We start from the raw sequence: 144179 nt of genomic DNA on the forward strand, positions 1-144179 counted from the left end.
TAAAGGAAAACTGGAGGGAAAATTTTGTCATATTGAGAAACAAACAACTAAAGGAGTTCAATCAAAGCTAAAAGTTGTGTATGCATATGTATACTTATATCTGTATCTTTCTATATACTGAAACTATAAACCTTAAGAAATAAAAAGCAAAATATTATGCAAAATATGCAAAAGTAAACTAATATTTTTCTATGACTTGAATAAATTATGATTTTATGTATTATAATATAAAGTGCCCCAAAGAACAAAAAGTAATATTTCACATAATGAATGGATTAAATGTTTCTTATTTTTTTAATGAAGTAAATATTCATATCTAGATACACTGAGAATACTATTTTTTTCTTTAGATACCCATGGTTCATACACGGTAGGGAAATTAGGATGACAATATATGCATATCATAATGTGCAACATAACAACATTATATACTATAATTTAACTATATATTTGAACTGTTATAGGTAATAGACAAATATATAAAATAATAATATAAAATTCAGAGAGTGAATGTTTCCATTATCAAAGCATTGATATATTTTCTGACATACTTTGCTCATATAAACAGCTTCAAAGTAAGGGGAAACAAGTTATTATTCAGGTTCTTGGCTAGACTTCTATTACTTGCTGCTTTGTTAAAGGTTCCAGCTCTTTATGATTTTATAATGCTTTCAATAGCCTCATAATAACAATTGTATTCACTACCGATGTGTTCACACACCATTGCTGAATGTCAGAAATATGTCTAGATATATCTAGCCACTGAGATAAAACTCTCTTTATGTCATTCATCAGAAGTATAGGAAGTATAAGCAAGAAATAATTTGCAATTCATTTAACAATAGATCTTCAAAATGGAATATCTAGGGCTTAATAGACAATATGTTATTTCTTCACCTAACATGACTCATTTTGATATGGATTTTGTGTCTGTTGAGAGCTAATGAGAAAATCTGCATCTACATTTGGAAATAAATGTAATGGACAATGAATATCAGTACTCCAATATTATGACTTAACAACAGTGAGCTGAATTTGTTTGTAAAGGTGTTTGTTATTCACATGCTTCACAATTTTACACACATATATGAATAAATGTGTGGATGTATGTGTGTATTTGTGTGTGTGTGTTTAATGTGTGTGTATAGATATATAGATATAGATATAGATATAGATATAGATATAGATATAGATATAGATATACACAAACCTGAAAAGAGATGTGGAGGTATGGATAACAGTAACATACAATATATAGTGTATACAATTCCCTTTGTACAGATTCCCTTATTTTATTGGTATTGGACTGTTCATTTATCATTACTGGGAATTTTCAGCAAGAATGCTTTTTTTATAACCTGCTACATTGTCTTTTCAGCTGACAAATTGAAATGTGGGAAGAGAACTAAAGATATACAGCCTTAAAAGTTAAATATTAACTAAAATTATATATATATTCATATATATATATGAATTCATATATATATATATGTGTATATATATATATATATAACTTTTGACCTCAGGTGATCCCCCTGCCTTGGCCTCCCACAGTGCTAGGATTACAGGCATGAGCCACCACAGCTGGCCTCAGGAAAATCAGCAAGAAAAAATCAAACAACCCTATCAGAAAGTGGGCAAAAGACATGAACAGAAACTTTTCAAAAGAAGATAGACTAATAGCCAACAAACATATGAAAAAATGGTCAACATCTCTAATCATCAGGGAAATGCAAATCAAAATGACAATGAGATATCACCTATCTCCAGTGAGAATGGCCTTTATCAAAAAGTTCCAAACCAATAAATGTTGGTGTAGATGTAAGAACACTCCTACACTGCTGGTGGGACTGCAAACTAGTGCAACCTCTGTGGAAAGTAATATAGAGATACCTCAAAGAGCTACAAGTATTTGAAAATTACTTTTAATGAGTTTTCCATATGATTACAGATACAAGATATGAAAATGGAAAGTGAGAAATTACTATGGGAAAGTATACTTCATCACATGTAAAATGACCAAATATAAAAATAGCATTGATATTTATACATAAACTATGAATATTAAAAATAATATAAACTTAAAAGTGTAATAACTTGATCCACTGCCTCCTGGTAGAAGATAGTTTTTGCAAATACTCTTCTAGAATTTTTTAACCTGAGAGGATTAAATTGATTCCAAATACCAAGCAGGGACAGCAGTCATCTCACTCTTTCAGGCTTCCCAGGTGGAGTGAGCCAGGGAAAATGTCAACAGGCACATGTAGTAGTCCTCCAGGGTGTCCTTAAGTCAATACTGACAAATGTTCTCTCCCTCACTCTTACTTCCCAGGAGCCCAGCAGATTCCAACCACATCTGAAGAAAGTTGAAAGTCCTTTCTTACCAGTTTTCAGCATAGGTGGATTTAGCTTGGACTGAAGGAGATTAGACTCTTCATAACCAGAAGGGCATCCAGAGAATATCTCTAATAAAAGAGTTACCCAGATTTATGTTGTAAAATCATGGTTTATCAAATAAGTATCAATCTCTGAAAAACAAGTTTTTGTATTTGTAGTGATCTTCCTTCAAGTTTATAATCACAAGACACACAGAATAATAGATTTTAAATCTTGAAAATTAAAAAAAAGTTAAAGTGGTTTTCATATACTAAAATATATGACAAGAACCAAGCAAACAGATGAAATAAACAGTAGGTAGATAGAAGTTGAAATTTTTTATTTGTTTAGTCCAAGTAATGACATCTGACATTCAGTCATGAAATTATAGTACACTATACTTACTTGATATATCCATGTAAAATGTATCAGTAAAGTAAGGCAATAACATATCGAACCATGATGTTTTCTTCACTATTTTGTCAATTCTATAGCATTTTGGATGACACCTACTTTTTTTTCTTCAGAGATTAAGCCCAGAAATGCAAAATGTCTTACATGGCAACTCACTGTTAGAAATATGCTTAGGAAAATAGGCTCAGGTCTTGCCATAAATCAGCTGTACAGAGAGTAAAAAAATGAAACTCCTGTATCGTTTTACAGTCAATAGTAAACCATATCATCTTATGCAATGATTCCAATCTGATTCTAGTCATTAAAAGAAGCTTAACCATCAATATCACTTTTGCAACTCCAGTTAAATATCAAAGTTGTAAACAAGAATGTGAAAATGTATGTTTTTCAGTATTGTGTTGATTATTTTCCTTAGACTTAGTAGTAGAAATTGAATAGATAGCATATTATATCTTAGGAGTAATTTTAATTATATGGTTTCTGTTGTATGCTGAAATAATACAGTGAATTTCTTTAGGATATAAGAGTTATTTTAAGGATTTTGCTATGCCCAATTCTAGATTATAATAATCCCACACTTCTTAGAAAATATATCTGCTATAATTCACTGGAATCTTTATTTCTAACTTTATAAAATAAGGTCTTTACCTGATATTAAAGGCTGATTGACATTTTGTTTTGATTTTATTTTCCAAACACAATTTTCAATATTCTATTCCATAATCACATCCGTGAAAGAATCAAATAATATTAAAAGATATTTAGCTTGTTATAATTTTCCAATTAATAGAGGATATGGTTATCATAGGAATTACATGTATGATTCATGGTAGCTTCTCTTTAGCTTCATGTATGATTTTACCAATCCATAAAATACTAATTCAGAAGTTACTTCCAAGAAACTTGCAACATTTTTACTTCCTAACTAACTCCCACCCACCAAACCTAGGAATTATCTGCATTAACTCCATGGATTTTGATTTTAATTTTACATGATTATGTTATGGCATTTTAATACCACTAAACTTACTTGCTCACATATCCATGTCTCAATAGGCTCTGAACTCTTTTAGATTTATGCTTCTTTTATATCCAGTATGATACTGCATTTTGCAAATTTCCAATAAAATTAATTTCCCTTGCCTTTTTCCACACTCAGGTAGTATTATATGGAACACTTATATGTACACTGTTATTGGGGATGTAAATTAGTACAAACTCTGTGGAAAACAGTATGGATATTTCCCAAAGAATTAAATGTAGACTTACCATTCAATCCAGCAATCGTACTCCTAGGTATCTACCCAAAAGAAAATAAATCATTATATCAAAAGATACCTGCACCCAAATATTTATCATAGCACAATTCAAAATTTCAAAGATATGGAACCAACCTAAGTGTCCATCAACTAATGAGTAGATAAAGAAAATATGGTGTGCATGGGAGTATACATGTGTGTGTGTATATATATACAATACAACCATATAATACACCATGGAATAGTACTCAGCCATAAAAAATAATGTCTTTCACAGCAAATTGGGTGAATATGGAGACCAATACCGTAAGTGAAATATCTCAGGAACAGAAAAACATATTCTCACTTATAAGTGGGAGCTAAGCAATGGGTATATATGGTCATAAAGTAATATAATGGACACTGGAAACCATGAAAACAGGAGAGTGAGAGGGGAGTGAGGGATCAAAAATTAATTAGCCGGGCCAGGCACGGTGGCGGGAGGCTGAGGAAGAAGGATCGCTTGAGCCCAGAAGTTTGAGGTTGCTGTGAGCTAGGCTGATGCCACGGCACTCTAGCCTGGGTGACAGAGTGAGACTCTGTCTCAAAAAAAAAATTAATTAGCGGGTACAATGTACACTATTTTGGTGACATGTACACGGAAAGCCTTGACTTCACTATTATACAATTCATCCATGTAAGAAAAAACACTTGTACTCTCTAAATCTATTAAAATAAGATTGAAAGAAAAAACCTATTGAAAGAAAGAATATTATTTAAAATGAGAATATTAATAGCCACATATTTTCTACAGGTTTTGGATAACTGTACACCATTAGTAGCCTAACATATAATTTTTAGCTTAAGCTACCATCTATCTACTAATTCTTGATCTGTCAGAAGCATTTTACAGGAATGCATGTTTGAAATGTTTGTATTAAATGTGCAAAAATTAATGTCCTCAGAGGGAAAGAAGAAAAATTAACGAACAACAAAATTCATTAGAGCTCATTCTCTGGCTACATGTAGTTCTCCTGAAAGTGGTTTAGAGAAAGGTTTATTGACCCTTTGTACACGGTAGCCAGTTACATTCTTAAAACAAAAGTTTGACCATGTTTGTCTCCAGATAAAATACCAAAGAAATAATACAAGATAATTACAAAGAACCAAACAACAAAATTCTATAGATTAAAAGGAACCAATGAATTCACAGCACACAAAGACACACACACAACTAAATATATAAAACTCTAAACATGTATATCATGGCATTTCAATATAGAAATATATATCATGGCAATATAGGCATGTATATCATGGCATTTCAAGTATAGAAATGATTATAAAATCTTCTGTGAAGAAAACATAACAAATTATCTACCACAAAACAGATTTTCACAAAGCTAAATAGTAACTAATCTTGAATTATACATCTTGACAACACTGATTGCTACAAAGTGGAAAAAATCATAAAAGCTATATTTAATATGGAATTTAAAATTCAACTAAAATAATTATAAAATTAACCTAAATTATTAAACAATAATGAGGGCAATATAAAGACATTATGTAAGAATATCCTCAAATTCTCAATCACAGTCTGTTTCTTGGCATGATGTGAGATGTATGTTTAAGCAAAATAAGAGTATCTTTATAGAACTGAGAACATATAAAGTTCAAATTAGGAAAGCAGTGAAATGATGTCTCTGCTCCCTCTAATAAAAATTCAGTTAAGATAATATTAGGATTTCTAGGAGAAGTGTTTCCAAAGGAAAAGGGCATTCTAAAGATTCAGAATTAGAGATAAGAAAATTTAAAAAATATGGCAAAATATAATTTGCTTCCAAAGATATTATTACATTCTTTCTTTGCAAGAACTGGAGACCATTATTCTAAGTGAAGCAACCAGGAACAAAAATCAAATACCATTTATTCTCACTTTTGTAAGTGACAGCTAAGCAATGTATATAGATGGTCATACAGAGTGACTTCATGTACATTGGAGACTCAAAAAGGGTAGGGTGGGAATGTGACGTGGGATGAAAAATGACCTACTGGGTATAATGTGCAAAATTCAGGTGACAGGTATATTAAAAGCCTTGACTTCTCCATTATGCAATTCAGCCATTCAACAAAATCCCACTTATACCCGCCAAATCTATTTAATTTTTTTAAATGAAGACAAAATAAGAAAATTTAATCCATATTTTAAATTACTTTGCAATAATCAAATTTACATTGTAATAATACTCATATCAGTTTATTTTCAAATTTAAGATTCATTTTATAGGCTTCATAATATAAATAAGAAGAACAAAGACGATTTCATAGAATCTAAAAGTTTATCAATTGTAAGATACATTATTATTTCACGTACCACAAAGAACACTAGCAGAAAAAGTGTGATTCACAACCAATAGTGAAATAATTCATATTAGAATTGATGAAAGAATATCAATTCTAACAATGACTATTATTTATTAGGAACTTACTATTTCCAATTTCTTCTAAGTTTTTTTTTTTGTAATTCATTAACTCATTTAATTCTTAGAGCTATTCTATAGTAATGTTCTATTCTTATTGCTTTTTCACAAATAAGGAAAGAGAGACAAAAAGAGTTGAGCTAACCTACCAGGTTAGGAGTTCTATAATTTTTTAGAGCTATTATTCGAATCAGGCAAATCTATGGTTACTAAAACAAGACCAAGTAGTATTCCTGATACAAAAACAAAATGCCAATATATTTTTTACGTTTATGAAGAAGATAAGACCTTGAATTAATCATATATCTATTCTGCAATATGTGTTCACTTGGTATAGTGAATTGTGTTCAAATAAGCTAAATTTGTATTTATTATAATAGACAGAATACATATAATGGTTTAAGCATATTAATCAGTAAAATGGAGATGATGAAAAAGAAAAGTGAAGTATAAAATAATTAATTTTTTTCTCCAGAACAGAAAAGAGATAGATGGAGTAGAATACAACTGATTTTCACTGTGAAGCTATTTATTACATTTTTCTAATATTATTTGGTACTAATTCCATAAAAACCAAAATATATGCATTTTTAAATGTAAACATAAATATTATATTTCAAAACAGAGTCTTAAAATCTTTTAGTGGCTTTGTTTATCATCAAAATTTAATAGAAATATCTAGTTTTTTATCACTTGATTCTTATTATATTAACTCTCAACCTTCATCATTTTGTTAATACTAACTCAAAGTTCTAGTGAACAAATTCTTAATGGTGATATAGCTTTGCTAAGAATTGATTATAATAATATCAGCTCCATCTTTCCACTAAAAAAATTTCAACTCTTCTATACCTCTTTTCTCCTAGTATCACCTTCTCATGGAAATTTCTCACCTTAGGCCTTGTTAAAATTATTTTATAATAGATTGTTTCCTTGATTTGGAGGATTTTTATTTAACTCTAATTTTCATTTCATTTTTCTTTGGCTCTTAAACTTTCTCTCATTCTCAGTTTATGTTCTTTCTTTTCTCAAGGTTGCCTTTCATAGGTGGATATAACTTGTGCTTTGCCTTGTAATTGAGCTTGACATACTCTTTATAGCTCAGTTGTAAGCCTGTCATACATAGAACCAAATCAAAAGAAATTATAGGTCAAGTTCTGTCGTTAATATGCTTTTAAGTACTAGTACTTTAGTTAACTTACAGGAAGATTTCAAGAAGTAAGAAAAGTTTCTAAAAGATAAAGATATATACGATAATATATGCCTATCTTATCAGAAATGCAGTTGTTAATTTATTTCTGGTGGAAGGAATGCCATTGCATTGCTCAGATGTTATTTGGGCTTTTCTTTTCCTTTTTAAAAAAACACCAGCTTATTCTGCACAGCAAAGAAAACAGTCAACAGAGTGAAGAAACAACCATTAGAATTGGAGAAAATATTTGCAAACTATCTGACAAGGGATTGACATCAAGAATATACAAGGAACACGAAGAACTCAAAAGCATAAAAACCCAAGTAATTTAATTAAAAAATGGGCAATGAGCTGAATAGACATATCTCAAAGGAAGACATATAAATGGCCAACAGGTATATGAAGAAAAGCTCAACATAATCATCAGGGAAATACAAATTAAAATCACAATGAGATATCATCTCTCCCCAGTAGAATGGCTATCATCAAAAAGACAAAATAAATAAATAAACAAACAAACAAATAAATAAATAAAATGCTTTCAAGAACACCAAAAAAACCCCAGAATTTTTATTTTTTGGTTTTAGAGATGGAGTATCTCTGTTGTCCAGGCTAGTGTGCAGTGCTACAATCATAGCTCATTACAGCCTTGAATTAACTCCTTGACTCAAGCTATCCTCCTGCCTCAGCCTCCTGAGTAGCTAAGTTTACAGGCACATGCCATCATAGCCAGCTAGAAAAAGGAACTCTCATACGCCATTGGGAATATAAATTAGTGTAGCCATTATGGAAAAACAGTATGGAGGTTTCTCAAAACTAAACTTAAAACTACCACATGATCCAGCAATTCCACTACTGGGTATATATACACAAAAAAAGGAAATCATTATGTCAAAGAGAGATCTGTACTCTCATGTTTATTGGAGCTCTGTTCACAATAGTCAAGATATAAAATCAACATAAGTGACCATCAACAGATGAATGGATTTTTTAAAAATGTGGTATGTGTATATAGTGGAATACTCTTCAGCTTACAAAATAAGAAAACCCTGTTGTTCATGGCAACATGAAGAAGTTTGGAAGATACTATGTTAAATGAAATAAACCAGGCACAGAAGACAAATACTATAATACATGTTCTTACCCACACATGAAAGCTAATAAAGTTAATCTCATAGAAGTAGAAAGTATAATAGTGGCTACTATAGTCAGGGAAGGTGGGGAAGGTAGCTACATGTTGGTTAAGAGATACAAAATTACAGATATAAGGGAAGAATAAGTTCTAGTGCTTTATGATACTGTAGGGTGACTAATTCACAACAATTTATTATATGTTTTCAAATAGGTAGAATAGAGGATTTTGAATGTTGCCAATACAAAAAAAAATGAAATGTCTGAGGTGATGGATATGTAATTATCATGACTTGATCATTACACATTATCTACATGTATCAACATATCACATTATAGCCCATAAATATGTACAATTATTTGTCAATTAAAACTAATATAAACAAAAGTTTTTAAGTGACTTGTTTAAAATACTGCTAAATATATGAGCTGAAGACTTTAAAGTATACCAAATGAGCACATTATTTCCAGTTTTATAATTCCATCTCATACTTCTTAACTCAACTTAAGAGAAAATATCACATTTTCTCCAATTAACAAGTACAATTTGACACCTGCCAGCTCTTAAAGAAACTATGAGTGTCTGACATGAAGACAAGTGAGGTACTTTTCTTGAAATTGAATACACTATATGTGGTCATCATTCTTTATTTCTCTCACTAACTGATTTATATATGTTGAAAGTGGATACTTCTGAATCTGCTTTGTTAGAAGTACTTTAAAGAATATATCAAACATGAAAAGCAACTTTAGAGTGTAAATAAGTAGCAAATACTGCTGTCTTTTCTGGCAAAAATAAAAAAAAACCACATCTCTTTACTTCTTGCATTTGGTTTATCTTAAGTACAAGAAAAAAGATAAGCAAGAAAAACATGGAAAATGTCCTTTAGTTTTAAGGAAAATGCAATGTATCATAAGGTACTTAAAAATAAAAGTTTTTATTTGCTTTATTTCATGAAATCTAACTGTCCCACTTTGGCTCAGTGGGCAACAAAAATTAGAAATTGTTTATTATTCTCTCAGTCAGCAAAATAATGACTTGTACATTCTAAATAACAATAGGGCTTTTCTGTTTATTTATATAATATTGAAGCAAAATAAAAGTTTTTTTGATGAAAGAAAAGTTCTACTAATTTAGTAAAAGTTTCCATATCTCACTATAAATCATTAAGTATTCAAAAACATTAAGAGATATAAAATTTGAAACTAAAAATTAAGCTATAGAAATTCATGACTTAATTCTGTAATTCATTGATTGGTGGTACTTAGCTTATATCTTGAACCATGTCCAGTAAACATATAGGACTGTTATACAGTTGTTTTTTTTAATATCAACTTTAACTTCCAACCTGTAATATAGCAGTTACAAGCAAGCCTACTTGCTTTTGATAGGTTATAGGTTTTAGTTTTTATAGTCTATAGGCTATAGTTTAGTATAAAGAATGACATGATGGAACCCATACTTCACGTAACAGAAAAATCTCTGAAATTTCAAATATCCGTGAAGCCATCCATGACATGATGGTAGTCTCTGGATTAGCTGATTGACCTATATCCCACACAATAGGACGGTCTTCCAAAGGTATTTTATATTTTGCTATATCAAGTGATATTTCCCACTAATACTGACAGAGTATTTTTCTCTCACTGCTCACATCTAATTGAACATATTGTCAGTTTATGGTGTGAAGTAATTTGAGAGCCATTTCTTACTTTTTATCATCTTTATTTATATATAAAGTAATGTACACAATATAGGAAGAATTAATGTGACAGAAAAGTTCTGATTTTAGTATAATTCTGTGTGTGACTTTGTCAAACTCATGGCACTTCTCTAGGATTCAATTGTGTAACAACCTTTAAGAGCTCTTTCAGATCTAAAGCTAAAATACTGCTTAGTATTAGAAACAAATATTTCTTCCAAAAGTTTTACTCAACTACTTTTATAAAACTGATTTCAAACCTTTTAAAAAAGGTATGATGTGAAAATCATTTTAATAACAGAAAAAATATGACATAAATTACAGTGTAAAGAAAAAATTCATTTGTAATTGATCAGCACTTAAGAATATATCACTAAAATGCTACACAACCAATAAAGGGCTGATAACTAGAATCTATATAGAGCTAAGGAAAACATGCAAGAAAAAAAATCAAACAACTCCATTAAATAGTGGACAATGGACATGAACAAAATCTTTTCAAATGAAGACAAACTAATGGCCAAGAAACATATGAAAAATTGTTCAATGTCTCTAATCATCAGGGAAATGCAAATGAAAACCACAGTAAGATATAACTTAACTCCAGTGAGTATAGCTTTTATCAAAATGTCCTCAAACAACAAATGTTGGTGTGAATAAGGAGAGATAGGAACACTTATACACTGCTAGTGGGACTGCAAACTAGCACAACCTCTATTGAAAGTAGTATGGAGGTACCTCAAAGAACTGTAAGTAGAACCACCATTTGTTCCAGCAACCTCACTATTGAGTATTTACCCAAAGGAAAAAAAAAAAGACCTTCATCAGAAAGACACCTGCAGTCAAATGTTCATTTCAGCAAAATTCACAATTGCAAAGATGTAGAATCAACCCAAGAGCCCATTAATACATGAGTAGATTAATAAAATGTGGTATATGTATACCATTGAGTACTATTCAGCCCTAAAAACAATGGGGAACTAATACCTATTGTATTATACTGAATGGAGCTGGAGCCCATTCTTCAAAGTGAAGTATCACAAAAATGGAAAAACAAACACCACATGTACTCACCATTAAATTGGTACTAATTGGCCAACACTTATTTGCACAAATGGAAGTAACATTCATAGGGTGTTTGGCAGGTGGGAGAGGAGAGGAAGGATGGGTAAATGCACACCTAATGGGTGCAGTGCACACTGTATGGGGGATGGGCATGCTTGTAGGTCTGACTCCGGCAGTGCAAAGGCAATATATGTAACCAAAATGTTTGTACTCCCATAGTATTCTGAAATTAAAAACAAATAAATAAAAAAAAATAACGTATCACTAAAATTGAAAATAAGAGTTTGTTCAATTCAGACTCAGTAGCTTTTAGGGATTGAATGCCAAAACAATCTGCCATTTTGGATATGCCATTTTAATTAAGAAAGTAAATAAGTTGTGTATTCTATATTTTACAAATTATCACTCTAATGATTATGACATTTTTGAGATTCAATCAATACTTAATTATTATAGTTCCTGTTTGGTGGCTATCTTTTCAGCACTATGTTAACCTTTTAATTAATTATTGATGTTTACCACATAATGATTTTATATGGCTCCTGAAATTTAAAATCAGTTTTTTTCTCCCTCTAAATGAAGACATTCTTTACTCAGTATATTAAAAGCTCCTCCTTCGTATGTTGAAGGCTGTGCTAGTACTTGTAGCCTTGAGTCCTTGAGACTTGCTTTTCAGACACTATGGATACCTCTATCTCATACTAGAGCCAAAGATTACAAGGTTTCTGTGTCAATACCACTGAATTTCCTGGTAAAACATAGTAACTATGGTTGTATGTGCATGCACAATTGCACAATCTTCTATCTAAGGCTCACTCTGAAAGTTTAAGACATTATTTTCTTTGCCTATTCAGAATTTCACTCTTTTCCACCTACTTAGTAGACATCCACGATGCAGTCTAGTTTCTAATGTGTTATATAGGACTAGAATAAAAATTAGAAAAGCAAACACAGCTTAAAGAGAAGTGAAGGGAGAGAGTACTATAAAACAAGAACTTGTGTTTCAGCTAAGCAGAATAGTGACAGAGGAAGATTGAAAATTTTAGAGTTTTATGGCCCTAAGAAGAGTTCCAGATCATCAATAAAAATGAACTAGGAAATATTAAGAAGTGTTTCCCTCATTTACTAATCCCTACTATTGGATGGAAGAAATAATATCTATAAGGTGTCAGTACTCCCAAAATTAGTTTATAAATTAAGTTTATAAGGAAAATGATAATGGTATTATGATGGACAGCCCTTCAAATGGCCCCCAATGATCCCTAACACCTGATATTTATGTATTTATATGATCTTCTCCCCATGAATATTACCCAGACCTATTGACACACTTATTATTAACAAATACAATATGTGACATCATATTCTATGTTGCTTCCAATATTTGTAACATAGGTTACTAATTAAGATACAAGAAGTCTGTGGCTTTCCTCTTGTACACACTCTTTAGCTCTCTCTGGGTTGCTCACTGTGGCAGATGGCAGCTGCCAGGGGGCAACCTTGTGATAATCCATGTGACAAGGTACTGTGACCTACAAAAAAAAAAACAAAAAAAAACAAACACAGAAACAAGCTTGGAAGTGGATTCCTATCCTTAAAGTAGAGTCTTAGCTAACAGAATTATTGAGCCAGGAACACTCAGTTAAGCTGAACAAGATAAGGAATTAACATAAACTGTGGGGAAAAATGTGTTACCTTAATCTGTTAAATTTTGGTATCACTTGTCACACAGAATTTGATTATAAAATATAGATTTTGGACATCAGAAATACCTAAAATAGGAGTATCTTTGATATTAGTGAGTAGTCATAATCTGAAAACACTGAATGAATTTTGAAAGGAATATTAAAGAAAATGTAAAGTACATTGAACACACTGTAGATGTTTGGATTTCAAAAATTCTGTGAGTAAAGACCTAACAGGATAGTGAGAAAAATATTATTTGAAACTTGAGGAGAGGAGATCCCTATTATTTAGTGGCAGAAAGTCACTGTTGTCTAGAGTTAAGTGGAATATGCTTGTAGGAAATTAAGTTCATTAGCCTAAAGCAATGATATGTGCAATGATATAATCATAAATTTACTAAGACTTCACTGATTTTTGATGCACATATACCTATTTATATTCTATTCATACTATTTATACATTATTTGTCAATGAGAGATATGTTGTTCATTGTTTATCAGAGATCCCTGCCAATGGACCATTGCCATCCTGAATATTGCACGTTAATATACCAGAGAGAAAAGAGATCTGCAGGTTCTCACTGCAGCAACTAAATTTCTCAGCCTTTCAGAGAGTCATGGGTTTTTCTATCATAACTTAGGCAGGCAGACCTTTTCAGATGTTCAAACAATCAAATATAGACCATAAAACACAATGCAATCATGTCTATGTGAGATAGGGAATTGGCACTTATTATTTAACTGATTCATGAAGTTTCAAATGACCCTGATCAAAACACATGTAAGACAGGAAGTTTTGAACTACCCTGATCAAAACAAGATGGAAGACAGGACAAATTCCAACCAATTAGAACCAAGATGGCAGAGAAATTGACCACTTCTTGATCTTTTAGCTTCATTATATCCTCATTACCATAAAACTTTCTAAGGAGAGCTCCCACTCTTATCATCCACCTGATACCGTAACAGTTCCAGATTAACCATATTTAGTCAAAAAGAGGGTATCACCCTAATTCGAGGAAAACCCCGCCCTTTCAAAAAACTACATGAATATTCTTCCACTTATTGAGCCTATAATTAAGCCGTTGCTTAAATAGATGGACCAAAGGAACCATGGAGGCTGTTGTTCTCTTCTGCAGGGAGAACTAACCTCTACTCTGTCTGTGGAGTAGATTTTCTATACTTCCTGAATTAAACTTGCTTTCACTTTACATTGCCTGCTCACTTCTTGAATTTTTTCTTGTGTGAAGCCAAGAACCCACTTGGACTTGAAGTGATTCTCAGCATTGGGAATTACTTTCCTGTGGCACATGGAAAGGGACAGAATGAGCAATGTTTGGAAAATAACTTGAATGACAAACAGTTATTATCAATATTTTTCAGTAATTTACCATAATGTTTAGAAAGTCTAAGCAACATGAGTATATGAAAAGTCTATAAAAGGAGGTTGAAAAGATGTCTGAAAATAGTCAACCAAAGAGGAATGATATGGCAAATGTAAAAAAGATAGAAGGAAAAGTTCAACATATCTTTGTAGCATGTACAGAGTCAATTCAGAGATGGCTTCAAGATAGCTGAATAGAAGCACCTGGCGCTCACCTCCTCCACAAAGAAGGACCAAAACACTGTGTCAAATATCAAATAGAGTGTCTAAGAAAGACACTCTGGAATTCAGCAGGAAGTGACAGGAAATCTCCAAGGCATGAAAGGAGAGAGAAGTGGAGCAGCTGGCCCAGCGAAGATCAGCTGGGAACCATGAGTAACTCCCAGTGTGGGGAAGCAAGTGAGAGATTTTCAGCAGTCTCTATTCCTAAAACAGACTCCAGCAATCTTAGCCATGGGAGAGCCATTTGTCCTTGTGGGCCATAAGACTAGTATAGGGAGGTTCCTGGAGTCCACATTATGGCATTGTCTCATGGAGGGAATTCATGCTGAGTCCCACACTAACCCTGAGACCCAAGCAGCTGCAGCACAGTGCCATTATTAGGGCTCAACCCCCAACAGACTACATCCTTCCCTGAGGCCCAATAGCTCCATTCATCTCTACACAGCTGGAGCTTCACTGACATCTCCTCATGCCTACCTGGAAAGCTGTAGCACTGCAAAGCTGGCTGGATCTAGCAGTGCAGCTGAGTCTCTGTCATTCTAACCCATACAATATCCCACCACTGAAGGGGTGAGTGGTACAATACACTAGGGAGCCTGCTTCTGGGACAAAGGGAGCCAAAGCATACTCTCTCCAGAGTTTGAGAGCCACCTGCCTGGGATAGCTGACACTGACAGCAAAACTGTACCCCACCCCTCCACGCCAGCAGTGGGGCTGCTTAGCACCTGCACACAACTTCAGGGAGCCTGCATATAGCTCACTCTGCCTGTTACCACTGGCACATGTGTGCACCATCAGAAGTCCTGACAATGATCCCACTGTACCCACAATTGGCACCCATGCATGACATCCAAGCACAGCCCTGGGGGGTCCTCAGGATCACCTCATTTTCCCACCATATCCTGCACATATGTGCACCACTGAAGAGCCTGAGGGCAGGCCCACCTAGCCTAGTGCCACTTTGCCAGTGCCTGAGCACCATCTAGGGACCTAAAATCAAACCACTCCACCTGTCATGGCTGCTGTGCATGTGCACCATCAGAAGGTCTGACAACAGTCCTAGCCAATCAACCACCAGCACCCAAGTGTGTTGTCCAGGGACCTGGGGATCACCCTACCTGGCCCATCATGGCCCGTGCCATGTGCACAATCTGAGGGCCTAAGGACAGGTCCACTCTACTTGGTGCTTCTCCCACCAGTGCCAGAAAGACACCCAGGGGCCTTGAGACCACCCAGCTGTTACTGGCACTTGCACATGCCTTCTGGGCACCTGAGGAAGTCTAGCTGACCAATGCTCACACATATCAACCAAAGGCCTGGAGATGACCAGCCCCACCCAGTACATTTCTGCCCATATGCACTATCAGGGGCATGAGAACAGGCCTACTCCACCTGGTGCCGCCCCCATCAGTACCCAGATGTGATGTTCAGAGACCTGGGGATTGACCTCCCAGACTGCTACTTCCAGTATCCATGCACTCCTTCCAGGGGCCTGAGTACAGGCCTGCCTAGTTTCCATCACCACTGCCACCAGGATCCCTTTGCCCACACAATCTGGGGGTTAGGGTACTGGACCAACAAGCCTACTATTACCACCACTGGCACCTGCATGTGCCAATTGAGGACCCAAGCACTACTGCCTTAGTTGGTCCCACATATGCTAAACAAGGACCCAAGGATGTGTCTACTCCCTCAGCTCACTGCTGCCACCTCTTGGCTCACCCCTGCCACTTTCTTCACAAAAGCAAGCTGCCTGGAGACCCAAGGATTGGACCAAACTGGACCCACATTTTAGTGGGTCAAATTGGCACAGGATGGGCATGCTTGCCACTGACACCACTGGGGCCTGAGGACTGACCCATCTAGCATCCCCATTCCCAGCAAAGCCCCACCACAGTCTCCACTAACAACTGCAGCCTAAGCCACTGAGGAACTCAAAGCCACCTCTGACACTGACTATAGCTGAAGAAATCATACAGAGACTACATTAATTCATGCACCTAGAATCAAAGTTAAATTAACATTGTAGATAAATCTATAGAAAGAAGTCTTTCCCTATGAAAGCCAACCTAAAAAAATTGAAAGAAAGAACTATTGCACCAGGAGTGCAAACATCAGCATAAGGACACAAGAAACATGAAAAGTCAAGGAGAAATAAAAGCTTCAAGGAAACATGATAATTTTCTAGCAACACATTCCAACAACAAAAATGTTTATGAAATGCCTGCAAAAGAATTCAGTATAAGCATAAGTAAGAATCTTACTGAAACACAAAAAAATACAATTAAACAATACAAAGATTTAAGAAAAATGATTTATGATCTGAATGATAAATTAACAAAGAAATATATATCATAAAAAGAACTAAAAGAATAGTGCAACTGAATAATTTAATGAATGAGTATTTTTAAAAATTGAGAGCTTCAACAATAAACTAGACCAAGTAGAGGAAAGAGATTCCAAAGGTTAAGATATCTCTGTTGACATAACCCAGTCAGATAAAAATAAATGAATAAAAAAGAAAGAATAAAAGAATAAATAATACCTATGTGACATATGAGAAACCATAAAGCAACTAAATATTTTAATTTGCGGTATTGTGGAAGAAGAATTGGGCAAAGACATAGAAAACTAATTTAACAAAATAATAGCTAACACTTCCCAAGTCTTACAAGATGTACCCACATCCAGATACAGGGAGCTCAAAGATTCTCATATGGATGCAACCCCAAAAGGCCTTTTCCAAGGCATATTATAACAAAACTGTAAAGAAAAAATGCACAATTCTAAAAATAAAAGAGAAAGGCAACAAGTCACATGCAAAGGAACAAACAGTAGACTAGCAGCAACTTTCTTAGCAGAAACTATATATATCAGGTGTGAAGAATATTATACTCAGCAAAGGTATTCTTCAAAAATGAAGGTGAAATAAATACTTTAATAAACAAACAAAAACTGAAGGAATTCATCTCCACTAGACCAGTCCAGCAAGAAATGCTTAAAGCAATCCTACATCTGGAGGTGAAATTACTGTATCTAACATCATGAAAACAACCAAAAGCATGCAACTCAGTGGTAGTGCAGAAACACAAATAATAAAAAGAACCAACTCAAATGTTACCACTATAGAAAACCACAAAACCACAATGATAAACATGAGAAAGGAACAAAGGATATACCAAATAACCAGCAAATGATTATCAAAATACCAAGAATAAACCCTCAAATATCAATAATAACCTTAAATGTAAATGGATTAAATTCTGTATTTAAAAAATATGGATTGGCTGAATTGACAAAAAAAAAAAAAGCTATTACTCAAGTATATACTTAGAATAAGAAACTCATTCAACTGTAAATACACATATGGACTGAAAGTAAATGGATAGAAAAAGATGTTCCACATCAACAGAAATCAAGAGTGAGAAGAAATAGATATACATACATAAGAAAAAAATAAGATATAATTTTTAAGTCAAAAAAAGTAAAAAGAGACAAAGAAGGTCATTATATAATGATAAAGGGATGAAGTTAGCAAGAGATATTCAATTGTAAATATAGATGCATACAGCAGTGAAGCACACAAATTGATAAAGCAAATATTTTAGTTCTAAAGAGTGAGTTGGACTCCTATACAATAGTTAGAAACTCAACACCCTACTCTCAGCAATGAACAAATAAATCATATAGACAGAATATCAACAACAAAAATCAATATAAAGTACACTTTATACCAAATGGACCTAATAGTCCTTTATAGACAATTTATCAAAAAGTTGCAGAATATACATTCTTATCAGCAAATAAAGCATTTTTATCATAAAAGGGTGCTAAATTTTGTCGAATATTTTTTCTGCATCTATTGAGAGGATCATATGCTCTTTGTTTGTACTTCTATTTTTTTTTTTTTTTTTGAGACAGTCTCACTTTGTTGCCCAGGCTAGAGTGAGTGCCATGGCGTCAGCCTAACTCACAGCAACCTCAAACTCCTGGGCTCAAGCAATCCTGCTGCCTCAGCCTCCCGAGTAGCTAGGACTACAGGCATGCACCACCATGCCCAGATAATTTTTTCTATATATATTAGTTGGTCAATTAATTTCTTTCTATTTATAGTAGAGACAGGGTCTCGCTCTTGCTCAGGCTGGTTTCGAACTCCTGACCTTGAGCAATCCTCCCACCTCGGCCTCCCAGAGTGCTAGGATTACAGGCATGAGCCACCGTGCCTGCCCATGTACTTCTATTTATGTAGTGAATTACATTTATAGATTTGCATATGTGGAACCATCCCTGTATCTCTGAGAGAAGCACCCTTGGTCATGATGGGTTGTTTTTTTTTTGTTTTTTGTTTTTTTTTTTTAATGAACATGGTAATGGTGCAAGAATAGAGACATAGACCAACTGTACAAAACGGAGAACCCAGATATAAAACTATCAACATATTGCCATCTGATTTCTGACAAAGCAGACAAAACCATATACTAGGGAAAAGAATCCCTATTCAATAAATGCTGCTGGAAAAATAGGAGAGACACATGTAGAAGACTGAAACAGGGTCCGCACCTCTCACCTGTTACAAAAATCAACTCATGATGAATAAGAGATTTGGGATCCAACAGTGAAACTTAAAACATAGTGCAATATATGAACACATAAATGCTACTATAAAAGATGCAGCTCTTACAATCACCTTCTTTTTATGAAACTTTGGATAAAAGACACCAAAGGGTTGGACAATAGCAAACCCATTCCAGATATTTTAAATTCTGTTACTGCTGTCATAATGTTTAGGTCATCTTTCCATAGTCATATGTTTTTTTCATTTCTTTCTAATTATCCATTTCTTTTCCTCTTGTGAACCTTGATCATAAGAAGAATGCATAATCCTTAAAAGAAAGAAAGAGAATATTACAATTTTCTCTTTACAATACTTTTTCTTCTTCTTTGGATTATTGGCAATTTATGAATTGTCATGCTAGTGATTAGCAATATACAGTACTAGATCCATTTGTAATTTTTTGTTCTCGTAATATCTTATATGCCAATTCAAATCCAGACATTTCAATTCTACTGCCAACTTCTCTCAAATTCTGATATGTTTATAAAACACTGACAATAACAACAAACAAAATTAAACTAAATTATGTGCATTGTATAAAATCTAGTGGGCAAAGGAAATTTTCTATAGTAACAATTCATAAGTTTCTTCAACTATAAATTCCTTTCCATTAAATTCTAGCTCGTTTTCATCCCCTGAAGAAACCTTTTGTATCTAACCCAAGAAAATGTATTATATTTTCTTTTTCCTAAAATGGATGATATATACTACTATAATCCCTTAAATAACATCCAAAATGTAGAAAGTGAGCATTCACTTACCAGTGTTTGATATGTAAAATTTGAATCAACTGAAAATTAACATTTTGTGTATTAGCTTGATAGTACTATAAGTCAGTAACATGTGTTTTGACATTTTTGGTAGAGCAATGATCTACTGTGAAATTCTTTTTGAGTTTTATTGTATGTTGCTCTTTAACTGTTACCGAGTAGTAGAAAAAGATTTTTAAAAGGTTAATCAGTGATAACACAAATACTAGACTGAATCCACAAACCAAAATATTCTGCCACAAAATATAAATCATTAGCTTTAATGACTTAGGAAATCTTTTGGCTTTAATTTGGCTTTCTTTTTAGACTAATCCATTGTGTGTCTTAAAGTAAAAGGAAAACGGAAAAAAAAAAAAAACTAAACTAAACTAAAAATGCATATGGTATTCCAAAATAATATTGAAATGACAAGGAAGTATTATATATGTTCTGTCTCTGAGAAAAGAACAATGATCCACCTGCACCCCGCTCTAACCATAAGAAAAGGTATTGTTTGGCTCATTTTTCTATCATTAGTGTTTTAGAAATGCATTTTGCAGAAAAGTAGCAGATTGCTGATAATCTAATCACAAAGAAAGTTATAGCAACCTCCTAGAACTCAAAGGGACTGCCTGCAGGCAGCCATCTCTTTAGATAAGGAAAATGCAGAACTCAAAGAAAGGTATTCTCCATTATAAAGGCTTTTAACAAAGAGTACAAAGGAAAGAGAAATGTCTATTAGGCGTTAGATGTAGAAATGTTGCCTTAGAGAAAGTATTATTCATCTTAGAAGATGCTGGCAAAGGGAAAGAAGGAAAAAGAAACACTTAGAAAGACAGGTTTGAACCCAGAAATCATTACTCTACAAGAAAGTAGTTCAAGTCTCTTCTGACCATTTTAAGCCTCTGCCAACACATATTGAAAAAAATATAAACTTAAACTTGAAGATTGTCAATTTGAGGTATAATAACATAAAACTAACAACATATAAATATTATTTACTGTTAATACAAGTCTTATTTTTCTGGTAATATTGATTGCTCTTAACACCATTTCTAAAAGTATCTTTTCCCCCCACATGGTAAGATTGATATTAAAAGGGTGTAAATAAAAATGGATTGAGACTCAGGTGGTCAGGAGAGTTTACAGCATGCAGCACTGAGGATGCGCCCTGGAGGCCAAGAACAGACTCCGCGTTTCACACTTTCAGTTCTCATAACACGCACACTAGGAGGTGTGTTGACATACCCATTTTACAAAGAAACTGAGGCACAAGGAGGATAAGTAAATGGTGCAAAACTGTAGTAGTAAATACTGTACACTATAAATAGAGCTGGAATTCAAATTCCAACAGATTGCCTCCTTTTATTCAGTGCAGTGAGGAAATGCACTCCTGCTGGCCTTTAGCTAGCTCTGCTGTCTGGCAGTAAGTCTCATCACTTTTTGCTTCTATTTCTTCATGTATAAAATTTTAGGGTTTAAATTAACATGTCCTTTTTGTGTGTTCTTTTCCTCTTTGTGCTCTTTCCTGATCGCCTTTTTCTCTTGTGTGTCTAAAGCATCCCTATGTAATTCTAACTGAATCACTCTCAATATATATATATATATATGCCTATGCATACATGTATGCCAACTATGTTTATATACCTATATCTCATCAATGTTAATAATGTATAATATTTATATCATCTGTATCTATAGCATTCACCATTACATTTTTTTATGCTTTAGTTAAAGAAATCCCTGGCAAATGCACATTATTTCATTAGAGTCTTCTCTAACTTTTCCTGTTCTCCACTGAGAACAGAGTCTGGATGTTTCATCAGTGTAAACTTAATGGCTACAATGTTTTATTTATTCTGTTTAAAGGCAGACTTAACTTGACCTTTGTATTACTAAACCTTTAAAAAAAGAAAGTTGACATTTTATCTTTTTCTAAATGATTCCCTCCAAAATTCTCAGTAGTAGGGCAGAGTGAATTTGGCTTTTCCACAACAAAAGTATGCTATGGAATATCTTGACCTGTAGGTAGCATACCTATGTGTGCCCCTGGGAATCATTACGTCACTCTATGTGCATCACATAAAGACATTTAATGAACTGAATATTTTAGAGAAAGGAGTTTTAATAAATTGTATATTAAGACAACAAATAAAGAGTGTTATCAGCTCTTCTTGAAAAGTGAGTATAATTCCTCAAAAATGACTAAGATTATAAAAAAAATAATTTGGAAGATACTGCTGCTAGTGACAACAAAGCATTTTTTCTTTCTTTTGAATAATAGAAGATAAAAATCCAATCCATTAAGAGGACCGTGGAGAGGAAAGAGGAAAGGAACAGAGAGGTCCAGGTAAAATAAATCATTATATCATTTTAAATTGGAAGGTAGGAAAGAAACTCATGGGGAAGATGAGATAGGCAGAAACAATCACCCAGGAGGGTTGAGCATTCAGGGTGACCAATTCAAATCTGATTTGAAGGGAGAATACAAGTCAGTTTAAAGACATGTGTAACACAGTCAGTGTGATATGCAATAATGATTAATTTAGCCTTTTTGGACGGGGGTGAAAAGCCTGCAGGGTAGAAGGCTAATGAGGCGAGAGCTGCTGGTTCACAGGTTCAGTGCCATGGGATCAATTGGTTAGGAGTGTCACAACCTTCCAAACATCAGGGAACAGTCACCTGGGGAATGTGCAGAAATTCAACTATCTGATCATTATCTGTACTATCTGTAAAGCATTGTTTGGATAAAGAACATTATACAAAAGCAGTCATCAGTAAATTTTTTTTTAAAGTTACATTTGTATGTATGTGTAATATGAAAAAAATGTAAAAGAAAACTTTCTTTTAGGAAATAAAAATAAATGAATTTGAATTCTTTTGTATTTGGAAGTAAAAATAAGATGCTTCATGGGCAACTTTCTTGGTTATAAATATGAACGAAAGTCACTTGTGTGGAAGGTGTTGATAGAATAGCCCTGGAGCAATTAGACACTCTTCTCCAAAGACACTTGTCCTACATCTTTCACATAGCTAATGCTATGAATTTTTTTTATCTCATTTGGAAACTTGCATCTTAGAAAGGCCCAGAAAAAGGAAAGATTGAGTACTTAGTTAATGTAGGACTAAACTACATATTTCTAGTTTATTGTCATTGATAAAGACAGGATGAAAATAAGTTAGTAGCAAATATAAATATTTACCTACATAATAATTAAAAAGTTATAAAGTAAAACACATAGAATATATATATATATATATATACAACCTGAATAATTCACACAAATGCATATTAGAAAGTTTGATAAATGATAATATTCAGGTGAATCCAAATATTCCTCCAACTGGAACTATATTGACTAGGTGTTAATCTTTACATCTTAAAGTGCAATTTATTTGTGGTTTCTTTTCACCTGAGTTGTATTTTATTCAACAAAAACAAAATAACAATAACAATGCCCACAAAACAAAACAAAGTAAAACCTGAATCTATTTTAACATGATTTTTTTTTTTTTTTTTTTTTTTTTTTTTGAGACAGAGTCTCGCTTTGTTGCCCAGGCTAGAGTGAGTGCCGTGGCGTCAGCCTAGCTCACAGCAACCTCAAACTCCTGGGCTCGAGCGATCCTTCTGCCTCAGCCTCCCTGGTAGCTGGGACTACAGGCATGTGCCACCATGCCCGGCTAATTTTTTATATATATATCAGTTGGCCAATTGATTTCTTTCTATTTATAGTAGAGACGGGGTCTCGCTCTTGCTCAGGCTGGTTTTGAACTCCTGACCTTGAGCAATCCGCCCGCCTCGGCCTCCCAAGAGCTAGGATTACAGGCGTGAGCCACAGCGCCCGGCCTATTTTAACATGATTTTTAAGGAAAAACATTATTATATCAACTTTATCCATTCTTATTGTAGGTGAAAAGGCTGGAAGCAATGCACTTTATTTTACTCAGGGAGATAAGGGCAAAGTAATAAATAACACAGAAAATGACAAAATACCCAAATTGTTATCTAAAGCTGCCTATGACTTGTAGGCATACTTAGTTCTCAAAATAAATTTTAATTCCTCACAGATGCCAAGGAAAAATGTGATCCTGAGTGGATACATTTCATAAGTAGAATAAAGTGTACTAGACAAAGAAGGAAGGAAGGAAGAAGGTGTTGGACAGGTGGTACTAACCTAATTAAAGTTTGTCAGCAATTTTTTCAGGTCATCATCAACCTGGAAGAAAATAATGTTTCTTTTCCACAATCAATGACATTTTAGAAAGTTTGTAGAATGATTTTGATGCAGGGCAATTTATATAACTGTGTGTTTTTTTCTTAACTAATAACTTCCTTTCCTTATTTCTTCATCTTAATGCTCTCTTCTAGGTTCTAGGGTATGATGGAGATGGGTAAACCAACATATAAATATATAATATTTCTGAAGAAGAATAAACAAAACAATGGAAGAGTGGGTGAGGTTATATTTATTGAATCATGTATGTGTGATATACAAGTTGGAAGAACAGGATTTGGGGGAGTAGGGAATTAGGATATCAGTCGGAGATATTACAATGGAGATGTCCATTAGGTCAGGAGAAATATCTGGTCTGGAGATATATACGTTGTTGAATCACTAGTGTATTAGGAAGTGTCATAGGTCTGGGTCAATACCATGGAGCAAAGGTACCCTGGGGCACTCTTAAGTTTAGAATTATAGAAGAGATAGAAGAATTAACAAAAAGAGTAGGAAGAGAAAGGAGCAGTAGAAGGGGAATTGAGATTTTATCATAATAATAGTGGATAATACAAGTGGAATTGCCTATTATTACTACTGTGAAAAATAAGTCTAAGTTTTTTATTTTGTTGGAGCTAGTGTGTGGTTGGATACAGCGATTAAAAAAAAAAAAAACAGGAACAATTGGTAATCTCTCTTTCTATATCCAGCCTTCGAAATTCTTGGCTCATTTTTTAGAAAAAGTAATATTGTTGTTTTTATGACCTACAGCATTAAGGTGAAGGAATAATGATATATTTTCTTTCAGATTTGTTTTTGTTTAATAATAGCATTCATGGAATAACAAATGTCAGTGTTAATGTATATTATAAATTCTGAATTATTCTAAAGTATTACTTTAATAATCTGCTATGCAAATTTAAGCTCCATGTCCCTGTATTTTAGCTAAACTTGGTACTTTAGTTTTAATAGCCTAGTACTAATATTTTATACTTAAATATAAAGTTTGCTAATATGTACAATGGTCCATGTAATATTATTATGCCTGAATTTTTCATAAATATAATTTTTACTTTGTGTTTTCAAAACAATTCTACAATATATTTTAATGGAAGTGTTGTTTTGCTAAAACAACAAAATCTGGCAAGCATGAGCCTTATTGTTTATATGTATAAAATTAAAGTATGAAATTATTGGGAGAAAATTGTTACTAATCTATGATGCTGAGATTTTATTTCAGTGCCAAAAGATAATATATAAAATTAAGTTTCTGAACTTGGGGCTTAAATATATATTTATTAGTAAGATAAATGAAAGACTGGCATTACAAACAAACTTACAATTTTAAGAGGGTTAAAGCAGATGGCTTATCTTTTTAAAGAAAATTGAAAAGCGAGAAGGGCAGAATATATACTTAGTTCATGATTTCCCATTGAGGGTCTTAATGATAGCATCTGTTAGTGCTGCTATAAAAGTGGTTGAGCTGAGGAGGACAAGAAGTTACATTTGTCCAGTAATTGAGCAATGCAGCCGGCATGTTGATTGGAACAAGAGAGAGAAAGAAATGAGAGAAAGATAGACAGACAAGCCTTGAAGCCAGCTTTAATAATATCCAGAAGCAAAGAGTAAGAGACATCTGGCATTTTGACAGAATGGATCAACTGCTTTGCAGTAACCTTTTATTTTTTTCAATATTTTTTTCCTTTAATCTTTAAGGTTAACTGCTGGTTTGCCATATAGATTCTACACTTATATGCTTAGCAAACTGACACACACAAGTGGTTAAAAGCAATGTGATATATATATATATATATATATATATATATATATATATAGAGAGAGAGAGAGAGAGAGAGAGAGAGAGAAACATGTATTGGAGCACTTCATTTAGATTTTTTCTGCTAGGGGACTTCTATTTAACATTCAACAAAATGCCACCTATATGCTAGGAACTAGATTTGGAGACAGAAGATAAAAACAAACAAAACAACTCTGCTTCCTTGTTGGGAAAGTAATATTTCTATGCAATCATAATATACTTAGAAATTTACAAAGCAATGTCAGCTACATTGTCAATCTAATTCTCAGAAAATCTTTGTGAATTAGATATTATTTTGTTCTTTTATAGGTCAAGAAAATGAAGCTCAATGAAGTACAAAAAGTCATTAATAAGTAATGAATATGGCCTTTTGAATTCAGATTTCCCACGTTTAATGCTATTTTTACTCATACTTATTTTTGAGAAATATAAAGATTTTTAAATGTAAAATGTACTCATTCAAATATTCCTTACAGATTTTGTCAATAACTTACAATAATCAATGCATTGTTAGGATTATGAAAGGATACTATATTATATGAATTATAATTCTACCATGAGCTTTCTTACAGGGTAGTAGGCTAGATATTGAGTACATATTCAAATATGAAGTCATCCTTTTAATTAAAAAATACATTTGACATTTGTTTAAAATTGTAACCATAATAGTAGATCATCAAAAAGCATTCATTTAGATTTCACCAACTCAGAAGTAAGTGGTAGTTTCCACAATATCTGGCTGAAATTTGTTTAGTTATCTAAACAGTTTTTTTTTTATGTTTATATGTGGTTTAACTAATTAAAGTAAATAAATTTGCCAGACAAGACCTAAATATTTAAAAGAACTACATTTTCAAGCACCTCAAACATTTCGATTGCATCTGTGCTTATAAAATCATTATGTGCTAATTACAAATTTCTTCTTAATAGCTTTTAAAGCTTACACCATCAAAAGGCTCTCTTGGTTCTCACACTTTGAGAAAGTTACAAAAGCACATTTCTATTATCCAGATTTGTATTATTGTGTCAATTTGTGTTCTCCTAGGCCAAATGTTTTCTTTAATAAATGGATAATTTTTTTTGTATTTCTCACATAAATTAAAATATTAATTCCTTCCTTACTTCATTTTATAGTACTGTAAGTTGGGAAAAAACACCTATTTTTTTTCTTTATAGATGGAAAGGAAATCATACTTTTTTCTTTTTATTAGGTCCATAGAAACCCAGCAAAGAAAAAATGAGAACTCACATTTCTTCTTTATCCAGTGTGCTAACATTTAAACTGAGTTTGTTTACACAGTTCAGATCTCTGTCACTACTATGTGAATGTTAGATAGGATTTTTAGTTTTTTACATGTACTATAACCTAAATTCATAGTAATTTTTTTTCGGTTGAGATTTTCAAAAGACATGTTATGATGCTTGAGTTGATATAATAAAATGAGTTAAAATTTAAACACAGTAAAATGAGGCAATTAAATAAACTTTGAAAATGAAAAATTGTGTTTTTTTTATTTTAATAGATTTAAAGGGTTAGGACAACTCTTTTTTTTCAGCATTAACCATTTCAAGGCAATCACTAATCAAAGGGTAAATGTTTATTTGGTAGTTCCTATCTAATATTACCATGTCTTGACTTATTCTAATCCCTGCATATCTAATTGCCTTCCATATTTTTCCCAATGCACTTATTTTCTCTAATACAGTAAAATATTTTTATACTGCATTCATTGTTTGTCTAGGAGATTGTCTACCTCTTCCTTTCTACTAAAATATAAATCCCTTTGTCAGGATCTCTCTTTGGTCCGAAGGGACCAAAGTGCTTGGCACTTAGAAGGAACTCAGTTCGTATTTTGAAATGAAAGAATGAACAAATCTTGTGGTATTTTAAGGAATAATATCTACTCAGCTTCCCTACTGTTGATTTATTAGTAAGGAAAATGGCAATGCTGCTTCTCTATTTAGGAAGCTTGGGGGCAGGTTGGGGATAGGTCAAAGGGAAAGTTTGAAGATTCCCAAGTTGGAAGATAAATCTACATTTATGCAGTCATTGAATAAACACATTTCACATACTGTAAGCCTGATGAAATCATAGGATTGAGCATACAGATTTTAAAAAGCATAGTTTCTGTTTTGAGGAACTAAAAATGTAATGTGCTATTTAGTTAAGAATGTGGCATTTGGAATCAAATTAGACTGTGAATCTTGATTCTTGCTTTCACTGGTTATGAACTTGGGCAAATTAATAAAATTAGAAAAGTTTCAGCCTCCCCATTTGTTATATGGGAGTAATAAAATCTATCTTATTGAGTTTCTGTTTGAAACTGAATGAGATGAAATATATAATATGTTGGGCATGGCACAAGTGCTCAGTAAATATCAGTCAGCAGTAATAATATTTGTCATCGTAGTAGAATTTGATTATTAGAGATTCAGTGGGTGCAACAAATCACTTTTTGTTTGTTCTTAATTTTCTTTTCTCAAACATTCTCAGACCTACATGGTCTATCTCTCATTAGCTTTCATGAGATATGGGTTTGTGATCTCCTATAAAGTTCCAAATATTCTCTCTTCCATTTCCTGGACCACAGAGATTTGTTCAGCTAAAAACATGTAACTGGTGCCAAGAAAATGAAAATCCCCTCCAAGTACTTTGTTTGCTTGTTCTTTTTTTCCACCAGAACCAGTTAAGTAGACATCAATTGCTTTTGAGGACCCATTATTAGAAATTTGAAGTGACTTCACTTGGAAAGGCTTCATGTGACTAACCAGCTAGAATAAGACATATACAACACGAAAGCATGAAACTAACGTTCAGGGAAAAAAGCAGAGCCAAGAGATAACAAGAAAGACATGGCAAGAAATTCCTGATGATATTGTTCGTTTGCTTTGGCTGAGCAATGCCTGAAACAGGGCATCCTAGTTGTGTGAGGCAATCTTGATGTGGATTTCTGCTAGAGATTTCTATGAATTGCCTCAGAACTTCCTAAAGAATCACCTCTCTCCTGGATCTTGCTCTGACAATTCTATCAATGTCCAATTTACTTCTGTTCTGCTTTAATGGCAAAACAGAACACAGGCCTACTGAAAATATCCTCAGCTTGGGATGTTTTTTCCACAGATGGTTACATTATGGAGATGTCTACCCATCAGTCAGTCTCTTCTGATAGTGTTCAAATGTAATCATTTATAATTGCTGAAGTCACTGGGATACTATTAAACACCGAGTTTCTAAAGACTATTTTAACATTTCCTTAGGATAATTACAAAAAAATGTGTACACCATCTATAAAACAGAAACATTCTTTTCCAAATTTACTAATTTTTTGCAAATAAATTATAAAAGCATTTTTGATAAGCGTCTGGATTCGATTAGCTAAGATTTTGTTGAAAATTTTTGCATCTATATTCATTAGGGATATTGGTCTATAGTTTTCTTTTTTTGTTGCATCCTTTCCTGGTTTTGGTATCAGAGTAATATTTGCTTCATAAAAGGTGTTGGGGAGGTTTCTGTTCTTCTCGATGCTGTGGAGTAATTTCTGCAAGATAGGTACTAGTTCTTCTTGGTAAGTGTGGTAAAATTCGGGTGTGAAACCATCTGGACCAGGACTTTTCTTTTAATAGCTGTTTCTATTTCAGCTCTTGAGATTGGTCTATTCAGGAAATCTATTTCTTCCTGGTTGAGCCTAGGGAGGCTGTGTGTTTCTAGAAATTTGTCCATTTCCTCCACATTTTCCAGTTTGTGTGCATAAAGATTTTTGTAGTATTCATAAATTTTTGTACTATTCATATCTTGTATCTCTTTGGGATCACTTGTGATATCTCCTTTTTGCTCATATGTAAATCTATAAATGCAATACACCACATAAACAGAAGCAAAAACAAAGACCACATGATTCTTTCAATAGATGCAGAAAAAGCTTTTGACAAAATTCAACACCCTTTCATGATATGAACACTTAATAAAATAGGCATAGAAGGAACATGCCTAAAAATGATACAAATGAACAAAATGATACAATATGACAGACCTATAGCCAACATCATACTAAATGGAAAAAAATTGAAAGCATTCCCACTTAGAACTGGAACCAGACAAGGCTGCCCACTATCTCCACTTCTATTCAATATAGTGCTGGAAGTTCTGGCTACAGCAATCAGACAGGAAAGTGGAATTAAAGGTATCCAAATAGGGGCAGAAGAGATCAAACTTTCACTGTTTGCTGATGATATGATATTATATTTAGAAAACCCCAAAGATTCAACCAAGAAACTCCTGGAACTGATCAATGAATTTAGTAAAGTCTCAGGATACAAAATCAATACACAGAAATCAGAGGCATTCACATACACCAACACCAATCAAGTTGAGAACCAAATCAAAGACTCAATTTCCTTCACAATAGCAACAAAGAAATTAAAGTACCTAGGAATATACTTAACCAAGGAGGTAAAAGAACTCTACAGGGAGAACTATGAAACACTGAGGAAGGAAATAGCAGATGGAAATCCATACCATGCTCATGGATTGGCAGACTCAACATCATTAAAATGTCTATACTACCCAAACTGATCTACAGATCCAATGCAATACCTATTAAAATCCCATCAGCATTCTTCACAGTTATAGAAAAAATAATGTTATGTTTTGTATGGAACCAAAAGAAGACCCCGAATATCAAAAGCAATTCTAGGCAACAAAAACAAAATTGGAGGCATTAATATGCCAGATATCAAAATATACTACAAAGCTGTAGTAATTAAATCAATCTGGTATTGGCACAAAAATAGGAATATTGACCAGTGGAACAGATGTGAGAACCTTGATATAAAACCATCCTCATATAGCCATCTAATCTTTGACAAAGCAGACAAAAACATACACTGGGGAAAAGAATCCCTTTTCAATAAATGGTTCTGGGAAAACTGGATAGCCACTTGTAGAAGGCTAAAGCAGGACCCATACCTTTCACTTCTCACAAAAATCAACTCACGCTGGATAACAGACTTAAACCTAAGGTATGAAACTATTAAAAATCTAGAGGAAAATGTTGGAAACACTCTCCTAGACATCGGCCTAGTCAAAGAGTTTATGAAGAAGTCCCCAAAGGCAATCACAGCAGCAACAAAAATAAATAAATGGGACATGATCAAACTCAAAAGCTTCTGCACACCCAAAGAAACAGTCATGAAAGTAAAGAGAAAGAGACAACCTTCAAAATGGGAGAAACTTTTGCATCCTATGCATCTGATAAGGGACTGATAACTAGAATATACTTAGAACTCATGAAAATCAGCAAGAAAAAATCAAATAACCCTATTAAAAAGTGGGCAAAGAACTTGAACAGAAACTTTTCTAAAGAAGACAGAAGAATGGTCAACAAACATGAAAAAATGTTCAACATCTCTAATCATCAGGGAAATGCAAATCAAAACCACAATGAGATATCACTTAACTCCAGTGAGAATGGCCTTTATCCAAAAGTCTCCAAACAATACATGCTGGTGTGGATGTGGAGAGATAGGAACATTCCTGCACTGCTGGTGGGACTGCAAACTAGTTCAACCTTTGTGGAAAGCAATATGGAGATACCTTAAAGCGATACAAGTGAATCTACCATTGGATCCAGCAATCCCATTACTGGGCATCTACCCAAAAGATCCAATGACACTCTACAAAAAGGACAACTGCACTCGAATGTTTATAGCAGCACAATTCATAATTGCAAGGCTGTGGATACAGTCCAAGTGCCCATCAATCCAAGAATGGATCTATAAAATGTGGTATATGTATACAATGGAGTACTATTCAGCTCTAAGAAACAATAGTGATATAGCACATCTTATTTCCTCCTGGTTAGAGCTGGAACCCAGACTACTAAGTGAAGTATCCCAAGAATGGAAAACAAGCACCACATATACTCACCAGCAAACTGGTATTAACTGAGCAGCACCTAAGTGGACACATAGGTACTACAGTAATAGGGTATTGGGCAGGTGGGAGGGGGGAGGAGGGCAGTATATACATACATAATGAGTGAGATGTGCACCATCTGGGGGATGGTCATGCTGGAAACTCAGACTTGTGGGGGGAGGGAGAGAAAGGGCATTTATTAAAACCTTAAAATATATACCCCCATACTATGCTGAAATAAAAAAAGCTTATTTTTACATTGAAAAAAGAATTTTAAATTGCCCCCTTCCTATACTCCTTTGAATGATTTTCAATTTAATATTCATTATTCAATATTCATATGGACTTTAATACTTTTGTTCACATTTGGAATATATTAATAAGAAAACCTATTTTCATTATACAAACTGCATATATGTACACACAAACATAGAGCTGTATATTTCTCTCAATTTTTTCAGGAAAAAGTGCTGAATTTTTTTTTCAATATTGTCATATTAAGAACCAATTATGCAATTGTACTGAAATTCCTACAGTTGTACATTTGCAGTCTGACAAGTGTTTCAGGACCATTTATTCTTGTGCAAAATTACCTGATTGTTGCTTTTTTGTATTTAGTGCTTTCCTCTTTTTGTTGGTAATGATCACATTGTAATTATATAGTTTGTTTTCTTTGAGCATTTCTTTCTGTACTTTTTTGTTTGCCTATCATGTTTATGTAATTGGAAACTGAATTACTAAGCTCATTGGAATTAGCTTCAATTAAGGGTAATTAACCTTCGAGTGAAGGGTTGAGGGATAATAGTATGATAAAATTGTTTATATTGTACTAAATGGATATTAAAACAATTATTTTGACTGTCCAAAATAATTTTTTCAACCAGAGTTTGTGTGGGTGATGTGTTGTATTTCATTTCTCATGTAACTATGTACATTTAAATATATCAATAGACATGATTCTCTGCTTACTATCTCAGTAACTATTTCTCTCAATGATAGTGTAAATTATTGGTTAACTTCTAGCTTTAAAAAAAGTAAATAGTTTTGTTAGGGATATTTGCAATTCCTGATAATTTCCATTATTAGTGCTCTCATCATTTTAATTTTATTTTTTTATTCACAGTAAAATCTGCAAGAGTATGACAACTGGTTTCTAGTCAGCAAACACAGTGAGGAAAAGAACAAGTCACAGTTTCAAAGCAACACAGCACCTTTATTCACTGCAAATAATCCTTTTAAAGGTGTTACCTCCTTTACTTTCACCATCCCCACAAAATGAATAAGAACTATTAAGAGATAATTTGTCCATCCTAATTCTTACAGATAAGTTATGTGCTTTCGGAGGGGCAGGGGAAATGAAGCCAGTTGCAGTAGAGTCATGCATTTCATTGCATTTGGGTATTACCATTTCCACGACAGTCTGAATTCTGACACTCATGTGCAATATTAAAAATAGAAAACAAGCACAAGCAAGAATCAAAACTTAATACTGCCACAGGCATACTGCCAGTTTGTGCCAGATACTGCTGAGCCATTGGTCTCTGAGGTTTTGAATGACTGTGGTGTATGGCATCGCTTGAAGGAAAGTACATCTAGGATAGATCTTTACTCTCTACTGAATTACTTGGAACTAGAGATATTGAAATTCAACACAGGATTATTGTCATTCACTGATACATAGGGAATTACCTAGCTATGATGGCTCTGAGAAATGTACCTTGAACACTAGAATGCTATCAGTCTTAAGAAAGATTTTCATTAGAAATACAGGAAATGAGGTTCTACAGACAAATAGGAATTATATTTGATATATATATATATACACATATAAATAAATAATTATATTTATTAAACTTATTTTAGAGATTTACTTATATCTATAATGTCTGTATTATTTAGGAATAAATTAACTATTTCAAATCAAACTGAAGTTTAGAATACAAAATGGCAAATGAGAGAACATAAATTTAATATAGGAAATAAGATTTAACAGTTGTTTGTAAAAGATTTATTTATATTGTTCATTTGCCAAAAATGATATTTGAATAGTCCAATTTTTATAGTTTCTATATTTCTAGTATTTTCTTCAAAATGTGAAAATATGTATTTTTAAATGTTCAAAAAGGTAAGCAATAAACATTTTAAAACAAAACAATGATTTGGCTTAATGATTATGTTAATTCATATAAATGTGTCTTTAAAGAATACATTACATATTCTATCTTATTTTTATCAAAAATTGTCACATATAAAAATATATTTTTAAATAATTATTCAAGAAAGGGTACATTTTCAAAATAATTAAATTCTTAAAATTCTTGCTCAGGGACAGCTTGCAAGCTCATGCTTTTGCACTTGATGAATGTGTCATATAGGAGCAAGTTCTTCTCTTCTGTCATTATTTCTCTTAACCTCTAGGGATGACAAGCAAATACCACCTCCCACACTAAGAATATTCTCCTTTTAGTTCACTGAATTTCTCACATTAAAAAGCATAAAAATAACTAACAAGTCAATATCACTGCTTCATCTTTCCTTAGATGTCATTTCAAAAAGTTGTACTTCCTTTCTTCCTGATAGTATCCTGATTATTATGTCTTGAAATAGTATTGGTATTTCCTATAATTGATAGTAACAAATACTAAAAATATTCCATTCATATCCAACATCATTGAAGATGAGATATGAGAACAGTGTAGTCACCACTGCATTTAGTCTAGTGCTTTCTCATTGTCCAAATATTAGAATAAATGTTTTACATCCTCAAGATATAAAAATATGACACCTTTTAAATAGCCACAATTGAATATTGTATTGACATACAATATTCTCTTTATAAATCATTTTCTTGTTCTTTCCTGAAGCACATAATCATAACATGCCATTCCTCTCCATATTAGACATTATATTCCTTAATTTTTCTATCACATCACCTTCATGTTCATGACCAAAATTATTAATGAACTTTCTTTAAGAGAATGTGTCATAACTGAAAAAATTCAGTTGTGTTGACTTTCAAAAGATCAATGTGAATGCAAAAATGAATAAAGTCCAACAATGCTGCATTGCATTACATGTGCTGCATAATTAGCTACTCATACTTAGCTAGTAAGTTTGCACAAGAGTCACATTTGTCTCTCATTAATATTACAAATGACAATAAGCCATGAACATTTTGGGGCATGCAAACAGAGTGTTCAATTCCAAACGCCAAGATGTAACTGTATCTTTTAAAAAATCATACTACCGTAATTGTGGAAGGAAAATTATATCAGTGTTAGCTTTCAAGGATCTGAATTAGGTCTTTTTATTCCCCTTTGACTTTTTGCAAATTATATTTTCTGCCAGAAGTATAATGGCCCTTGGACAGAGCTAAAGGTAAAAGAAGCCCAAGAAAGATTTCAGCCTACTGTGAACCATGGGCCAGTGAGTTTTGGGACTTGTGTTTTATCCTAACTCTACTCTGCTTTGAGGATTATATTCTTGCCATCTTCTCAGTGGTTGCAGAAGATTAAAAGAGCTCCTATGAGATTTGGCTACGTTACAATGGCTGAGCTACATGAGCTGGAAAATTTGTAAAACAGCATCAATTGTAAATTTGGAACAGTATTCATTGGTATTAAGGTCTTATATTTTATGACACAGAATAAGAAAAAAGAACAGTTTCTCTATTTTCTTTTTTCTTAGTTTATACTATATTTAGTTTTACACATTTATGACATATATTTTATAGCATATTTAATATATAATATTTTGCAATATAATATTTAAAACATTTATTAATTGGTTTAAATCATAATACATCTATTAAATACTTAAATTAAAATATAGTAGACCAATCTTTATTTTCTGAATTGAAACAACTCAAAACCATTGTTTTTTTTCATTTTGCCATTTTTCATCAAATTGCAAAAATTAAGTTTTATCACTGTTAAAAAAATTCTACTGTCTAAATGTACAAAAAATATTCTCTAGGATTTGGATGTCAGAAATTTTCTCAAATGTGATAAATCCAGAGAATATATTAATACAATTGATGAAATAAAATCTAGTCCTAATAGAGTAGACACTTCCCTTTCAGAATAATTCCATTTGGAAGTAAACCTGTTTTAGGCAATAGAAGACTTTCCTAATAGGATTAAGCAACAAACTCAATTAGTTTTAATCAGTAATGTAACAGAAACAGATTTCAACTTAATTAAAAGTAGCAGAAGTAAAATGCCTTGTAAGATAATGGATGATAATGAAATTTGAATTCCCCTTATTGGCAATAATATCACTAGGACTATCTATTTGGAAGAAAACCAATACAAAGGCTTTAATAGTTACTTGGATAGTTATAATAATTAAAAGTAAATAGATGCATTGAACATGTTAAAGAAAAAAAAATAGCTCCCTCCTAGTTAGTACTTAAAAATCACCAAGTTAATACTATTGCTCTTGTCATATTTTTACCAATGAAATAAATAGTTTTGTAATAAACATACTATAATACTAAACATAATGTGGTATTAAACATATGTTTATGTGTAGAAGTGGTTAGGTGAAACTATTACCAGTTTTGAATATGTTGTCATTTTCTTTTAAAAATGTTATAAATACTTTTCTCCAATACCTATTTATGAAAGTAAAATATTACAGAAATAACTTATAGTCAGAAGTAATGTTTGATTATTAACAATATGAATAATATAGATTCCACTTTACATTTATTTGACATATCGTGGCTTTCAAACTTAAAGCAGGTAGAATTAATATGTTTATTTTTATTTTACATAGAAAAAGATGAAAGCCTTTGAGAGTTTTACTCAGATTTTCTACCAAAATAGACAAATAATTATGGAAAATGTCATTCAAAACTTATTTTTGACTTGCATTTTGTTAATTGATTTATCTTCTCTAGTCCTACTGTAAACAACAACAAAAATGTATAACTGGTAAGCTGAAGCAAAGAAAAAGATTTCAGCTATTGATTTCATTGGTTTAGTGTGTGAGTGGCATGTTATACATAAAAATTACTTTGCTTAATCTGGAGGTAAATCAGAAGAGATATTCAAAGATTCTTTTGAGAGGCTAATAGTGAATATTTTAAAATTAAACTTCAAAATATGGAAAGCTATCTTTTGACAGTATGTAAGACCCAATGTTACTAGCATATGTAATGAGCTATTTTCTGCAGATGGAGAAATTTATAGTACTTAGAGAATGGTATATGCTATATCTACTGATCACATCTGGCAGACTTCCAGATTAACCTGTCTGTGGGAGCTCTTATGACTATGGTTTACATTCTGTCCCCAAGTAAAGAATCTTATTGTGGGTTCTTCAAATTACTGATTAATGTGTAATTTACCAACACTGAGATGGACACTGATTTATTTCCCACTTATGAAGGTTTTTTGATTTGTTTCTGGATCATGAAGTTTTACTGATTGTCTTGCACATAGAATATTTTAGCCTGTATATTGTGCCCTGTGGCCAATGATTGTAACCTCAGAATTGTATCCTCCATGAAAAGGAACAACTCCAATATGAGGTGTCCCTCCCTCTTCTCCTAAACTTTCTTAACAAAAGCATTCCAACTTACAACAGACTCTGGAACACACCCAACTATGTTTGTGTTCTTTCTGGTTCTATACTCAATTTTGGCTTCTAATAAACCTTTATCAAATTATTTCTGCCTCAATAGCCTAATCTCAGTTTACATTATTATCTGCACTTCTTGTTCCTCTTCAGCATACTCAGAAAGTATTTAGAATATAAGGGAAAAATTGCTAGCTACCATTCATTTAGCCTTGCTAATGATATAATGATATAACTTAGTTTATGATACCAAGGAAAAATAATATTACATCTAGTAAAATGTAGTGAATTAAACCAATTAAACTCAATGCATGTAATTCACTTCTTCATAGATCTTGGATTTTTTTGCTCCTTTAGCCATCTTTCCTTCCAACATGTTGGAATTAATAGATGATGGCAAAATCCATCTTACCTTTGCTACTGTAATGAAACATATGTCACTGACTATTTTGACATGAAATGACACAATCATCATAACAAAATTCAAAGCCAGATTGGTATGACTTTTCATAAATAAGCATGTATTTTATTTGTATATTTTATTTGTATATTTGCATAAAAACACAAAAATGGAATGTCTGTTTTAAGAACATTTTGTAGTGCTAGAATCTTTGGAATATGTTCATAATTTGTTTATAACTTGACTTTGAATATTACTAAAGCCATTAGATTCGTATTACAGAGAAAGAAACTTTAAGGTAAATGACTAATAAGGTGGTAGCAGAACATCTTAAAACTCAGTCAAGTTCTTATAACACTCTTACTTTGTGTTTATGTGTGTCTTTCTCTGTTCATTGTTTGATACTTCTTGAAAAGGAATATTTAGTGACTTTTGGTTTGTGCATAGGAGATGAATAAATAACATATTCATAAATCTTCCTTTATGTTTATTGCTTAGTCCTATTATTCAAAGAACTTTGTCTTCAGTTTTATCATAAAGGATTTTAATTACTACATAATATAGAGCATCTGAGTAAATGAAATTCTCTTAGTAAAGGAATATTTCCTGGGATGACTGTTAATTAGAGCTGCACAGGCTTTGACTCCAGTTCATGTTTATTAGTAAACCCTGAAACAAAAATTTATTTGTATGGCTAATAAAAGTAAAGTGTTGATAGATAAAGGAATTCAGAATTACTATTTTTATATAAAGAAAATATGGCTAATTTTTTTTTTGCTTTCACATTTGGAATTACAAGAGAAAAATTATGAGGATAACATTTTTCCCCAAATGATTTTGGTTTAGTGTCTTTTCTTCTGTTATTTACATTTATATTATGACATATAGTAGAAACAAAAAAAAATACAAAGAAAAACAGCTAATATAGAAAGGAAAAATGAGAAAAGATCAACACATTTGGATGCATATTAGAAAGTTTCTTTCTTATTTCTATTTATAGAATAAAATGGAATATATTCTATGATATTACATATATGTGTAATTACAAAATTATATGCTAATTTATTTATATTTATTTATCCCCAAATATAATATGAACAAATTCCCATTTGTAGAACTTTAGAAATAGTATTTCATGTTTCTATATGGTATAGAATTTCTGAACAAAACATTGCTGAGACAAGGAGCAACTTGAGAAAGAATAACACAGAATTGTGGATTTGGATTTCTGAAGGCAAGAAAGGCATTATTATTTATGGTCAGCATATGTGTGTGTATGTGGGGGAAGTACTGGAGTTAATCTCTTGCATACAGTAGCATTCCAATCACTAACGTTTTAATCAATGGTAAATTGGTTTGTGGTACAAGATGGAAGAAGGAGTAGTATATACAATGGGTATGATTCTTATTTGGTAAAGGTACAATTATAATGATGAGTATTATTATATGGTCCAGTTGCACTTAAAAATTGCTCTAATAAGAAAATTAGAGGTTATTCTGGGCATTTAACTGACAACTTGAGGCATATAATAGGCAGATGCCTGTCATGGCATCTTTGATAGAGACTCTCATTTCTTGCAGCCACATTGTTAAACTATGTTCAAAATCAAGACTATACCATAAGTTTGAAGGTGGGAGAATGACCAAGAAGAGGATGTTTAAGTGTAACAGGTCTTGTTTGCTAATGTCAGGTCTTGAGAGACAAAGTGGAACATTGAAATATGAAATGAGTGATTGTCAATTGATGAACTTAACAAACACCAGCCCCTAAATTTTCTTGATCCTTCCATATATCTCCTTCTCACATCTCCTTGTTACTTAAATTTCACCTTTCTAGCCAAATTCATTTGTCATCATTAATGAATCAATATAGATTCATACCAACAGCCATTCATACAAAATGTAAACCAAGAGTATTTTCTGAAGTTATGCCCAGTGTGCTAGTTTTCCTTTATAACCATTCCTAAGGGAAGCTGCAATTCTTTTAGAAGTTTACTTTTAGTAAGGCTAAAAATGTTCACAAGGCAATTAGAAAATGCTTGCCAGTGTTACTATTTTATCATTGAGTAGTCATAAGAAATTATAGGATTTATATTTCTTACCACTCAAAAAGATTAATCCAACATGGATAACAGCCTTAAATAGAAGGCATGAAGATTCTAGGTATTTGCCTTTTCTCTGCTCATATTCATACTTAAAATTGCCATAGAACCCTTTGGAAAATACTTCGAGAAATATTTACTGTATTATCTCATGGCACCGGATGTTTTCTCAAGGAGGACAGAGGACACCTCAATCATCAGATCTTGGTGTATGACATTAGCCATACAATCTGTTTAAGAACAGATTGTGAAGCTCAAATCTCTGTTATGTTGTCTAATGTCAGGATTCTGTTTGCCAGAAATAGAGTTTTTACTGTTATATAGATTAAGAAATAATAGACAATGAAAATATTTCAATTAGCCACTATCACAGATCTTGGTTCAAAATGGTAATAGCTCATTCTTGCTATCATAGTTATTGCAACCATTTTGCCTGCCATGATGAAGTGTTGCTAACTGAGCTCTATCAAGGTTGGATCCCATGGTTTTCATAGAAAATATGCTGTCCATTTCAATGGCAGCATTTCCACCACTGTTCACAGTCTCCATAGGACATATATTCCTGAGATTTTCAATAAAGTTCGTGTTCCCCTTATCAATATGTTTCTCAATGCCTCAGTGAATAAGTCTTCTGTTCTGTAGGAGATCTAGTTAGCAGAAAAAGGGATGAAGTTTGTAATTAATATAACCATTTCATTGATCTCATTGTCATAAATCTTTGAATTTCATTTTCTACATTTTGCCAGAAAAGTTATAGCATGTATACTTCATTAATAAGCCATTATTATTCCCAGGCTTCATTCAGCAGATCAAGGAAACTATCAGAACCATTTAAAGATATCCAAGGTAGCTTACATTCATTCCTGAATCAATTATTGTGGCTTTCATCAAGCAAATATGGATCCAATCAGTGGAAAGGTGAAGACCATATCTAGGAGTAGACAGGTTAAGAGCCAAATTTTAAATTTTTAGGTATTTTTAGTATTTTGCCCCATTAATGGGATTCAATAGATTAAATAGTAAGGGCCACTTCTCCCAAGATCTTCCAGCTTTAATCTAGCCATATTTCTATATAAGTCCAAGCTTTCATTTCTAAACTTTCACTTCTTTACCTACTCAAAGATATTATGCAAGCAATTTTCTCTTTTTCCTTCATATTTTTCTGCAGTAACTTTCCCATTTTTCTCCCTTTTAAAATAAAAACTTTCTTGTGACCTCACAAATTTCCTCAAATTCTCTCTGCCCTTTGTGTAAAAACTCCTCAAAAAGATCATACTTTCCTCTATCACCATTTCTCTTATTTTTTCCTTAAGCTCACTCCAGTCAGGATCTCACTCTTCATTCAATACATGTAATAGCAGCAATCTCCTTGTTGTTTTGAAAATGGTTTCCTCCTACTATATAACTAATTTCCTTTGGAAATACTTATGACTTATACCTTTTCTCTTTTATGTCTTTATATGTCTTTTGTTAATGTTATCTTCTCATTGAAGGCTTCCCTGACCACCCTTTTTAAATATTAATACATTGTTCTTTCTCCAAAAATGACACATAATTTCCTAATTTGTATATCCTATGAGTCTGCTTGTTCGTAGAAATCTATTAAAACAAAGACTTTTATATAATAGATTTTGTTTATTGATATATTCATAAAACTTAGAATAGTATCTGAAACATGAGAAATTCTCAGCAAATATTTGTTGCATCAACTTCAAAGTGGAATATTTCTAATAACAAAATCTATTACCCAGCAGATTGGTTACACCGATCAACACCTAAGTGCACGTATAGGAATAACATTTATCAGGTGTCAGGCAGATGGAGGGGGGAGGAGGGAGCAGGAATATACATACATAATGAGTGAAATGTGCACCATCTGGGGGATAGACACGCTTGAATCTCTGCCTCTGGGGAGGAAGGGGGAGCAAGGCAGCATACACAGCCTAAACATTTATACCCCCATAATATGCTGAAATAAAAAAATATATATATATATATTAAAAAAGAAGAAAAAGAAACAGAAACCAGTCTTAGGTAATTCAAACAGAATTTAGTGCAGATTATTCCTTACACTGGTGATGGGAGAGCTAAGAAACCAAACACAGAATGGTCAGGCAACCTGGAGATTCACAAGGGTAGGGAACTGCTACTAGACCTAGGCTGGAGGTGCAAAGGAAAGAGGAAATGTTATAAAAAAATATTGTATTATAAGAAAGTTCTAATATTATAAAAATTATTTGCAAATCTATTTTAATGACTTTACAATATGTTATTGTATCTATTATATATTTGACTATGTAACAATTGTTTAATATTAATTTTACAATTTTATGCTATTATAAAATGATATACATAATATTTTTAGCATATGTCAAAAATCTACAGGCTAGTTTCTTAGAAGTGGAATTGCTCTATCCAAATGTCAGGACATCTTCAAGGACTCAATATTAATACATTGCTTTCCAGAAGAACTGGACGGATTTACATTCACAGAAACAATATTTTGAGAGTATCTATACAGTCAACCTCCTTAAGTTTCCAAGCATAGGTCTGTGCTTTAACATCTGTGATTTTTAGAAATCTACATAATCATATGAAATTATTTTAAAACAATATTAAAAACATAGGATCAGTCGAAAGATAATAAAATATAATGCTGTTACAGTTTTTTTTGTTTTTGTTTTTGTTTTTGAAGACAGAGTCTTGCTCTGGTGCCTGGGCTAGAGTGCAGTGGTGCTGTCATCATAGCACACTCTAACCTCAAACTCCTGAGCTGAAGTGATCCTCCTGTCTCAGCTTCCCAGGTAGCTGGGACTACAGGCATGTGCCACCACACTCAACTAATTTTTTTCTATTTTTAGTAGAGATGGGGGTGTATCGCTTGTGCTCAGGCTACTCTCAAACTCCTGGCCTCAAGCAATCCTCCTACCTCAGATTCTCAGAGTTCTAGAATTACAGAAATGAGCCACTATTCCAGGCCTGATATAGAGTTTATATATTAAGATTGCTCCTCATTAATATGATCTAAAGGGAATTGTAAAATGTTAAAAATAAATATGTCATGCTTTTATACAATATTTACTCCAATAATTGATAGAAGCTCTCAGTTTATTATTTTTTTCTTGTATAAAGTTTTCATCTCATAACCACATCACAGTCTTGGAGTCTAATAAAAATTGAAGTTCCTGAAAAGGCAATTTTTTGTACATATTTTATCATTTATAATGGTATTTCAAAATCAATTTATGTAATTGGTATAACACTTAAAACTAGGATTATATATTTTTTCTTATAGTTAATAAAATAAAATTCTAAGATGATAAGTAAAACGTACAAATACATACTTCTGCTTTATTGTGGATTAAAAATATTCTGGCTGTAATTAATGTATTCTTTGAATACACTTATGAGAGCTCTATTAGCATTTCAATGCTAATGACCAATACTCCGTATATATGATATAATATTCTATCTTGGAAAGGAAAACTACAATTCATTTCTATTTACAAAAATAGACTAGAATGACATAGTCAATTTTCTACTTTCAGTCATTTAAATTTATGAATATTGCCTATTTTATGATAATCTGCTCCCCATCAAAGTACTTTGTGCTGTGTGAGGTAATTCATTTATTGATTAGTTAGATTTAACCATTCCATAATATATATGTACTTCAAAGCATCCTGTTTTACATAATAAAAACATACAATTTTATCTGTCAATTCAAAATAAATAAATAACATTTTGATTATTTTTTTTATTTGGAATCCATAGTATGACTAGTCTTTACAACACTTAGGTATTTACTCTTGCAGTTCATAATGTAGTCTGTTATGATTTTAATATTATATTTTATTTTTACTGTTGTATCTAAGAAACAATTTAGCATTATATCTATGAATTATTATAGAATAGGGATCATATACTCAAAGAGCTACAGGGGTCATTCCTTGACACAAAGTATTAAAGAAATAAGGTATAAAAATAAAAACATTAAGTTGTGGTGGTTTGTTTATTTTTTATTATTTATTTATTTATTTATTTGCGAAAGAGTCTCACTCTGTTGCCCTGAGTAGAGTGCCATGGTGTTAGCCTTGCTCACAGCAACCTCCAACTCCTGGGATCAAGTGATCATCCTTCCTCAGCCTCCCAAGTAGCTGGGACTACAGGCACACACCACAACGCCTGGCTTATTTTTCTATTTTTAGTAGAGATGGGGTCTTGCTCTTGCTCAGGCTGGCCTCCAACACCTGAGCTCAAGCAATATTCCTGCCTCGGCCTCCTAGAGTGCTAGGATTACAGGCATCAGCCACCACGTCCTGCCATAGGTGCTTTATCTAAATGGACAACTGCTGCTCTGCTGAAGTGGATTGTTACTCTCTGGGGATGTGAGCCCCTTTTTGCCAAATATTCTGAATTTTGGAGAGAAACAAATGCATTTTTATGTGAAATGACATGATTTTTTATGTTTTGTTAATTAATTTTCTTTTTAAAAAGAGTGCTAATTAGGTTACTAGTGAAGTTCCAGTAAAGTTCTGTTCACTGACAACCACCTTGCGAACTATTATAGATAAACAAGGATGCTTGTTGCATCCCATCATTAAAACAAGTATGGTAATGACATTTACAACCATCTGCCAAATGATAAGAGGAGAGCATATCTAATAATTTTAATGGAATGATATAGTAATTGCAATGTTATCTCCATAAGATAGGACCCTTCTGTTAAGGATCTCACTGTACATGGTAGAGATTTAATTACGGAAACGTGCTACAAATATACAGTCACAAGGCTTGACTCTGGATTTGTTCAGAAATTCAAGTAATAATTTAGTCTACTTGAATGCTAACCTTACTTCGAAGAAGTTGAAACAAGGTAATGTTCAATCTTTCTAAAGGAGAAATTAAAACTTAGTACTGTTTTTGTAACTCATAATTTAAATAAATTATTTTCCTTTTTTCATTTATAAGCATGATGGTGTAAAATATTTTTCTAAAAAGATTCAAGAAAAGCTCACAAAACTATGGTTTACTTAATGCTCAATTCTTGATATTTCCTAGGGGTGTGTATGTGTGTGTGTGTGTGTGTGTGTGTGTGTGTGTGTTTGTGTGTGCTTAAATTCATTCTATGAGGGTAGGAGAAATTACACCAAAAGAATACTATTGCTATTAATAGTCTTAGAAACAAAATTTTTGATATTTAAATAATAATTTTGAAACTAGTCTTTAAAATGGAAAATATTTTTTTCTTTTATTCTTTTATTCTTTTTTTCTTTTCTTTTATTCTTAATCATTGATTTGATGTATCCAGAGCTTAAACTTCACTAATATATATACATATATATATTTAGACTGCCATCATGATGAAGTGGTCATATTCTGTATGTACTTTACAATTCTACTTTATATAAAGTAGTTATAATTCACACATATAGATCACACAAATAAAATATTTTGATTTTTTTCTAGCAACTAAATAGCTTGATTCTAAACTTATTGTTCACTTTAAGTCTTGTCTTTATTTCTAGGATTACAATGGCAAGTGAATGTAATGATTGATATTTTGTTCTGTAGTGGATATGAATCCTAAACTTTTTAATAATTTTCTCCAAAGTTCCCAAGACATAGCTACATAAATACCAGGCATGACAAGTGGCACTTAAAGTTCTAAACACAAGAATTTCTAGGCATATAAAGCAGTACAATATGGAGTAATGATAAGAAGCTTAAAGAATTTTTAAATACCTGATGTATTAGCATATATTGACTGGACAGATGTTTATTTAGTTAAGACATAATATATGTCTTCAATTTTATAAAAACTAATTTTGTAAGCAGAATATATGCATTTTCATTATGCTTAAGCAGACTAGATAGTAGTAAAATATACTAGTTGACCATTATAATAAATAATCCAAAATTATGGTTGCAATTTGATTAACCAGGCAATTCACAGGTTATCTAGCATATAATGAAATATGTTCTTCATGTAAATGACCTTCCCTCTATAAATTATAAATCATTTGTTCAAAATGGAATCATTTACATGACTGTTAATTTCAAGCTCAAAACTTGAGTGAAAATCATTTGTGCAAAAAAACAAACAAACAAACAAAAAAACTGGAATTCCCTTACCCATAGTCATGGATTACCATGGGTTACCACAAATTTATGGATTTAAGCCAATTTGCCCCCAGGAAGGACATGATGAATCTGTCTCTCCTTTCTCTTTTACTGCTTCTTGTTTAAATGTCAATTTGAATCTCAGCCAGATTTTGCCTTTTGACTGATGACAATACTAGAGGTATAAACCTAAGAATATGGCAAAATAGATTTTATTTTTCCTTCCAGATGTAATTTAATGAAACAAATTCCTAAGAAAAGACTCTGACTGGTAACTGATGTGAGTCAGCTTTTGGTAGATGAAATGTATGAGTTAACAGGCCATTTTTATACTCATTTTATACTTAGAGATGCTTAGGCCATGAGATTAAATATTTCCAGAAAGTCCTAATAGTTACCCAGCATAAACTTCGCCATTTTGATGAGAGAGACAACAGTATTTTTAGTCTCAGGAATAAGTGAAATAATATGCTAACCACACTGTCCACTTCCACACATAAACCTGTGGTTTTCTAAATCACTATAAAAAGCTTATCTGAAAGAGAAAGAAAAATATGTCTCCAGGTTTCAACTGAATAACTAGAGATGCTTTGTTAAAATGAATATAAAAGATTGATTTGTAATTTCTGATATTTCAATCATAGTCAGTTGGATCAAAAAATTTATTATATTTTAAATATATTAGAAGAATGTAGAAATAATAATTAAATATTCAACAATTTATACTTAAGTGTGAACCATGGTCAAATCTTAATGTAGTTTCTCTTCCTGACTACTAACATCCAATCCATCAACAAGTTCCATGAATTTTCCTTCCTAAATCTCTTATGCAGCTAATGTATTATTCAGTTTTCATTGAAACAAAAATTCTTATTTCTAGATGAATATATTAAACAACTAACTAGTCTTTCTATAGCCCCTCCAACTCAGTCATCATGTTGGTACAAAGATAATCTTTGCAAAAGTGAAAGTTGATTAGGATAGTTCTTTAATATCCCTTCTTTAAGTAACACCATATTCTAATCATAACTAAATTAATAATCCCAGCATAATTATTTTTTGAACCTCAGACCAACATAATCCTTATATTTCTCTACCTTTTAAATATAATTTTGGTATTTTCAAGTTAAGAAGAACTTTTAAAATAATTTTGTAGTAGAAGATTTTCCTTTACAATAATTTGGGACACGTATAATTTTCATAATCCTTCAAATCATATAATGGCCATTGTTTGTTACAATTACATAGGACTCTGCCAATTATAACTGTTCAATAATAAACTGGCAAATATATATCAGTTGTATATGTATATATACAATGTTAGTATAGACATCAGTATTAATATAGTAGAAGAAAAGATTGTCAGTTACAATAAAAATGATTATAGAAGGTTCTACTTTATAAACATGAATACCTTATTTTGTGCCATTGGAAAAATAAATACGTTTTTGCTCACTTTCATATACAAAAATCTGAGAATGGGGAAAGAAAAGATTTATATTGCCAAACATCGCCAGTTATTTACATATTAAATAATGAGACTCTGATTAAATGATTCTGCAGAGAAATCGCCAATGAAGTGCTTTTGTATATGCAAATGTAAACCCAGAGCTGAGAAGCATGAGAAGACTTTAATTCATCTATATAATGAAATAGAGAGAAGTCAGAGCCACCAAGGGTTGGAGAATCTGAAAACAAAATCTCTTGTTCAATGACAGAATCATGGCAGGAGTTGGAACTCTGGGGAAATGGATATTAAGAACTCCCTAATGGTTACTGCATGGCTGAAAGACTAGATAATAGTTTCAGTTTTAAGAATTTTGTTATTAGAAACCATGATGATCCAGTATATTGGCCCCAAACCTTTAGTAACATCTGATACATACATATAAATACTTTGTGTGAGTGTTGTGTGAGAAAACTTAATTTAAAATGGCTATGTTTTTTATCTGGCTTTGAGTAGTTATCTAAATTATTTCACTTAATTGTTGACACAAAATTTCTGATTAAAAACCACAGAATCTAAGTGGCATACAGAAATTATTTGCCCCTTGTGCATAAGCAATGATAAGTTGATCAAGACCTACTTGTTTGGTTTTGAGGTGTGCTTCACACTAATTCTGGATCAGTGAGCTAACTTGGACTCGTCCTTTTGATGGTGCTGGCAAAAATTCAAAACAGCAAGAAAAAACCATGAAATAATTCTTGAAGTGTAGAGCTAAAACTGGCATATAATTACTTCTATCTCTTGGCTATTATTTTGGTCAAAGCAAGTTGAAAGCACAATTCCAGATTCAATAGGAAGAAAAAATATTTCCTTCATTGTAGGAAAAACTACAAAATTATAAGGAAAAAAGCATGGAGAAAGGCACATTAGAAAATAGATTATATAAACTGTTTCATATTTATTGCTCTTATCCCCAAATTATAATAAAAGACAATATAGTTTGTTCCAATCGTTTCCTCCTTTCCTTCTACAATGTGTAGTGATCCTAGAAGAAGTACCAGGCTTCATAGTGAAGTATAATAATAAGTCTAAACGCTTTAAGAAAATAAACCTCAAGAATGAGAGTGACCAGAAATTTCATGTTGAATTACATTTGGAGGATAGATTTGAAGTGCTTATGAGTTCACATGCAGCACAGTCTGTATCTTCAACCAGTAATTATCTAAATAATTGAGGCAGCCATGGGTGCATCTTTACCATATCTATTTTAAAAGAATAGTACAGTGTATTAAAAGATGATTCTTACTTTAACATTACTTTATATTCAGAGGTAACTATCAAAACTCATTTTGAGACTGAGATTACATTTTCAACCCTTATATTATAGACGGGGAGTGAATATAAAAATAAACTTTTAAGAATAAATAAATTCAAGGATTCTTTTTTTTATGTCACAGGCAAATAAATGGTCTACACATTCTTATGTAAAGCAACATCAGTTAATTCAGGGGTCTGAGACTGGAAGATCACTCGAGTCCAGGAGTTTGAGACCAACCTGGGAAACATAGCAAGACCCTGTCTCTAAAAAATATATACAGCCACTGGGAGACTGAGCTGGGAGTATGAGGCTACAGTAAGTTAATATTGTGCTACTGCACTCCAGCCTGGGCAACAGAGCAAGACCCCATCAAATACTGATTCTAAAAGAGAGAGGTCTGATATGTTGGAACATTTCAATAAAGTAAAGATTGTATTAAAAAGAATTTCTGCATAGCTTCAAGAAGTGTCAGAGGAATTTTAATTGAAGGTTTACAATAGTAGTCAGCTTACCACAAAGAGATTTTGGGGAAAAAAGATGAAAGGTATCAGATACATAGAAGAAAAATATATTATTTGAAGTTTCTGAGGCTCTACTGCAAAATTCATCAATAGTTTACATTTTTTAATGTGTCAGAATATGTTACCATCTATATAAAAGCACTTAAATATATAAGAAATAGTAGATTGAGTAAAAGAGAATCATAGCTCAGATTCTAAATATGTAAGCACCAAAAAGGAGAGATACTGCTTCGTGGACATGGATAATGTGTTCTACAGAAAAAGAATAGAGATAGGTACCATTAAATAAAGATGAGAACAGCAGGATAAATCTAACTAAGGCATCACAGAAACTCTTGTAGAGTATCCTCTTGGGAAAAACAACACAATGGAGCATTTTGTTTCTGTGGGCCCAGTTAATGGAGGAAGAAGAAAGATAGTATGCAATGTTTTCCCTCTTTAAGAAACAGCACAGGAATGTAGTATCCTGGGAATGACAGGCAGAATAGGAGAGCTCATGAAGGGTGATCTCATTAGGTAGTGTCTGGTGCCCACAATCTCAAGGGGAAGGCAGTTTACTGACCTCCAAATTGAAGAATCTCAAAATCAGGCAACTAGTTGATGAATATGTCCACTCATTTATTTTGTATCTTCCAAATTTATTCATTTCATCTAATTTTCAGTTTTTCTGGTATAAAATTAACTATGATAATTATCTATTGTCCTATTACTATCTATAGAATTTTATGTTCACGTAGTTTTTGTTTGACAAAACATTAGATATTTTTCATAACAGACAAATATTTTGTGACATTCAACATCTTTGTTTTATTCTTTTCTACAAAAAATATAAATTTTTAATCGAAATATTCCAAAAGTATAAAAATTTTGGAACTTTGGAAGCGAGCAATTATTTTATTAATAGTTCATACATGAAATCATCTATCTTATGGTTAAAAACTGGAATAAAATTAAATTTATTAATCAGTGTATCAGTTTGCCAATAATTTTAAAAAATATTCATCTGCTATATACAGTATACTTTGGTTTTTGATATAAAGGACTCAAGTGTTTTAATATGTAATCCTTGTCCTTTCCTTGGGGGATTATGATTAAGTAATATAATAAAATGTACAGGTAACTACTATCCCCCCAAACACAAAACAACAGCTGTTTGTAAATCATACTCACATAAAAACTAGGTAAAATATATTGAATAATAATTTATTTCATATTTTCTTCTTCACTATATATTAATATTACATTTTGGAGATAAAAATTATTATTTAAGTTTATTTGCATTTCTATAGGCATATTTTTTTGTTTAGCAAATATGTACAGAATACTGTATTTGTGTGAATTTCTAATTTAAGATTGTGATAATAAGGGAAAAAACAAAATGACTATAATATTTTTTCATTTCTTAAATTGATAAATTAGGGTAGGTTTTACCAAAACTATGGAGATAAAAGTGATTTTATCATATGCAATTACATTATAAAAATTTATTATGAAGTTAATCAATTTTAATTTTAATCTTAGCATAAAGTTTTGCTAGACTTTAAATTAAATACAATCTAAATCTTCATCCTGATAGAAGACCTTTACAAAAATACAAAAAAAAAAAATTCCTATACAGAACTTTAGGCTAGTCAGGAAAAGATTTTTAACATTGTAACAAATCAGATAAGGGGTAGAGATTTATCTGTCTCAAGGGACCAACAGCCTTTTTTTTAGGTGACTTTTAAAGGTCTTTTTTGAGTGGAAGATGTAGAAGACTGAAAAATAAAGTAACGAACTGACTGCTCATGATTCATACTAATAAAATATAGAGTTAGAATGCATACACATATTACAAATGCACAAAGAGAAGCTTGGCTAATTCCTCCAAGGTGAAATTTTTACATTTCTTCTCTGGGGAAGTACAGCTAGGGAAGTGATAAATTGCTATACTCTTGGGAATGAGAATAAAGTTTTCTTTCCATATTCTACTGCCAGATCTTTTTAAGATGCATCAGGATTTGTGAAGGCCCCTGAGCATTTTTCTTTGAGTAGATTTCCCCTTTATGATGCTTTACTATAAATCTCAGAAATAGTATTATAGTTGTATGTCCTGTATAGGTCTCTATAACAGGCAACTTAAAACTAAGAAGAATCTTGAGTTTTTCAGGGTAGGTTTGAATGGATTTTCAACCCTCTCTTCACATCCTCACATCTCACGCACACATTCTATTTGACAATAAGAAATGTGAGAAGCTCAAAGTAGAAATTACATACATGTTTCCACCTAATATAATTTTCAGACTTTTGGTTAAGTCATGACTTATAAAAATAACTAATATTTTCAAATGTGGGGCTAAAATAATTTTCATATAATAATGTTTAGTTTGACCTAATGTTTAATAAATTTACACTAGGAACAACAAAAATCATATTCTGAAAATTATGCCATTATTTTACTTCAAATGATAATTAAGTGGAGGAAAATGAACTAGACCAACAATTTTCAAAATTTCCAATGTAATAACATTTAACTTCTTTAAATAATTTAAAATACTAATTAGATGTTTTCTAGGTTACATCTACTGACACCCTAATGGAAATTAAAATATTATATTTAGAAGTGTTTATTTAGGAACTCATTAAAAATAATAATCTTATTATGTTGATAAAACTGACAGGTTAAAAAATATGTTACCCCCAAATGGTAAGTAGTAATAGCAGAATTCTTTTACATATTCTGATTTTTTTAAGTGTTTGTTTTCGTAGAAGGTATGTTTGCATTTGGAATTAATCTTTTGGGACATGTTATTCTGAGTAAATATGAGGGGAAATATGGCCTTTTCAAAATATATAAGGGCTATCTGGAAAGTATCCAGCCATGTAATTATTCTTATTATATTAACAATGGCTGGCAGCTCTCATATAGCTCTCATATAGCTGAGCGGAACTACTGTATTTCAATAGTCTTCTCAGAAAATTGTGAGTGTTCTTTGTTAATACATCCAAACTCAACAAGTTGGGTGGTATTCTTCCTTCTTAACACACACACAAAGAATGTACAGGCAAGTTTTTGTTTTGTTTTTGAGAATTAGTTAAGTGCAATGCCAAATCACTTCAATTAACTTTTTTTACTTTGTTTCATTAAAATCAAGCATTCAATGTGAAACAAGTTTTCAAACATTTGAAAGCAGGCAGCACAAAAGAGTGATCTCTGCATGAATGGAAACAAATCAGGCAATCCTCTGATTGCACAGGCTTAGTATCTGTGAAGACTTTCCAGGTATGAGAAGAGAGAGAAACCAAAACAGAACTTAACAAACAACCTAAATAAAATAGACGAATTTATGAAACAGTAGAGGCCAAGGTGGCTAGAATTTATAAGCCAGGTTAACAAAAAAGAGATCTCTACAAGAAAAGGGTCCCAGAAATCTGCACAGGGCTCTCTTGAGTTTTTTGCTGAATACTGATCATATAATTCATATGAGGATGATATCTGAATCTGGAAAAAGACACACCAGAAATTTCCTAGGAGTTTATGCAAGGTGCAGAATAGTTTATGTTCCCACAGCCAGAGGAGAAAAACCTCGTAATATATTGGGCATTGATTAAAGTACTCAGTATACTGTTGCCTCAATAATGAGGGAAAATTAGTCCTAGATGAAATGCTGTTCTTGTTCAACCTAACAAAAAGTAACAGCAAATCTTGGAAACGTTAATATCTAAGTAGCTTAATTGACTCCCAGAGCAAAGTTCAAAAATATTTAAAGGTATATAACAATAACCAGAAGCCAACAATTATACCTTTTAATGCCTAACATCCAGTCAAACCTTAAAAATCATGCAGAGTCAGAATAATATAATCTTTAATGAGAAAAAAAAATCAATAAATGGAAACAGACCCAAAATTAACACAAAGGAAAGAGCACTTTTAAATAACCCATGAGTCAAAGAAGAAATCAAAAAATAAAATTAGAAGATATTCTGAAATGAAAATTAAAACACAATTTGTATTAAAATCTTTCAGTTATAGCTAGTACAGTACATGCAGGAAAATTCATAGCACTAATAACCAATTTTAGAATAAAAGAAGAGTCAAAATCAATGACCTAAACTTCTACCTTAAAAAAACTAGAAGAGTGAATGAAAACCAAAGTAAAAAGAAGAAATAAAATAATAGATATTAGAGGGGAAATAACTGAAATAGAAAACTGGAAAAACAAGCACCATATGTCCTCGCCATCAAATTGGTACTCACTGATCAACACTTAAGTGCTCACATGGAAGTAATATTCATCAGGTGCTGGGCAGGTGGGAGAGAAATGAAGGGGATGGGTAAATTCATAACTAATGGGTGTGAGTGCACTGTCTGGGACATGGGCACACTTGTAGCTCTGGCCTGGGAAATGCTAGGGCAATGTATATAAACAAAATGTTTGTACCTCCATAACATTCTGAAATTTAAAATAACTAATAAATAAATAACAAAAAACCTGAAAAAATAGAAAAAAAATCAATAAAATCAAATCTGTTTTTTTTCTATGAAGATCAATAAAATTAATACAAGATCAATAATATTAATAAAATTAATACAAATAATCTATTCAGTTTGATTTCAGGAAAAAAAGACACAAATTACCAATATCAGTAATGAGAGAGGGGAAAATCACTCCAGATTTCACAGATATTAAGTAAATAATAAGAAAATATTATTAAGTTTATGTTAGTAATTTTAACAACATAGATTAAATGAATAAATTTCCTTAAGGACATAAACTATCAATGCTAGTTTAAAAAATATCAGAGTAATCTGAATTTCTTGTTATAAGCATCCCACAAAAGCAAACTCCAGACTCAGTTGATTTTCCTGATAAATTATTTGAGACATTTAAGGGGGAAAAAATTACTAATTCTACGTAAGGTCTTCAAGAAATTTGAGGAAGAGGATATGCTTCCCAATTAATTCTATGAGGCCAGCTATACTTTGACATGAAAACCAGCCAAGAATATAACAAGAAAAAGCAACGAAAGGTCAGTACCCCTCATGAAGTTAGATGCAAAATTTCTGAACATCAACTGGATCATATTATACTTGAATGGATCTTTGACGGTTATGTCACAAAGTGCATTGTTCAATTGGAAAATATTGGTTCAGTGAGTTATACAAATATTGCATTATATAAATTTTGATACATTTTATTTTACAGTATCAAAAATCATAATTATTATCATCAATTGCAGCAGAAAATTCTTAATAGGAAGCCAGAGAGCTCATATTTTCAGACACTGATTTTCAAAACCAATTTTTGTGATTGTTCAAATTTTCATATAAAAATCATGTTCTTAGAAAAAAATTGCTTACTTCAATTTCTAATTAAGTTTACAAATGCTTTTTCTTAATGAAACAATCCCAATTTAATATACAATTCTTACGATATATATGACTCTCATTTTATCACCATAATGTTAGATGAATAAGAATGGATAAATATTTAATAAAATTAATAATGTTTACTGCTACATCAAGGAAATCTTAACTGATGCCCTGAATAGAATACTATAATTGTGACTGAGTAGCGTTTGTTTTTATTGCTTTTATTTACACTAAGGTACCTGCAATTTTACCCATAGCTTTTAACATACTAAAAAAGCAAGATATCTTAGTGTTGAAATTAAAAAAAAAAATTGACAGTATATTGCTTCCCGAAAAGGTCTTAAAATCACAAGTTTTCCACAAACAACCTTTTGAGAACCACTGAAACTGACTTTTATGTGGGAAAAGTACACATATAATCTGTAAACTTTATTTATTTACTTGGAATTTTTATTTTAAATTATTAATATGTAATAGTTGTGCATATTTATGGAGTATATGAGATTTTTAATGTTTTGATTTTAATTTTTATGGGTACATAATTGTATATGTTTACAGAGAGAAGAATGTGCATGGAACCATCAGCATAAGGACAGGATGTGGGATATTTGTTTTTCATGTAAATTCTTATCTGACACTGAGAAGATTTTCAATAATCAAGTAGACAAAATGACCATTGGCCCATGTACAAAAATTACTGAGTGACAGAGTATGCAAGTTGAGGTCCCTGGGGTCTTTAAAAATACAATTACTATTACTTAGCAACTTTTCTAGATGTTCTTAGAATCATTCTATTACACCATTCTACTCAGTAGCCAGTTGTACCCTCTTCTACTGTTTAATATATAAATACTGGAGGAATATTTCCTTATCTGATGGGAAATCTGCTTATCATCTGGGGATCCTGAACTCTGAAGTGGTTAATTACTGAAGGGAAAATGTATCTCCTCTTTGGAGGAGATGTGAATGTCTTTATATGTTGAATAGTTGCCTCATGGTAGAAAGGCTGAAAAATAATTTGATTTGGATAGAAATATGGGGAAAATGATACTGATACTGAATAGCAATGTAGGTGGACTGAGCTAGTAGTTTCCTGATATCTGTCCCTGCCTCCCTAAGGCACTGTACCAGAATATGCTAGCCAAACAAATTACATTTCCCAGGATTTCTTGTCAATTTTCCTCCAGCTAAGTTCAGCCACTGGAAAATGCTACCAGAGGATCAAAGCATATTAAAAGAAAAAAAAAAACTGGCATATTTCTTCCTTCACTCTTCCATGGATCGTGTCTCTGGCCATAGCTGTATCTCCTCCACAGGGCACTGTGCACTTTTGCTTTTGTATACTTCTTCCTTCATAAGAAAAATAAATAAATAAAAATTATATTTTATGAATATGCTGGTATAGAAGTGAATATAATACAAATTGCAATCATTATTATATATGTATTAATATTATATTCCTTCTTTACTTTTAATTTTAAAGAAATTAAAATTAAAAATATATTTTTATGGGCCCTAAATGATCATGAGTCTCAAACACTGTGCCTACTGAGCATAATAGATAAGTTGGCCCTATTTTTCATGATTCCAATTTCTATGTGATCATCTCTTCTGAAGGACAGCCCTGCCTTAATTCCAGCATCTATAGGATGGTACTAACTTCTTAAATCTAGTAATACAATTTTCTCTACAGCCTTAGGGAAATTAGTGATATTTTTAAAATCAGAGTCACAGGAAATGAACAAACATAACACAAATTTTAAAATAATATCAAAATTAAATATACAAGGAATTTTTTTTGAAACTTTGCCAAATGCTTTCACATATACTAAGTGAAGAAGAACCATATGAAACCTTACATACTGCATAGTCCCTGTTGTAGTCTATCTACTGATGGCATCTCAGTGTGGGATTGTGGTTAAGTATTTTACATATTATAGCATACAGTTAAATGTATTAAATGAACCATGATTTGTGGAATTGTGGATCACTGAGTTAAAGGTCTGACACCTGTGAGTTTATTTAAATTCTTTACTTACTCTTTGAATGATTTTAAGGATGCTGATATTCTCTACAAAACTGTTTTCATCAGTGAAACCTAGGCAAATAATGTCTTCCCTGTTGATCTTTTGTTAGTGTTTCTCAAAGCACTTTATAAATATTAAATTTTATTTATTACTACAAGGAGAACACAGACATACGTTTATTTTAAAAATTAACTACTCATCCTATTATTAGATTCATAAGAATCAGAGATTAAATTATCTTCTATCACACAACTAATTAAAATTGTTGACAATGTATGTTTGTTGTTCTTGCCATTGTTAATTTCTTATAAAAGGAAACACCAATATATAATAGATACCTTCATGGATTTTTAAAGGATTCACTAAAATAGGCATCCTCAAACTATGGCCTGCAGGTCACATGCGGCCCCCCAGGACATTTATCTGGCCCACCCGGATTTTTGCCGCGCTGCCTGTCCTGCTTAATAGCCAACTCATCCTGGGCCCACAGTGTGCATGTGTGGAATGTGCGCTGCATCTCCAATGGCCCTCCAAGGTCTCAGGGACAGTGAACTAGCCCCCTGTTTAAAAAGTTTGAGGACCCTTGCACTAAAACATGGGTTCTATTTGGGAAATATATCACCACCCTCTTCCACACAAAGTCTCTTCCTTTCTGTCTTTATCTTACTCTTTCTCCCTCTTTATTTCTCTTCCTCTCTCTTTCTTTACATATGTCAGTATTGGAGCTTCTGCTAAAAAATTGCCTGTCAGTTAAGGAATTTGCTTCTTTGTTACCAAAATTATTATTATATATACTATATCCTTATACATTTATCTTATAAAATATTCAAATCATTTCATGTATATGTATATGAAACATGACACATCTATTATGTTTTTCATTTTGGTGAACCAAATAAGAAAAAGAAAATGATAAAAAGATTGAAGATTATCAAACTAGTTTCTTGTTAGAAGTGAACAACCAAAATATTCATTGCAGAAAAAAGAACATTAACTTGTTCATGAAAATTTATTCATGAAAATGTTATAAAAATTTTACTTTAGAATGAAAAACTAAGAAACACTAAAAAAGCATATTTAAAACCAGTTAATTATGATTGGGCGGCAAACCCATCGTAAAATTAATAGCATCATATCTTTGGGCTTTTCTGTTTTAGGTCATTCATGAAAGAAATTGCCATTTTTAGAATAATTTTCTAACTTCTAACAGCTTTTGCTACTTATAATATTTCCCTCCTTGTCCTCAGGGTATCTGTTCCAACCCCCAGTGAATGTCTGAAATTCTGGATGGCACTGAACCCTATTGCTGTCAATCAGAACACATTTCTGTTCCTGTCTTTCATTCACAAATTTAGTGCCTTTCCCATCTTAACTAAGCAATCACAAGACACTGTGGCCATAATTTTGAGTTTGAGGTGTGAGAGTAAAACTAGCACAAATTTATTTTTCCTTCTTCACAATTCCACAAATAGAAGATCTGTTTTTACCATAGATCTTAGCAACCTTGGCCTATGATATTTTTTCTTTACTTATTAACTTGAGAAATTTTAACTTTTCATTTAAAGGATGCACTTTAAATTAACAGCTTCTCTTTCTATTGTAATTGTTAGCATTACTATTCTTGCACTTTGGGTCCATTCTTAAGTAAAATAAGGGTTATTTGAACACAAGCTCTGCAATACCATGGCAGTAGATCTGATCACCTCACTGACAATTAAGTGACTCATGGAGACAGGGAGCATAAACAGTGTGGATCAGCTGGACAAACCATTGATTTTCATAGTAGGTGGGACAGGACAGGACAGCAGGAAAATTCATCACATTACTCAGAATGGCAGGCAATTTACAACTGATGAATCATTTATTTATGGAATTTTCCATTTAATATTTTTGGGCACAATTGACCATGAGTAACTGAAACTGCAGAAACCGAAACTGTGACTAAGAAGAGACTACTGTATTTACATTTCATAACATTTTACTGGTTAGCTGGATGAGAATGTTTGTGAAATAATGGGTTTTCTAGCCATTAGTCTACTTTCTTTTGAAAAGTTTCTGTTCATGTCCTTTGCCCATTTTTAATGGGGTTGTTTGATTTTTTTTCTTGCTGATTTTCCTGAGTTCTGTATAGATTCTAGTCATTAGCTATTAATCAGATGGATAGCATGCAAATATTTTCTCCCATTCTATAGGTTGTCTATTCACTCTAGTGAAAAGAAGACAGCCTAATGGCCAACAAACATATGAAAAATTGCTCAACATCTCTAAACATCAGGGACATGCAAATCAAAACTACAATGAGATATCATTTAACTCCAGGAATGGCCTTTATCAAAAAGTCCCAAAACAACAAATGTTGGCACAGATGTGGAGAGATAGGAACAATCATACACTGCTGGTAGGACTGCAAACTAGTATGGCCTCTATAGAAAGCAATATGGAGATAATTCAAAGAACTAAAAGTAGAACTACCATTTGATCCAGCAATCCCACTACTAGGTATCTACCCAAAGGAAAAAAAGACATTTTATAAAAAAGATAACTGTACTTGAATGTTTATAGCAGCACAATTCACAATTGCAAAGGTGTGGGAAACAACCCAGTGTCCAACAATCCATGAGTGGATTAATAAAATGTGGCATATGTATAACATGGATTGCTACTTAGCCATAGGAAAAAAATGGTGAACTAATACCTCTTGTACTATCCTAAATGGAGCTTGCAGCCCATTCTTCTAAGTGAAGGATCACAAGAATGGAAAAACAAACACCACAGGTACTCACAATTAAATTGGCACTAATTGATCAAAACATATGCACACATATGGAAATAACATTCACTGAGTGTTGGACAGGTGGGATGGGGGAGGAGGGTATGAGTAAATTCATACCTAGTGGATGTCATGCACACTGTCTAGGGTATGAGCATGTTTGGTGCTCTGACTTGGGTGGTGTAAAGACAATATGTGTAACCAAAGCATTTTTACCCCATAATACTCTGAAATTAAAAAAGCAAGAATTTATTGTATACTTCAAAATAACTGAAAAAGAAGATTTGAAATGTTCCCAGCATGAAGAAATGATAAATGTTTGAGGTAATAGATATCCTAATTATTCTGAGTTGATCACAATCCACTGAATGCAAGTATCAAAATATCACACATACCCCATAAATATGTACTATTATTAGTATCACTAAAAGAGGGAGAGAAATAAATAAAAAAAGAAGCAATGAATGTTTTTCTGTTTAAGGTTAGATAGTTTGGGATAGGAAAATTCCATCATTTTAAAATGTAATTATATCCTTAATGATAGAGTTTGGGGGAGGTTTGTATTTCGTAGAGCATTTCTACCTCAGTAAAGGTAGAATACTATACATTTAAATAGGAGCAGTGATTATTGTAGTGCTTGTTAAGCACGTACAGTTTAGGGTGATAACATTAATAGTGGCCTTTGCTTGCATTTATTCGTTGCTTCATAAAATCAAAAATAGTGTATGCACTTATTATTTTATCCTTTGACCACAGAATGGATTGTCTTAGATGGCTTAGAGTGCTCCAGAAATATGTTTATTATAGAATTATAGAAATCACTGGACATTGTGTTTTCAAATTCATTTGTTCCTTATTACTTGAAAATTAATTTACTTTCTACTTATAGTGAGTGTACCTTGGCTTGCTTGTGTATGTGTGTTTGTGTGTGTGTGTGTGTTTTAATCATTATGACATAACAGGATTCGATATAATTATATTTTCTTTCAATGGTTAATCAAGTTCTAAAAATTTTTAAGATTTGAATGTTTTAGTCTTTTCTCTAGGCATTACACATTTGATTATGCATATCATCCTTGCCTTTCCATTCATTCTAGAAGCCACAAGAAAAACATTTTAAATACTTTATTTTGCTTTTCAATAATAGGGCACTGTTTGAAGATAAAAACATAGTCCGATTCCCACTCAATTCACTGCAATGAATAATTAGAGTAAGCAATTAAAATATTTACTTTGGCAGCATTCATTCTGTGCTCATTTATAATTTATATTTCAGAACATTCTTACATGGAAAAGTAAGCAAATATCATTTTATTATCATGCCATTCAGGGACTCAAAGTTTATAGGCTATTGTGAAAGACTACAGGCCCAATAGTTTTCTTCTTCATTCATGAAATGCCAGCGATTTGAGTGATTTTTCACATGGCTCAGTGACTATAAATGTATTTAATACGTGCAAGAATGAAGGGCATATGGTAATAGTATTAGCTACACTTGGTATCCAAAGTGGTTTTTTATATGCTAAATAGTATGGGTGAGCTATTACTTTTGGAGAATCTTTCATGCTCATAAACTAGTGAAAGAAGACAATTTAATAATGTAAATTTTAGATCTGTACCAAATTATGTCTCTTTGCAAAAAAGTATCACAGAAGAGTTTTTTTTCTTTTGAACAGAAAAAAAGGGGTAGAAAAAGGTAATTTGTCAATTTACACATTACCATCTAGGTTTAGTAGGCCTTGGGGGGGGCACTTATATCAGATATATATTCTATTGTCCATTCAAAATATCAAAATATCTTTACATTGTTAAAAATTTTATAGTATTTTTTAATAAAAATTATATATTTAGAGAAGAATTGGTGAAGTAGTAAGAGTGTTCCCATATATTCACATCCAGTTACCTATTTTATTCATATTACCTAATTATATTTGTCACAATTCATGAGCTAATATTGATATATTATTAACTGAAGTCCATGTGTTATAGTATCCACCTAATGTCTTATTTTTGTTCTAGGATCACATTCAGTATGCAACATTTATTCATCATCTTCTTATTCTCTGTTGCTATGATGGCCCTCGTTTTGATATCACTTACAATTTTGAGGAATACTAGTTAAATATTTAGTAGAATGTCCTTCAACTAGGATTTTCCGGTATTTTCCTTATGGTTAAATTTGCCTGATATTACAGGATCAAAAAAATTATTTTGAAAAATAAAAAATACATAAAAGTTAAAGAGAAAGAACTATCTTTTGCTGCAAATGCCAGTTGATATACAGTTAGCTCTTTGGACTACTATCCATGAAATATTGTATAGGCACAACCAGATTCATTGAGAAAACACACTTAGTTTAACTATACTTTCCTTTCTCTGGTCCTAGATGTTTTCATAATGGAGATAAAATATTAAATAAATGGAAAACTAAAAGAATAGTGAGAGGATGCTTCAATATAGGTTGCTTTCAAACTAGGAAGTTATAAAGTTTATTATCCAAGTTGTAAAACACAGCACAAATACAGTTGTATTGAAAGACTAAAGAAAACATTTTGCTTAAAAAAACTTGTAACACAACATAGTTATGAAAATATAGTAGATGTTGTTACACCCATACTTGTCTCCTACAATTGTAATTAAATTGAGCTGTGGTGACATCTGTGATCCCAAATGAATACATAAACGTTTTATACAATTTCCTACTGTGTCTGCTGTGTATTTCCTAATGTAAATTTTAGAAATGTCAACAAAACCTTTTAAGTTTGGAAACTAAGAAGTACACATTGACCAACTCCATCTGAAAGAAAGCAGACATATTGTTCTCAAATTGGAATACTATTTTGCATGTAACATTTCCACAGAGTAAGTCTTCAATGAAGGGCTTGAATTGTTTCCTTCATCCCCAGTACAGAATAATACATTAGAGTCACATAGGGATGCATACCACCAAGGTTCCTTTGCCTCTCTCACAGAATACAGATGGCCCTCTGTTAGAGATTTAGGTTATGATGAGAGAATGAAGAACTCTACAAAATATATCTCAAATTAAGTTATTTGGTTTTTATACAAATGAATCTGGAAAACTTCCCAGATTATTACTGCTTTTATAAGACAACATCTGTTTGAATGCTGCGGCTGAAACTGGAGTGAGAATAAAATAGCTTAGTCTCATCACCAATGCAAAGGCTATAGACATCGATTTCTTTCTAGTATTATTCAAGTATTTTTGATATTTTTTGCATTTTTGTTAATACATCTGTAAAACTCTTTGCATGATATTCTGACTTCAAATGAACACCTAGAGGACTCAGGGTTTCAAAATAGTCTATTAAAAAGAATTATCTTTATATTTTTTCAAATCTAAAAATACATTTTATAACATAAATAGAGTTAAATAATTCTTTAAAACTTTACAATTACATAAAGAGAAGATTAAAACTGGTCTTTGGCTCTAAATTTGACATTTTTTTGCCTTGTTTTTTGAGCACTAGCAAAAAAATGATAAAATTATCTTATAATGTTTATAGACTTCTTATTTTCCACATAAAATTTAATTTATAGATAGTACATAAGCATAGAAATTTAGAAACAAATAAATTTGTTTGGCATGTTTATATTTTGCATACCTGTAATAAAACAAAACCTTAAGATCAGCACGATCCTTTCTGCTTCATTTTCTTCATTTTTGGCAAGGTTACATTATAAATATCAGATGATCTTCATTGTAAATATTGGTCAGCAGGTTTTATTTAAAGAATTCCTATGAAATTCATCCCATATAATTCCTGGATAAAATAATATTTACTATATCAAAAATATTGGGCTACTTTTTAATATATATACTTAAAAATATCAGTCATGTCTATATGAACTTTCTTCAGTTATAAGCATTAAAGGAAGTTTTCTCCTTGTTGAAGTGGGTCAGAGACAGAAAATGAAAGGTAAGTTATTTTGCACCACTAAGTGAGACACTAGAATTATGCTGGCTCCAGGCAAGTTAGAGAAGAGGTTTGCCTTGAGGATACGTAGTAATTTAGCCTTACCTCCTGTGGCCAGTGGTTCACTCCCTTTTGACAGGAAATCTATGGAAAGCTCCCAGGAAGAGTAACTCTTTGGATTAAGATCAGAATCCAGACTCTTCATTGAAGACCAGATATATGATTAAATAAAAACTGAAAGATAAATTATATTTATATGTATAAAAGATACACAGAAAGAGAAAGCTTTAGAATCATGTCATATAGTGATTAGTTATTTAAATAAATTGCTCAGCATACATCGCTAATAAAGTGATTTTATATAATATTACCTTAATTCCTAGTGTTCAAATTTATTTATTATTTTTTAAGTTTAAAATATCCTTTCCTAGGATGTTCAGAAATAGATGATACTGAAACTAACTGCTTTTTCAAACTTTGGAAGAAATTCATTTTCCACAGTGAAACTTATAGAAAAATGTATTAAATGAGAAGTATTTTATGTTACATTTATTCCATGAAGTGTTGCCAAAGATATATAACTTTGGATTAACCACCATGAACAAATGTAATGCAGTTCTTTAAAACAAATGAATTGTATTATGTATATTTAAGTTATATAACATGATGTTGTAAGATATATCTGTATCTAAATCTATATCTATATCTATCTATATATAAATGGTTACTGTAGTGGAACAAATCAACATATCCATCATCTCACAATTGCCCATTTTCCCCACCTGTGGCAAGACAAGCTATAATCTACCAATTTAGTAAAAATCTTGAATACAACACACTATTATTAATTATAGTCCTCATGTTGTACATTAGATCTTTCAACTTGGTCAGCCTAGATATTTGCTAGGATATAGATACAGCAAATAGAATATATAGCATATAGGATATATCTAGGATAAAATATTGTATCCTTTGATCATTGAGTTCTTGACACCTCAGCTTATATGGGCATCCTTCCCTGAACACTCTTAAACATTCAAACACACATGACAAATCTTGATTAGTCATTCCCCCCATATGTACTCTCATGATATTCTCTCCAGTCCCACCGCATTGCTTGTGTTATTTTTTATTTATTTATTTTTTTTTTGAGACAGAGTCTCACTTTGTTGCCCAGGCTAGAGTGAGTGCCGTGGCGTCAGCCTAGCTCACAGCAACCTCAATCTCCAGGACTCAGTGATCCTACTGCCTCAGCCTCCCGAGTAGCTGAGACTACAGGCATGCGCCACCATGCCCGGCTAATTTTTTGTATATATATTTTTAGTTGGTCAATTAATTTATTTCTATTTTTGGTAGAGATGGGGTCTCGCGCAGGCTGGTTTCAAACTCCTGACCTTGAGCAATCCGCCCGCCTCGGCCTCCCAAAGTGCTAGGATTACAGGCGTGAGCCACCACGCCCGGCTGCTTGTGTTATTATTTATTGCTTACCCATCTGGATCCCTCTCCAGTCTCTCGGTGTAATGGAAACAAGGCAAGTTTTGACTCTGTTCATCATTACACATAATTTATGCAACATGGTGCTTAGCACATAGTAAAATAATTTGAATAAAAAACAAAAGTGTTTCAAATTTGGAAATAAATGCCAAATATCTATTTCTAGTTAGTATTTTTCAAAGAAACCAGTGTTTAATCCTACTCATTTTTAATCACATTATGGTAGATGTAATAAATGTATGAATGTTGAACCTTACTAGTTTATGGTCATTCAAAATTGTCTTATTTGGAAGAGTGATATAAGTAATGATATCATCGTATCAGCTAATAGTAATTAATCAACATTTTGACATTATTCCCAGAAATTTTATTTTTAGTGTTAATTGTTCCAGGAACTATGAAGGCAATGTTCACATATTTATAGGAAGAAAATATTTTGTAAATAATTCAAGATCACAGCCAGTCAAACCAGAGAATTTAAAAAAGATATCTTGCTACAAAATCCAAATAATTATATCTAATTACATTTCAGCAAATAAAACAGAACTATAAGGAGGAAAATCATCTAATTGATAAAGACAAATACTTGTATTTCATAATAATTTAAGTATCCTGTTTTTGGTATAACAGATAATTTTTATAAACAGGGATAAAACTGCATTATGGAATTTCACTTTCTAATGCATACAAAATCATATTTATGTTACATTTGTCAAAAGAATACAGATAGTTTGAATAAACAGAGGAAGAAGTAAATTACGGTAAAGAAATATATTAAAAATGATAATAGCATGTTTGAGAAATCACAAAAGAGGCTCAAATGCCACCAGTTGGGACACTACATATAACTTATTTGTATGTGAATAAGAATATTTTAGCTTTACATCTATGCAAGTTGTAGAAAGCAAGCTGGGCCAGAAAATTCATTACTTTGCTATCCAATTATTATTTTTATCTTTAATAGGACTCCATAACTTATCATCAATGGCCTGAGAATTGGGCTTGGTTTATATGCTTTCAGTGTTAACTTGAATTATCTTTGTTCTCCTATAATCTAAAAATTACCATTTTGTTATTTGGATTCTAATTTTCTCATAAACAATTTTGTTTTAAATTTTCTGGAATTAAACATAAATCTCCTTTCTTCAATTTGTTACCTACTAATATATACTAACTTTAGAGCCTCTAAAATCTCTTCATTATGGAAAATACATTTCTTAGCAATGACATTGTATTGTACATCAGGTGTGTATTAAACATTTTATGTATTAACCCTTAAAATCCATAAGATTATTTTTAACATATTAATAAAGCCAATAAGTATATCCTCTTAACTCCAACAGTGATTATTTCCATCTCATAACATAGTAACTTGTCATCTTATTAATAACAAAAAAGTACTAATATTGGGTAAATAAAAATGTGAGGGAAGGAGTAACATGGGAAATTTTGAAACATGAGATACAAACTTGAATCTATTTTTATTTAAATTTTATAATCTCTCCTTAACTTACCAAAATCATTTTAAAAGTTATCTGTTTTAATTTGCTTATATACAATTCTTCTGCACATGTTTAAAATCCATCATCTATTTGTCATGATATATCCATCTATTTAATTAGAATTTTCAAAGGTGATTATGTATACTACCAAGTAAAAGTTGTACATATTTGGGTTTGCATTGACTCAATGTGAATTGATTCAGTCACTATTAAATAAATGGCAATTTAGGTTCTAGAAATAGGGCAAGTTTAAAAAATGTAAAGAAAATTCTCATGATAACCATTTAAAACTGTTAGAGAAATTATATCAGTCTTCCATGTGTAATTTATCTTGAAGCAATAGACTAAAAATGATAATGAAATGCTACTTAGAAAAAATGAAGATTTTTTCAAAATTATGAGTTTATTTCTCTATTTATTTAGATGTTTCATTTTTTTTTTTTTTTTTTGAGACAGAGTCTCGCTTTGTTGCCCAGGCTAGAGTGAGTGCCATGGCGTCAGCCTCACTCACAGCAACCTCAAACTCCTGGGCTCCAGTGATCCTTCTGCCTCAGCCTCCCGAGTAGCTGGGACTACAGGCATGCGCCACCATGCCCGGCTAATTTTATATATCTATATATCAGTTGGCCAATTAATTTCTTTCTATTTATAGTAGAGACGGGGTCTCGCTCTTGCTCAGGCTGGTTTTGAACTCCTGACCTTGAGCAATCCGCCCGCCTGGGCCTCCCAGAGAGCTAGGATTACAGGCGTGAGCCACCGCGCCCGGCCTAGATGTTTCATTTTTAACCACAGATCTAGATGCATGGTGAAAGACTAAACCACTGTGTAAAAGCAGTTCATGCATACTGTGTGGACATAGTAATATAGAATAGATGAGTATGATACTAAAAGTAAAATAAGTAAATTGTAAAAAAAAAAAAATGACTTGAGTACAGTACACAGAATTCCATATAGAAAAAAATGGCAATGTGAAAGAGAAGATAGATTAGCCATATAAACAAAGGATCCTGAGCAAAAAGTTGAGATAATGAAGAAAATGCTATGGGACAGGAGGCATGGGCAATATATGTTACCTTAACTTTAGTACCCCCATAATGTGCTGAAATAAAAAATAAAATAAAATAAAGATAATTTGGCCAGAAACTCTCTAGATATAAAAGAAGATATAGCTTTTCAAATGATTAAAATTCAACAAGTTCAGGGTGGGATAAATAAAGAAAAAATATTTGACCAGACACTTTGCAAATAACCTGGACTACAGATTTAAAGAGGATTTAAAAAAAAATAATTACAGAGGAAAGTATAACTATAACAACTATAAAGTATTAACAATAAGATTGATAGAAGATTTCATAATAGAAAAATAGATGTTAGAAGACCATGGAATAAAGGACTATAACCATTAAAAAAGAAAATCACAAACCTAATTTTTAGCAATCAATGGTGTGTATTCTTGATGGAAGCCCTACTATAGGGCATCTTCCAGGAATAAGAGAAAAAAAAAAAAAAACCTGGAAGAAAGCAGTGTGGTGTAAGAAAAAATTCTGAGCAATTAAATTGATATGTATACATATAAACCTGAATAAAAGTCCATTTTTAAAAACAATCAAATCTGTGGGTGGATGCCTAGTAGTAAGACTGCTAGATCAAATGGTATTTCTATTTTTAGCTCTTTGAAGTATCTCCAAATTACTTTCCACAGGCATTGTAATAATTTGCAGTCCCACCAGCAGTGTAAGAGTGTCTATATCTCTCCACATCCATGCCAGCATTTGTTGTTTTAGGACATTTTGATAAAGGCCATTCTCACTGGAGTTAGGTGATATCTCATTGTGGTTTTGATTTGCATTTCCCTGATGATTAGAGATGTTGAGTACTTTTTTATATGTTTCTTGGCCATTATTGTGTCTTCTTTTGAAAAATTTCTGTTCATCTTCTTTGCAAAAGCATTACATGTAGCCAAAATATTTGTACCCTCATAATATACTGAAATTAAAGAAAAATCTTCTTTTCTGGTTATAGATTTATAAAAAGCTACATGCATCAATATAACAGTATAAGTACTGAATAATTTTCTATTAGTTAAATCAAGTATATATCTTAAATATTGTACAATATAGCTATCTACAAGATGGCAGACTAAAAGCAGCTGGCACATGCCAGTCCCATAGAGAGGATCACAAGTGACAAGTTCACCTTCAGATGGATCGTATAAGATAGAGCACTGGGATTCGACAGAGAAGCGACAGGAGGCACTGAAAGAAAAGTAAGGGGAAGTAGGGTAACCCACTGGGTCAGATCAGCAGTAGCCTGGGGTGGTGCTTGCATGTAGGGAAGAGGAAGGTAGGAGACCCCTGTGGCTCCCATGGGCTTTGCAATCTGAGCTACTCCAGGGCCCCTCCCCCTCTGAGGGCCTCCAGACTAACACAAACAAGGAGCTGCCTAGACACTGTACTGCAGCATTTCTCTGAAGAGAAGTCAGCGCAGAGTGCCATTGGATTCTGATCCCTGGAGCTGCATCTGGTGCCATTCTGAAAGCCCAGTCCCAGGGCACTGCATCTTCCCAGGGTCTAGCTCCATTGCTGCCACCTTTTCAATCACTGCTCTTGGGCCAGGGAGGGAACAGAGAGGCCAGGCACCATTATGCATTGCAGGAACAAGCAGTACTGTTCCCCTACTGCTACTGCTGCTTCTGCTGCTGCCAGGGACCTAAGTGGGAGTAACCTCAGTGGCTTCCCACCCCTGCTCCTGTCACCTAAGGAGCCTCGCCCTGCTACCACTGCTGCTACTGCTGCTGAAGGACCCAAGTGGAAGCAAAACCCCATGCCAGGCCTGACTGCTGCCACTTATGGAGCCGTGCCCTGGTGTTGCTGCTGCTGCCAGCAGAAGGCCCAGGCACGAGCAAACCTGCATGGCTGTTCGCCCTTGCTGCCACTGCTGAGGGAGCTCTGCCTCACCACCTTAGCTGCTGCTGCCCTTAGAGCACCCAGGTGAGAGCAAACTCCCAAGGCCTCCCACCCCTGCTGCTGCGGCAGAGGGGGCTCTACACCACTGCTACTGCTGCTGCCACTGCTGGGGGGCCCAGGTGCCAGCAAACCCTACAGCTGCCCACTTCTGCTATCATTGCAGAGACGATTTGTCCTGCCCTTGCCCATGCTTTCAGCAGCGAACTGAGGACCAAACAGCCCCTCCACCCCCAGCAGCAGCTTAGACTACAACAACCAAAGTGAATGAGTAGATGCAAGAGAGCAGCAATGTTACAGGCTCACAGTGCATCTGCCTGTGTACTTTTTACTAAGTGTAATCACCATGCAGTACATTCGATTCCCAGAATTTATTCACCTTATAACTGAAAATTTGTGCCTTTTGACCAACTTTTTTTCATTTCCCCCAACCCTCAGCCTTTGGTAATCACCATTCTACTCTCTGTTTCTATGAATTCAACTTGTTTTGATGGCACATATAAATGCAATCATACAATGTGTATCTTTCTGTATCTGGTTTGTTTATCCTCCAGGATCGTTGATATTTCCATAAATAACAGCATTTTTAAGGCTGAATCATATTCCATTGTGTGTATACATACACATACACACACACACATGCACAAAACCCCTATTTTCTTTATCCATTCATTTATGTATAGACACTTAGCTTGTTTCCTATGTTGGATATTATGAATAGTGCAGCAGTGAAGATGGGAATGAAGTTATCTCTTCGATATAGTGATTTTGTTCCTTTGGAATGTACTCAGAAGTGGGATTGCTGTATCACAAAATAGCTCTACTTTTAATTTTTGAGAAATCTCCGTATAGTTTTCTGTAGTGCTATACCAATTTACATTACTACCAACAGTGGATAAGGCTTCTCTTTATCCACATCCTCACCAAATCTGTACATCTTTTGACATTTTGATAATGGCCATTCAAACAGGTGTGAAGTGCTAGAGATATCTCATTGTCCGTTTGGTTTGCATTTCCCTGATGATTAGTGATGATGAACAACTTTGCATATATCTGGTGGCTGTTTGTACGCTTTTTTTGAGTAATGTCTATTCAGGTCCTTTGTCCATCTTTAGATTAGTTTTTTTTTTACCTACTAAGTTGTTTGTTTCTCCTTCTATATTGTGGATATTTATATCTTAAAGCATTTGACAAAATTGAATATGCATTTGTGACAAAAGCTCTCAACAATCAGGTATAGAGAGAATGTACCTCAACACAATAAAGACCATATATGACAAACCTACAGATAATATCACATTCAATGGTGAAAAATGAAAGTATTTCCTCTAAGATCAGGAATAAGATAAGAATGCCCATTCCCACCACTTCTATTCAAGTTAGTACTGAAACTGTTCACCACAGCAATTAGATAAGAGAAAAAATAAAGGGCATCAAATCAGAATGAAACAATTAATATTGTATTTGTCTGTAAATGACATAATCTTATGTATAGAAAATCCTTCACTGAAAAACTATTATAAATAATAAACAGATTCAGTAAAGTTGCTGGATACAAAATCAACATACAAAAATCAGTTGCATTTCTATACACTAATGACAAACTCTCTGAAAAAGAAATTTTAAAAAATTCCCATTTGCATCAAAAACTACTGAGGAATTATTTAATCAAGGCAGTGAAAAACTTGCACAGTGAAAACTATGAAATATTGATAAAAGAAATTGAAGAAGAGATGAATCAATGAAAATATATCCCATATTCATGGACTGGAAGAATTAATATATCAAAATCTCAATACTACATAAAGCAATCTACAGATTCAATGCATTCCTAATCAAAATTGCAATGTGTTTTTTAATGAAACCACAAAAGATCCCAATAACTCAAGTAGTCTTTAACAAGAAGAATAAAGATGATGACATTACACTTTCTGATTTCAAATTATAATACAAAGCTATAATAATCAAAATACTGTTTGGCTGTTTAGAACAGAGAAGAAAGCCTAGAAATAAAGTGGATACATGTAGAGTCAACTAATATTTGAGAAAGTTGGCAAGAATACATCATTGGAGAAATGATAGTCTCTCTAATATATGGTTGTGGAAAAATTGAATATGCACATGGAAAATAATACCCATTGTTTCATTCTTTTCAGATACATATTTAGTGTCTATAGAGAGTGGTCATTTTTCATGCCAAAAATATAAATCACATGATATCAGAGGTATCAATTTTGACTAAAACATAATAACAAAATTTTAAAAACTGAAAAGTTTTAAATTCAAAAAAGACAAAATTGTTTAAAGTTTAAAACTATACAATAAAAATTAGAGAATTTTTAGATACAAATGACAAGAGTCACTACATATCAAAACAACTGTGATATCACCAAAAAAATAATTACTTAGGATTTCCCAGGGATTAATTCATAGAAGAAGAAATAAAAATATGAAATTTAATACTCCACACATAAAACTCAAGAAATGATTAAAATATTAATATGTATATTAACCCTAAATAAGGACATAAAAAGTATTAGTAAAAAATTGAAGAAAACAAAACAAAAATAAAACCAAAAACATATTCTTTAAATAGACTAATACAATAGGAAACTCATCCTTTAAAGGAAAAAACAGTGCCCAAATAAACATTATGAAAAAATGGAATAAAGTTGTAGTGGAGAAAGATTTAAAAAAAGACATCATAAAAATATGAATATCTTCCTGTATATTCATGCAAAAGTATTATATGTAATATAAAAATAGAACATACTTTAAAAATGTGAAAATATGAAGGTTTTAAAGAAATGAAACATTCTCTAAAAAAATATTACTATAGTAGTCATGTTTATTGAAATCTAAACACAAAAGCTTTCACTGTCAGCAGTTACAGTCTACTTGCCCTCCAAAACATAAAATTAAACTATTAATCACTTTTGGATGTTTTTTAAGTGAAATTATATTTGAAGAAATGATGAGAATATATTTTACAACATTCTAAGATATTCTAAGAAATTTTTAAAAAAACATTCAGAACCACATTGATGAGACAACATCCATAGAACAAATAAAAATCTAAGTATTCATAGAGTAATGTGAAAACAATGCAAACAGTTTAAGTTTATTTCAGAAATACAAACATTATTAAACTTTAGAACAATTTTTATTATAGTTATCAATGCAGTAGATTAAGAAAATGAAGATCATAAAAAATCTCAATGTACAAAAGTCATTTTATATAACTCCACTCCTATTTGTTATTATATGTCTGGTAAAACTGAGAATATTAGAGTTAATCCAGCATAACTTATTTAATGTGGTATCATTAATGGCAACTGCTTAAAATGTTCCCTTTAATTACAATAAAAGCCCAAATTATCTCCATGGCTATTTCAATTGAACTATAGTTTCTTACTAGCGGGATATAAGAGAGAAAATAAGAGTAACCAATTTTAAACTGAGTTAAGTAGAAAAACAGTTAAGTAGAAAAACAAAACTTGATATTATTTGTAAATTTTTTAGATGGTATATTGACTATCAAATGCCTCTAGAGTTCAGGATTAGAATGTATAAGAGAATATAACAGGGCTTCTAGATATACTATAAATGAATAAAATTTAATATGAGTTCTATACATCAATAAATAATCAAATGCTAACATTTTATGTGATCCAATTCACAAAGCATATAACAATGCACACTGAATTGTATAAGTAAGTACAGAATATTCTATATTTGTGAGAAGAAATTCAATCTTTTAAAGATGGCAATTTTATTTATATGTATTTAGAATAACAGTGTAATCCTTCATAAGGACTCAACAGGGTACTTGGCAAACTTCTTGAAATCCACATGAGTAAATTTACCAAGAGGGCCAAGACAATTTTTAAAAATAGAAGTAATAAACGTGTCATGTATACACAGTAACATATTATAGTTATGTAGTAATTTTAAGTGCTTTCTTTGTTGAATGATAGAACATAGACCAAAGAAAGCAGACAGAGAGAAGGGACAAACACTTATGAGTCTGATATATAATAAAAGTGTCATTAGATGTCAGTGGAGAAATGTTAACTCAAATAAATGGTCTCAGGGCAAGTAGCAATCATAATGAGAATGTATATGTGTGTGTGTGTTTATACATACACATGTGGATCCATACATATATGGATAATATGGCATAAGCAAAAATTCCTTAATATGTTAAAATATAAATATGAAAAGAAAATTATTTTAATAGAAATAGAGAATATGTATTCCTTTCATTGAAAATTAATATGTGCTGTCCCATACACAACTATCACATAGTTAAATGCAAATACATATCCTAATACAGCAAAATTATAAACAAAATTCAAGAAAAATCTTAGACTGAGTATATGTGTTTGCCCAAAATCCAATCACAAAAAATATCAACTATAGTATAGATGTTAGAATTTCAAATAATCAAAGAATACTACACATATTGCAGTTGAAATATGGACACTAAATTGGAGAAGGTGATTTACACATGTGGAATTCCAAATTGCTAATATGCATATTAAATCATGCACAAAATCTCAAATAATTAGGGAAATGCAAATTTTAAAAGAATGAAATTACATCCAAGAGACTGGAAAAAATTAATGAATCATAGCATTACTTGTTGGTGATTACTGTAGAGAATGTCAACTGTTATATCTACTTAGAGAGCAATTTGGCAATTCCTAAAAAATTTGAGGATAGTCATTTTATAAGATCTATTAATTTTACATCTGAAAACTCACAATGGAGAAACTCTCTCACATATATATAAGGATATTCATCAGTGTTTTCTGTATTGGTAAAAGAAAAAGTGTGGAAAATATTGTCCTTAAAATATGAGGGTATACACAAGTTGTTTATTTATTCATTGTGATGCTATATAATTCTTAAGTCAGTGAAATATATCTATCTGTATCAATATGAGTTGTTATATCTTAATAATATTGAGCAATGAGTGACATTTATAAAAGTGTTTAAAGGGCTATAGATATGACAGAGTAGAATATAAATTTTATTAATTTAACAACAGTATATGGAGTAGACAGGTTTTTCATATTAAAAAAGTATAAAATTTTAATAAGAAGAAAATAAGTATTTTCCAGAATAATAGTAACTCATATTGCAAAAGGAAAGTGGGGTGGTAGTTCTCTTCATAATTGCATATATTATAACTTACTTAAAATGGAATAGTAATACAGCAAATATATATCAACTGTATATATAATACATATATACGTGTGTGTGTATATATATAGAGAGAGAGTACATTTGTCTGTTACATTTATTTTGAGCTTTCTATTTAGTCGATATATTTCACAATTTGAAAATATATACTGAAACATGATGGCACACATTCTTCAAATTGCTGTGTTCCTTGAATATGATCTTGTATACTGTTTAATTTAAATAAATGAAAGTAAAACACTATAAAATCAAAGCCATCAATAAACTTATTCCACAGCACTCAATTTGATATTGAGAGCATAAATTCCTAGACACCAGAGATCTTGTCAAAAGTCCAAAAGTATCAAAAGTGTCAAAATTCCCAAAAATATTAATTTCAGAAATTGATTTGAATCTACCTCTCCACAGTTACAAGATATTCTCTGAATCATTGAAAGCACCCTAATGCCAATTTTTAGGGACTAGTTAAATTATAGTATATCTAAATGACATAATAGGATGCAGCTTCCTAACTCAGAATGGGGGAAAATACCTTCTTACTGCTTTGTAATGATCTTCATAATATACTAAAAAGCCTAAAAAAACTAAAAACACATGTTATATAATGATGTTTTGGATAAGTTACAATTTATATGTAATTTCATATTAATTGAGAAACAAACTATCGAAAAATAGGGATGAAACTTGACTTATTTTATTTGCATTTTGTTGATGCCTGACTACTTCTGTATTAAAAAATATGGGATATGTTGAAGTATGCAACCATCTGCTATTGAAAATCTAACTTTGCTTGGTAATTTTCTGGTGTCAGTGTCTCTGGTGATATACTAAATTATAGGATATCTGAAGTATGGAGATTTAACAACTCTCTAATTAAAACTGCAGCATTTGTGCAACAGATGAAGACTATTTCAGAATAAATTAATATCAATAAAAACCAAGAAACTAGCCTGGGTGTTTTGTGGGAAGCTGCCAGAGCAGTCATGAGGGGTAGAATAATTTGCTTAGTGGCAATAGCACTACAAAAACTATACATTGAGTACCAGTATCAATTAGGAGAAGTTAATGAGATGTAAAAAAGCAACATTAAAAAAAAGGTATCCTAGGACCCTCCAACTTTTGATTAAACAGAGAAACTAAGTTCTTTGTCATGAATACTGTAGCCAATGTGTTAAAGCTTAATGAACAAATTCATTATGAAAGGGAAATAAATGTAAATAAAATTTTCATATGATTAGAATGCAAGAAGTAGTAAAAACATTTAATAAGGAAAATAATTTTACTGCTTAAATGCTAAATATCAAGAAATATTTTGGAATTTTTTGGCATATAGTAAGTCTATGCATGCTGAAAATTATTCACAAAGAAAGTGCATGTATGAATGCACATTGATTAAAAGGTAATTTGTTTCTTCTCAGACTTTGTGAACTGTAATAAAATATTGAATTACATACTTTGTTTCAGAAACATATTACCATGAATTAAATTTTTAGATTTAAAAAATGTGCTTATAGTAGAGGTATCTTATAAAACTGAATATGGATCTTGCATTACATTTAAAAATACTTTAAAATTTATGATGAATTGATTAATTTTATTTTCTTGATGCTGTGTTATGTTTCCTTGTTGCACTTCATGAATAAATATATTTAAATGAATAAATGCAATTAAAATAAATATTAGAATGGGTTCCAGTTGTATCCAAGAAAATACAAGAGGTGTTATATTGCCATTCTTTCTGAAAGCTGAGTAGTACCTCATGGTATACATATACCACATTTTATTAATTCAATCGTGAATGAAATATCTCAAGAATGGAAAAACAAGCACTACATGTACTCACCAGCAAATTGGTATTAACGGATCAACACCTCAGTGGACATATAAGAATAATATTTATCAGGTGTCGGGCAGGTGGGAACGGGGAGGAGGGGATGAATATATACAAACACAATGAGTGAGATGTGCAACATTTGGGGGATGGTCACGCTTGAGGCTCTGACTCGAGGGGGGGGTGCATGGGCAATATACATAACCTTAACACTTGTACCCCCATAATAGGTTAAAATAAAAAAAATAAAAAATAAATAAATAAAAAAATAAAAAGTTAAAAATAAATAAATAATTAATTAATATATTAGTCATTAGTGTAGCTTTAAACATTACCCATGAAAACTGTCATAGAAAAGCAGTACAAGTTTACCATAACTTCTTTTTGTGATATAAATGAAAAACAGTATTTATAATAAAATTTAGATATAATATGGAAAATCTGGTGGTCTCTCACATTCTTTAAAAGGTAAATTCCTTTAAAATAACATGCAAAAAACTTTCTCTTTTGGTAACAACAGTTTAAGGCACATCAAGTTATGACAGTAAAGAATTACGAGGCATTCGAGTGGATAAAAATGGACAATTAGTTGATTAGGATATTCTAGCATGTCAAAGAATATCATTTATATCTAAGCCTTGCTCTAAAGTTTTCACATTTTGCAAAAATATGTATCTTTCACATCAGCTGAAATGAATTAGTTGAAAAAACTAAATGCAACATATATAAAATAGCACAATCCATAACCAGGGAATTAAGTACAGCTTAAAGATCAGCAAAGTTTTATTAAGGAATTAGAATGAGTGAAAATAAGAAGACGTTAGAAACTTTACACAGCAAAAAAGTTTGTTTCTGCTTTTCTATTTTGTATTTGTATTTGCATTGGGATTGAGTGGCGTATCTTATGCATTCAGTACCTGATTTTGACTCAATAAATTAATGCAAAGCAATTTGGTGTAGAGTCCAAGAAAGCACACATCAAAGACACTACACAAAGTGATTGTATGATCTTGGAAAGATTACATAATTTCTTTGTGACTCCATGAGTTGTGCTCTTTTGTCTATTAATTTAGCATTCGCAGGCAAAAGATAAAGGCAAACATAGACAAATGGTTTTAGTTCCCTCTGTAAATTAAAAAAATAACTCATTTTAGAAAGTAGAGTTTTTGGCTAAATTAAGTCCTTTAACTTATTTATTTATTTATTTATTTTTTGACTCATGTTATCCAGTACATAACATGAGTCAAACATAAATTATTTGGAATTCTTCTGCAAGAGTGATTTGTCTCTTCTCCTCAAATTATGTCTGCTCAAGAGGACTTGGCCAGACAATTTCCCCTAAGAGAATGAGCTAAATATTTGTTTTATTTTATTCAAAGTATTTCCTTAACAATATATATTACAATCCAAAATTACCAGGTATATTTAGTATCTTTATTCTCCTACTAGAATATAAATTCATTAAAGAAAGAGAACAGTCTTTATTAATCATATTCACTATCGTATTCCCAGTACATAAACTTATTCCTGGTATACATATTTTAGAAGTTAATAAAAAAAACTAGTACATTAAAGATGAGACTTTAAGTATTAAACAGCATTCAGAAAATGATTATAGTCATTATTTATGTATTACTAGCAGAGACAAGTTATAAGGCACTAACTGTGATCAGCTTAATTTGTACAAACTTACCCCTAGTAGGACCTCCTTGACTATAAATTTAAATCACTTTCTACATTTCAAGCAATGTCTACACTTTGTTTAAAGATCCCAGAAGATGCTTTATTGAAAAAGGTAGATTTTATACTTTAAATTAGTTTGAATTTTTATTTAGTGTTATTCCCATATAGAAATTCACAATTGATAGTATCGAAAGTAAAGTCTGAGACTTCATTTACTAAGGAAATTTTTAAAATTTTGTGTATCCTAGATTTCCTCAAATATATTCAATCATAGTTTTCCTCTTTTAACTATTAGCTATCATTCTCGTTAAAATAGAGTATCCCAGAATCTAACGTAATGAGTTTCTGTAAGATGAGGACCTGTGCTTGCCAAGATAAGTTTTGCATTTATTTCTTTTAAAATTTACTATATGGTTTTCAAGCAATCTGTTTAATAATGTTTTTTACTTCTTAATCCATTGAACATGGCTATCCTTCTCAAATCTATATATCCATCAAAATTCACAAGTATACTTCACTTAACATATTGATAAACTTATTGAACAGGAAGCTAGAAACAAAGAACAGGTCAGATGGCATATCAATACAGAGTTTCCTCCAGGCTTATAATAATTTATTAATTATGAGAAAATTGTTTCCTCAAACAAGAAATAGATTTGTCTCCAATAATTTCCTGGTCTTCAATCTATTGACTGTCACAAAATGGAAATAGCTTTCTTTTCCCTTGTTATATTTTCTATGAACCATAGTAATATTGAACTCTAGTAATATTTCTTTACCTAAATACTCATTCATCATCTTTTCAAAATTAATACACACATAATTTTTCCATTCTTTAATATCAAATTAAAGGCCACACTCTCACCAGATTTCTACCTGAATGCAGCATTTAATAGAGGATTCCATCTCTGTAAATAGCACCATCTTTCACTTAGAAATTGTGCTTCAACACACCTTATTAATTTTAAATTCTGTGCTATATGATTTCTCTTATTGGTTTGGTTAAATTGTAATTTTTCTTTTAGTTTCTGCATAAGTATTACCTCCTTACTGAATTCTAAACATTATCTAGCTGAGTAAGTAAACACTACTCTGTACAATATTGCATCTGTGCCTATCTGTATCTAAACTGGTAATATATACTTGAACCATTGGAAAGATAGTGGGGGAGAACAGTGAATCGAGAACTGGTCATTACCATGAACATTCCATTAGCCAAAGTAAGTTTAATGGCAGCACATCCTGTAAAATAGACTAAAAAGAAAATTTTAAGGTGTGGACAGGAGATAATTGAAAACCTTTCTTGAAAAGCATTAATGCCTGCCACAAAGATTTTTAATCTTGGCATGTGTAAATGACAGGATATATGAAGGTACAGATATATACTAAAAGAAAACAAGCTTTGGGGCTAACATCAATATTCTGCTCCTTTTCCTGGTGAAAGTTTGAAAATTTCTAATTTCTAAGAATCCCTTAAAGGAATTAGTTGCAAAAATGAAATAATAAAATGAAGGAAAGAACTTAAGTTCTGTTTGAAATATATATTTTCTTTCTTTTTCTCTTTTTAGGCCAGAAGCCCCAGATATCAGTCATGATTCTGAACACTAGGTATGTTCTGAGTCATCAAATGACCTCCGGCAAAATGTGAAAAACATTATAGGAACTTAATTGTAGAAGATAAATTTACATAAGGTAAAAAGAAGTTAGCCCAAGAAATCATCTGTCAGAAACTAATGCATTCTACTATTTCATTATTCAAACATTTCTGACTTTGATTTATCATCTATTCTCTTGTGATTATATTTTTGAGAAGTAAAAATTATATTTCTAGGATACAAATAAAGCTCTATTTTTGATACTTCTACCTTTGCATTGTATCTTCTTAAAATTACTTAGATGTGGATTGTTTCCATCCTTTCACTGGAATTCTGATACTGTGCATAATGGATCTCTTGGATTGAGATTTTATTGCTGCTATTTTAATCATATATTTAATGTTTTGTGTCATTTTCTACATTGTTTAGTTTCCCCAATTTATCTCATGCATAACTTTTATCTTTATGTCTATATTTTATATCAATCAAAATAATAATTTTTATTTTTATTAAAATTATGCTTAATTTTTTTTAAACTGCTTCTTATTCTGATTTTTCATTTTAACAGAAAATTGTTATTGTTTTATCAATATAATATTTTTTCAAACCTCTAAATAAATATAAAATTGTTATTTTTCCTATTCACTTAAATGTTTCTGTTCTGGAACTTAGGACTGAAACTTAGGCCATCGGCTCTCCTGGTTCTTGGACATGCAGACACAGGCTGGATCTACACCATTGGCTTTCCTGGTTCTGCCACTTTCCAATTTCAGATCTTGGGACTGTTCAGTCTATGCAATCACATGAGCCAATTCCCTATTATATATATATAATATTTTCTATTATATATAATATATATTATGATATATGTAGACTTACATGGAGAATATATTTTAGAATACATATAGGATATGTATACATAGAATTATATAATGATTTAGTTAATTAAAATTATCATAAATGTTAATTTTAGTAATATGTTTAGATAGGAATAATTGTGCTTGTAAGGCTGGTGGCGGCCCCCTCCCTTCCCTAGATCAAAAAGAAAAGGCTCATGAGACCAGACCCGCCAAGGACAAAACTTCCAGGCCCTGCTGAGAGGATCCACACCCAGATGTCCAACTGGATAAGAACATTTCCACTCTTGGATTCCACAAATACCTCCAGCCCCTTCTGAAATCCCCAGCTCTTCCCACCAAAAGTCCCTGGCCAGGCCCAAAGGGTATAAAAGACCTCAACCCCTTCAAACAGTGGTGACTTCTGGGGCCCCCCTCTCTTGGGCCCCCAGAACCTCCTCCATGAGTGTATAATAAAACCATGTGGTTTGGCCCCCACTCTTTCTCTCTGTCTTTTCTTTTCACCGCTGCAGAAAAATCTTATAGTACTTACTTGATGCATCTTAACATGCATCAGTTATTTGAAAAAAAACTTTCTGAAAATCTGACATTGATAAGTTTATGATCTGCTGTATGAACAAATTTCAATGGTCCCTATATATATATTTTTTTTTTATAATCCCTTTCCTTCACTAACTACTTGAACTTTTCAGTTGTTTCCCAGAAATGGTGCATTTTCTTCAAGACAGAGGAGTTGAGATTCCAGAGGACCCTGGGCAGGGTCCTCCTGAGGCCAAGACTGACCATTGTAACCTCAGTAATCTGCCCATGCCCAAAGCCCTTGTTAATTTCCCCACAACTTACCTCATGCAACTAGTTCTTTATTGATATCAATACAACTTACCAAAAAGCATGTAGCCCCTTTTCAAATTCCTCTTTAAAAAGTCCATGCTCTCCATTCGTTGGAGAGATGAATTTGAGGCAATTTTTCCAATTCTCCCCAGAAGACACCTGTCCTATTAAAAAAAAAAAATCCTTTATCTTTTGGCAATCTTCATTGTCTCAATAGTTGGCTCTCTGTACTGCAAGCAACTGGACTTAGCCTGAAACCCCCTTACAGTTTTGATAACAAGTTGACTTAATTTTCTACAAATATGAACTTTTTTTCTCCATTTATTATTTAAAAATAAGGTCAGAGCTTTGCAAATTATTCTGATGAGAGTTATTCCCTTTTTTTGTGCTAAATATTGCAGTTACCCAAACATTTTTTCTCTGTTTTAGTATTTTTAAAGTGTTTGTTAAACAAATATAATACCAATGTGTCCACTCCCTTCCCTCAACAGATGGTCATCAGCAGATGGTACAGATGATTGTTCATATTTCAAAGAAAAAAATTCAGGTGTGTGTATTTGTTGGCATTAAACCCAAATTTAACCAATTAAATGCATTCAAAAGAGTCTCTTTGAATTTAACATCTCTTATATTACCCTAAGAAAAATATTTATTTACAATCTTCTTTGGATCAATTAAAGTAACAAGCCACTTCCCTTGTTATTTTAATTATTCACAGCCCATGGCTTCACCTTGATAATTTTAAATATCTCAACACTTAAAAAGAACTAATTATGTGTTAACAAAAAATTCACACACAAACAACATAAAAGCAGTGCATCAGAATATACAATGAAACTTTCATCTTTCTCCCAGTCTTTCTTGTATATATTGAGAAAAATTATTATGTGTGGATATATATAAACACAAACACACACTAATACATGTGTGTGTATGTTAATTAATATACCTTACATATCATGTCATATTCATGCCAAAACATTTACATCATTCCTTAATTTCATGGTATGGATAATTTTAATATTCACTTTTATTTTTATTAACATTTATATATAATATTTTTGTAGTATTTTTGTATGCTTTGTATTCTGTGCTATTTGTCAGTTTTCATTTCAAAGGCAGACAGTTGTTCTATTCAATTTACTCATTCTCCTTTCTCTGAGTTCATGGTTTGGTATTTTATTAAGATGCATGCATTCTAATTAATCAACATATTCATATATCACTATTCAAATGAAATTGGTGTCAAATTATGCCTGTTTAAGCTTTAGAAAAAAATACTATAAATGCACCACATACCTTGCCTCTTTTCCAGAAGCAAAACAATATCCTGAATTCTGTGTATTTTAGAAATTGTTTTGATAACTCTGTATAAATTACATGTAATAAGAATCATACGTGTTGCTATTAGTAGATCTAATTCCTTTATTTTAACTATTAAATTAATCTGTTTACACTATTTATTTCCTGTGTAATATCACAAAAACCCATAATCTTATACTTTATTTTACACATTATTAATTTCTAATTTCACCTTTATTACTTTTTTATTTTAGTTTTCATGGTGTTAACTTTTACTAAGTTGATACTTAAAATGCTTTATATACTTATTTTCTATAACCTTACCTACAAAAGTAACTTATCAAAACATGGCTTTATTCCATTTTCTGACACATGAGTTGTTTCATCATATTTATATTATAGACTTTTTGCAATGTTACAATTTTGATTTTGATTTTTTCTGATGTATTATTTGTATTTCACATTTAATTTTATAATGTTTATTATGATTTTCAAGAATTAGGGTTCTTTTTATATTTTATAATTAGCATTCCTACTACACTGAGATTATAAAGTGATTCTTACTCTCTATGGATATTAATTGAGCTTTACTTCATGGTCTAGTTTATTACCGTTGTTAGTCAATGTTTCTTTCAATGAAGATAATCCATAAAAAATCACTGCACATTTTTTCTAGACACAAAATTATATATAATTTATAAAATTTATCATATTTAGATTTGTATTTATTTGATAAATATATAATCATATAATTTATAATGTATTTCACTATACAGTCCCTAAATTATGATAGTACAGTTTTTGACTTTATAATGGTGTCAAAGCAATAGCACTCAGCATAAACTATATTTTGAAATTTGATTTTTTCCAACACTTTATTATAAAATAGGCTTTGTGTTGGATGATTTTGCCCAACTGTAGGCTAAAGTGTCCTCAGCACGTTTAAGGTAGGCTAGGCTAAGCTATGATATTTGGTAGGTTAGGTGTATTAAATGCATTTATGGTTCATGGTATTTTCAATTTACAGTGGGTTTATCAGCATGTAACCCCATCAGAGTTGAAGAGTATCTGTAAAATATGAAAAGAGTGTATCAATATACAGTGAAAATTTAAAAAAATATTCTCTATAGGGTCGATATAGAAAATATTTCTATTTTTACTTCCATATCCATTCAAATTAAATTCATGCAGCTAGTTTTTTTACAGTTTGTTGGTTGGAAATTCAAGCAGGTCCCATAATTTTTCAGTCACTCTTAAATAACATAATTGTCCATATACCATTATTAAAATTTCCACTTTATGCTAATAATAAAGATTTTAAATTTTATATATAATACAATTTATTCTTTCCCAACTTGGCAATGCTTCAAGCTACATAGTTTTCAGTGAAGGAAATGGGTATGCTTGATTTCTTTTTTTTATTTCCCTCTTCATGTTTTCACCTCTACTTACCGCCTCCCTCTCATCTGGACTACTTCTAATTTCTGTAAGGATCCAGGAATGAAAGGGAAGATCAGAAAACATACACTTGACTAATATTGTTTTGTTTATTGTCAATAGTTTAAGGATTTGAGGAGTGTTCTGATTGATTTTCTCAAGGTATTTCCTTATAATTTCCTTACATATTTCTTCCTGTGGACATATACATGCAGTAGTTTTGAAAAAGACAGAGCTATTCTTCTAATTGTATGTGCTGCCACCTCAGCATCAGTATGTAGCAGCGTTTCTCTAGTCTTTCAAGGCAGGCATCACTCCTGGAGGAAATACTTTGGTTCAGGTGCTTTAAAATAATTCTCAAACCAAGGGGATCCTGAGTAGTCTAAATCTAGTCCAAAGGAAGTATTTAATTGTTGTATTGAAAGTACAGAACTAAGTAGGGTTCTATAAAACAAATATTTTCTCCCTTTTTCTGTATGTATAAATCTTCAAACTCATTCTTTCTGTGTTCCTGAATAAAAACTGAGCTGTTTTCACAGCACTTAAAATTATTAAATTATCTGGCCACATTGGATTACAAAAACTGTTTTACTTTGGTAATTAATAAGCCTTCAGTCCTAGAGGAGGGGAGTATCACAGAGTGATTTTAGATCATGGATTCTCTAGACAATTTGCCTGTACTCAAATCTCAGTGTCAATGTTTAATAACTCTGTGACTTTGAGAAAGTCCTTAACCTATCTATGTTTCCGTTTTCTCATTTGTAAAATGAGAAGAATAACAGCAGCCATATCATATGGTCTTGTTTAAGTATTTGTAATTTTCATAGTACAAGGCTTGCATAGACCAAGTGTCATATAAATTACTGTTAATGAAACTTGAAAAGTCTAAAACATTTCTTTTTCAGCTTAGGCTGATTCAGGCCTGAATCTTTTTTATTTTTTTTTATATTTTTATTTTGGCATATTATGGGGGTACAGATTTTAAGGTTTCAATAAATGCCCATTTCCCCTCCTCCCCCCAAAAGTCTGAGTCTCCATCATGACCATCCCCCAGATGGTGCACATCTCACTCATTATGTATGTATATACCCGCCCCCTCCCCCCTCCCACCTGCCCAATACCCTATTACTGTAGTACCTATGTGTCCACTTAGGTGCTACTCAGTTAATACCAGTTTGCTGGAGAATATATCTGGTGCTTGTTTTTCCATTCTTGGGATACTTCACTTAGTAGTATGGGTTCCAGCTCTAACCAGGAAAATATAAGATGTGCTATATCACCATTGTTTCTTAGAGCTGAATAGTACTCCATGGTATACATATACCACATTTTATTAATCCATTCTTGGATTGATGGGCACTTGGGCTGTTTCCACAGCCTTGCAATTATGAATTGTGCTGCTATAAACATTCGAGTGCAGGTGTCTTTTTTGTAGAGTGTCACTGGATCATTTGGGTAGATGCCCAGCAATGGGATTCTTTAAATAGGAAGGTGTAAGGTTGCCTTAAGAGCTTCTTTTTCATTTCCATGCATTTTCTTTCTCCTTCTTATTCTAGTAGATGACTAGTGTTTGTGTGTGTGTGTGTGTGTGTGTGTGTGTGTGTGTGTATGTGATATTCTTCGATCATGGTGAAAAAGAAGAGACTAGAAATATCTTGCCTGCTTTGATCTTATCTTCCTGTTTCTTTTGCTATTTTGCTCGCCCCATAACTATACAACTATCATTCTGTTGATGTTTCTTCACTGATTAAGAAAATTAGGTTTCATTGATGATTCAAGTGTTTATTGGTTAAATAATTTTGAAAATAATTTAATTATACAGAGAGTTAAAATCCATATACTCTGTGACTTTTAAATTTTATGTTTAAGTGTCTACCCTAGAGAATTTGTCACACATGTTTTCAAGGAGCCTAATATGTGTTTGCTTATTGCATAACTCTCTGTAATGATTAAAAAAGTAGAAAATATTTACTGGTCCTTATTTGATATTTAAGCTAATTTAGTCACACATGTTATCTGAACTCTCAATATATCTGGTTAAACTTTGTCCACTGATTTTTATGCCCTTTCTTTCAATATTGCTATAGCATTTTCTTGCAAAATATTAAACTCTTTCAATTTGTAATGTCTTTTCCACATCCACCTTACTTACATCACATGCCTGTAATTCTTAAGGGTGCATAGAATTATCACTACCCACTTTTGAAAGCCACAACACTTAATAATGCTTATCTCATATGACTATTAAAACTGAAATTTCTGGAACAGAATGGCAAATAAATATTAAATAATATCATCCCTTCCCATACATTAATTACATTGAAAGTATTCAATATCTTTTTAATGCTTTTAAAATGGTTAATGAGATCAAGTCCCACATATTTTGACTCCAGGCTATATTATTCATTTATATAGTGCAGACTATATTATTCTCCTATGGTATCCTATTAGACCAGTAGCTTTTCATGTCATAACCTAAAAATATTGTTACATGCCAATGTCAGCATCTTCATATTCTTTCCACCAAATCACTCACACATACACACTCACACATACACACACACACACAAACACGCACCATATACATATAAGTAATATTAGCTTAGTCTGTACCTATACAAATTTTATGTCAGTGTTTAAATATTAATATTATTTCCTTTGGGAAGTATCCCTTGATAACATGCGTCAGCCACAAGCTCTTATTGCAAACTATAAACTGTTTTCATAGTTATATTATAACTACAAGTGGATAATTATGTTTCAATTACTTTTGTTTTATATCTATCTCTCCCACTAGACCATGCACATATTGTTAAATAAAGGGATGAATGATTCCATGTATGAATCACTGAATGGATGGAAATCAGGCCAACCTGAATTAAAATTTATAATTATTGTCAATAAACCACAGATTTCTCATCTGAAAATGAGACTAGTACAATGTATCTTACAGAATAGTAAGGATTAAAATATACAGACTGGCGTAAAGTATATAAAGAATACATAATAAATGTGATAACTTCCTGCCGGCTATTTAGTGTTCTTTTATTTTACTATGTAGAGGACTCTAAATATGAAAAAAGGATTTGTAGATCTATAAAAAGGACAATATAAAAGATGAGATAATCTGAAAAATCTCATTAACCATTTAAAAATGCTTCAAAAATCTCAGTAAATGACTAGATAATTTTCAAATAAACTAATGAAATTTTTCAGATTTCAAAACCAACAAAAAATAACACTAAATATCTTGAATATTTCATGGTGCAGGTTGTTAATTTTAGAATCTAAAAGCTTAAATTTTGTGTTCTATTAGGGATAGGAGTTGAGACTTTGAACATGAGAAGTAGATGGTTAGAACTGAGACAAATATCTATATTTAGCAGCTTTGAAAAGTTTCACACTCAGAAAGGAGCTTGCTATAAAAATGGAAGAATTAGCACATTGAGAAAATAAGGAATATGAAAGAATTGGCTAGCAAAGGAAGAAAAAAATAACTATCCCTCAGAAGGATGACAAGAAACATGCTTTTTGTCTTCCTAGTGTGGTCCAAAATAATGAACTCACAATACAAAATTATAAAACACAAAATTAAAAAAAAAACAACACAAAAACTCTGGGTCAAAATCAGCACGTTTATCAAACAAATAAATGGATAATTGTCAACGACAATTTCTTTAACAATGCTAACAAAATAGGCAAAATTTAGCAAGATTTATAAATGGAATAGAGGCAATACAAATATAAGTTATAGTATGAAGTAAAATGCACTTGATCATCCTTGGAATGCAGGATAGTTAAATACTAGAAAATGCATGCCCTAATCCCCAGAACCTATCAATATGTTATATTACATTGATACATTATATTAAATTGAGGCTGTGGATGGAATTAAGGAATTGATTTGTTACAATAGCAACAGGTGACTAACATAAACCTAAATGCTGAAAATGGGGTGCTTCTGTAACAAATAACTAAAAATGTATAAATGCCTTTGGCGCTGGGCAATGTGCAGAGGCCAGACTTTTGAGAACCATGATTTTAAAAGCCCAGATTTTCTAGAAATTAATGTTAATAAAAGTATGGATATTGAGACTCTCCTAATAAGGACTCAGAAAAAAGAAGAATCGTATATAATACATATAACTTCTTAGAAAATACCTAAATTGTTATAGAGACTTTTGTTGCTGCTCATAAGTGTTTAGAAAGACATGAGGAACATGATACTGGAAAATTAAGGAAAGCAGCTCATGTTAAACAGAGGCAGAACATTAAACTGAATTGTATCCTAATGTAACACACACAATGGGGAAAGCAGAACTTGTAAAAATAAACTTATTTAGGCTATCTTCCAAGTTAACTGCTGACGATTCAGTATGCTTTTTTCTTGCTATTTATAGAAAAATGTAAGAGGAAAGAGATTGGTTAAGGGAAGATTTGTTAGACAAAAAGGAGCAAGAAGTTGATGATTTGGAAAATTCTTAGTATATCCAGATTACAAAAGACCCCAAAATTAGGACATTCACTGTTATAAAACTGCTCTGGACATAAAGCCCAAGGTGTGGCTACAAAAGTCTTTAGCTCATGCCGTGAAAGCATTAGGGGTAAGAGTATTTATTAATTTACACTGAAGATACTTTGAAGAAATGAGGTTTGTGATTCATGATTCTCCTTTGCCATCACAGCAGAAACAAGGAATAGTGATCGAAAAGATCTGGAGAGGAGCATTCCATTTGGAGGAGACTAATGAAGTCAGTTTGTAACATACTGAGATCTATTAGAGTAGGTGGTCAGTTAAACAAACATGAGCAAGGGAGGAGGGAATGGAGATGTCAGTAATTTGATAGGAACAAATAGCAGAAATCTGTGGACATCTCAAGACAAAAGTAGGAACTGCTGTAAACATAGAGATTTCTCCACATTAGGGCATGCACAGGTAGAACCCAAGTCACCCCTAGTAACCTTTCCTTCATTATACCGTAATTATAATAAATTAGCTTTGCGGTTTTGAACCCCTCCCCACTCATAGGGATAACAGAGAAACTATGGGTAAGAACTAAGATGGTGGACAGGAAAGCGGTCAAATTTGAAAAAGACCCAACCAGAGGAACAATACTTGGTCAATGCTAATACGGACCACCCCGCCTTCCCTAACCCCAGACAATATTATAAAAGATACCTGACACCTAGACTTTAGGGCAGCTGCTCTTTTAGAGCCTGCCAGTTCATATTTTCACTTTAACTCATCCTCTCCTTTTAGCTTGCCAGCCTTCCTGCTTGAGAGTGAACTTTCGCTTTAATAAACATGCCAGTATCACTGGTTTGACTTCGTGTGCATGTCCTTAAATTCTTTTCTGCTATGTTAACAAGAACCTTCCACACCAGTGACAGATACGTTATGTACATGATAATTTTATGGGCAGCAGAAAAACTACCAGTTTGAATGGAAGGGGACACAGAGTACAAATAAAAGGCTAATTAGCCCTCAAGGCAAGGAAAAGGCTGCTGAGACTACTCAACTGCAAGCTCATACTACCTTTAATGGAAAAAGATGTTTGACTTCTAGGATGGAGTTAAGGGCCCAGAAAGTAGCTTCTCTGTATACATGGGATTGTTCCTTAGTCTTGAAAGCAAATGAAACTTGCCTGGCTGGATTTTGCAATTGTTGGAATATAGGCCTCTTTTCACCGTCATGTTTTCTTTGGAATGTCTATAACTGAAATCTCATGTGTATCCCCCCATTTTATTTTGGGAGCAAATAACTTGTGTTCCAGTCTTTCAGGTGCACAGATGGAGAATAATTTTGGCCAGATTATTCCAAGAGCTTTATCCATATCTGGTTTAAATGATGATGTTTGAAATTTTTGAGCTGATGAGTTATTAGACTTAAAGTTTATGATATACTAGGATAAGATCTTTGGAGCCCTTGGCAGAGAGTGAATGTATTTGCATGTGAAATAGACAAATATATTTTGAGATCAAAGGTTAAACTATGATAGAAAAAAAATAGACCCCAAAAGATGTTCATGTGCTGATCCCTGAAACCAGTCAATATGTTATGTTATATGGAAATGGAGGATTAAGTTTAGAGATAGAATTAAGTTTGATAATCATTTTACATTAAAATATGTAGATTACCATGAATTATTCAGGTAAGGCCATTTTCTCTCTGCAGAAAGTCCATTATATGAGTGATAAACATGTTTGTACCCACTTAACATGCATTTTAAGCAAATGATGAGAGAGAACCACAAAATTGGCCTCTGTGAGGTTATCACAAAAGAGTTGGCATTATCAGCAGGATGACTATGCTATTTATACTATAACCAGCAATCTTTTTGTGCTTTGACTTACTGATTTTGCTGCCTGCTTGCAAGCATGCACTTCGAACTGCTGCCTGCAGGCTAGCTTTCCCTTTGACATGTGCTGATCTGTGTTGCATTTGTGAAATCTTATGGAGGTTCTGTTATGGATTTAACTAACTTAAGTTAGAAGTTTTTATGATAATTGGCTTTTTTTTTTTTTTTTTTGAGACAGAGTCTCACTTTTGTTGCCCAGGCTAGAGTGAGTGCCGTGGCGTCAGCGTAGCTCACAGCAACCTCAAACTCCTGGGCTCAAGTGATCCTCCTGCCTCAGCCTCCCGAGTAGCTGGGACTACAGGCATGTGCCACCATGCCCGGCTATTTTTTTGTATATATACTTTTAGTTGGTCAATTAATTTCTTTCTCTTTTTAGTAGAGACGAGGTCTCGCTCAGGCTGGTTTCGAACTCCCGACCTTGAACAATCCACCCGCCTCGGCCTCCCAGAGTGCTAGGATTACAGGTGTGAGCCACCGCGCCCGGCCATGATAATTGGCTTTTAGCCAAAGGAGTACTGTATTATGACATCCCGTCATATGGCCCTAGAAATTGTGATGCTTAGCCCCAATTTATCTGGATACATCAAAATGAATTATGTGTCTTGACTCCAGCATAAGCCATGACTAAGGGTAGGTTCAGGTGAACAACATTTACCCTGTAACCATTGATTTTGTGTCTTAAGCACGTTTTTGTCCCTATCCTCTAGAGCACTCAAGGGAAACACTGTTACCCTGGGCAAAATTTGGCCATTTATTATCTAGCCTGCTGAGGTCACACTCTGAGAAACAAATCTCTCACTCTCTGACCCTACAAAATTTCTTTGCTGCTGCTACTCCTACAAAATGATTCTGATCCTCAAGATTATTAGGGAAAAGCACACATGGTCCCTGTGTGGCACAACCAAATGGTTAATTCAAACATTGCCATGTTGGAGGGCCCTAACACTAGTGATACTGATTCCAGATGTACCAGAAGAAGAAATTCATAAATATAAGTAAAGTAGAAAAGATCCCCACCACCTTGAAATATATCCAACCACAACTTTAAAACAAACAAACAAACAAACAAACAAACAAACAAACAAAAAACAGGAAAGAAAGATAGAGGGAAAGAAGGAGCCAGCCTGATAGGATTAGTGACTTTATAAAAGGGCAGATAAGAACTTATTTTCTGTCTCTTTGCTCTCTACCATGAGAGACACATCAGTAAAAGCCACCTACAAACCAGGAAGCAGGCCCTCACCAGACACTAATCTGCTGGCACTTTGATCTTGGACTTCCAAGCCTCTAGAACTCTGAGAAGAAAAAAAAAAATTAAATCTAAATCTAAACAAGGTACCTGTATTAGTTTTCTGAGGTTGCTGTAACAAATTACCACAAATAGAATGGCTTGAAACAATAGAAATGTATTATATTGAAGTTCTGGAAGATAGAAGTCAGAAATGAAGGTATCAGCAGGGCCAGTCTATCTTTCAAGTCTACAAGGAAGATCTTTCCTTGTCTCTTTTAACTTGTGATTGTCCACAATTGTTGGTGTTTCTTATCTTGTAGAAACATCACTCCAATCTCTCTCTTTTTTTTTTTTTAACAAATATATTTTTTTTTAATTTCGGCATATTATGGGGGTACAGATTTTAAGGTTTCAATAAATGCCCATTTCCCCCCCTCCCCCCAAAAGTCTGAGTCTCCATCATGACCATCCCCCAGATGATGCACATCTCACTCATTATGTATGTACTATTCAGCTGTAAGAAACAACGGTGATATAGCACATCTTATATTTTCCTGGTTAGAACTGGAACCCATACTACTAAGTGAAGTATCCCAAGAATGGAAAAGCAAGCACCAGATATATTCTCCAGCAAACTGGTATTAACTGAGTAGCACCTAACTGGACACATAGGTACTACAGTAATAGGGTATTGGGCAGGTGGGAGGGGGGAGGGGGGCGGGTATATACATACATGATCAGAACATGCAAAAACTCAAAAGAACTTACTAGAAGGGGATGGACTTTATTGTCCTATGCATAATTCAAGGCCACACCTCCTCAGTTAAATTCCTAAAATTGTTTTTGGTAAAACCTGACAGTGTCAAGAAACAGACCACTGACCTTCTCAGTAGACAAAGTTAATATAAGGGCTTGGTATTAATATCTTTGAATTATTTTTGAGTTCTAGGGGCAACACATTCCTCACCAACAAGTTTTACTTATGGCTATTTTTCAATATTTGCAAATCAGTACATCTTTATCTGAGCCCCTTCCAGCAAAAGGCTCTAAAATTTGTTGAAACTGCAATACAATAGGCACTACTATCAATGCCACTTTAGAGGCTTTAGAGACCTCCTTTCGTGCCTGCTGGAGTCTCAGAACCACCTATGATGTCCATCAAGTGGCCATGTGCTTCTGATTGAAGAAAATTCTCTCTTCAGTTCTGTTTTTTATATTACTTGAAGTGTCAATTGCTGGTCATGTAGTGAGCTCTCCTGGAATCAGTCTGTTACAAGCCCCAAGCCTCTGACTTTCTATACCTAGATGCCCTTTATGATGTGGATCATGGAAGCCACCCCCCACATGCTACGCCTGACTACAGAAGTCTGCCTACTACAAGCTAGAGCCAAATCTGAGTCATCTGACATATCCTGCATCCCTGTCTTCAATCTCTTGCCAGTCACAGTACTGGAGAAAGTCACTCCTCTCTCAGTCCCCTGTTACCTTTGGAGCCATTAGAGACCAACTGAATGAAGATCAAATGAAATTCATATACTTTATAGGTGGCATAGCCACCATTTAACATGATGAATCTCAGGGGAAACTTGCTGTTTTTTCATCTCTTAGGCAGGACAATTCTAATAAAGGATAGGACTCAAAGGTGAACACGATTAGCTAAATATCAAGCAGATATCTTTGCAATAGATGCCCTGGCCAATAGTAAGCAACATCTGCACATTAATATAGGCTTCTTGGTCATTGCCAATGGCTTGATCATCTGTTCTCCAACGACAGCAACAACAATTCCTCATTTAAGAGAGAACCGTTTGAAGTCAACAATTTCTTGCTTCTTTGATACCTAAAATATAAATCAAGTTTATGTATGACTCTACACTTACTAAAGCAATAACATAAAGCCTCACCAAGACACTTTATTTTCTTTATAGTAGTCCAGACATCACTGATAATGATCAAGGTGCTAATTTTACTTCTTTAATTACACAATGCTAGGTTCTTGAACAAAACAATCAATGCAATATTTTCCTCTCTTTCCCACCATTGTCAGTAGACCTTATAGAGGGCAATAATGGCTTACTTAAACAAGTTCATACTCAATGAAATGAAGCATAACACTTTCATTTGCCAGTAGCCATCATGATAAATTACAGGCAGGCCCCTGGGTTATGGATGACCTGACTTACGGTGCTCTACACTTACAAATGGCTCCCAAGGCTCCCTATAAGCATAATTTACAATTAAATTAATAATTTGAGATCTAGTTTCTTCCACACAAGTAAATAAACCTGCATGGTGTAAGCAGTTTGATGGTCTAGCATCTTTATGCTAGCAATGTTTATATGGTCACTTACACCCAGAATCACTTTCTCTTAAATTTTATTCAATTTTGTGAGTCTGTATTTACCCTTATGATCATGCCTCCAAAGCAAAAGTCCACTGCAGGTCCGGGTGAGCCTGCAGTGGAGAGAAAAGTGATTACAACAGAAATGAAAGTAGAGATAAGCATTCAGAGAAAGGCCAGACACCATCATTCACTGAGAAAGCATTAGGCCTCAGTTGCTCCACTATTGGAATAATTATAAAGGATAAAGTGAAAATAATGGAGCATGTGAAAAGCAGTGCTCCAATGAAAGCAGCAGTTATTACTAAGCAGTATGGTGTATTAATTATTAAAATAGAGAGGTTATTATTGATTTGGTTAGAAGATCAAAATAAGTATAGCATTCCTATTAGCCTAGCATTGATGCAACATTAGGTGCATGTTAACCTTTAATATTTTTTGGGATTTCTCCTATCTAAACTTTTTGTATGAGTTTGTTTTTATGTTCTGTTTATTTGAATTAAAACAAAGAGCATGGCAATCATTTTTGTAACTTATTACAGTAGAAGGGTATAATTATTATTACAATATCAAACTGTATTATTATTATTACCACATATGAGATGTTATGGTATTGGTATTATTAGCATTGTTATCATATATGTGCTGTTCATCAGGTATCTGAGTTACATACAAATCTGGCTTAAAGGCGTTCTCAGGAACACACCTCATCCATAACTGAGGGACCACCTATATAATAAAGAGACCCAATTTTTTGATGTTTGGCAGCTGGCAGCATTTAAGCCCCACTCCTCTTTCATACTTTTCTGCTCCACATCTGGGAAAACTGATAAAAAAAAGTCTGAGTTCTCTCTCTTTCGGTGCTAATGGAAAGTTTAAACCATGATTAAACACTCAGCCAGGGACCACCCCTAACCACTGTAAAAACCTAATCTTTGTCTACACATTCAAACCAATTTTTGGACTAGTTTGGTTTATTATGTAATGTACCTATTTATATCCTTTTGTGTGTGTCTGCATAATGACACTCTGCATTGGAACTTAATTATAGTTGGGGGTCCGTAATACCTATGTGGGGTAATCATAAAACACCTGGCATGGAAAGATGTGCTACAAATAGTGCAAATACAAACAATCTAAAATATAATGGACAATATATCTGTTCAGAAATTTTGGGAGAAAAAGCTTGTATAGACAGTAAACATGAACCTCCCAGGTAACCATGAATATGCTAATTAAAACTGCAAAGGTATATTTTTCATATGTCATACTGGCAAAAACTGATTATTGAGTGTAACACTAAGATTTGGTTAGAATGGAAATATAAAATACTTTCAAATCCTGTTGGTTTTATGATAGATTGTTATTAATGGCCATGTAGCAATGTCTAGTTAACGTAAAGAGGGATATACTATATGACAAGAATGACACTAAAACTCAGTTTTGCATGGAATAGTCCCAGTATTGTCTTATTGTACCATAATATTAATTAGTACCTCCCCTTTTCAGTCTAAAATAATTCAAGTTTGGTTATTAAATTATTTATTAGTCCTATCTATTGTCCTGTCTTTACATTACTAAATATACATGTGTACAAACATAAATGTACATGAATGTATTGAAGGATAGGTTTCTTATAAAAAATTATAAGCATCATTTATTATTTTTTCTTACAAAAGTAAACTTGATTTTATCTGGATATTGTGCTCAGCCAAAAATTGAAATATAATAAATTACAAATGCTCAATTACTTTTAGGAGTATCCATATGACAGGGTACAGGAGAAGCGTACACATATGAAACACTTTGGATGGAACTCTTAGCAAAGCTCTTTGAAAGGGAGATCCACTGGCAAATACCTTTATGCACTGCCCCTTCTTCATCCTCCTCCTGTCACAATGATCGTGCCTGAAATTCAATTAAAAGGTGAAGACCAAGAAAATCACATAACCCTCAGTAATATCTTTGAACTGTGAATTCGGTACCAGCAACCAACTTTATGTAGAAACACTGCTTTGAAAAAGTAAACCTCATTTCGGTCAATGTTACTTTTTTTCAATTCAAATCTAAATATTGAAACACTGAATGTAACAAAATGTCATAGAATGGATCGTTACACAATGGTTAAAATAAATGAATCACCATTGCATTAACACTATAGATATATTTTTTAAAAGCTGTAGATGGTAAATCCAATATTTATATAAAACTTAAAATATGCAAAAATGCTCTACTATATCATTTTACATATTTATACATGAAAAACTTATAGAGGTGTACTTGAGAAAATTTATCACCAGTAATATGGTTCTCTTTTGAGAATGGAAGAGAAGATTGAGATTTGGTAGGGATAAAAATGGTCTAATTTTATATGGCCAATTCTTTATTTCTTCAAAAGTAATAATGAAGGTAAAATCAATACAGCAAGATATAGGTTACTGATCATTACACAGTTATTTTCTATATTACTCACTGTGTTTTGTTTTTTGCTTAAAATATCTGATGGTAACTGATAATTGAAAATATATATACGCACACTGTCTCTCTTTCTCTCTCTCACACACACACTCACACACACACACACACACATGAAGAGAAACAAAAGGGAAAAAGTCCTTGTTCATTACTATGAGATTTCTTTTGGATCTAATATCTCAATTGATATAGTTGGTAAAGAAATGTTAATGTTTTGGGGGGTAAGGCTCTGGTCAAACTATTTCACTTGAATGTATTGATAGTTCAGTTAAGAACCATACATTCTATGTAAGTGTATATGCAAAGAAAACTACAGGCCATTCAATCATTGTTAGTTTAGGAATTATAGTCATTAAATCTCATGTTCTCCTATTTATTTTGCTATTCCTTATACTTGACCTATATAATTTCCCAGGGCCATGTAATAAATTCTATACTCAGTGATCTGTTTACACATCTATAATTATTCTGTTTGCTTTTTCTAAAGATATTTTACTCATTGATTATCATGGCCTTTTTCCTATATTTCAGTGATACTCTGAAGTTTCTTAGTGGGTAATGAGAAATATAAATATAAACCAAGACAAAATGATTTTATCTATTTTCATTATTTCTTGTTCTAGAAACAATTACACATTTTACTTTGAATTCATGTTATTAAGTGGAAATTGCACAAAGGTTTATTATTTTACTTCCTTATTAGGTAAATTTCCATATAAATATCATGCTGGCAAATATAATCAACCATTTCATCAGTTTTATCTAAATTAATGAAAACAATAATGCTCTATTATCATATAAAATAGGATATGAATTAAATAAACACTTGATTCAAATGACTCCAAATTTATCCTTTTTATCCATGACATTTATTTGCAGAAATAGAAGCATAAGTTTTCTCTATGAGTTTTTTAGGTTCTGCTTTTTACTATATTTAATATTAGTGATTCAATATCCCCAGTATTGTAAATACATACCCACCCACTTATTGAAAAATATCATTGAGATCTAACATTTTGCCCATTTTCTCAATATTTACTGGGTAAAAATTAGTATGTTCTTTTCATCAGGGTTTTTAGTTCTTTGTGTTTATATAAAAAGAAAAGGCAGTACATTTATATAATTTGTATATATCATAATACAAATGCATTCTATTTAATTTAATTCTTCTAACTCTATAAGTTGTATATATAAATTTAGTATATATAATTATATATATTTTATTTGTGCATAGATATATAAAAAACATTTTCTGAATACTAATATTTCTTCTGAATACCTAATTTCTTTATCCCTAATTTATAAATAATAAGATAGGGCATTTGGAATATTTACATTTAGCAAAATCAAAACACTTTCCATTTTATATAAATGTAATATATAATATATTTAACTTGAGTGGAATTAGATTTTCATATATATATATATATATGAATCTTCATGGACAGATAGAAAAATGATAGATAGATCATAGACAGAGCTGTACATTCTAGCTTAAGTTCTACCATAGTTCTAAGATCAAAGTGCTGTTAATATGTTTTATCTATCTCAGGTTTCTGGGAGTGTTTGTATTGACTGGTATTTGCTAGTTAATTATCCATATTTTAATTATCTACATGTTTGTAAAAAATTAATTATTAATATTTTCTTGAAAAACAGAATGTATTAAGTTTAGTTAATAGGAAATTTTTCTAATACACAAATTATTTTCTTAAATGAAAGAAAAGATAAAGGCTGAAGAAACTTATATTTTTGCAACCATACATGAAGTGACAATTTTGAGTCAACATAGTAGGAAAGGATGTGAAGGTACCATTTTTAAACATTTTAAGAACACATTCCTTATGCTAATAACATAATAAATAAGACTTTAACAGTTCATTGAAATAAACTACAATTAGAAGAAGAGGAACATGAGTAATTAGAAGCTCCATGTAGGAAGAAAGTTTAGGATAGCATTTGGTAGGGATTGATGAAATGGTTAAAAGATGAACTAATAAGCATGCCAGTTGTAATCAAAAGGATTTTATGGAAAGTGTAAATGCTAAAATATCTTTGATATTGTGCATATGATGCAATTCCTGTTACTTTGGTAATAAACATGAATGTTGGAGAATCCATATTGACCAACTTGCTCGCTTTGATGTCATTCTATCATAGAAGGTAATTTCAGTATAAGGACTTGGTAAATCCTCTTCTTTTTGGTTTTGCAGCAATGTTAGATAACGCATTCATTATTATTTTCTGTCAGTTTTGCTGTTAATGAAGAAAATTGGGAATAGCAAATATCAACCAATATCATTTATTTACTTCCACATTTGATGGTCTGATAGGTGGATGATAATTTGTATTGCTTTAATTTGCTTTTGTGTAGGCATAATTTAAATAGCACCATATAGATAGATAAATGATAGATTTGATATACATACAAAGATTGACTGATTGGTTTACTGTCATTGGTAAGCTCCATATTCATTTCCTTTGTCTGTTTTGATTAGATTGTCATATTTTACTGTATTGAAGGGGTGGTTTTTATAAGTTAATTCAATTTTGACAGTTATGTTTCAAATATGGTCTGAAATGTGATTTTTATACTTTGTCATTCCACTACAGATATAAATTAAGTTCTACATGATCAAAGCTACTACTCTTCTATTAGATTTTATATTTTATGTGGATTTTATTTTTTATAACTTTCTTAGGATTTCCTTCTGCAAAATATGATTCTTTAAAAATTTTCTCATGTTTTCTGATATACATTGTATCTATGTAGAGAGAGTCTTAGAAGCAATATAGTTTTCTAGTCTGTTTGCAATATTTATTTTATGATACTACATGAGAGATAAATTTAAATTCTTTAGTGCAATTGACTAATCCTTCCTCCCCAAATAATTATTTACTTGATAAGCTACTTGCTAAATGCTGTCTTATTTATTTGGTTGGTTTTTTGTTTCAGAATATTGCAGGGGTACCAATGTTTTGGCTATATGATTTGCTTTTATACAGTTTGAGTCAAAGTTGTAAGTATGCATGCCATGGAGTACTACTCAGCCATAAAAAAAGTGGTGAACTAATACCTTTTGTAACAACTTGAATAAAACTGGAGACCATTCTCCTAAGTTAAGTTTCACATGAATGGAAAAACAAACACCACATGTACTCACCATTAAATTGGAACTGATTGATCAACACTCATGTATACATATGGAAGTAAAACTCAACAGAAATCAAATAGGCGGGAGGAGGAGAAGAGGATGGGTAAATTCACACCTAACTCGTATAATGCACACTGCACATTTAAATACTAATTTAATATGAACAATTAGCCATTTGAATGAGTATTTGATTCACTGTTACTGTTATTGCAAGAAAATTTATTTATTTATTATACTTAGTTTCAATAAAATATAGAAAACTTACTCTTATACTGCTTTATTTCGCTGGCCTTATTATCCATATTGCATTTCTATATTTTATAATCCTAAAATATAATGTCTAGATGATACTTTATGACTTTTTTTTATTTCCTTTAAAGAATATGAGAGAAAAAATGAGATTAAGTTTATAACTATTTCTGCCTTCATATCATCTATATCTATCTACATCTAGCAATTTATGATGAATTTCTTATTTTAATTTTTCTATTTACCCTTTATGATTATGTTAGGTAGATAGGATCTCCAGCCCTTCTCCAGACAAGAGTTGCCTGCTTTGGTGCTGTTTGTAGCAATTGCTCCACCTGGGAAGATGGATAAGGGCAGGCACTTCATTTTGGTGGTGTCCCACCATTAATCCTATCCTGAGCAACCCCTGTACCCAGGGAAGGAAGGAATATTTATCCATCTGGGTAATTCCCAGCCCAGGCATAATAGGATTTAAAAATGATCTAGGGTAACTTAAGGGTAATTATTATGCCATTAGCTTGAATCTGTGTTGTGGTTTACATCCTTCCCCCGGTGGCTTTCTTAGATGGAACTCGCAGATGGAATTTTGAGGACACCTGTTGATCATTTGATAACATTCCATACCTCCTGAGAGCTAGCCCCCAGACTGGGCTAATAAAAGGAAACAGTCCAGCAATCTGAAAAGTTAGAAGTGAGTGGGTTGGCCAGTCAGTCAGTCAGTGAGTTGGTCTGTCAGTCTGCCTCTCTCCACTCTCAGTGACAGACTCGTTTTGTTCTACACTGTTCAAGTGAAACTGCTTCCTGCCTGGGGTTACTGCATCATATTGGCCCTGCTGGTGATTTTTTCCAAGAAAGGACTTAGAGGATTAAGATAATAGTCTGGACTTGACACTTTGGTGTGTCTGATCATTCTCCAGGCAAGAGCACACCAAGGACAGAGAGCCAGACTGTCACCCTAACAATTGTATTAATTTCTTTTTTTTTTCTATTGTAAAATTTTTTTTTCTTTTATTTCATCATATTATGGACCTACAAATATTGTTAGGGTTAATTAATTTCTTCCATAGATTTGAGTTACCATCAAATGTCATTTCCTTACTCCAATACAGCTTTGTTTCTACCTTCCTCCATTGGCTCTTATTGTCAAGTATATTATTGTTTTTATGTTATTGGCCAAAAAATACCATTGTATTTAATTTTATGCAATTTCTCTTTAAATAAATTAAGAGAAAGGAAAAACAACATGCAATGTACTGGCTTTTGTAAAAAGCATACATTATCTTAACTAAAGTCTTTGTTTTCTTCATATGCATTCAAATCACTGTCTACTGTCCATATCTTTCAGTCTGAAGAACTTTATTATTTCTTATAAGTAGGTCTTTTAGAGACAAATTCTCTCACTTTTTGTTTATCTAGACATGCCTGTATTTTACCTTCATTTTTGAAAATTTAACTAAATATAAGAACTGGATGTAATATTCTTTCTCGACAGTTTTTTTTCTTTTCTTTCTATACATTGAATATGTCATCCCATTGCCTTTTGGCCTCTAATTTACTGATAAGAAGTCAGTTAATAGGTTTCTCTAGTAATTGATGTATTATTTTTTTTTTCTCTCATTGCTTTCAACAATTTCTCAAGAAGTTTGGCTTTCAACATTTTAACTATTATGTATGTAGGTTGGATCTCTTCTCAGTTACCCTTCTTGAAATTTATAGCAATTTTATAGTTAAGTGTATTTCTGTATTTTTATTAAATTATGGGAATTTTTCAGCTATTGCCATTATTTCTTTGCATATTATTTTTCCTCTCATCTCTCCTTATAGTGCCTTTATAACTCATTTAGTGAATTTAATAGTTTACTGCATTTTTCTAAGTCTCTGTTTCTTTTGCTGTTTTTCTGATTGCATCATCTCCCTTGATCAAGTACACTAACTCTTCTGCCAGCCAAAATAACTCTGTTGAGACACTTTAGCAAAATATTTATTTCACTTATGTACTTTTTAATGACAGATATTTTCTATTTTATTTAACATTGTTTTATACCTTCCTTTAAATTTTAAAATATCGTTTTCTTCAGTTCTTTCAAACATATTTAAAATGGCTAGTTTGAAATCTTTTTACACAAACTCCATCCTCCGGGCTTCCTCAAGGCCAGTTCCTATTGCTTGTTCTTTTGTTCTTGTGTGTGGGTTGTATTTTTCTGTTTTGTTTTTATTTACTGCAATGTTTCAAGTTTTAGTTTTAAAAAACTGGCCTTTTTAAATAATATAATGTAGCGATTCTGGATAATGATCCCTTTCACTCCCCAGGGCAGTTGTTGTCACGATTTGCTTAGTCATTTTAGTTGTTTGTTTTTGTAGTGAATTGGCTCAATTTATTCTACAAAGTGTATTTCTCATGCATTGTGCATACTCTGGTGTACCTACTCGGATGTTTCTTTCTTTGTTTTAATTTTTCAGCCTATCTACCATGGTGTCACTCCTGGATTATCATAAGCCATACATTGATTAAAGGTTGTGCTAAGGTCTCTTCGGCAGGTAAATTTTTAAGCTATGCATTTGGGTATATGTGTGGTTTGGAAGCTGCTATCAAAGTTCAGTGAGTTTATTGTTTGCCCTACATTCAGCCAGAGTCTAGTAACTGAAGTTTCTTTCACTTGTTGTTCATGAGAAGATTCAGTCACAAGCATATCAATCTTCTATCCTACTAGTGATGAATGAATATAATTTTATTTTTAAGCCTGGCTTCTTAGGACTTTCTCCTGGGTTAGAGTACTTCATTTTAGTCAGTGTGGTCAGAGGTTTTGCTTAAGCTTCTATGTCAGTAAGTTTTTGCCTTGTTTTGATTAGTTTGTGTGCAGCTTGGGAAATGCTTTTTGGTCTTCCTCCTTGTCCTGTTTCAATTGCTTCCAAGTACAGCTTTAATGTGTATGTATATCCTTTCTAACCCCTCAAAGTTGACTATGATCACAGGAGGTCTATTCTTGAGGATCACTTTCCCCAGTTTTCTCTGTTAAACTTTCAGCTGCTTGACCAGGGAATTACCAGCTGCCTCTTAATTGTTCTACCCAAAAGATCGCCATTGATTTAAACAACACCCTGAGGCATGGAGATCTCTAAGCTTTGTTCCAAATAAATGAAGTCCCCTCAGGCAGAGCTGTAATGCTCTTTGTCTTTCCCCTGGGCAGAATCCCTCCTCTGCTGCCTGGAGATAAAGACAGTTACCTAAGATTACCAGAGTGACACCTTTACTCTATGAATATGAACTGGGGGGTCTGGTCATCCTTGGTTTTCTCACCTTTTCTGTCCTTTTGTGAAAACTCTGCCCTGTAAGCAATCTGGGAGCCAGATGATTGGAACCCCTGAATCTCAGTCTGTTATGGGTAATGTAGAGCTTCTGCCCTACAAGTGACTACAGAATGGAGCAGGAAAATCCATCCTCTACGTTGCACCCGCCACATTCCTGAGGGGATGAGAATGTCAGAAACCTGTCTTTCTCAGGTTGAAATCATACTAGCAGACTGGAAGCTAGCAGGAAGGGAAGAGACCCCAGCTTCTCAGTCATGCCTACCCACAGTGCAGTGTCTTGTGTAAAGCTTACCTAACAAGGATTTGGGTGAGAATACGTTAGTGGGTCATGCCTCACATATCACAGACTCTCTTGCTGTTCTCACTAAAATTTTGTAGATTGAATGAATGATTCTCCATTTGCTACATTCCCTTAGGACAATATACACAGACTTTCAATGATTTCTTTTTTGTAATTTTCGCTAGTGAAATTGTTTTCACTAGCAAAAATTGAGGAGAGTGAAATTGAGGAGAGTGTCTGCTGAACTATTGAAAGTATATGATTTTGTTCATCACGATGTAGATAAATATCTATATTTAGATTAGTCTCCTTTTATCCACACAAAGGATATATTACATTATATTACATTTATCTACTTTTATGCACAAGGGATATATTCCAAGTGGATGTCTGAAAATGCTAGCAGATATCACCAAACTCTATCTCTACTGATTTTTCAGATATACACATAGTTATGATAAAGTTTAATTTATAAATAAGGCACAGTAAGAGATTAACAACAATAACCAATAATAAATTAGAAAAATTATAGCAATATGCTGTAATTAAAGTTATGTGAATGTGTTGTTATAGGAAAAAACTTAGGCAAATTAGATTTAACAGAGTGTAATGGAACAAAGAATAATTTGTGAATCATGTAGCCTCAGAGCCAGGATAGATTCAGAGACACTGGTGGTACCACACAGTTGAAGATTTATGGACAGAAAACAGAAAGTGACATACAGAAAAACAGAAGTGAGGTACAGAAAAGTTGAATTGGTTACAGTTTGGTATTTGCCTTACTCGATTTGAATAGTTTTGAATACCTTTGATTCAGTCTACATGGGGCTTAGGATTTTATTTTAGTTCACCTTGAAAATTTTCATCTGACATAATAAAGACATTTAAAGTTTTTCCTCATTTGACAGATCTCAAAGTATATATATTATTACCAATCAAGAGTTCAATGCTGAAATTTCTCAGAACAGTGAGTACTAATAAACAATCTTAATCACCATGCTAAAGAAAAGGTTGAATTTTCTTTCTGTTCTCTCTGTAGAATATTATTTTACAAATTCATTGTCATCTAAAGTGAAAATTAAAAAATAAAAAATAAGAAACCAAATGCAGGCAAAATATAGTTATTTAAGAAAGTAAATTAATCTTTTGTTTTCTTCTAGATTTTATGGTACAGATATACTTTGGAGATATAGCAAACTTCATTCTAGGATAAAGTCAATTTAGTCATGATGAACTTTCTTTTAGAACATTATTGGGTTTGATGGGAAAAATAAAATATTTTATTTATGTTCATGATGAATATTAGTATGTACTTTTTCTGTTCTAACGTGGTCTTTTTTTTAATTTAGATGAGAGGGTTATGCTGGCCTAATGAAATGAGTTGGGAAGAATTTTCTCCTCTTCAAATTTTCTTGAAGGAATTTCAGGATAATTGGTATGAGTTCTTCTATAAATATTTGATAGAATTGACCAATTAAGCCATCTGAGCCTAGAATTTAATTTGTGAGAAAGTTTATGACAAATTCAATTTCTTTATTAAAAGATAGAGGTATTTAGGTTATCTGTTTATGTTTTACAGTGATCTAGGAGCCTTTCTTTTTTAACACCTCATCAACTTCACCTAAATTTCCAAATATCTTAGCATAAAATTATCCATATTATTTTCTTTGAATATCGGAAGAATCATTAAGAATGCTATTTTTCTGAGGTTTGAAAGTGGTAATTTGTATCTTGGCTTTTTTTAATCCTGATCACTGTGGAGCTAGATTTTCTCTAAGAACAAGTTTTTGGTTTCATATATTTTCTCTTTTATTTTTTCAGATTTCCATTTCAACCATTGCTACTGTCTTTTCTTTTTCTTTCTTCTTGTTACATTGGTTAATTTTCTATTTTCTTTGTAGATTTAAGATTAGGCTGAGGTCATTTGTTTGAGACCTTTCTTCATTTCTAATATAAATATTGCTATAATTACCCTCTGACTTTATTGGTAGTCCATATATTTCGATATGCTGTATTTTATTTTCATTTAATTTCATATACTTAATTTGCCTCATATGCTTTGTCAATGAGTGAGTCATACATCAATGTGTTATTGTAAGTTTTTCTATTTTTGCTCCCAATTCCATTTGTTTTTGCTTTATATTATAAAATCTCTGTTATTTTATGTATATCTATTTAAGAATGTTATATCATTTTGATGAAGTTACCTCTTTTTCATTATGGATTGACCCTCTTTTCTCTTTTTACTAATAATTTTTGGTATGAAAACTACCTTGTCTTATATTAATATAGCCAATTGAGCTTTCTTTTGACCAGTGCTGGTATAATACATCTTTTTCCATTCTTTTCTCTTATTTGTATCTAAATATATGTCAGAAGCATAGACTTCAGTCTGTTCTTTTATGTAATTTGACAATATCTACTTCTAAATTAGAGGCTTTAGACCATTAGTATCTAAAATAATTATATCAGTGAAGTTATATTTACTATCTTTATATCTTATTTCCATTTGTTCCTTGTGTTCTTCATTCTTTTTCCTTATTTTCTTCTTTTTTTGAATAATTTTATATTATGTCATTCTGTCTTGTTTTTTTTTTACCTATTATAAATAACTCTTTTGTGTGTCTTTAGTGATTTTTTTAACATTTAGAAAATGTGTCATCAATTAATCATAATCTATCTTTGTTATTGAATTTCAGTCATTGCATATGTTTTGTCTTAGCTATCATTTTGGTAATTTTATTTTTCATTTATCCCTGCTCCCAGTATGAAACTATCCAGCTGTTTCATAACAAAAATAACGTATTTATTATGGCCCTACTTTAGAAGTTCATAAACTCCATTTCTGTTCTTATTAACAACATAAGACTGAGAAACACATCCATACTGATCTTTACCATCTTTTCACCTTCTTATTTTATCTGCTTTGTGCAGGTGAATAATTCACATTTTCAGGAAGAACACCAGAGGCTTGTCATATTTATGTCTTTGTTCCTCTTTTCTTTTGACTTACACATACCCTGGCTTTCTTGAGATCTTGTCCTGAATTTCTGTTTTTAACACTCTAACACCATTCATAACCAAATCTGGTGGCTTCCCTGACTTTTAGTACCATCCCTTTTCCTGGATTCCCAGCCTTTCACCATGAGCCAAGTTTTGGAAAACATTGGGATAAAAAAGGTGTCTGTAAAATATTGGTTTACCTCTCTGCTCTACCCTTCCCTCTGAGGTCTTTGCCTCTGAATTTCTACTTGCCCTAGCATTCTTCCAAAACCTATGATCAGAATTGTTTTCTTGTTTTTATGTTATTTTGTTTGGTTTTGATTTGTATAGTAAATGACTTTCCTAGTGTTTCTCAGAAGAAGCATTATTCTCCTTCAAGTTACTCCGTCATAACTTGAAGTGGAAAATTGTGTGAATATATCTTAATACTTCCAGTAAAATATTTTTCTTTGTATAGACTATTTGTTTCAACTTATAGTATTCATATTTCAATTTGAATTCTATGTCTGTAAAACCTTCTGACACAAATTAATATCATAGTATGTTTTCCCATACTAAAAAAATGAACTGCTGAGAATAATTGGACTAAATCATATTCACGTGAATTTGCATCTCTCCATATACACAGTGTTCAATCACTTAAGAATGTTTCTAGCTGTGTTTCATCATTTTCTCCTTCTAAGAAGCTACTTGAAATGTTTAACTCTTGAAATCTGTTTTCAACATCCAGCCTTGGTATGAGTAACCCTCTTGCATCCAATTTGATTCAAAGAAACAAAGGCACAAATTCCTTCAATTCTTGCCTTCATAAAAACTTAATTTATTGTGTTCTCACTGTCCTCAGGATTAGTTAAGAACTAGTCGTTCAGTTTAAGATTTCCAGTTTTCTCTAAGTGCTTCATATTCTCTCTTCCCAGACTTTGTCACCCCTCTTTTATCTTCAACCTTTCTCTACTGGCACTATTTGCACTTACCATTTCTATGTCCAATTTTGCCTTCACATTCTCTTTACTCTTTTACACTGCTGTACTTTTATATCCATCATTCAAGTTGAAGGACAGTATCTACCTCAACAGGTATGTTCCAGTAAGCCATTAGACATATTCTGGTATATAAAATACTGAATTCTTAAATGTTGACCCTTTTAATGATCTACTTATATACAGAAGTCCTTTTTTCTCTTCATTCCTTTATTCTTCTCCCTGGGGATTCTGCACAGCCTTCACCTATTATCTGCATTGCAAAGCCTGCTTCTCCCTGGTGGTCTCTGAGCATCTTATATCTGGATGTTTAAATCTCTAGCAAGAGTAGAGGTTTTTTTTTTTTTTTTTTTTTTTTTTCCTCAATTATTTCCTCAAGTAGGTTTTTAAACTTTTTACTTTTCCTTCTTTAAGGCTTTGTTCACTTTTTAAATTCTTTTTTTCTGTCTTTTGTTTTTTAGCTGGCTAATTTAATTCCAAAACTTGTCTTTGAGCTTTGAAATTTTTACATCTGCTTGGTCTATTCTATTGCTCTTGACTATATTTTTAATTCCTTTGATGAATCTTTCATTTCCAGAATTTCTGTTTTTCTTAAATATCCATCTCTTTAGTAAATTTTTCATTCATATCCTGAATTGTTTTTCTAACTTTTTATTAGTTTTCAACTTTCTCTTAGATCCCATGTTTCTTTGAAATCAATATTTTTATTCTTTATGTGTTTTTATTTTTATTTTTATTTTTTTTATTTTTTTTTAGAAACGGGGTCTCGCTCTTGCTCAGGCTGGTTTCGAACTCCTGACCTCGAGCAATCCGCCCGCCTCAGCCTCCCAGAGTGCTAGGATTACAGGCGTGAGCCACCACGCCCGGCTTTATGTGTTATTTTAAACACTTCCTTTTAATAAAATCCATTGCCAAAGAGTTAATGTGGGCTATTGACGGGGATATAACACTTTATTTTCTCATACTTCCAGAAAATTTTCATCCTTCTCATATGGACTATCTCTTCTTATTATTTTTGAATTTACTTTCATTTGGACAAGAATGGAATTTTTCCCCTTGATGATGTGACTATAATACATATTTTATGGGGTCATTTAGCTTTAGTTCTGAGTACTTTCAGTGGCAAATACTCTGCATGCATTCCTTGGTTATAGACAGTCTTTGTGTAGTGACTTTCTTAAATCAGTATTTTATTAGTGATGAGCGTGCTGGGTGTCTGAGCAGGCTCATTGCCTCCTATGGGGCTGGGATGACTGAAGTCCCATTAAGCTTATCTCATTCCCTAGCACTATGTACTGCGTCATCACATTTTGTACTGAGTGCCTTTCAATATCCAGTCCAGCAAGAGGTGCTCATGGATAAGAGGAATCTGAAGAAGCAAATGGGTATATGCTTCATCCTTGTTTATTGAGAGAAGATCTCTGTTGCTTCAAGCAATGGGCTGGTCTGTGGAATGTGCAATTACCTGTACTCCCTGCTCAACACCTGAGGGAGGAACAAAGCTGAGTGAAGCCAGCCAAAGCAGTAAGCCCACCTGTGGACTCTTTAATGGCTAATACAAGCACCAGCTTTGGTGGCAGTGCTGCAGAATGCTCCAGGTGCAATGCACTGAGGGCTCCATGGTGGAAGGATCAGCTTCCCCAGCTCCACAGCCTAGGTAGGCAGGAATGCATTTCTCTTCCTTGTCACACTCCTGTCCCAGCATTAAGAATACTCAGATTGGGCAAACACTGCTGTCTATCTGCTGGCTATAACTTAGTTAAGTGCTGTGCAAGACACCTGACCCATGGCTTACTACCAAACTCTCTTCCTTGTGGAAGGTCCTCCCCAGCCCCAAACACACAGTTTCATGGCTCTTCCACTCTCTGCTGCAGGAATGGTGACTGCCACTCTGTGTAGAGTGAGATGCCCCACCCTTTATTTAAGCCCAGGCCTAGTTAGCCTACTGCCAGTGGGAACACAGCTGCCCCCAATAACTGTAAAATTTCCATTCTCTAATAGCCCTAGAATGTTCATCCTCTGACACGCACATACTGACCTCCCACAGGAGCAGCAACAATTATGTCTGCAGCAGTAGATCAGGCAGGCAAGGAAAAATCCCCCTTTCCATGTTCATGTCCAAGCACTGAGGCTGTCTGGTCTTTGAGATGAAATTACACTCTTCCTTTGGAGAGGCTAGCAGAGTGCCCACATGTTCACTGGAAGTGATGTGATCACTCTCTACCCATAAGCAGGGAACTCTCAGGCACAGGGAAGAGTATTCTCTGGTTTCCTTTTTTCCCAAAGGGTAGCCGCTTTGTGTGCTCCCTTAAGAGCAGCACTCCTTAATAGCTGGACCACTGGGAACCCTGCAACCCGCACTGTACAGATGCTTTAATCCAAGCACCTCTTTTGGCTTCAGCTGGTGAATGTGTGCAGGGGACCCAGTTATGTGGAGACACAGGGCTGAGGTTCCCTGAGCAGGATATAGTCCCCCAGTGGGTGCCATATGCTCCAAATATGGCACCCACATGACAGCTTGAGTCTGATAGAAGGGTAAGTGACCCTGCATGACCTGATAGTCTGGTATAATGCCCTTAAGAAGTCCCCCAAATTGCCATGCCTACCAGTGGTTGGGTTCACAACAGCATAGGAACTCTCTAACAGTTTGAATACCAGAGATCTGCCAGAGGGAAAAAGGGAGCTAAAATTGTTCCCACCTACCCTTCTGATGAAATACCAAGTCACTCAGGTTCCTTCTCAATATATGTCACCTTCTTGCTTCTTTTTCTGTGCCTTAGCTTCTTCCTGTGAGTTCTCTGCTAGACGCCAGCACTCTACCCTTGACATTCTACTCACCTGAATTATGGTTTTCACCTATAACTTTTGTGCTGCTTTCTGAGAACTGGCTCCCAACATCTCTAGTCAGCCATCTTAGGAACAGCACTACATCTTTAACTGACTCCATGAATCATGGCTCATCACTTTGCTTCTAGCATCATAGTTATGATCTTGGCCGGTTAGATGATCCTGAATGCTTATGATACTTTTGACATTAGTCCCTTTGTAGAGCATTCACTACTGTTATTCTTAACAATTTAAATTATTCTTCCAACATTTGTGCTTCAGGACATAATAGCTAATCAATCATAAAACTCAATTCAGCACAATCAATCTCAGCCTCATATAATTCTTTACTTGGTGCCATAAAAGGAATGGGAAGAATGGGTAGGGAGAGAGTTTAATTTTATCCAATATCAACTCAAACTTTAATTAATGTCCCAATTCGACAGCTGTGACTTGGACTGTTAGGACAGAGAAGAAAGTGTGAATATATTTTACAGTCAGTTGCATATCATTTAAAGTTACTCTGAAGTTTCAGAGATAATAGTATATGCAACTCAAACAAAGTACTAATTATAAATTTAAAAGGTATTGGAATTTGAATAGTACTACAACCTATGTTTTTTTTATTTGAAAATATTTCCATAAGAATATTTAACAACTGTAAAATAAGATAATAAAAATAATGTTTTTTAAATGATGAGGAATAAATCCAGAATATGAGAAAATAGAAAATAAATGATACTTGTTTCCCAGCACCGATATTGATGTGCACATTAATGTGTTACTGGAATAGGACCAGAAGCACCAGAAGGATCAATGTGAATCGGGTCCCATATTTTAAATATCTTTTTCCTTTTCCAAGAGTGTAATATATAATCATACATCAAAAACCTCCCTTGAACTCTCACTGGTTTCAGGTCCATTTTTTCAGATCTTTATCTACAATACACTGGCTTCAACTAGTTTTATCTCAGAGTACTTGTTTGTCATGGTATTAATTATTCTCAATAATAGAAAATCATACATTTTATAAAATAAAGATTTTGGATTTTGGCCAAAGTGTTAGTTTTGAGAGACAGATGAAATTGATGATTCCCATTAAATAAGTTACTTTATATCAAAGCAAAAACTGATAAGAAATAACTGCATTATGACTAATTTGAAAATTCATCTACCATTGAAAAATATTGTTACCTTATATTTAATAGCATCATCATTATCAGGGTTTTATTATTTATGTCTTTCCTCATCTTTCACATATTTTTTGACCTATTATATGCCACAAAAATGGCTAATGCTAAGTAGACAAAAATAATTCTTTTTTATGGCCAAGCAAACATTGTATTACGTAGATGTGCCCTAATTACATAATTTACCCAATTCCTAATTTATAGATTTTAAAATAGTATTATAAGTTTTTGCTTTAAAAAAAAAACTGTGTTGATTTTTTTTGTATATATATTTTAAATATGCACATATGAAAATATTGTAAAGATTATGTCTAGTTCAAAATATATGTTAACATTTTAAAAGCTTTGGTTTGCAATGACTAGCCTTATGAAATATTTGGCTAATTCATTATTTCCCTTTTAATATAAAATGATATTCCTTATCTATTATATTTATGTTGAGTATTGCTTTCCTTAAAATCCTAAAAAATAAAATCTTTTAATTTTTCATGTTACTGCTTTCATATATCTATATTTTATTTAACATAAATTCCTTAAGAAATTTTTCTTAAAAGTTTAAGAAATTCTAATTAGCTTTGTGTTTTTAATATTTATTTATATATTTATTTGTATATAATGAATAGATTTATTTATTGTTGTCAATACTCATTTATATATACTATACTTACATATTAATATTTACTCATATCATACTCCACATTTCCTCTTGCATGGACACTTTACTTCCAACTGGAATAAATTTCCTTCCATTAAAAGTTAATATTCAGTCAGGTCTACTGGAGGCTATGTCTCTTAACTTTTGTTTGTCAAAAAATGCCTCTATTTCACTTACATTTCTTTAAGTCAGATTTACTAAGGTATAATGTACTTACTGTAATCTTCACCCTCTTTAGATGGAAAGATCCGTGAGTTTTGATAAATATTTACAGGCACAAAACTATTATCATAATTGGGATATATCATATTTTTCTCAATCCAGAAAGTTCTCTCATGCACCCTTGTAGCAAATATCTTCTTCCCACTCTCAATTCATGGCAACCCTCAATATGGCTTTGTACTTAAAATTTTTCATTTCCCAGAATGTAAAATAAATAGAATCAGATGGCATAAATCCCTTCATACTTAGTTTCTTTTATTTACAATATTTTCAAGATCTGTCCAAGTTGTTTGATGTAATGGTTTCTTCCTCTATATTACTGTGCTATATTGATATGCATGTTCCAGAAGATTTTCATAAATTCCCAGTTAATGAACATTTGTGTTATTTCCATGTTTTACTATTATGAATAAAGATGACATATACATTCATATGTGGGTCATTTTGTTGTAAACATATGCTCAGTTTTCTCAGAAAAAATACCTTGGAGCAAACTTTCTGGTTCTTATATGTATAATAACCTTATTTAAAAACTGCCAATTTTTTTCCTAAGTGGCTGTATTTTTACCAGCAATATAGAAAATTTATCTACTTTTGCCTTCTAATCAGTCAGACTTTGCTGCTATTCTGTTTGTTGTTCTTATTCTTGTTAATTTTAGCTACTCTAGTGATGTATAACAGTGTCTCACTATTGTTTGAAGTTTTATTTACCTGATAACCAAGTATTTTGAAAACATTTTTATGTGCTTATTTGAAATCTGTTTTTCTTTGGTGAATTGTCTGTTTAAACCTTTGCCCAATTTTTATAACATTTTGGCTTTCTTATTATATCATTGTAGAAGCTTTTAAAATTCTGCATATAAATTCTTTATTAGATATGTAATTTGGAAATATGTTCATCCTGTTATCACTTTATCTTTTCATTTCTTAACAATGGCTTTAAAGAGCAGATATTTAAAATTTTGATGATCTTCAATATATCACAATTTTTTCTTTTTTTAACCCATTGTACTCTCTGTATCCTAAGAAATTATTGTATGACCAAATGGCATAAATATTTTTATTCTCTTTATTTCTTTCATTTTTTTAAATTTTAGATTTTACCTATTTGTCTATAATTTGTTTTATGTTTTTTAATGATGTGTGGTAAAAGATGAGATATATTTATTATTTTTGCTTCTGACATGTGCAATTGTTCTTGTGTTGTCTTGAAACGATTATAATTTTCCCAATTGCTTTACCTTAGTACTTTTACCACCCCCACCAAAAAATGACTGTATAGTATTTTCTGAATGATTTGTTCTTTTCTATTTTCTATATGTCTATCCTGATGCCAATACTAAATAGCCTTGATTACTGTCTTACTTTATATACAAGTAAATCATAATGTGCAGTATGTGAGTTCTCTAACTTTGTTCTTTTATGAAAATTGGCTACTCTAGCCCCTTAATTTTTACATATAACTTTTAGAATCTGCTTGATAATTTCTACTTTTAAAAAACCATTAGGATCTTGAAACTACAAATCAATTTGGAGAAAATTAACATCTTGAAGATACTGAGTTTTAAAAATTTTGAGTCTTCTGTTCCATGAAGATAGTTTATCTGTTCAGTTATTTGATCCTTTTTAAATTTACTTTATCAAAATCTGTACTTTTCAGCATTTATATATTGCCCATGCTTTGTTAAAATTTTTATAAGAACTGATTCAGGACTGTGTTGCTAAATTAATCTATTGGTTTTCTCTACATATGGTCAGTGATACAAATATGTCAGCTAATAATTATAAATGCTTGTGCTGACAAATTTCAATGTATTCATCTCAAGAATTTTTGGCTAATTTAGTAATAATAATAATTAATATATATTTGGTGCTTATGTATCAGATTGATTTCAAAACACTTTATATGAAATTTCTCAATAATGCCAAAAATCCTATAAAATTATTATCATAATCCTCATTTTATAGAACAATTAGTTGAGATGGGTTCTCATGTATTATATTGAAATACAGAGGCCAATTTAAGATGTGATAATAAAAAACTTCCAAATTAAGCAAGCCCTAAGTGAATGGTAATTAAACCAGTGAAAGTTAACATATATACACATGTATATTTATGTGTGTGTGCATATATACATATATATATGCATACAGGTATATATTAATACATATATGTGTATATATCCACATATATACCTATACACATGCACATGTATGCATAAACACCATAAAATCACTAAAGTGCAACAAAATTGATAACATGGATTTTATTAAAGTAAAAACTATTGTACCTCAAAAACCTCCATTAAAGGAAAATGAAAAGGCAAACAACACTAGAATAATTTAATAAAGTATTCATATATATTTAATAAATATATATGATCAAGAACTTGTATCTAAACAACACACACACACACATGCACACACACATACAGACATGCATATACCTAATATGCCCAAGAAAAAGATGACCAATATTTTAGTCATAAAAAACACAAATGCATATTAAAATCATAATAAGAAACAACACCTACTTGCCATAACTGGTAATATTAAAAAAGATGGATAATACTAAGTGTTGGTAAGAATATGAAGCAACTTGGATATTCCTAATTTGCTGTTGTAAACATAAAATTGTATGATAATTTATTAATAGGAAACGATTTGACAGTTTCTTATAAATGTAAATATATACTTACAATACTTGATAGCACTTACACTCATAGATATTTAACCATGATAAATAAAAACATATGTTAGCAAAAATCATGTAAAAAGTTATTCATAATAGCTTTACTCTTAACAGCCCTAAGTTGGAAATAATCTAAATGTTCATAATATGAGACTAAATGAACACATCTAGGTATACACATAAAATGAAATACTAAACAGCATTAAATTTTGAGAAACAATTATTGATATCACATCATCATGAATTAATCTCTAAAATATAATAACATTACATAACTGTGCAATGTCATTTATATGATTTTTTTAAATAGGCAACACTATTCTAAAATGATAGAAATCAAATTAGTGATTTTTCTGGCATAGAAATGGGGAATTGGCTCCAGGAGCTTTCAGGGTGATATAAATGTTCTATATATCAACTGTCATAGAAATTACACGTTTGTCAAAACCCAGCAATCTTCACAATTATAATAAATTGAATTTTATTATAATTTATATTTCAATCAGTTGCTTTTTAAAAATGATAGCAGTAAAGCAAGAAAAAGATAGAACAAAATCTGAATATGATAGTTGTTTTGGAAGTTTAGAAATCAATTGGTTCAATGTAGAAATAAATCAGAGATTTCTAAAAAAAAGTCCCTACAAAATAAAAGAAAAAAATGGCATTAAATATGTGGTTATGAACGTGAAAGTGTGCCTATAGCTTCCTATATATGAGAATAAGCTACAGGTCACTTTAATTAAGAATACATAAAATAAATTGCAAAGTGTGTAGCAAAAATATGCCCAAATCTGAACAAACTTTAAAAATGATAGATATTGAAAAATATGTGGCATTTTTGAATTTGCAAAGAAAGTTATTGTCAAATTGCTGATAATACAATAATGTATATCTATAATAAGCTAATAATGCAAATCTATAAACTAATACCCTAGGGTTATAATATATAGTATTTATAAAAATTATTTCTATTTATTAGGTTTTACATATTTCTATAGCTAATTTTTCTTTCTTTTATTCTTAAAAAGTAATTCTTAAAGAACATGCAGCATTAAGTATTTTTTCTTTGTAGATTGAAGAGTATTTGATGGTGTTTACTTTTTTAACAATTGAGGTAGTTTTCTGATTTTTAGAAGTGGGTTGAGTAAGTCTTATTAAATGCAAAGTCAGAGTCAGTCACAATATTCAATTTAAAAACCCACATAAATATTCTTGTTTCTTTTTTAAACTTTAGAAGAATCTTTTTCAAGACATACTATATTCTTTTGAAAGAAGTTATCTGAATTTTAGATAATACTTTTCTTTACTTCCAGTATGTGTTTCTATTTATATAAGCAGTTTGCTTTCAAATTAGAAAAAAATGATTCCACTTTTAAGTGCCAAGGATAATGTCTACACACGTATGAAACATTTTATGTAGGAAATAACAGAATGATAGTAAAATTTTAGGAATATCTGCAGATATACAGAAAATTTTAAGGAATCACTTATGCAAAAGCCCTCAGCATTCAATATGTCACATTCTATACTATGAACAGTGTTGAGGTGAGTGTTAATAATACTGATAATAACAATAATGACAGTAATAATTAGGCCAGGCACAGTGGCTTATGCCTGTAATCCTAGCACTCTGGGAGACTGAGGGGGGAGGAATGCTTGAGCTCAAGAGTTCAAGACCTGTCTCTACTAAAAATAGAAAACATTGGCTGGAGTGTGGTGATGCCTGTAGTTCCAGCTACTCAGGAGGCTGAAGCAAGAGGATAGCTTGAGCCCAGGAGTTTGAGGTTGCAGTGAGGCCACTGCACTCTAGTTGGGACAACAGAGTGAGAGTGTCTCAAAATAATAATAATAATTATCAAAAATAAAATAATAATATTACATAAAAGTGGTATGACTATTTGGAGTGGACAAATGTATGCTGAGGCAATGTGTGGGGGATGGTCTTGCTTGAGACTCTGACTTGAGGGGGGAGGGGGGCATGGGCAATATATGCAACCTTAACACTTGTACCCCCATAATATGCTAAAATAAAATTTAAAAAAAGAGTTGCAATGACAGAATTTCTTTTTTCGTAATTTATGTTCAGAATTAAAATGGTGACACCTTTTTCCTAAAATAAAGATGCATGACAAAACCACTAGTACTAATAAAATGTTAAAAAAAAAATTCATTTACAGACAAAAGGGAAAGTTTAAAGTTATAGGTATGTGATATGACCGCTAAGTGGATGTGTTCTGTCAAGAAAGAGGAGAAAGAGTGTCATGAGATACAAATAAAAGATTCTTCTGGGAAAAAAAACAACTTATGAAGGATTCATGAATTTTATAAATTTACAATTTGTTCTTAAAATTTTTATTTTTATTTTATATTATCTTTTAGATTATTTTTACTAAAATCAATGTGTATGTATTTATAAATATATATGCATATGGTTGTGTGTATACACATGTATGTATTTATTTTCTATCTTTATTATTTTGCATCAATCTTTTATAATCCAACTCTCTAAAGAGTCTGCCAAATCAATTTTTTTAAAATAAGTAGGTTGGTACTTCTACACTGTTACAAATTTTTTAATAGATTTCACTAAGTGCCTCGTAACAACTGAAGAATAGAGTTAAATGCGCTAAATGATATAAAATATCTTATATAAATTGTTGAGGCTGAAAATATTTTGGGAGGTTCTACAGACATTTGTGTTAGGTTCATGTTGGGCAATGGCATGTAGGAGTAGAAATTCTTCATTAATATTATCTATAGTTTGTCCCAAAATAATAGATATTATGAGATAAAAAATTGAGTATACCAAATAGTAAATGAAAGGTAGTAAAACTATGTAAGTAAATATATGTTCTTCCCCTTCTTCGATAGGCTTGCTTAGTCTCAGTGTTTCTTAGCACACTGGGAAGGCAGAGCTCATTGTAAACTCCACTGAGTGTGTGTAGACTACAGGGCAAAAAACAAATCAGAAAGAATGCAGAAAGTCTAAGTATAATAGTTTCTATCACATCAGTGCTGAAAGCATGAAATTAATAAGAAATAGATAAAAAAATACACAATGAAAACATTTCCAAAAAGTCATTAAAGTGTGATATAAAAATTATAAATAGCTTATAATTAGACAACTTGTTAGGTATTTTTGGTAGAGCTTTATAGCCAAATCCTTAATTCACTTACATTCTCTAAGAAGAAAGATACATATTTATAGTGCCAAATGCCTATTACTAAGAATATTGTAAGTAGTCAGTGTCTAATGATACTCTGATAAATGAATGAATAAATAAAAATCACATTTACACGTTTAGTCAATCATTAATGAAGAATTTCTACTCCTACATACCTTTGCCCTACATGAACCTAACACTAATATCTGTAGAACCTCCCAAAACCAATAGTCCTGCCAGCCCCAGTAATTTAGATAAGCTTTTTTTAGATCTCTCAGAAGAATTTAACTCTATTCTTCTAATACATTCAATTGTTATGAACCACTTTGAGAAATTTATTAAAAAACTAATGACAGTATAGATGCACTAACCTATTTATTTAAACAAATAAAATCTGAGTTGACAAACTTTTTATAGAGTTGACTTCTAGAGATGATTGATGCAAGATAATAAATATATAAAGGATACACATGCATATGTATATACATAAACATATGCATATACATGCATATTTATAAACATATATGCATATAAATTTCAGTAAAAATAACTCAAAAGATAACATTAAAATAAGAATTTCAGCAACAAAAATGTAAATTTACATTGTTTGGTTTGATTTATTCTATACTGGTTCGTTTGCAAATATTGATTTGGTATATAGATGCACCAATATTTTTCTGCGTATTTCCTCAGAATTATAGTATATCCAGGAGGCTCAACTAGACTATGTAAATGGATAAAGGTGAATGAATAAAATAGTCAAATATTTTGAAGTTTCACATGGAAAAAAAACAGAGAAAAAGGGAGAAATAGATGTATAAATATTTAAAAAGATAACACTGAAAGTTTTAGAAAAGAAAGTATAAAGGAACAAAAATTTGAGTAACTGAAGTTTAGCCATGGGTTCACTAATGTTCATACAGATTATGAAGTATCTTTGAATCTGTAAATAGACACAGATGGTCAACATCTTTATTCCTCAAATTTTAATACATTGCACCTTTACAAAGATAACCAGGGCATTTAATTAAAGAAAAAGCTCTCTTAGAGCATTAATAACCTGCATAATATAATTTCAAGGAAGACAATGACAGAATTAAACACTAAATCACATTTTTCTCTCTTAATAGTTCAAAATTTTCACTTAATTTTATTCTTTTGTGTTCATTGAAAGAATGTTAAGGAAATTGTTAAATGTATTTATTTTTTAATATTTTTGTGTATGGTGTGTGTTAGTATATACACTAGACAAAGATGAGATGTATTGTATACCTTCTGCCACATAAGGTAAAGATAGAAAGGTAGAATATTTTAAAAGAAGAAATTAGCTTAATGCATGTCCACTGCTTTCAGACAATTGTATTTAGTAACCAATCCTAATCAATACATGAATTTTCTTCTAAATTTATAGAAACATGATGCTTTAAAGAAATACTGGCTTTGATCAAAAAGGACTAAATTTGAATCTTAGTTTCTCTTTCCCCTTGTGTTTCCTTGAAAATGTTACTAATATAGTTTTCTGAACTTTACTTTCTTTACTTGTAATATGTAATTTCTTTACTTGTAATAAACTTGACAATATTTTTGTATGCTTAAATGGAGCAGTATGTGTTGTGTATTATAGAAAGCCAAAAAAAAGAAGCCAGTATTTTATTGTTATTATGGCTATTATCATTGTTATTATACATTTAATCCAATAATATAACAAATCTTATTTATGACTTATTTTATAAATTATGAATTATTTTATATTTTAGAAGAATTATTTAATATTTTTAAATAAACAATCAAGATAGTTTATAGCTAAAATCAAATGCAAAAATAAATAACTAATTAATTGCACTATAGATATTTTATATTTTTCTTGGAAAGATTTGATATTCTTCTTATTTTTGTAATTGGTAGCTTGCTATGGTTTTCCTGATCTGATTAATTGCATTTCTAAGTATAAAGTGCCACATCCTCATTCATAGTAAATGTAGAAGTCCACTGCACACAAAACTTTAAAAATTATTTTGATATTTCATTCCTTAAAGATTTTGCCTGGTCATTTTTCATCTAATAGCACTTGTTTCATACTGACACACATCTTGTCATATACAAATGAGGGGTAACCATAGGTATAGAGAATCACAAAATCAAAGTTATTTCATTACAGCAGACACAAAATCATACAAAGGAAAGGCCACAAGCTCTTTTTCTTCTTGCTTGCCCAGGTGGTAATGCCCCATATAGTTTTATAAGAAGAGCAGCATATATATTCCCTACATGAAAGATAAGTTTTCTTTTTTTATTCTTATAGCAAATATAAAACAAAATATCTATTGTATGAGGAAAAACTAACCAAAGAACTCAAAGGGTTTCTCAAATCTAGGATATCTCAAGTGAAATTAGAAATTAACTACATCACTTTTTAAAAATACAGTGCTTGGGAATGCTGTTATTTTGTTCCTAGTGTTGACACAGTTTTAGAAACAGTTACTTCCAGTTTATATTGACATATTATCATCAATTATGTTTCACCATCTGTGGACCTAATTAAGTTTACCCTTAAATTTGATTTTACCAGACATCATTCACAAGTCAGACATGTTTACTAAACATCCTTTGTGAAAAGACAAGAAATAAAAATCAGTTAAAATGGCCCCCAAATACTTTTGCTGTTAGCAAATTGGGTTTCACATAATATTGCTTAAGTTATACTGCTTTAAGGATTCACTGGTAGCTGATTATCTTGGCAAATGGGTTGGTCTAATAGATATCAAGAATTTCTTGTATTTTATTACATAAAAAAGGTCAAAACATTTTCTTTCCCCTTCTTACTTTAATTTTCACCATAAACAACTGTAATAAATGTAACAGTTTTAGGTTTTCCGAACTTTGAATTTTCTTAGAAATAATATTTGATTTTGCATCTTCTTGTAACTCAACCCAGTGCCCTAGATTAAGTAGGCTCTTAACAACCAATAGGGCTCTTAACAACAAAATGAGTAGTGCAATTAATGATGAAAGGACAAAATTGCCTGCTTTTTTCTTCATAGTTTATTTAAATGAATATATTTTAACAATATATATTTTTGTCTTCACTGTCACTTGTTAACTCTTAATACTTCAATAACTCTTGTTATTGAAGAAATGGGAAAGCACACAAGGAAACAAAATAGGACATCAAATAAATAGGAAAGCAGATATGTGATTAAGTATCATCTTTCAATTACTTTTGGATTGTGAAAGCTGTATTTCTAGCAATGTTTATCTATAGTAAAATGCATTCTTTTTATAAAGTATATAATAAAATAATTTTATGATAGATATAAGACCCTAAATAATCCAGAAAGAGAAAATGTGACAATTGATGATAAATAAAATATTTCTGCTTATTTACTTATAAAACCATTTCTCAAAAGCTGTGTATAAGGCAAAAATGGAAAAAAAAGCACTATTATATATTAGTAATGTTGCATTTAACTATCTTGCAGGTCATCCCTGCACAGATTAATGTAAATTAAATTCTTAGGATTCTTTAGCAAATAAGAGATTTGTTGGTGAACATTCTGCAGAAGTAAATATTATGAAGTCACTAGGATGGATGATAGTCAAAAGCCATATTCAATCTCCTAACCAAGAGTGGCATTACCTAGTTCACTCCTCTAGGATTTCTGTGAAAATTGATAGAAGAATTGCATCTCTAAACCCATGTCAAGAAAATCATTCACGTGTATTTTGTTTTCAGCAGATATACTCTCAGCAACCAGAATAAAATATATGATAATGTTTAAGGAGTTGGCTGTGACTAAATTCATGAAAATAATTTTAAGATTAAAACAAACCAATATATGAATAACTGGATGTTTAAAAAACACGACACTACCAAAATAACATTTGAAAATAATCAAGACTTAGGCACCTATTCATTAGTTTATAAAATTAAGCTGGACCTAATTATATTGTTGGAAAATATATATCTCTGTTCCTCTTCCCTATATCATCATTAGTACAAATAAGAAGAACAAATTAAAAAGTTGGACATAGTATCATGAATTTTTAAAGACATTAATTTGTATTACCAGTAAATGAGGCTTGCTATCCATTGACAGAAAAAAAATAATCTTCTACAATCATACAAAGCATACATTTTCTTGGAACTAAAATTAAACAAATAGTAAGTATATAAAGTGTTGAGTATTTGAGCTACATAATAAAAGATTCCTATAAGTCCATATTTCCTTTGAGCAAAGGGGGTAGCTTCACTAACTGTAGAGTAAGTCAATTTTTATACAATTACCAAACAGAAAATCCATATGAGAACAGCAATGGAGTGCCAAAGATGTGACTATTTAAAATGTCCCTGTCTAGAATCCCAAGCAAATTCATATTTCAAAACATGAACAAATAAAATAGTGCAATCAATAATGTATTGAAGCTTCTAAGTACAATTCCTAAAACCCATAATCAAGTGTTAATAGCTACACTGTAGTCAATGTACCCTGGAGTAATATTTTTCAAAATGAAGGCCTGGTGGTTTACTGAGGTCAATAAGAAGAGTTACATATGCAGATGCCAGAGAGTTTTGTCCTGTCATTCAAAGATGAGAGATCACAGAATCAAACACTTGGAATTACAATGACTGGTGTGTGTGTATGTCTGTGTGTGATTTTCTTTTTATATTTGGTTAAGAAACATTGGTCTCCTCTATCTTCCAGAATTTCCTATTTTATTTTTAGTCTCATTATGGCACATTTCATTTTGTTTAGATAGTATAGTGCTATTATTTTTAAAATCTTTATTGCAGTTGGTGTTGGGGAGCTGGTGGTGCCCAAAGCATACTAAACTGTGAAAATGCAGTAGCAGTAGGAAAGAAATATTAAATCTAAGGGGCTCCTGACTTACAGAAAGGACCCGAGGATTTACTTTTTAAGAAAAAATAAATAAAATAGCATATATATTGCTTAATTTCAGATTCACCTCTTGGTATCAGTGTACTCAGGTACTAAGGTTCTGTGCTTTTCACCTTGTTGCTCAGTTTCCAGATATCAGATACTTATATTGAATATTGTATCAAAATTCTGTCAACTTTGTCATTTATACTTCAGACTTCTGTTCAGGATTGAAAACAAAATATTCTTTTGTGATAGTCATTCACAACATGAACAATGTATCCTTTGGAAAAGCTATTCATTTGTTAAAGCCATGTCCATCTGGCATTTAGCAACCCTGAAATGCTTACTATATGCCAAGTGGTGTTTTAATTTCTTATAACATATTGTATCATTGAATTTCCCAAAACCAAATGAAACAGAAATAAGTGTGTCCTAGGAAATGTGCTAAAATTTTCTTAAATATCTCTGTGTTATTCTCATATCTATCCATATTACAGATGAGAGAAACGAAACAGCTAATTTATTAAACATGTGCTAGCAAGTGGCAGCGTCATAATTAAAACCTATGCTCCTTGACTCCAAATTCCCTATGTTAGCCAATATACAGCTTCATCTTGGTGTTTTTAGAGGACAATTAACAAATTTGGGGCAGAGAAGACTGGGTAGTAAACAGAGTTAACGCTTTGCGTTTTGTCCCAAATGAATAGATATTGGCGAGATGACTTCTTCATCCTTAACTGCTTGATAGGTAAAACTAGCATAGTGCTGTTGATGACAAAGAAGAAAATGTTAGAGAAAGGGAGTGATCAATGCTAGCAAATGCAACAACTACACCTAGATAATGGCAAATTGATATAGCAAAATGTATAGTTTTGATGATCTTAGCAGAAGGGACAGATTTCATATGTCTGTCAATGATATTAATATGTAAATGATATGTTGAGGAAGAGAAAATATGGAATTCAGACTATTTAGAGAGATTTGGATGAAAACAAGAACAGCCTGAAAAGCAGCCGGAAAAGAACGTGACTCATAGCAATGAGATCTTAGGCTTTCTAAGCTGTGAAAGGCACAGGAAGAAGGTTTCATAATGAAGCATTGAACCATAATTTGATGATCTCAGATTGAAGTAAGGATACTGAATGGTGTTTATAGATCTTAAATGTGGATTGGAGAATTATAACTCTAGTATAAATAGATATTTTCCTGTTGTAGTGAGATAACTGATCAAACCACTGATCTCAATAAGTTTAGACACTGGTAGAAACATCTTTTATAGTGTGTTGCCATTCCCAAATGAATTAATTTTTACAAAGATTGAAAAACATTATTATTTTTGTTACTAAAATAACACAAAATATGTTATATTTCAAACTTCACTGCACCATGTAATTTAAGTGTATGCAAACACTTTGATTGTTTTAAAGGGAGTTCTACTTTAGGGATGATTGAAAAAGAAACTTGATGCTTGCACTGCCCTAATTGTTTAGTTGCACAAATGTGGTGAATACAAAATGACTTTTTTTTTAATTTCTTGTCTTTTGATTTTTATAGATTTAGGGAGTGTAGTGCAATTTTGAAACATGGATATAGTGTGTAGTGGTACAGTCTGGGTTTTAGTTTAACCATCACCCAAACTATGCACCTTATCATTATGTAATTTTCCTTTCATACCCTCCTCTTACCCATGCATCCTTTTGAGTCTCTATTGTCTATTATTCCACTCTCTATGACCATGTGTACATATTATTTTTCTTCCATATATGGGTCAGACAAGATGGCAATGGCTTTCCATTTCTGAGATATTTCACATAAGATAATGCCCTCCAGTTCCATCAGTGTTGCTGCAAAATACATTATTTCATTCTTTTTTATGGCTGAGTTGTATTCCATTGTGTATATGTGTGTGTGTTGGAGTGTATATAAATATATAAAATACATTTTCTTATCAATGCATTTGTTAATAAGCACTTACATTGATTCCATGTCTTTGTTATTATAAATACTGCTACAATAAATATACAAATGCAATTATCTTGTTGATATAGTGATTTATTTTTCTTTGGGTAGACCAAGTAGTGAGACTACTATATCAAATGGTAGTTCTAATTTTAGGTCTTTGATAAGTCTCCATACTGTTTTCCATAGAAGGTGTACTGATTAACATTCCCACCAACAGTGTATAAGCATTCCCTCACCAACATCTGTTATTATGTGACTTTTTAAAATTAGCCATTCTGATTGATATAAGATGGTATCATATTGTAGTTTTCATCTTCATTTCTCTGATTATAATTAATGTTGAACATTTTTTCATATGATTGTTGGCCATTTTTTTGTCTTCTTTTGAAAAGTGTCTGTTCATGTCCTTTGCCTACTTTTTAAGGGGGTATTTGTTTCTTGTTGTTATTGAATTGCTTAAGTTCATTATAGATTCTGGATATTTATTATTTGTCAGATGCGTAGTACACAAATATTTTCCCTCATTCTTTAGGTGGTCTGTTCACTCTGTTGATTATTTCTCTTATTGTGCAAAAGCTTTTGAGTTTCGTTAAGTCCCATATGTCTACTTTGGTTTTGTTGCATTTGCTTTTTTATTTTTTTAACAATAGTGAACATTTATTGAGTGCTTTCTCAATATACTTTACACACTTAACCAATTGAATCCTTGTGACAACCTTATTAGAAAGCTGCTATTATTATTCTTATATTTAGAGAGCTGAGACATATGTGTCAACTATGAGTAGATAACTATAGCAGCACATATGAATTTGTCACTAATAGAAATTACTGATATTTTCTTTTTTTTCCTTTTTTTTAATTTTTCATATTATGGGGGTACAAATATTGTTAGGGTTACATATATTGCCCCTGCCATTCCTCCCCACACCCTCCCTTCCCTCCCTCCCCCCGCCTTACCAAAACATCAAGCATGTCCTACTCTCAGGTGGTGCGCATCGCACCTATTTTGTAAGTGTAAATTCTTCCCATCCTCCCCCCTCCCATTTGCCCACCACCCGATAAAAGTTTGTTTGTTTGCCTGTTTGTTTGTTTTTTCCCTTTTTTTGACCTTTGGGTTACATTGTATATCTTAGCCTTTCCCTTGGAAGGTTTAGATATATTCTCTCTCCCCCGCCCCACTACGCTCACCACAACCCTAAGATGTGTATCTCCCCCTCCCCTAAACCCTAGTGGGCACTATCCCACTAGTTCATTATCCCCATTTGAGCGTCATAGTTTAAATCAGTCATTACCAATTTGATGGCGAGTAGATGTGGAGCCCGTTTTCTTGATCTTATGTCACCTCACTTTGGATAACGGGTTTAAGCTTAATGCAGGATAGCATAAATGGTGCTAATTCATTGTCATTTCTTAGAATTGAATAGTATTCCATTGTGAGCATATACCAAATTTTAGTTATCCACTCGTGAATTGACAGACACTTGGGTTGTTACCATGATCTTGCAATAGTGAATTGTGCTGCCATAAACATTTGGTTGCAGATGTCTTTATAGTAGAATGTCTTATGCTCTTTCAGTTAGATGCCCAACAATGCTATTGCTGGGTCGAATAGTATTTCTATATCTAGCTGTTTGAGGTATCTCTATATTCTTTTCCACAGAGGTTGCACTAATTTGCAGTCCCACCAGCAGTGTAGGAGTGTTCCTGTCTCTCCACATCCTCACCAGCATTTGTTGTTTTGAGATTTCTTGATACAAGCCATTCTCACTGGTGTTAGATGGTATCTCATTGTGGTTTTGATTTGCATTTCTCTGATGATAGTAACTCTTATTTATGAATTCTTTGGCTAGGTCAGCATCCAGAAGAATTTTCCCTAGGTTTTAATCTAGAATTTTTATAGTTTTGGGTCTTACATTTAAATCTTTAAGCCATCTTGAGTTAATTTTGGTGTGTGGTGAAAGATAAAGATCCAGTTTTATTGTTCGGCATGTGGCTCTATAATTTTTCCAGCACCATTTATTGAATAGGGTGTCTTTTCTCCAGTGTATGTTTTCACTGGTATTGTTGGAGATTCCTTGGCTGTAGGTATGTGGGTTTATGTCAGGGTTCTCCATTCTGTTTAATTAATCTATGGTCTACTTTTATGCCAGTATCATGCTGTTTTATTACAATAGTTTTGTCAAGTCAGGTAATATGGTACCTCAAGCTTTGTTCCTTGTTGGTTAAGTTTGCTTTGGCTATCTGGGATCTTTTTAGTTACATGTGAACTTTAGGATTGTTTTTTCCAATCCTGTGAAAAATGGCATTGGCATTTTGATGGCACTTGCATTTAATCTGTATATTTCTTTGGGAAGTTTGTCATTTTAACAGTATTGATTTTCCAATTCATGAGTATGAAAGGTTTTTCCACTTCTTTGTGTCAAGTACAGTTTCTTTGATCAGTGTTTTGTAGTTTTCCTTGAAGAGCTTTTTCACCTCCTTATTTCATTTCATTCCTACGCATTTCATTAGTCTTTGTATTATTGTAATTAGGATTGATTTCTTGACTTGGTCGACAGCTTTATTGTTATTGGTGTATGAAAATAATGCTGCTTTTTCTACATTGGTTTTGTAACCTGAAACTTCACTATATTAATTTATCAAATCTAGGATTTTGGGGGGGAAATTTAGAGTTTTCTAGGGGTTAGATCATTTTACCTGCAAATAGAGATAATTTGACATCCTCTTTTCCAATTTGGATGCATTTTATGTTTTCTTTTGCCTCATTGATCTGGCTAGAACTTACAGTGCTATGTTGAGTAGGAGTTGTGAAAGTGGGCATCCTTGTTTTGTTCCAGTCCTTAGGGAGAATACTTTTAAATTCTTCCTATTAAGTATGATGTTAACTGTGGATTTATCATATAAGGTATTTATTATTTTTAAGTGCATTCCTTCTGTGCCTAGCTTATTGAAAGTTTTTATCATGAAGGGATGCTGGATTTTATCAACTGGCTCTTGTATATCTATTAAAGTGCTTAAAGTTTTTGTTTTTAATTCTGCTTGTGTTGTGAATCATCTTTATTGATTTGTGTATGTTGAACCATCCTTACATCCCTTAAATAAAACCCACTTGATGGTGGTGAGTTACCTTTGTGATTTGCTAGTATTTTGTTGAGGATTTTTGCATCTATGTTCATTAAGATTAAATATATCAGTGTGTAGTTGTTTTTTGGTTTTTTTTTGTTTTTCTCCTTTCCAGGCTTTGGTATCAGGGTGATACTGACATGGTATTACAAGCTAGGGAGGACTTTCTCCTTCTCTATTTTTTTAGAGCATTTCCAGTAGGATTAGTATCAGTTCTTTTTATATTTGGTATAGTTTGGAAGTGATTCCATTTGGCCCTTTTTGTTGAAAATTTTTAAATTACTTATTTAATTTCATTACTCATTGTTGGTTTGTTAAGGATTTATATTTATTTCTGGTTCAATCTAGTAAGGTTGCATATTTCTAAGAATATATTCACTTTTTCTATGGTTTTTAGTTTGTGAGCACAGTGAGCATAGAGTTTCTCATAGTAGTCTCTGATCATATTTTCTATTTCTGTGCTACCAATTATAACACCTCCTTTTCCATTTCTGAGTGTATTTATTTATGTGTAGCTTTTCTTTCCTTTTCTTTATTAGTCTAGATACCAATCTATCAATATCATTTATCTTTTCAAAGAACTATTTTTATATTTTATTGATCCTTTGTAATTTTTTGGTCTCAATTTTATTGTTTCTCTCTGACATTTGTTATTTCTTTTAGAATTTTGCTAGCTTTGGGTATGGTTTGTTCTTGATTTTCTAGGTCATTGTGGTTCAAGGTTAGGTTGTTAATTTGTGATTTTTCTATTTTTTTTTTCGATATAGGCATTTAAATTTATAAACTTCTTTCTTAGCACTGCTCTTGATGTATCCCAGAAATTTTGGTTTATTGTGTCTTCGTTTTTATTTGTTTCCATTTTTTTTTTATTTCAGTCTTAATGTTATTGATGACTCAAAGATCATTTGGGACTAGGTTGTTTAATTGTCATGTATTTGTATAGTTTCAAAAGTTCCTCTTGAAGTTGATTTTCAGTTTTATTGCACCATAATCCAAGAGGATGCTTGATATGATTTTGATTTTTTAAAATGTATTAAAACTTGTTGTGTCTTAACATATGGTCTATCTTGGAAAAGGTTCCATATGTTGATGAAAAGAATATATACCTTGTACTTGTTGAGTAGAATCTTCTGTAAATGATGGCTAAGTACATTTGGTCTAAAGTCAAACTTAAATATTTCTATTTTGATTTTCTGTCTCAATGATCTGTCTAGTGCAGTCAGTAAGGTATTGAAGTATCCCACTATTAATGTATTGTTGTTTATGTCCTTGCTTAGATCTAGTAATTTTTTATGAGTCTGGATGCTTATTTAGGTCCTTTTTTTTATTTCTGGTTAATGTAGTGAGAGGTCTTTCATTTTGTCTACCTTTTCAAAGAGCTGACTTTTTGTTCCATTAATCTTCTGTATTTTTTTTTGTTGTTGTTGTTTTCAATTTCATTTAGTTCTGCTCTAACCTTAGTTCTTTCTTTTCTTCTACTGGGTTTGAGTTTGGTTTGCTTTTCCTTTTCTAAGTTCTTAAAACAATTTATTTGATTGTTGATTTGTGATCTTTCTTTTTTATGTAAGCATTTAAGGCTATAAATTTTCCCTTAGGACTACTTTTTCTCAATCCCACATATTTTGATAACTTGTGTCCCTCTTGTCATTTAGTTCTAGGAATTTTTTGAAAGGAAATTCCATCAGGCTATCCGCAGACTTCTCAACTGAGACCTTGCAAGCCATCTTCAGTTTTTTAAACAGAATAATGGCCAGCCTAGAATTTGTATCCTGCAAAACTAAGTTTCTTATATGATGGAGAAATAAAGAATTTTTCAGACTAGCAAGCACTGAGGGAATTTGTCAAGTCCATACCTGCCCTGCAGGAAGTAGTCAGAGCTGCACTATACATTGATGCACACCATACAAATCCATCAGTATAAAACAACCCAAAAGCTAAGGCTCAGACCCATATAAAAATAATGGCTCAAGAGGAAAAACAAAGCAATAAGGTTTTGCCAAACAGGATAAACAGAAATACATCTCACTTATCAATTCTTTCAATAAAGCTGAATGGCTTGAATTCTCCACTCAAAAGACATAAGCTGGTTGAATGCAAAAAAGTAAAAAACATGTCTAGGCTACAAGGACTCATTCAGACTCAAGGTGAAGGGATGGAAGAAAATATCCCAAGTAAATATTTTCTAAAGAAAGCAGGTATAGCCATTCTCATATCAGATAAAATAGATTTCAAATTAACAATAGTAAAGAAAAAGGCAGTCATTATATAAAGATAAAGAGAGCAATTCATCAATAAGACATAACAATCATAAATATTTATGCACCTAACGCAGGTGCCCCCAGACTCCTAAAGCAAACCCTACTAAATCTAAATAAAATGATAAACAGCAATATCATAATTGCCAGAGCCTTTAATATCCTAATGACAGAACTGGGTAAGTCCTCCAAGCAGAAAATAAATAAATAAACACTAGACTTAAATGGTACTCTAGAGAAAATGGGCCTAAAAGACATTTACAGAAGATTCTACCCCCAAACTACTCCAGAATACATTCTTCTCATCAGCACAGAGAACATTCTCTAGGATTGGTCACAACTTAGGCTACAAAATATGTCTCAAGAAATTAAAAAAAAAAAAAAAAACTAGAAATAATACCATGTATCTTCTCAGATCATAGTGGAATAAAATTAGAAATCAACTCCAACAGAAACCCTCAATTCTACACAAAGTTGTAGAAATTAAAAAACAACCTACTGCTGAATAGTTATTGGGTCAAGGAAGAAATTAAGGTGGAAATGAAATTTCTTGAGAACACAATTTCTCAAGAAAAAAACAAAAATGTAAATATGAAATTCAAACAACACTAAGGTTATTTATGATAAAAAACTTAAAACTAATATTGATGAATGAAAAGCAGTTTCTTGATCAATCACAGAAAGGAGGACAGTGACAGCAATGTATGTTTTATGTATATAATGCACATTCTGTGCATTTTTTCCCTCTTTTTTCTTCCTCTAGTATTTTAGGTAAAGAGTGTTAATGGAGCTTAACTATGTGGTTTTTAGTTTGTGGATGATCCTACCATGAGCAGCTACACTTTAACCTGAGGTAACAGAATGGATGAAGAGAGTGAACTTTGAGAGGGCTATGGCAACAGATGGAACAGTGTGTCTCCACTTATTTGAGGTGGAAGGCCAAATGGGAATTAAGAATCAAGAGCTACATTCTCCCTGTTGAAAATAAGGAAAGAGATTTCTCCCTTCTCACAAAGTGTATACTTTAAATTTGCAACTGTAAATTCATTTTCTGCCTCTGAAAAGAATGAAAATCTTATTTAAAGTTTAATAATTCTCTTGCTAGGTTTAATACCCAGGAATACTTTTCTCAAGATCCTGAGAACGTCTCTTTGAAATGTAAACATCAAGGAAAACAGCAACCCTATCTTCCTGTTTCTGTGGTTAGGCAGGAGCCTAAATTCAGTGGGTGCCCTCCACCAAATTATTATACAAAGCTACCTCCTGTTAAATAGATATAAGAAGTTTTTCCCCCCTTTAGATAAAGTCAGTTAGCTAGCACATATGGTCACACAAATTACCAAATGAATTTAGGATGAACTAAATGTGTAAATAGTGCTACCAAATCCTTAGTTGAGGGCTAGCTATTTTTTATCTTGAGATCACGTATCTGCTTGTCTATCTCAAAGGGTGAAATTTCTTTCTGTCCTTACAATCTCTGAGCAGATTATCTGCTACATGCATGACCTTCTGGATCATTGCTTATGTTATATTAAAACTGTTTCTCTCTTTTTTTATTTCTGTGGAAAGGTTTTCTGTGTTTGAAGTAGATTTTGTTTTTAGTTAGATGTTCCCAAAAGTAGGTATGGTGAGAGGACTTTCTTTCTTCTTATTATTTCATTATTATGATTTTTTACACAGAGTCTGACTACTCTGTCACCCTGGATAGAGTGCAGTGGAGTCATCATATCTCACTTTTACCTACAACTTCTGGGCTCAAGTGATCCTCCTGCCTCAGCCTCCCTAGTAGCTAGAACTACAGGTGGGAGCCACCATGCCCAGCTAACTCCTCTCCTCTCCTCTCCTCTCCTCTCCTCTCCTCTCCTCTCCTCTCCTCTCCTCTCCTCTCCTCTCCTCTCCTCTCCTCTCCTCTCCTCTCCTCTCCTTTCTCTTTTTTCTTTTCTTTTCATAGAGAAGGGGTCTCACTATTCCTCAGACTGACTGGTCTGGAACTCCTGACCTCAAGCAATCTTCCTGCCTCAGCCTCCTAGAGTGCTGGGATTATAGGTGTGAGCCAACATGCCCAGCCTGAAAGAACATTATTTTATGTAAAGAATAATTGCTTCATGTTAGGTGGAAGCACCAAGTTTTGCTCTTTGAAATATGAGTAGAAAGGTTAGAATACACATAGATTAACAAATGAGTAGAGCCTAACAGTCCAGTCATTTGCCTTTCTGTTCTTAAATAGCTTCCCCACACATTTGCAAACCACATTTTACAGGTTCTCTTGCTGACTATTTTTTTTCCCATAAATTTGAATGATGGAAATTACTGGAAAGAGATTAGAGAACAGAAGAGAGCAGAAAACTCAGGATATGTCTTCCCATTTCTGCTGTTGGTAACATCTCTGACAATGGTTGTATCTTCTTCAAGAACCCAGTTTCCACTGAGTATCCTGGCTCTTGGGCCCAGGGAAAAATTCCCTTTGTCCCTTCAGCTTTTGGGGTAAGTAGTATTTTCCAGCTCTTGGTAACTCTGGAAGTACTCAAAATTTTCTTTTTTGCTTGGCTCTTGACATCTTTACAGGTAATTTTATGAATTACAGTTCTATTGTACTACCTGGCTTTGGATCCTATTAGTTTTGTGCACTTAAAGCTCTTATGAGAATTGAGTAATAGTATTTATGGTTCTACACTTTGGGGAAGATATAAAATTTTTCTCTTATATTAAGAAATAAATTGTGAACTAGCACACATGTATTTTAAAACACATAACTCTTATTAAAACTATATACACATGTTTAATAATGTAGTATTCTCATAAAAATAGGCATTAATTTTTGGAGATATTTTGTTTTTATTTTTTTATTTTTTAATCATTTATGCAGTTCACAAATAAACATCCTACTGACTGCAATACTGGTCACCTATTGTTTTCTGGAACAAATTTTTAGATGTTTTTATTTTGCAGATAAGGTGTTACAAAAGATAATTGTTTTGATATGAAATGCTCAACGGTCCTGTGCAAGGGCTTCATTAGGAAGGACACTAAGAGAATATTAAAAAGAATTGATAATGACCATTAAATATACTACAGATTTAAATCCATGTATAATTGACCACATGAGGCTTTATCCTAGTTATAAATAGCAATTCAAAAATCACAGGTGATAGGATTGCTCTTTAAATTTCTAAATGCTTCTTACTATGAAAATGTGGAAATGTTTATTAAAATGATAAAATAATTGCATGATTTGTAGATGTATGATTTTAATTTCTTTTTTTCTTGTTTTATTTATGTTGTACAGATGTATTTTTCTATATCCAAAGCTGCTTTTGTGGCCAGCCACATAGTGTATTTTTTGCAATTGTCTTATTTCTCACTTAAGGTACAAAGGTATTACAGAGAAGTTTGCAAAAAGTATAAAATCATGTATCTTAAAATTAAAGCCAATTTTTAATATAAACTCAAATATTTACTAGTAGTTTGGGTGTTAGCATGTTAGTTAACCACTTTTTGCTTTGGCTTTCTCTTTTCAAGGAATTGTTAAAATATTATACAATAAAATACTCAAATAAATCAAATTATATAAAATATTTTATATTTAGTTACTATGTCAGATATTTATTCTCAAACTTCCAAATATACCAACTACAAGTATACAGGTTAATTAATAACACAGTTAAACAAGTATGGTGTTCATTGCCATGTCAATAGAAAGTACAAAATTAAACTCTAGGTCAGAAAATGAATTTCCTGTTATTGTATGTTTTGAAGAGGAAAAAGTTATTCAATTTATGTCATTCTGATTTGCAGTATCTTGAGCCCAAAGGAAGCCACCATATCATATCAAGAATATCTTCTTTAGCTATAAATGCTTTAAAATTTATCATTGTGCTTTAAGGCGTATGCATAGTTATCCCAAGAGACAAATGGACATTTTATTGGCTCTTTTATCATCGTAGATATCAGAGGATAGTTAAGAAGTTCATTGGATACATGAAAACACATGACGAAGTGATTTAATGGCATTAGATAGACAGTATAGAAAAAAAAAAATGAACTCACTAAATTCTCCCGGTGGCAGGTTTTTAACAAATAGAAAGGAAGACAACTTAAATTAATGTAATGAACAAACAGGTGAGCAATACACTCTAAAAAATCCTTTAATCTAGTTTCAAAAGAGATGACAATTAACTAAAAACCTGCAGAGCATGATCTCAATTACACAAACCCCCTGCCTTGCAAACTGTCTGAACTTAATCAGGCATGATTTCTTGCATAATAACAGAAACAAGGAACATATTAAATAAGGACATGCAAATTCCCAGGGAATAAACTGAAAATCTGAGAGACATATCCTATATATGGTATACTACTATACATGGTAATTGCTCAGACAACTCTTATGGGGGAAACCAGAAAGGCAGGAGGTTATGAATATTTATATACATACCAAGTTACAGTTTTTTTGTGAACAGCAAATACAACAAAATCCTGTATAATATTTTTTACTAGAGATTAAAGATAATGAGCTCTATTCACAAGGGCTGATAATCTCAATTCCTTATTTAAGAAATGTGAATAACAGGATTTTATAGAATTATTTACAAGAGTACTTATGAAAAAAAACAGAACTGACACTACATATTTTTTGTCCAACTTTTCTAAACAAACCCTGAGCCATAGGCCAAAAAAAATTCCAATTAGGAAAAAAAGAAACCTCTTATTAATAAAGGATTGTTATCATCACAGATGCAGGCACATTAGGGACACAAAAGGCCTCCTAAGTCAGCAAATCTATACCCCTGCCACATTTGGAAGTTCCTTTTAAAAAATAGTGTGGTTTATCCCATGTCATTTTAAATCTATAGAACAATTTATCTTCACAACATATTTTAAATTAATCCTAATCCTTTTACTTCACTGGTTTATGTGATGAATTCTAAATGACTAGCCTAAGAAATATAAAAATCCAGCAAAAGGTTTAGAGAAATATAACATTTGGTATAAAATTATCTTATTTTATAATGTTTATTTTTATTTATTTTAAAAATATTACAACATAAAAAATAAATTCAAAAGGAAAAGACCACTGGCAAACATACAAATCTGAGATGTGTACTGTTAACATTTTTAAATAATCCTCCAAATATATCTTTTGTCATTACTATTTTTTTTAGTCATAGGATGTTAAAATAGGTAATACTGGTTTCATTTTTCACATTTTACTTTTTAAAATTTAATATTAAAATTGATAAATAATTCACACCATTGAATGTATTTCAAAAATAAGTCTATCTTGTAAATGTGCAATAGTATATTTAACTGAGTTCAATATACCTTTGTATACATAATTGTTCTCTATCTTTTCTCACTGGGGCAGGTTTTTTTTTCTATTTAGATTCTATTTACATTTCTTCTTTTCTCTTTCCAAAGATTAATAAAAGTAAAAATGTGTGTACATGACATATGGTATTGGTATATCATTGATATGAACACTGCTAAGAGTACTGATACACATTGCATGCGGTTTATGTGATAACATTAGTTTTTAAAATAACTGCATAAATATCCAATAGCACCTTTTCTGGATTTTATGATAAAATTGTGTTTAACTTTGTAAGAAACTGTCAACACATCTTCTAAAGTAGCTGTATGCTTTTGCATTCCAGAAAGAAATGATGAGTTTTTCTGTTCCACATCCTTGTCAGCATTTGATGTTGTCTGTTTTATGGATTTTAGCCATTCTAATAGAAAGTGACAACCTATTCTTGTTTTAATTACACATTTTCTGATGGCAAATTCTGTTAACTAATTTTCCTAAGCTTGTTTATCACATGTATATCTAATTTAGTAAGGTATCAGTTTAGATATTTTCCCTAATTCATAATTGCCTTTTTAAAAAATTTCAGAGTATTTTGGGGGTACAAACATTTTGGTTACTTTGTACCATGTAATGGAGAGCTACAAGTGTGGCCGTCCCCAAGACAGCACACACTGCATCCGTTTATGTGTGAATTTACCTGCCCTCTTCTCCTCCCTCCCACCTGCCTGACACCCTGTGAGTGTTACTTCCCATATGTGCACAAAAGTGTTGATCAATTAATACCAATTTAATGGTGTGGGTATATGTGCTGTTTGTTTTTCCATTCTTGTGATACTTCATTTAAAGAATGGTCTCTAGCTCCTCCAGGATAATACAATAGGTAGTTCATCAATTTTTTTATGGCTGAATAGTACACCATGATACATGTATATGTGTGTGTATATATATATATATCACATTTTATTAGTCCACTCACATATTGATGGAAACTTGGTTTGTTTCCACATCTTTGCAATTATGAATTGTGCTGCTATAAACATTTAGGTACTGATGTCTTTTTAATAGAATGCCTTTTTTTCCTTTGGATAGATGCCTAGTAGTGGGATTTCTGGATCAAATGGTAGTTCTACTTTTACTTCTTTGAAATATATCTATACTACTTCCATAGAGATTGTATTAGGTTACAATCCCACCAGCACTGTATAAGTGTTCCTATCTCTCCACATCAATGCCAACATTTGTTGTTTTGGGACTTTTTGATAAAATCCATTCTCACTGGAGTTAAGTGATATCTCATTGTGATTTTTATTTGCATTCCCTTGATGATTAAAGATTTTTTTAAAGTTTCTTGACTATTAGTCTATCTTCTCTTAAAAAGTTTCTGTTCATGTCCTTTGCCCTTTTAATGGGGATGTTTGATTTTTTTCTTGCTGATTTTCCTCAGTTCTATACAGATTCTACTTATCACTCTTTGTCAGATATATAGGATGCAAATATTTTCTCCCAGTATGTAAGTCTATTCACTCAAATGATAGTTTCCTTGGCTGAGCAGAAGCTTTTTAATTTAATCAGGTCCCATTTATTTATTTTTGTTGTTGCTATGATTGCTTTTGGAGTCTTCATAAATTCTTTAACTAGTCCAGTGTCTATAAGAGTTTTTCTAACATTTTCTTCTAAAATTCTCATGGTTTCATGCCTTAGGTTTAAGTATATTATCTATCATGAATTAATTTTTATGAAAAGTGTGGATCCCATCTTAATGGTCTACATGTGGATATCCAATTTTCCCAGCATCATTTATTGAATAGGAGTCAAAGATCAGAAGGCTATTTAAGGATGGTTTTATATCTGGGTTCTCAGTCTTGTTCCATTGCTCTATATCTCTGTTTTTATGCCAATTCTATGCTTTTTTGATTACTATAGCCTTGCAGTATAGCTTGAAGTCTGCAAAATCGATGCCTCCAAATTTGTGGGGGTTTTTGTTTTTTTTTGTTTTTTTTTGCTTAAGGTTATTTTGGCTATATGGGGTCTTCTCTGAGTTCTTCTGAGTTCTCTGAATTCTACATATGAAATGTAGAATTATTTTCTCTAGCAATGCAAAAAAATGATGTTGGTATTTTAATAAGGATTGCATTGAATCTATAGATCACTTTGGGTAGTATAGATATTTTAACAATGTTAATTCTGCCGATCCTTGAGCATAGTACCTTTTTCCATCTGTATATGTCCTCTGCTATTTCTTTCCTCAGTGTTTCATAGTTTTCTCTGTAGAGGTCTTTCACTTCATTAGCTAAATATATTCCTAGGTATTTTATTTTCTTTGTTGTTATTGAGAAAGGTATTGAGTCTTTAATTTGGTTCTCAGCTTGACTGCTGCTGGTGTATATTAGTATACATTAATTTTGTAACCTGAGACTTTGCTGAATTTATTTATCAACTCCAGTACTCTCTTGGCAGAGTCTTTGGAGTTTTCTAGATATAAGATCATATCGTCAGCAAATAGCAATAATGTGACCTCTTCTGCCCCCATTTGTATACCCTTGATTTCCTTCTCTTGTCTGATTGCTCTGCCTAGGTCTTCTAGCACTATGTTAAACAGAAGTGGTGATAGAGGGCAGGCTTGTCTGGCTCTAGTTCTACATGGGAATGATTTCATTTTTTCCCTGTTCAGTATGATATTGGCTGTGGGTTTGTCATATATGGCTTTTATCATCTTGGAGTAAGTCCTGTTGTCCTGTCTGTGCCTATTTTGTCCAGCATTTTTATCATAAAAGGGTGCCGAATTTTGTCAAATGTTTTTTCTGTGTCTATTGAGAGTTTTAAGAGATCTTCATCTATTATGAATACTACTGCTTTTCAAATATGTAGTTATAAATATTTTCTCCCAATTTCTAGTTTTCCTTTCATTCTTTTATGAAACACAAATATTTAATTTTAATAAAAACCAATTTATCAGTGCTTTATTTCATGGACTATGATTTTGGTTATGTATATAAAAGCTATTGGCAGTCTTAACTTAATTATTCTTCTGTATTGTTTCCACAAGTTTTATAGTATTGAATTTGAAATTAGGCCTATGTTTAATTTTGGGCTAATTTTTGTGAAATCTGTAGGATATATATATATATATATATATATATATATATATATATATATTTGCATATGGACATGTAAGCAAAATTTTTCTAATTCTTTTATTCAGTACAAACTATTATCTAAAGTGGTAATGAATAAATAATAATGTTTCTCATACTTCTATCATATTCAAGCTCTTTCCAAATCTACTTTGCATGCTTGTACTGAAGTCTAAACAGAACTTAAAATTAGCTTTTAAACAAAACTTGATATCAGGATCATAGGAGATTAGAAAAAAATCATATTTCTCGTAATTTTAAAAATTCCTAAAATACTTCATTTGTGGGTATAAGTCAATTTCACTTCTAATCAGCTTTTCTGATTATATAACATTTCTGATTATTTAGGATACAGAAAATATTTGAGGTATTCTCATAATGATAAAACTATATATCTAAGTCAATTTACATGCTAGAGATACAGAAACTTTGCAGGTGCAAGAATTGATTCTCTTTAGGTTGGCATTATTGCTAAAGATTGGCAATATGAAAAATGATTTCTTGAACATATGATGAGAACAATCCCTGTGGAGGAAATAAAAACTCTACAAATACCTAACAAATGAGTTTGTGAAATATGCCAAAGTCAAACAAACACCAAATATGTTTTCATTTTTAAGTTCCTCATTTTTATTTTATAGGATTCTAAAGATGTCATTCTTTTTATCCTGAATGTTGCAAAGATTGATGAATAAAAATATATAACATGATTCAAATAAACATTATCTTCTTTAACCCTTTTGTGATGATAAAAATCATTTGGCTTCTCTTTTTTCTCTAAGAAAATGTTTACATGTAATTATTACATTTAACCTATGTTTCTTCCATTTAGACAATAATTTAGATTATTTGTCAGTCTTTTTAGATTCTGAAGGAGCTCAGGAGATTTCACCCCAAAATATGATTGCCTGATATAAAGAGTATTTTGAATTAAAGGCCCTTAGAGATGAACAGGCCCTGGGAAGGGGCCATCTCTCTATCTGCATAACCAGATGGACCTATCCAAAGAATGACTGACTTCCCTTCCCTTCCCCTCCATGTTATCTCAATATATTGCAAGAGAGAAAATCAAGAATGCATCCAGACCTGGCCCATATCATTTTAAACATAACACCTGTCTCTCAGATTAATTTACATGTCAATCTGTTTCTCCCCATGCATTTATCCTCCCTAACAACCATTTATTGCCCTTAAGCAGAATTACCTATATTCCTCATCTCTCTCTCCCTTCTAAAATGAGGACATAAAAATTTCTGTACCCCACTATGTTACTGAGTGTTCACTCTGTGATTCTCCCCATGTGCACAGTAGATAAACCTCTTTCTCTTATTAAATCTGCTTTAATTGTGAGTTGATCTTTCAGCCAACTTTAGGGGAAAAGAAGAAGTTTCTCCCTCATCACACAATTCCAATTATCAATATTTTAGGCTGTGAGGATCATAAGGTCTCTGCTGCAGCTACTTGATTCTGCTGATGTAGTATGAAGATAATCATGAACAATAAAAAAAGAGTGGCCATAACTGTGCTCAGAAAAATTTTATTTATAAAAACATATGATAGTCTGTAAGTCATAGTTTGCTGATCCTTGATTCAGATCAGTGCAATTCAGTAAACCTTCTGTGTTAATGGAAATGTTCTATGTGCTTCTGCAACATGAAAGATAGTCGACTCATTTGACCATTGAGCTCTTGAAGTCTGTCTAATGCTACTGAACAGTAAATTTTAAGTTTATTTCACTGCATATCTATAAAAATAAATGTAAATAATCACTCATGGCCAATGACTACCCTATTGAATGGCAAAAGTTTGAACTTGCATATTAAACATTAATAAACAACACATTGTTTTTCTTTTAATTAGAATGATTTATATTTTTATTTAAATAAAGTTTGTAATCATTAATTAGATCTCTATGTTGCAAATGTGTTATAATCATTTCTCAACTTGTAGATCTTGACTTCTCTGAACATTTAAAAATACTGTTTATTAACTCTATGTCACTTTTTTTTCCTAAGAACCAATGGAATTTTGTAGTCTAGAAAACTGTCTAGTGGACAAAGAATGAATATTAAAAGATACATTTCATTGTGTTATATTTAAAATGTGCCTAGCTTCAACAGCAAAAATTCATATAAAGTTAGGTTAAGCAACAGCAAAATTCTAGAATCCAGAAAATTCCATTTTGATAAATACAGGGCATAGCATTATTTTCAGAGTTACACTTTCTTTTTATTTTTTTAAGTTCCCCTTTTGGCATATTCTTTCTAGGTAACTTTTCTCATGGTTGTAAGAGAACTACTGCAAAACTATGCAAAGCTTAAAATATCTATTCACAGGGGGATTATATCCTATAAAAACAAGGGAAATCAATTCTGAGAATTTTCTCAACATGCCTCCTCTTTTCTGTAAATATGCTAATATATCTTTATATAATTTTAGTAACTATCAAGGGGAACTGAACTACCATGATTGATAAAGAATGATTATAATTTCACCCTTAAGTTGGAGCTGGGTTCCACAACACCTGAAAGCCAATGGTGGCTAGATACCTAAACAAAATTTTAAATTTGTTAACAAAGAAGTGGCAAAAATGTGTTGATAATTGACCAAAATTATTTTCATTGACTATTTAGAAAGCTGAAAAACTTGGGAAAGGGAAATATAGAAATGTTGTACTAGATAATAAGATTCAGTGAAGGGAAAAGGAGGGGAAATAAGTAATGTCAGGAAAAAATAGATTACTTATTTTAACATAATTAGTGACTAGCATTAATTCATTTGATGTGATATAAGTTGACATTAATGAATCACTTGACACCATGTCTCAAAAATTTTTCTAATACATTAATTGAAATTGGCTTGGACATGAGCACTGTCACATGGACCAAAACTGACTAACAGACCATAAACAAAAACTAATGATAAATGGCAATGCATTGAGGAAAAGCATGTAATATTTTCATTTTTGAAAAATTAACATCTTTATGAATACCCAAAATGTAATTTTTTATCAATGTGAATTACAATTGCTTTTCTCCAATGAAATTATAAGTGCCAGTACATTATTTCATTCTCTGTTTTCACTGCTCACTTATTTGGATGCTTAACCTTGTGGTAGAAAAGAAGCTAATGAAAGATTACACATGGGAATTCTTTTTTCTTCAGAAATGCCTGCAGCTGTGAACTCCCCTGCGAAGCTTAGGTTTGTGGTCTTTATTGATTTAAAAGATATTTCCCTTAAAAAGCTTTTCTGGTGTGAGTCAAAGTGTCAGTACCTTTGAATAAAGAGGTTATTTAAACCTGTTACTTTTCTTTTCTTGAAGTTGTATTCTTATACATATCTTCACATTTGTATTGTTTATTTATTTTCAATTTTGTTTATTTCTGCTCTGTTCTGTGCTATTCCTTGTCTTCTGTTAATGTTTGGTTTACTTTGTTCTTGTTTTTCTAGTTCCCTGAGGTGTGAAATTACATTATTAATTTGTGATCTTTCTTTTTGATGTATGTATATTGTCCTGTCATATTCCCCCTTAGCACTGCTTTGTCTGTGTCCAGGAGATTTGGGTAGCTTGAGTCATCATTTTTATTCAATTAATTTTTTTTAAATTTCCATCTTGATTTCCTTGTTGATCCAAAAATTATTCAGCATTATGTTGTTTAATTGCCATGCATTTATATACTGTACCTTAGAGTGAAGAAGATACAAGAATAGAAAACCTGTTTGAAGGAATAATGAAGGAAAAATTCCCTGGTCTTGCTAGATATTTAGACATAAGGATTCAAAAAGGTCACAAAATCCTTGAAGATTCATTCAAATAGGACATCACTAAGGCACATAGTCATCAGTCTGACCAATTTCAAAGTGAAGAAAAAAATATCCTACAAGCTGAAAAATGGAAGAAGCATGTAACTTACAAAGGAAAACTCATCAGACTAATGGCAGACTTCTCAGCAGAAACCTTACAACCAAGAAGGGACTGGCATCCAATCATTAGTATTCTTAAACATAATAACAGTCAGCAAAGATTTTTGTATCTTGAAAATCTGAGTTTCATGTTAAGAAGAAATAAAATCTTGCCCAGAAATAAAATCTTTCCCAGACAAATAAAAACTAAGGGAATTTGTCACCACTAGACCCGCCCTTCGAGAAATGTTCAAAAGTGCTCTAAACAGAGAAAAGAATGGTTGATACTCACCAGTGTAAAAACACTTCAAATTAAAAATTCACAGCTCTTATAAAACAGTAAAACAAAGAAAAATACACAGCAATTAGGTAGCAATCAACATGATGATGGGAATAGTATCTTATTTATCAACACTAACATTGAATATAAATGGTCTAATGTTCTTCATAAAAGCTATTCATTGACAGGATAGGAAAAAAAAACCACAATCCAAATATTTGATGCCTCCAAGAAACCTATTTGACTTGTGCAGAGTCTCATAGACTCAAGGTAATGATTTTGAAAAAAATATTCCATGCAGATGGAAAAACCAAGAGGAAGCAGGAATAGCTCTCTTTATTTCAAATAAAACAGATTTTAAATAAACAATGGCAAAAAGAGATAAAGACGGTCATTACATAACAATAAAGGGATCAAATCAAAAACAACACATACCAATCCTAAATATATATACACTTAACACCAGAGCTCCCAGATTTGTAGTGGGGGACTTTGACACTCCACTAACAGAACTAGATCATGACAGAAAATCAATATGAGATAAATTTTTATTCTGATACTAGCATCTAATGTAAAAATAACTCTGATTGAAGCATATAAATACATACGTAAGACATATAATACAATACTAACTCTAAATGTGGATTATGCTGATGAATTCCTCATGGACAACTGTGAGTTTTATTTTCTTATATCTGTTTCAGGCTAAA

Source organism: Microcebus murinus, chromosome 13, assembly GCF_040939455.1.
Source record: "Microcebus murinus isolate Inina chromosome 13, M.murinus_Inina_mat1.0, whole genome shotgun sequence".
Lineage (NCBI taxonomy): Eukaryota > Metazoa > Chordata > Mammalia > Primates > Cheirogaleidae > Microcebus > Microcebus murinus.